The 143,387-nt window shown below is 43.4% G+C and overlaps 9 protein-coding genes and 1 pseudogene across 16 annotated transcripts in view; 5 read left to right on the top strand and 5 right to left on the bottom strand.

Moving 5' to 3' along the window:
- Positions 1 to 962, top strand: part of ccdc77 (coiled-coil domain containing 77) — a 9,614-nt gene extending 8,652 nt beyond the window's left edge. Inside the window, exons 11-12 of the mRNA XM_024376235.2 lie at positions 81 to 233; positions 339 to 962. Coding sequence (XP_024232003.1) covers positions 81 to 233; positions 339 to 485 — 300 coding nt within the window. The 3' untranslated portion in view covers positions 486 to 962. The remainder of the gene's footprint in view (positions 1 to 80; positions 234 to 338) is intronic.
- Positions 963 to 1,175: 213 nt separating this feature from the next.
- On the top strand, positions 1,176 to 6,880 carry hdhd5 (haloacid dehalogenase like hydrolase domain containing 5). Its single transcript, XM_024376365.2, has 8 exons — positions 1,176 to 1,532; positions 2,157 to 2,360; positions 2,799 to 2,911; positions 3,774 to 3,867; positions 4,044 to 4,077; positions 4,158 to 4,332; positions 4,442 to 4,630; positions 4,772 to 6,880. Exons 1-8 carry the CDS (start codon positions 1,419 to 1,421, stop codon positions 5,181 to 5,183), a joined length of 1,335 nt encoding a protein of 444 aa, XP_024232133.1. The 5' UTR covers positions 1,176 to 1,418; the 3' UTR covers positions 5,184 to 6,880.
- Positions 6,881 to 6,933: 53 nt separating this feature from the next.
- LOC112216444 (ras-related protein Rab-19) lies at positions 6,934 to 11,605 on the bottom strand. Of its 6 annotated transcripts, none has more exons than XM_024376586.2 (6): positions 11,492 to 11,598; positions 10,036 to 10,090; positions 9,862 to 9,948; positions 8,996 to 9,166; positions 8,165 to 8,348; positions 6,934 to 7,958 (listed from the first exon to the last, which is right to left on the bottom strand). In XM_024376586.2, the coding sequence occupies exons 3-6, from the start codon at positions 9,862 to 9,864 to the stop codon at positions 7,690 to 7,692; spliced, it is 627 nt and encodes a 208-aa protein (XP_024232354.1). In that variant the 5' UTR covers positions 9,865 to 9,948; positions 10,036 to 10,090; positions 11,492 to 11,598; the 3' UTR covers positions 6,934 to 7,689. The 6 variants fall into 6 exon arrangements, with proteins under 6 accessions (XP_024232354.1, XP_042187006.1, XP_042186906.1 ...); XM_042331072.1 differs by having other exon boundaries at positions 9,854 to 9,948; positions 11,492 to 11,595; XM_042330972.1 differs by lacking the exon at positions 10,036 to 10,090 and having other exon boundaries at positions 11,492 to 11,605.
- Positions 11,606 to 27,715: 16,110 nt separating this feature from the next.
- Positions 27,716 to 58,726, top strand: slc15a5 (solute carrier family 15 member 5). Its single transcript, XM_024376113.2, has 9 exons — positions 27,716 to 28,124; positions 31,691 to 31,913; positions 48,916 to 49,085; positions 51,381 to 51,601; positions 51,813 to 51,999; positions 52,167 to 52,355; positions 54,285 to 54,416; positions 54,567 to 54,675; positions 55,591 to 58,726. The coding sequence occupies exons 1-9, from the start codon at positions 27,716 to 27,718 to the stop codon at positions 55,733 to 55,735; spliced, it is 1,785 nt and encodes a 594-aa protein (XP_024231881.1). The 3' UTR covers positions 55,736 to 58,726.
- LOC112215835 (E3 ubiquitin/ISG15 ligase TRIM25) lies at positions 32,046 to 44,791 on the bottom strand. Of its 2 annotated transcripts, XM_042330744.1 has the most exons (7): positions 44,698 to 44,791; positions 43,940 to 44,461; positions 42,591 to 42,686; positions 42,218 to 42,463; positions 41,971 to 42,124; positions 40,973 to 41,032; positions 32,046 to 32,940 (listed from the first exon to the last, which is right to left on the bottom strand). In XM_042330744.1, exons 1-7 carry the CDS (start codon positions 44,749 to 44,751, stop codon positions 32,408 to 32,410), a joined length of 1,665 nt encoding a protein of 554 aa, XP_042186678.1. In that variant the 5' UTR covers positions 44,752 to 44,791; the 3' UTR covers positions 32,046 to 32,407. The 2 variants fall into 2 exon arrangements, with proteins under 2 accessions (XP_042186678.1, XP_042186643.1); XM_042330709.1 differs by lacking the exon at positions 44,698 to 44,791 and having other exon boundaries at positions 43,940 to 44,587.
- Positions 58,727 to 69,889: 11,163 nt separating the features above from the next.
- Positions 69,890 to 83,526, bottom strand: LOC112216001 (tripartite motif-containing protein 16-like). The gene is made up of 6 exons (XM_042330519.1): positions 81,876 to 83,526; positions 81,351 to 81,446; positions 71,593 to 71,826; positions 71,358 to 71,517; positions 70,818 to 70,877; positions 69,890 to 70,590 (listed from the first exon to the last, which is right to left on the bottom strand). The coding sequence occupies exons 1-6, from the start codon at positions 82,455 to 82,457 to the stop codon at positions 70,067 to 70,069; spliced, it is 1,656 nt and encodes a 551-aa protein (XP_042186453.1). The 5' UTR covers positions 82,458 to 83,526; the 3' UTR covers positions 69,890 to 70,066.
- A 5,647-nt stretch (positions 83,527 to 89,173) lies between these two features.
- LOC112216166 (solute carrier family 15 member 5-like) lies at positions 89,174 to 90,596 on the top strand. Of its 2 annotated transcripts, none has more exons than XM_042330669.1 (3): positions 89,174 to 89,433; positions 89,645 to 89,831; positions 90,092 to 90,596. In XM_042330669.1, exons 1-3 carry the CDS (start codon positions 89,329 to 89,331, stop codon positions 90,196 to 90,198), a joined length of 399 nt encoding a protein of 132 aa, XP_042186603.1. In that variant the 5' UTR covers positions 89,174 to 89,328; the 3' UTR covers positions 90,199 to 90,596. The 2 variants fall into 2 exon arrangements, with proteins under 2 accessions (XP_042186603.1, XP_042186577.1); XM_042330643.1 differs by having other exon boundaries at positions 89,174 to 89,437.
- A 197-nt stretch (positions 90,597 to 90,793) lies between these two features.
- LOC121838648 (tripartite motif-containing protein 16-like) lies at positions 90,794 to 112,180 on the bottom strand. Its single transcript, XM_042330584.1, has 6 exons — positions 111,554 to 112,180; positions 111,031 to 111,126; positions 92,316 to 92,549; positions 91,744 to 91,903; positions 91,549 to 91,608; positions 90,794 to 91,311 (listed from the first exon to the last, which is right to left on the bottom strand). Exons 1-6 carry the CDS (start codon positions 112,127 to 112,129, stop codon positions 90,809 to 90,811), a joined length of 1,629 nt encoding a protein of 542 aa, XP_042186518.1. The 5' UTR covers positions 112,130 to 112,180; the 3' UTR covers positions 90,794 to 90,808.
- A 9,307-nt stretch (positions 112,181 to 121,487) lies between these two features.
- LOC112216108 lies at positions 121,488 to 124,465 on the bottom strand (annotated as a pseudogene).
- Positions 124,466 to 136,331: 11,866 nt separating this feature from the next.
- Positions 136,332 to 142,758, top strand: si:dkey-10o6.2 (uncharacterized protein LOC100124608 homolog). Its single transcript, XM_024375729.2, has 7 exons — positions 136,332 to 137,409; positions 137,521 to 137,645; positions 137,832 to 137,898; positions 138,399 to 138,555; positions 139,241 to 139,386; positions 141,361 to 141,471; positions 141,913 to 142,758. The coding sequence occupies exons 1-7, from the start codon at positions 137,257 to 137,259 to the stop codon at positions 142,090 to 142,092; spliced, it is 939 nt and encodes a 312-aa protein (XP_024231497.1). The 5' UTR covers positions 136,332 to 137,256; the 3' UTR covers positions 142,093 to 142,758.
- The last annotated feature ends 629 nt before the right edge of the window (positions 142,759 to 143,387 follow it).

Below are 143,387 nucleotides of genomic sequence, written 5' to 3'. Positions count from 1 at the left end.
TTTGCAAAATTATTGTTTGTGTTATACATTGTGGCGTGTGTGTGTTTACTCCACTGTGTTTTGCTCACCTTTGTGTGTAGGATCGGTCGGACAAGATGGCGAAGCGTCTTCAGATGACGACCCAGCGGTACGAGGCCCTGGAGAAGAGGAGGGCCATGGAGGTGGAGGGCTTCAAGACCGACATCAAACACCTCCGACAGAAACTCAAAGATGTGGAGAAACAGCTTTTCAAGGTAAGTAGGAGGTGAATGTCGTGTACTGAGGTGTGTTAGAAGCTAAGTAAACATACAACAGCTATGTGCAGGTTCATGTGTGGGTGTGGTACCTGTGTGTTTCAGGTCACCCTGAATGTGGGCCCGAATCAGGACCTGGCCATCCTACACGAAGTGCGTCAGACCAACGCTCGGACCAAGAAGGTCCAAGGGGAGCTGAAGACCCTGAAGGCCAAGATCTACGGCCTGGAGAACGACCTCCGATACAGCTGAGATTTTTTTAAAGCCCACTGGGGACCAGGGTACTGTTCAGTTGCCCACGCAACAGGAAATGTTTTGAAACGGAATAATTTTGCATTGTTGTTGGACAATTTAACTTAGGACTCCCTACTCATCATGATCCTGTATTCCCCCATTGACATGCTAAATTAGATTTTTTTTTGTTTTTTTGACACCTGATGATATGAGATGCAGCACATGTGCCTATCTAAAATGTCTCATGATTTAGAACTTTTTTTGTTTGTTTAGGTTTTAGATGATGTTTTAGGCCAAGGAGACCTGGGTGTGTATGACATTACATTTTCTATTACATTGATACAGTAATTAAATACAAACAGAACAAGATGAACAATGTGCACATAAAAGTTCATTTTAGACAAACTGGTTTTCCACTACTGATTTATCTATTGTGTGTTGTTATGAAAGACCGAGTGGGTGTTTCATTTTGATCAATAAAGATGTATTTTATGATTAATTGTAATAACTAGATTGACAATGCATGTTTACACGTCAAATGCACAAGTAGGAGAACAAGATACATTAAACATGTTTGATGTTTCCTCTGAACAGAAACAGACGGCAATAAAAATCTCTAAATCGAAACTTTATTTGAGGAAAGAAAGTCCATTGGCTCAATTCGATGTAGACAACGTCACTTCCATAAAATTGAGATGTGCGCAAGCGCGGTATGGGTTGACACCGACGGAAAGCAAGCTTGCCAACGCGTGGCCATCTGTTATTCATATGGCAGCATGCTATCAAGTTTAGAGATGGCACACTTTTCACTTTCTATTGTCGTGTGTGATATAGCTAGCTATGTAGTTCCTATAGCTAGTTAGTGCTTGGTAGTGTAACGTTACTGCTGTTGTTTTTTGTCAGTAGTGATTGTTTTAGCTAACTTAAGCTTGTTAGCTAACGTTAGGGGAAATGGCAGAGTTACTGCAAAGATGTAACGTTTTGAAATTTGGTTGGCGACTCCTGAAGTCAAGTCACGCAGGAGCAGGCAAACAACTGTATATCTCATCACAGAGTTCCAGCAATGTAAGTCGAATGTTTCACTGTTGATTCTGGCTCGTTTATAGTTAGCTGGCTAACTAATTACCGTAATCAAACTTTGATTCAAAGTGTGGTCACTTCACATTCCAGATAGCTAGCTACAAATCTCCGTTTCAAACGCACAGTTTTCCAATCTGGTGACTTTGATAGATTAGCTAGACAGTTTCCCCTGTGACACCTTTACATTTAGCTGTAGTTAATTAGCTATAGTCCCTGCCAAGCCTGTGTCCTAAAAATACCCTCCCAACCGGCTGAAACTTGAAGAGCTGGTTGACAGGGACATAAAATAGTTAATGTAAACACACCACTAGGATGCAGTCTTTACCTGTCCTGTCCATAGCTTGGACAACCCTTCTACAGAAGGGGACTAGTTCAGGACATTGCTGTTGAGTTGTTTAACTGTTTGGTTGGTCGCTGTGTCACTGCAGACTAATCCCACTACTAACCCACTTTAAAGGCCTACCATAAAGAAGATGAGGGTGGTGTGGTCCAGCATGTAGGCCTAAGGCCTATACACATACAAGGATGCAAGACCATTACCATAAACCATTGTCTCAAAGTCCACTGAAGAAAGGCTGCACGTCACACACCATTAATCTGTCTCCACAGGGCCACAACTTGTTCGGGCTTCTCTTCGACATCGATGGGGTGCTAGTGCGGGGCCGCACACCCATCCCTGCAGCCAAACAGATCTTTAGGAGCTTGGTGGACAGGAAGGGGAAGTACAAAGTGCCTGTGGTGTTTGTGACAAACGCAGGGAACTCTATGAGGCAGACCAAAGCTGAACAACTGTCGCACCTGCTGGAAGTGGAGGTGAGGGATGCGTCATATAGCACTAAACAATCCTACACTAAAATCTGGGTCATACTGACATGTCTCGCCTTCTGGAGGTCAGCGATGAGTTTTGGTCATATTGTAACGAACAATCCTGGACTAACATCTGGGTTATATTGTCATATTGCACCCAACAATGCTCCACTAACATCTGGATCACGTTGCACCCAGCAATCCCCCACTAACATCTGGGTCATGTTGCACCCAGCAATCCCCCACTAACATCTGGGTCATGTTGCACCCAGCAATCCCCCACTAACATCTGGGTCATGTTGCACCCAGCAATCATCCACTAACATCTGGGTCATGTTGCACCCAGCAATCCTCCACTAACATCTGGGTCATGTTGCACCCAGCAATCCTCCACTGACTGGTTCTGTGCTTTACTGATTGTTTTGCTTGTGTTTTCCCCTGCAGGTGTCTCCAGACCAGGTGATGCTGTCCCACAGTCCTTTGCGTATGTTCAGTCAGTATCACAACATGTGTGTGCTGGTGTCAGGCCAGGGCCCAGTGCTGGAGGTGGCTCACAAGTATCCTTACTAATCTCCAGGCAGAGCAGTGATCATGGGGGTGACTCTTTCCATGACATTTGAAGAGAGGGAGATTACCTATGTAACAGAGCAGCAGTGATAATTGGGATGACGACTTGGGAGATGTCTAGGGATATACACAACATTTCAGTAATATAAAAGGTGCTGAATAGCAGTATGTTTTATATAGATTAAGTGTCTCTTGTCCTCTAAAAGGATATCCTTTCTCAGCCAACTATGTCAAATGTACACTGGGATCAAAACTGAATACATCTATTGAGCAAACTCGGCACACATTTGTTTTCCTCAGCCATTCAGTAACCCAAGAAATATGAGGTCTTTGTATACATTTGGGCTTAAACTGTTTGGTAAACAGTAGGACAGTTTTAAAGGGGAAATCTGCAGTTTAAACAAAGCCCCCCCCCCATTGTTGCAGTAAACAGCTGAGGGATGTTGTTGGAGAATTATAACCACTCTCAAATTCATAGACATAGTTTTTGATGCAAGGACTGACCATGATGATAAATTATAGTTTAAGCCATGTTTTGAGGCTTTAGTGTTTGTTTACAATTGCAAAGTTTACAAACAGTGGAGTAAAACAAGCCTCTATTTTGGGTTCTCATGGAGTAAGACAGTTGAAATAAGCTCATGAGGTATTTATGAGTTATATTCAATAATCAATGGGTATATCATTAATTTAAAAGTTAAATAATTTAAGTATAAAGTGCAGATTTCCCTTAAATGCCAGGAATCCTTTTAAAAGTATAATTGTCGTGCTGCTCTCCCTCTGAATCTGTTGCATTGTCTTGCTCTGTTTAATGTTCTGTTATTTTGAGTTTGACCTTAACCTATCCAACACCAGTCTGGGATTTCAGAATGTTGTGACCATAGACATGCTGAGGGATGCCTATCCGCTTCAGGACATGGTGGATCACAACAGAAGACCCAAAGACATGGTGAGGGTGTAGTTGGAGGAGATAGGGCGTGACTTGGGTTGTGTTCAGCAGGAACAAACTAATAATGGTATGAAAGAGGAGAATGGAGAGCTAAATTGGACATTTATGACCCATCAACTCTTATGCATTTACCATTTGTATCTCCAGCATGTTTACAGTGTTGAATTATCTTACAGGTTCCACCAAGTAAAGATTTACCCCCGATAGAAGGTAATATATACAAATAAAACAAATTTTGAAACTTACAGAAGATTGATTTTTGACTGACTGTCTTTAACGATTTTTTTTAGCCATCATTCTGTTTGGTGAGCCAGTCAGATGGGAGACCAACCTCCAGCTAATAATGGATGTGCTCTTAACCAATGGGAAGCCTGGGAATCCCCTGACAACACTGCAGTACCCCCACATTCCAGTGCTGGCCTGTAACATGGACCTGATGTGGGTGGCTGAGGCCAAGAACCCCAGGTGGGAACACACTCACTTCCACTCAGAGCATAGCATCAAGGCAATTTAGGTCTTGTAGCCAAATTGTTGTAAACAGAACATGTGTGTTGTAAATATCCCTGTTTGCTAGGTTTGGTCACGGTATGTTTCTGGTGTGTCTGGAGAGTCTGTATAAGAAGGTGACTGGCTGTGAGCTGAAGTATGAAGCTCTGATTGGAAAGCCCAGTGTGGTGACTTATAACTATGCTGAGCTGCTCATCAGACAGCAGGCTGAGAGTCTGGGCTGGACTGAACCTGTGGAGAGACTCTACGCCATTGGGTGAGACTGCCTGCCTGGGTTACACACTGTTTACACGATCGGGTGAGACTGCCTGCCCACCCAGCATAGATACTGTTTTAATCTGTGTATTCCATCTTGACCAACTCAAGCCCCCTTAACTCTCTGCCGTCTCTCCCTCAGTGACAACCCCATGGCAGACATCTACGGTGCCAACCTCTACAACCGCTACCTACAGTCCTGCCACCGCACCCGAGCCCTGATGCAGCTCGGGGGGGGGAAGCCTCAGAGCCAACCCCTGGAGGACCCCCACGAAATGACCTGTGCTGAGATGGGAGGAGTTACAGGGGCGTACGGGGGCGAGGAGCCCCTCCCCGTGGGGTGCAGCTCCATCCTGGTGTGTACGGGGGTGTACAGCCGGGACCAGCAGGAACTGCCCCCTGACCCCAGGCATTCTGTTACAGAGCATCGGATCTTCCACGGTCACAGGGACTTCCGCTTTGACCCCAACCTGACCCAGCCATCCTTCATGGTGCAGGATGTGAAGGAGGCTGTGGAGCTGGTGTTCCAGCAGGAGGGATGGCCTCTGGAGTAGGGGCCCGAGTCTCAATACTGCTCTGTCCCCTGGTCACAGCACTGCTCTGTCCCCTGGTCACAGCACTGCTCTGTCCCCTGGTCACAGCACTGCTCTGTCCCCTGGTCACAGCACTGCTCTGTCCCCTGGTCACAGCACTGCTCTGTCCCCTGGTCACAGCACTGCTCTGTCCCCTGGTCACAGCACTGCTCTGTCCCCTGGTCACAGCACTGCTCTGTCCCCTGGTCACAGCACTGCTCTGTCCCCTGGTCACAGCACTGCTCTGTCCCCTGGTCACAGCACTGCTCTGTCCCCTGGTCACAGCACTGCTCTGTCCCCTGGTCACAGCACTGCTCTGTCCCCTGGTCACAGCACTGCTTGCCAAGTCGATTAACAGCAGCTCAATGTCTGGGTCTCTGAGGCTGTGTTTACACAGGCAGCCCAATTCTGATTTATTTTATCTTTTTCAGAGCTGATCCGATTGGTCACAAGACATGAGTGTCAAGAAAATCTAAATTGTGCTGCCTGTGTAAACACAGCCTCTCTTTGGTTAGGACAGGGTCTAATAGTTGACATAGAGGTTTCTTGGTCACAGAGGGGTCTAAACGTCCTCCTCAACCGCCTCACTCGGCCATGCTAGTACAGTCACTCATACAGCGAATTACATCACACGTCTAGAATGTCCGTGCACATTTACCATACTGTACTGCCGTTGAGATTTCCTAACTTTTACATTTCTGTTATGTGTCCTGTTCTACGGAGTGTAGCATGCTGACTAGACCTGCCAAGTTCCGTGCACGAGCATTGCGAAATGAATGTATGCATGTTATTCAATCATTTCATCCAAACTGCACGCGGGTGTCTGCGTAGTCAGGTGCTAAACATAGAACTTTCAACTCGCTGAATGTGATGTTAACTAGGTTTCCGCTTTTGTGTTTTAATTGTCGACTTTTGTATTTCAAATGTGTCAATTCTACAATGATCCACAAAAAAAATACCTTATTTATTTTTGCGTAAACTAACCCAATATTTATTTCCCAGAACAAATTGGCTAGCGAAATGTCTCATGTGTTTCGACCTGTCCCCAAATGAATATAATTGATTTTGGTATTTTAATCTGCGTGTCATGAATGCGTCTGGTGGGGAGAAACAAAATCAACATGTGCACGATGATGTAATGCTGTCTGTTGTGGCTATCATGACTGTTTCTGGCTTGATGAATAATATTCTTAGTGGACTGAATACATAAAATACACTGATAGGCCATTTTACTTTACTGTGATGGGTTAGCTTTTACAATATATTTATCTGTCTGCCATGTCTATCCAGACTTGTTACAGGAACAACTTCATGCAAGTGACCAGTTTAAGTCCAGGAATGTCCTTTGATGGACTTCTTTGATGCAAGGCTAGTTGTTCCATTTACCATGAACTAAACAGGTGCTACATATCTGGCTGTGTTCAAGTAAGGTTTGGAGCGTCTTTCAATAGCCATTATCTTGTGAAGGCAGGCCGTTGTGGGGATGTAAAGCATTTTGTGGTATTTAAAAATATATATTTTTATGTGATTGTTATGGAGTGTTTTATGCAGGGATGTCAACATTTTTAGCTATGTTCAATTGGCCAAAGGTTCTGAGGGAAAGATGTGACTGTGGAATTGTCATAAATGCAACACTGTATTTGACGAATTGAAGGACAATAAAGTGTTCACTGAAACCAGTCTTTCTCCCCCCCCCCCACGTCGAGCAAATTCACTACTGAGAGAGACTTGGTCATTTCTTCAAACAATCATCTTTATTTAATATTAATTATTGCAATAATGAGACTGTTAGGCCAAGAGTCTGAATCATACAGACAATGCAGTTCATATAGCTAATACCCAGAATGCTTGGTTCCACCCCTCCCATATAGATTGGGGGGGGGCACCATGAGCCCATCCTGTCTTTATTTTCTGCTGGCGTTATGTTAACCCCCGACCCTGGCCTAATTTCCCAGGCCAGGATGTTTAAGAACCATTGAGGCCTTTATTCTACTAACAGTTACAACCTCCCCACATCCTGTCCCTGGAAGGCCAGCTGTAGGCTTTATCTCTGGGAAGTTAGAGTGGACACCATAACACTCAGCATTAGCAGGATAAAAATATCTCACTGTTTATGTAAATAATTGTTACATATCCAACATAAGGTGAATACATAATTCCCCCCCATATACAATAAGCCACAGGTGGCAAGGGATACTTAACATTAAGTACTGGTAACAAGTGTTTGACTACTGGCAGCCATGTTTAAACTACTGGAAAACTCAGTGACAGTTGCCATTATCAGTAGAGTACTCATATCACATCCACACAATATAGTACACTCATCCCCTATCCCGAAGCATACTTCTTGACAGCACCTGTAGAAGTAAGCAGTCAAAAATGAGTGGGCTTTGTGGCTTTACATCTGCAAGTGTCAAGGGACTGTAGGTGATGTTGATTCCAAGTTATCAGCACCACAAACCCTCTCCCACGCTTCCTGTCAATTCTCTCAACAACATGACTCCCTGTTTGTAGGATCCGTGCCATGGATTGGATGGGAGTTTGGGAAGAAGTGTGGGGAGGCCTTTGAGTGTTGGTCTGTGAGCGCGAGGCCGTTCCTCACCATCAGCTCCCGGGCCATGAGCATGAAGGCTGCCTCCACATTCTGGGCCTCCTTCGCAGAGGTCTCCAGGGCGGCCAGCGCACCCCGCCCCTCAGCCAGGGTACAGGCATCCTCAAACAGCACCTGTCTCTCCGCCTGCCGGTCTGACTTGTTCCCTAGGAGAGAAGAGAAAAGGAAGTTACAGAAGGAAATTTGTCTTTCTATTTTAGTTTCTGTTGATGAACGTTTGGAAGAAAGTTGGTGTCAGACATTTCTCTCACCCGCCAGAAGATGAGCACCACATCTGTTAAGTCATTACCAACTTAAGTAAGCTTTTTAACAGAGTTTATATAAAACCATGTGTTTCCTGTGTCCCACCCACCAATGAGTATGAGCACAACGCTTGCAGCCCCGTCTTGTTCCACTTCCTGGATCCAGTGTGTCAAAGAGTCAAAGGTTGGCCGGCGTGTGATATCGTAGGCCACTATGGCGCCATGGGCGCTGCGGTAATAACTCTGGGTGATTGAGCGGAAACGTTCCTGTCCAGCTGTGTCCCACACCTGCAGCTGAGGAGACAAGACGACACACACTTCAGCTGGGGCACACACACACTACACTAATTCCTTACACACACACACTCAGCTAAGGAACAAAGTGTCCGTTGAAAAACCACCCCTAGCACCTTCCCCAAGATCGGTGTAAGCATGGAGAGCATTCCCCTAAGCACATTGGAAGGCCAGCTGGAGATGTCACCATATTGCTTACACCTATCCAGTTACTTCGGCAAACACTTAACAGGGAAGGGACTGTGGGTTGTTTATTTACTTCTATACATCACTGTGGAGGAGAAACTGGTACAGGGAGGTTTGTCACTAATTTATGGACAAGATGTTAAGGTCCAAAATCATCTCCCTTCCCTTTTTCAAATACACAGACAAACATGCACCTAGGAAAACACTTACACCGTTCATACACTCAATTGTAGTCGTTTGGCGTACACCCAGAAAATACACAGCGGGCGGTCAAATGTTAGTTAGACCACCCCTGTTCTTTTGACTACGAATACAGCAGAGGCAGAAGGATTTGCACTGTGTAAAGACAGTTGCGCTAGCTAGGCCTGTTGACCAAACTGAAATAATGACACAGCTAAGACATGTCCTGTACTTATTATTGATTATCCTAGAAAAATAGAGAATGTACACATGCACCTTACCTTGACATTCCTGCCATTGATGAACATGGTTCTGACAGTGAAATCCACCCCGATAGTGTTCTGCTGTTTCTCCATGAAGACACCAGACTTAAATCTCTGGACCACACAGGTCTTCCCCACGTCTGAGTCTCCCACCAGGACAATCTTAAAAAGGAAGTCAAAGGAGTCGTCCTGTTCTGGCACAGAGGACTGCATGGTAAGGGATCACCACAGGGCCAGTCAGACACCACTAAACTAGGGCCAGGCTGAGATGCCCTGCAGCAGTGACAGAACTGGTTCTCTACTCTGTATGTTGTTAGATGCATCAATAACAGTTGAAACTGTTGACAGAGATTGGTCACATCCCACTCAGAAACATGGGGAGAACTCTTCCTCAAGAGGAGCTAAAGAAGTACATGAATATTTCATACTTGGAACTGTGCCCTTTTTACTTATTCAGTCTTGGGGAACTGAATAAACAAAACAGAAAATGGTAGTTACACAGAAAATACATTGCTGAAGAAGTATTGAAGATAAGGCTTCAGTAGTCTATATCCTCTACAAGTGTTCTCTACTCGGCACCGCTTCAGGTATTTCCTCAGGTTCAGAGTTCATTACACACTAAATAAAATGTTGACCTCCAACAGATTCCGTCACAGTAGAAACAACATCACATATAACATGTTATTCCTCAATGTGCTGGAACTTTTTTATTTACATTTAGGATAGGTTGTATACATTCAAATCACTCACATTCTTTGTGCTCATTCATCCAACTGCTTCCCTGTGAAGTTAGTATACTTATGCCTCTCCTACCCTATCCCTCTCTCTACTCTGTTGTTCTCCCCACTCTCATTGGTTCACAGACTACTAACGTACCCCCCTACCATTCCTGGCAGGTGCAAATTTCAGTTGCCTGGCCACCTGCACCGCTGCATCTTGGGAATTGTAGTTTTCTAGGCAAGGTCCAGGGTCTGTGAGGACAGGAAGGAGGGATTAGTCAGTGAGAAGTTTCTTGTTTATCAAGAAATCACATCTAAGACTTGTCTCTGGGTGCTTACAAGGCTACTACTGTAGGTACACATCCTTCAACAGAGGGAATCACTATAGCTGCTCCTGGAGAAATGGAAACACAACTCTTTTGTCTCGACAGGTGTCATTTGGATCCCCAGCTGCATATAACACACTGAGAAACACACACAGGAAGACAGAGACACATGGGCTGCCCCTCTATCACTATTTTGCCACCTCCTGACTACCGTCAACTAACACATTCCAGTGCATTCAGAACCACACAACAAAGGCTAAGTCTAGAGCAGGCAAAAACACAAGACAAACACAGGCATTTACCAGTAGATCAGATAGATTGTAACTTCCATCAAAGTAATTGTCTGCATCATTTCCAATACTGCATATATACAAAAATATATATTTCCCTTAGTTATTTTCCCGAAAACCTACCACCCCTCCCCTAATTGGAGTACACTAATGGACAACAACACTTAGGCTTCTACTTCCAGCTTATACATACTATATACATTTTACAGAAACCGTATATTTGACAAAAGTTATATTTTGTTTGTTTTTAATCCCATTCTTTAGCTACCTTCAACCCCTCCCATCTATATCTGACGAGCATCTAGTTTTGATTTCTATTTGCCATATATTTTTAACTGTGTTGTTTCACAAAAGTTCTGAACCCATTAACATTAACGGGCCCAGTATATTTTACATGAGTTATCTTGTTGTTTTTAGAAATCTTGTTAATAATGTATAATGAATCCATTTGACCTCAATCCATACAATGACCTCTCAGGGAGGTGTTAAGAGTCTACTGTTCTGGAAGTCAGAGACCCCCTCTTCTTCCTCTCTCTACCCACACACTGGTTCGTTGACATCTCAGCCCACAGAAGCACATGGCAAAGCTGGACACAGAACAATGCATATGAGTGTGAAAGGCACTGTGCACCACGGCTGGCCACCATTTTGTTCTTCAGTGTGTGTGTCACATGATGGTTCCACATTAAGCACTAAAGCCTGAGAAATGTTTATCTTTCACCATATCTCCTGTTATTGGCTACACACACACACACATCCTACTATTGACTACATGCACACAAACACCCACCCAATGACATCATATCTCCTGTTATTGATTAATATTCTACAGCTCTCTACTGATGTCACCATGTTAGCATTTTTGTTAGCATTTTTTTCCCACTGTATCTGAGAAATACAGTTTGGGGAGAATTCAGACCGGAGTTAAGCGAGCGTAAATGGAACTTCTTTCCCTTTTTAATGAACCTTTTTTTGTAAGGGTATTCTGACCTTGAATTTTATTATGGACAAAGCATGTGCCAGCCGGGTATTCGTTTGGGGTGGAGCTTGCAGAAATTGAGGTGTGTCTACAGATACGCTGTATTCTGACCTTGACTTAATTCCCTCATAATTAGCATTCTCCACAAAGTGTATATGACACAATGACAAACATAAACCAGGTGAAAACCGTTATGTTACCTCGTGGGCAGCCGGGTGCCTTGGGACTGGGTAGACTCTTGTCCTGAGCACAAAGCCATTTCTTAAACTTCCCTTCTGCTCTCTGTCTGCGCTCCCTCTACTGGCTGCCTCCTCCTGTTACAACACAAGCGCTCCAACCTCAGTACCGGAACAGCTCATACTAGTTTCCATGGAAACCAAAGTTATGTTGTCAGAAACATTCAAACCTTAGTTCAAATGAACATTTACAGGATTTGCCTTGCGTTAATTCAGTTCCATAAGTTCATATCAACTTGTATTCAGAGTAACAAACTGCTGTTTGCTTCAATAACATGGTTTAGTTGTGTGTTGTTGCTGATTAGTTAGCATGAGGAGAGAGAAAATGGGAATATTTAGCAAATGGCTAGCATGTCGATATCTTCTAACAACTGCAGGCTAATGTAGAGTGCAAAGCAACAAAACATTTCCAAGATTTTCATTAGTTTTCCTCTTTTTCCATTCTTACAGTTAACTGTTCTGAATAATTATGTGAATAATTCCACAAGGCTCCTGTAAAGGAACCTACATTCTCTCTGTATTTTCTCCAGGTTCTTCCTCTGTCACCACTCTCTGTACTTCTCCTCTGCTTTATTTTCGATCTCCCTCTGCATCTCCTTCAGCTGTTTCTCCTGGAGATGGCAAACAATAACACAAAAATGACTCCCACCTTTAGGTGCCCAGATACTGTACGCATTAGAAAGCACACAAACTGCACGGTTCCTCTCTGGGATTGTGTTAATAACTGGGTGAAGAAGGGGGCTCTTCATCTGCAGCCACTCCTGAATCTCCTCCTTCACCACCTTCTTCAACTACTGCTCCCTCTCCTGTGCCTCATTCCTCTCCTTCAGTAGGCGCTCCATGTGGAGACATTTGCCCTATTTTACAGAACTGAAAATATCAATATTTGTCAACAACTAAATGATCAAATTCTGACTCAAATGCAAACAGGAGTTGCCGAACCGAAGAAGAAACTAAAAAGATATGCCAGTACACCTCCTCTGCATTCTTTTTGCTCCTCTTTGGCTTTGTTGACCAGCCACCTCTCTCATGCAGAGAGAGAGATGCCTCTGGATCCTCTGCCTCAGTTACTGCTGTCCTCTCTGGGGGCTTCTGTGGTGGATCATGTTTCCATGGCAAAAATCAAAACACGAAGCAGACAGACTCTTTGGTCCTGCTTGCTGTATGTAAAATATTGTGTGCTATAGCTTGGAAAATACATACATTTAACTCTGGATGACAACATAATGATGTTTGTTTCCAACATCAGGGTTGTTTTCCTAAAGAAGTTAAATCCGCTTCGTGTTTTGTTTCCTTGCCACGATACTAACGAGTATCGCCATACTGGTGTCGCCCCGGCCCTAATGGATTGCTGTCATACGTTATCCATATACTGCTTACAGAGTAAGGAAACCAATGTCACATTTTGTAATTTGGGTGAACTATCCCCTTACTTGTTGATGAGGGGATCAACCCTAGCTAAACAGCAGGTGGTGCTCATGACAATTTAGCTCATATTCTGCTTAGACAAGTTGGGTAATACTGCTCTTGTACACCAACCATATCTAATGGGTGAGAGGGGTCTGGTGTTTTTACGCTGTGTGGCTGAGGTGTCTATCTGATGGGCGTGGTGAGCTGCAGACAGGTCCTTATCACTCTCATAGCTGTCGTGGTGGTAAATGGGGGAGAGCAGAGGGTAGGTGGCGTCGCGTGTCGAGTCATAGTCCACACTTTTGGATCGGTGCAGTTCCCTGCCACTGTCCTGGTACATCTTCAGAGGAGTTCAGCTTAAACTTTTGGAAGTGGAGGCAGGGAAGCTTGACATCTTCCCCCCTGTTATCATACAAACAAATGACTTGAGCTAAGAAAGAGCACAAGCCATTTTTTATTTTGTGGATGCTCTTGCTGATGTTTAAACAATTTGATAAAATATAGATGTCAGCAACAAAGCAAATCTATGCAAAGGGAATCCTAAAACTGAACAGCAACTCCTATGAACAGCAGTAATTAATGTTAATCTAGTGAGCATCATGTACATGGCCACTTGAATGTTTACAGACCAGACAGCCAAATCAGATCTTCAAAGACGCACCAGCTTGACCAAACATTAGTAAAGTTATCCAAGCTATTTGCAGGGCTGAGCAGCCCTAGCAAGCCTAGCAGACTGTTGTTGAACATGTTTAGGATTAATTACTGTAAAAGGCTCAGACAGCTAATCCTCTGGCACTAGCTTCCCTTGGCTAGTTAGCTATTTAGCCAGTTAGCAAATTAGCTAGTTACTTGGCTAGTTAGCTAGCTATGCGTGCAATTTTCTGCTTTGCTTTGTCTCAGCCTCCAGTATCTATGCTGCAATATTCTATGTACCAGGGGGCTAGGGTCAGTCTGTCCAATCTGGTGAAATTATCCTTGTCCAATCTGGTGTCCTGTGTGAATTTAAGTATACTCCCTCTAATTATCTCAGGACCTGAGCCTAGGACCATGCCTTAAGACCACCTGGCCTGATGATTCCTGGCTATCCCCAGTCATGCTGCTGCTCCAGTTTCAACTGTTCTGCCTGCAGCTATGGAACATTGAACTGTTCACCGAACGTGCTACCTTGTCTGTTGCACCCTCTACAACAACTGTGATTATTATTTGACCCCGCTGGTCATCTGTTACGGATAACAGCCCTAGTCACAGGTGGCAGTCATCAGTCGCCAATCAGTCATCAATCTAAAGACACACCTCCTCCTTTTCCCTTACCCAATCACATTCCCTTTCCCTTGGTTTAAAAACTCTCGCTTTCTCTTTGGATTGAGCTATTATCTCTTTTTGTTTTGGTGCCTACATCTCACTTTGTCTGTTAACTTGTGAGTATGTATGGTTGTGTTGAATGACTGTTTGTTGGTGGGAAAAGGGGATACCAAGACAAGTGGGCATACATTACCTGTAGGAAAACATTGTCTAAGAATCCTAGTTAGAACTGGCTGGACCACCCACTGTATTTTATTGGTTAGTTAGCTAGCGGTTATCGAAGCAAGTAAGACTAGCTTGTTTTTTTTGTTGATATTTATTATTTCTTTCCTTGGGTCCAGCTCAGCCCATTTTTCCCACACCCCATTTACCGTGTGTTTAAAATAAACCTGACGTGTTTGACTGTAATTCAAAAATATTTTTTAGAAATATGTAACTTTCACACATTAACAAGGCCAATACAGCAAATGAAAGAAACTTCTTGTTAATCTACCCATCGTGTCCGATTTCAAAAATGCTTTACAGCGAAAGCACAACATAAGATTATATTAGATCACCGCCAAGTCAAAAAAGCACACCAGCCAAATATAAGTCACAAAAAGCAGAAATATAGATACAGTTAATCACTAACCTTTGATGATCTTCATCAGATGACACTCTGATGAAGGACATCATGTTACACAATACATGTATGTTTTGTTCGATAATGTGCATATTTATATCCAAAAATCTCAGTTTACATTGGCACATTAAGTGCAGTAATGTTTTGATTTCAAAACATCCGGTGATTTTGCAGAAATATTCATAATAAACATTGATAAAAGATACAAGTGTTATTCACAGAATTAAAGAGACTTCTCCTTAATGCAACCGCTGTCAGATTTCAAAAAAACTTTCCAGAAAAAGCATAATCTGAGAACGGCGCTCAGAGCCCAATCCAGCCAGAGAAATATCTGCCATTTTGAAGTCAACAGAAGTTAGAAATAACACTATAAATATTCACTTACCTTTGATGATCTTCATCAGAAGGCACTCCCAGGAATCCCAGTTTGACAATAAATGACTGATTTGTTCCATAAAGTTCCATAAAGTCCATTTCTGTCCAAATAGCGAGTTGTTGTTAGCGTGTTCAGCCCAGTAATCCATCTTCATGAAGCGCCAGCACTTCGTCCAGACAAAAACTTGAAAAGTTCCATTACAGGTCGTAGAAACAAGTCAAACGATGTATGGAATCAATCTTTAGGATGTTTTTAACATGAAACATCCATAATGTTCCAACCGGAGAATTCCTATGTCTGAAGAAAAGCTATGTATCTAAAAATACACTGCTCAAAAAATAAAGGGAACACTAAAATAACACATCCTAGATCTGAATGAATTAAATATTCTTATTAAATACTTTTTTCTTTACATAGTTGAATGTGCTGACAACAAAATCACACAAAAATGATCAATGGATATCAAATGTATCAACCCATGGAGGTCTGGATTTGGAGTCACACTCAAAATTAAAGTGGAAAACCACACTACAGGCTGATCCAACTTTGATGTAATGTCCTTAAAACAAGTCAAAATGAGGCTCAGTAGTGTGTGTGGCCTCCACGTGCCTGTATGACCTCCCTACAACGCCTGGGCATGCTCCTGATGAGGTGGCGGATGGTCTCCTGAGGGATCTCCTCCCAGACCTGGACTAAAGCTAGACATGATGTCCCAGATGTGCTCAATTGGATTCAGGTCTGGGGAACGGGCGGGCCAGTCCATAGCATCAATGCCTTCCTCTTGCAGGAACTGCTGACACACTCCAGCCACATGAGGTCTAGCATTGTCTTGCATTAGGAGAAACCCAGGGCCAACCGCACCAGCATATGGTCTCACAAGGGGTCTGAGGATCTCATCTCGGTACCTAATGGCAGTCAGGCTGCCTCTGGTGAGCACATGGGGGGCTGTGCGACCCCCCCCAAAGAAATGCCAACCCACACCATGACTGACCCACAGCCAAACCGGTCATGCTGGAGGATGTTGCAGGCAGCAGAACGTTCTCCACGGCGTCTCCAGACTCTGTCACGTCTGTCACGTGCTCAGTGTGAACCGGCTTTCATCTGTGAAGAGCACAGGGCACCAGTGGCGAATTTGCCAATCTTGGTGTTCTCTGGCAAATGCCAAACGTCCTGCACGGTGTTGGGCTGTAAGCACAACCCCCACCTGTGGACGTCGGGCCCTCATACCACCCTCATGGAGTCTGTTTCTGACCGTTTGAGCAGACAAATGCACATTTGTGGCCTGCTGCAGGTCATTTTGCAGGGCTCTGGCAGTGCTCCTCCTGCTCCTTCTTGCACAAAGGCGGAGGTAGCGGTCCTGCTGCTGAGTTGTTGCCCTCCTACGGCCTCCTCCACGTTTCCTGATGTACTGGCCTGTCTCCTGGTAGCGCCTCCATGCTCTGGACACTACGCTGACAGACACGGCAAACCTTCTTGCCACAGCTCGCATTGATGTGCCATCCTGGATGAGCTGCACTACCTGAGCCACTTGTGTGGGTTGTAGACTCCATCTCATGCTACCACTAGAGTGAAAGTACCGCCAGCATTCAAAAGTGACCAAAACATCAGCCAGGAAGCATAGGAACTGAGAAGTGGTCTGTGGTCACCACCTGCAGAAACACTCCTTTATTGGGGGTGTCTTGCTAATTGCCTATAATTTCCACCTGTTGTCTATTCCATTTGCACAACAGCATGTGAAATTTATTGTCAATCAGTGTTGCTTCCTAAGTGGACAGTTTGATTTCACAGAAGTGTGATTGACTTGGAGTTACATTGTGTTGTTTAAGTGTTCCCTTTATTTTTTTTGAGCAGTGTATATATATTTCGATGCATACCAGCAAAGTCACTACACACACAACACTAAACAATACATGAATTGCACTATAACGGTGACAAACTGTGCCCACAAACTGTTAGGGCCTACATAAAGCTGTCCCAACACCTTACCACTGCTACACCTGCCTATCAGCGGAGCCTTGTGTGGCAGCGAATCAGTTCATTCAGCCTCATTTACTGCCTTTTAGAAAACATAGCTGATATGGCTGACTTGCTTAAACAAATGTGGTTTCTACTGACAATTGAGATGTACAAACTATGGCATAAGTGGATGACGAGCAGATATGAGGCAATCTGTAATTTCGATTAAGATATTCATAAGCGAGCTAGGACGGACGTAGGCAATATAACTATTTGTTCAGCACTTTTTAAATGTACAGCGACAGAATTCAGAACATGGGCCGTTCTAACAATATTCTCCCTGTACAGAACAATAGGATGAATAAAGGCGGCATATCAGCAGACAATTAAATCTCTTACAATATTCGACGATGACCTTCTTCTAAAACAGGCAATAGTCTACATGTGCACCACCAAGTCAGAACATTAGGCTAAATTATGAGGGGAACATTTACCAAATTATAAGGGTGAGGCACATGGGCTACTAACAGCATACAATTAGTATTACTTTGTTAGCTACAGTAAACATATCTCCCTGGCATACTACATCATTTATGCAGCAGCAAATACATTTTTGGCCATCCTTCGTGGGCAAATTTTGTCATCAAAGTCATTTATTCCCTGGATTTACGGTGCTTTCAAGACAATTTATTTTTGTTCACCTTTATTTAACTAGGCAAGGCAGTTAAGAACAAATATTTTTTTACAATGACTGTAACGGGATTCTTCCTGGGAAGGAGAGGCGGACCAAAATGCAGCGTGGTTGAAGTTCATGTTTTTTAATAAGAAAACTAAACATAATACAAAACAATAAACGTGGAAAACCGAAACAGCCCTATCCGGTGCAACAAAGACAGGAAACAACCACCCACAAAACCCAACACAAAACAGGCTACCTAAATATGGTTCCCAATCAGAGACAATGACTAACACCTGCCTCTGATTGAGAACCATATCAGGCCAAACATAGAAATAGACAAACTAGACACACAACATAGAATGCCCACTCAGATCACACCCTGACCAAACAAAACATAGAAACATACAAAGCAAACTATGGTCAGGGTGTGACAATGACGGCCAAACCCCGACGACGCTGGGTCAGTTGTGTGCCACCCTATGGGACTCTCAATCACAACCAGATGTGATACAGCCTGGATTTGAACTAGGGACTGTAGTGACACCTCTTGCACTGAGATGCAGTCCCTTAGACCGCTGCACCACTCGGGTACCAACAACTGGGAACTTTAAAAAAAAAACAAGGTTGTATCATGACGTAAGTGATCTTCATGTCAGAACTCTAGAAAGAGTTCCGGAACTTGGAATTTGGAGTTGGATGACAGTTCAAAACTTATTTTCCCAGTCAGAGTTCCCAGTTGTCTTGAACACACTGAAGTCTGAGAGATTTCACAGTTCCCAGTTGTCTTGAACACACTGAAGTCTGAGAGATTTCACTGTTCCCAGTTGTCTTGAACACACTGAAGTCTGAGAGATTTCACAGTTCCCAGTTGTCTTGAACACACTGAAGTCTGAGAGATTTCACAGTTCCCAGTTGTCTTGAACACACTGAAGTCTGAGAGATTTCACAGTTCCCAGTTGTCTTGAACACACTGAAGTCTGAGAGATTTCACAGTTCCCAGTTGTCTTGAACACACTGAAGTCTGAGAGATTTCACAGTTCCCAGTTGTCTTGAACACACTGAAGTCTGAGAGATTTCACAGTTCCCAGATGTCTTGAACACACTGAAGTCTGAGAGATTTCACAGTTCCCAGTTGTCTTGAACACACTGAAGTCTGAGAGATTTCACAGTTCCCAGTTGTCTTGAACACACTGAAGTCTGAGAGATTTCACAGTTCCCAGTTGTCTTGAACACACTGAAGTCTGAGAGATTTCACAGTTTCCAGTTGTTTTGAACACACTGAAGTCTGAGAGATTTCACAGTTCCCAGTTGTCTTGAACACACTGAAGTCTGAGAGATTTCACAGTTCCCAGATGTCTTGAACACACTGAAGTCTGAGAGATTTCACAGTTTCCAGTTGTTTTGAACACACTGAAGTCTGAGAGATTTCACAGTTCCCAGTTGTCTTGAACACACTGAAGTCTGAGAGATTTCACAGTTCCCAGTTGTCTTGAACACACTGAAGTCTGAGAGATTTCACAGTTCCCAGTTGTCTTGAACACACTGAAGTCTGAGAGATTTCACAGTTCCCAGTTGTCTTGAACACACTGAAGTCTGAGAGATTTCACAGTTTCCAGTTGTTTTGAACACACTGAAGTCTGAGAGACTTCACAGTTTCCAGTTGTTTTGAACACACTGAAGTCTGAGAGATTTCACAGTTTCCAGTTGTTTTGAACACGGCAGAAATCATGTTGGATCGACAGCATGGCCAATGTTGAATGTTTATCCTTTTAAGCTTGGAAAAGAGACCCTTAAACCCAGATTTCGACCGCACACCCACCCAGTCCACTGAATAGCAGGCTAGTGATTGCTTTGCCTGCAGTTATTATTTAACTAGGCAAGTCAGTTAAGAACAAAGTCTTATTTACAATGAAGGCCTAGGAACAGTGACCCTTTGTTCAGGGACAGAACGACAGATTCTTACCTTGTCAGCTTGGGGATTCGATCTAGCAACCTTTTACTTACTGGCACAACAATCTGCCATCCCGAATCAGTTAGCCACTGATTTCTTCCAAACCACTCACTGTTGAATTTCCAACTTGTTGTGTAATGTTTATGTTCAATGGTCAGTGAGCACTGATATGTTTTACCTATAATTTATCTTTATATGACAAGGATTGAAAAGGATTTGCCAGTAGATTGTCGACTTGATTCATGATGATGACTGCTAGCTTTTGTTAACTAAGATTTTGAAAGTATGATGTTGACATAATGAGTCCAATCAAAGCTACGGTAGATATAGCGTGATTTGACATCATTATATCTGTGGCCAATGACCTTGGGTCTTCTTGGTTGGGCTCTTCTAATGTAACTGTATGGCAGCACCCAATGGGCTTGACTTTTCGATTTGCCTGTGACAGAACACTAAGCCAATCATGGCTGCCCCACCACCACAGAAATCACTGAGCTAGGCTGAAACGCTTGTATTTTGGAGCAGGAAGGTGCCAAGATGGCGGCTTGAACAGACGTTTTTTTACAGAGCTCCGTAACCAAACTTCAGAAAGATTGTGAAAAAAACAAGTTTACAGTCATTACTATTTTTATTTGTTCAAGATATAAGACCTTTCCTGTTACTGGAATAATAATTGGGTAATTTATTTCGGCATGTCCATGCAAAGTGGTGACAAAAAAAGAAAGGAAGAAATTAGCCGTTCTATTGCCCTATGGATAATAGCATGCTTTCGTATGCTGTTGAAGATGACGAATTCCCCTCTTTACCGGTTACTCCGTGCAAACCTCCACCCTCCAAAAAACCCAACATGAACTCTGACATCGTGGCTACCCTCTCCTTACTCATCAACTCCAGGTCTGACGCCATTGAGAAAATGGTTGGAGCGAACACCATGGTTGTCGAAGGCTTGAAAAAGACTGTGAAGTTTGAATGTGGTGAAATCAAGGATGTGAAAATGAGAGTGGCAAAAGTTGAAAAAAGTGTGGAAAAGGTGGAAAAGAATAACAATCTCTACCATAGACGTCTCACTGATCTGGAACAATACACAAGAAGATGGAACCTGAGACTACGGCTTGCCAGAGGTGGAGAATGAAGATGTGCGAGGAGAGGCTATCCGCATCTGCCAAGAAGTTATGCCTGCAGAGAAGAACAGAGTTGGTGATACCATCGACGTTGTGCATCGCCTCGGCAAGAAGCAACAGCAAAACGATTCAAGACCAAGGGGTATCATCATCCTCTTCACTGCCAGATTCTACAGGGATGATGTCTGGAAAGCTGCTAGGAAGAACGCCTTCCTTCAGAGCCATGGTATGCGTTTCGCCGAGCATCTCAGCCCGGAGGACATAGAAAGAAGGAACAAGTTGTGGCCAACGATCAAGATAGCACGAAATGAGGGAAAGGCTGCTTACTTCATCGGAGGATGGGGCTTCATCAACGGTTCAGAAATCCGTATTCCTCCCTAAAATCTCACCAGAAGGAACAGGTTGATGGTTTCAGCCATGGTATTCTCATTTTCGTTATGTTGTTTACCTAACAAGCATCAAGTGACTATTTTTCAGGAATACTCCGGTACTTCAATTTATTAGTTTGTTCTTGTATGACCAGAAGACCTATTTTGTTTACAAACTTACGAAGAAGACTGAAAGTTGTATTTATTTTTTATGTATACAGTAACTAAGATACTGTTTTAAAGGGCACACAGGTCTGCTCTGACTTTACACAGTTATTGCTCTATTTAGTTATTAATACTAATTTCCAAAAAAAGGTCTTAGGAACGTGTATATGTAAAATATTTTTTATTCAATCTTTTTATGATCAGTTTTCATATGCACTTAAAATAGTATGTACCCTTTTATTTAAATTATTAATTTGTATTTTATTTTTCAGAATAGTTCCTGATTACACTAAGGAGGGTTTTTTAGTCTCTCTTACTACAAGAACCTTTGGTTTGTTCTAGAACATAATTTTCAGTTGAGTTGAATTTCAAAGCCGGATAACGTCTAGCTCAAAGGTTATGGAATAAGCTATTTTCACTTTAAATTGACTTAAATGGTGCAGATCTCGGTTCCTTATCGTTTACGTTCACTGTTCCTACGTCTTTGACTCATCCTAGTACAGTTTATACTTTTATATAATCTTTGTTGTTTTGTCTTTGTCTATAGTTTCTCTTAATGCTAGGGGGTTACGAAACAATGTGAATCGCAAGGCCTTATTTCTATTTGCTAAAAAATTTCGAACAGATTTTTGCTTTTTTCAAGAGTCTCACTCAATTTCTGCTGATGCCAACTTCTGGAGGTCACAGTGGGGCAACGATATTTGGCTCTCCCATGGATCTGAACGCTCCGCAGGGTGTCACTACAATGAAAAATACCTTTGGTGGTAATATTCTACACTCGGAATGTGACCCCTTTGGTCACTTTATTTGTCTTGTGATCAGTTACATTGACATTACGCTCATTACTGTAAACTTCTATGGGTACAACACCAAACATGAGAATGATGAGTTGCTTGAATCTATAGAGAAACATATACTTCATTGGTTATCTAAATTTCCCAATTCATTATTATTGATAGGAGGGGACTTTAACATTACTATAGATAATTCAACTGATAGATGGCCCCCAGGTAGGCCAACCAATCAGAATTTGGGTTTAATACTTTTTATGGAAAAGTTTGATCTTACTGATATATGGAGAGAGAGGTTTCCTTTCGACAGATCATTCACTTGGAGTAACAAAACAGGTTCAAGACAATCCAGAATAGATTTTTGGCTTATATCCAAATGTATTGATAGTGAGTGTGTTACTACAAATATTTGTACTACTTTCCTCACAGACCATAGGGCCATTTACATTGATATCAAAATATTTACCCCTGATACTAACCTTGGTAGAGCATCCTACTGGAAGCTAAATAGCTCATTATTAAATAATGATATAGTTCAATTTGAGGTTTAAGATCTGCTCTCACACTTTTGGGAAAGGGCTTGTGAAGAAAAGTCTTATTGCAAGAACTGGGAGCTCTTTAAATATGAGGTGTCCAAATACCTTAGAAAATATGGTAGTAATCTTGCTAAGACCAGAAGAGCTGAGGAGGAAAAGGTGATCATTAAGATAACTTCCCTTTCTCAGAGGTCCCCAGCCGACCTCTCGGGGGAGGAAAAGATGGAACTAATTGAGTGACAAAATAAACTGGATAATATATATAGATTAAAAGCAGAAGGAGCCTTTATTAGATCTAGGAAAAAATGGATTGAGGAGGGAGAACAGAATTTATCCTATTTCTTTAGACTTGAGAAATTTCACTCTAAAAATAACACTATCCATAAGTTAAATATTGATGGTGTTATTACAAAAGTTAATCGCTAAATACTGTAGCAATTTTTACAGAAAATTGTATAGCTCTACGTACTGTCAGGAATCCACAGATATGTTTTTTAACTCACTGTATAATGTTCACTCTATCAGGGATATAGAATCTAAACAGTGTGATGAACCCATCAAAGTTGAAGAGATTATAGTCTATCAAACATCTAAAGAACAATAAATCACCAGGTGTTGATGGAATTACATCAGAATTTTACAAATGATTTTCTGAACAAGTAGCTCCCTTCCTATTTGAAGTCTTTTTTATAGAGTATTAAAAACAATGTTCTCCGTCCTACAATGAGTCAGGGCTTAATAACACTGATACCTAAAGCCTCAAAAAGAAGTGCTGCTCATCGATAACTGGCGTCCAATTTGTCTTCTTAATAATGACTATAAGATATTAGCCTTACTACTTGCAAAAAGAAATAAAGAAGTCCTGGATGCAATCATTGATGAAACACAGTCTGGCTTCATGAGGAACAGACATATTTCTAACAATGTCAGACTAGTATTAGACATACTTGACTACTCAGACCTAATAACTGAGGATAGCTTCGTATTATTTTTAGATTTTTATAAAGCATTTGACACAGTAGAGCATCAGTTTCTCTTCCACTCCCTTGAGAGACTTGGCTTTGGGGATTTTTTCTGTAAGGCTATTAAGACTCTCTATGCAAATGGTAACAGCTCTATGAAATTGAAATATGGCACCTCACCTAGATTTGAGCTAAAGAGAGGAAATAGGCAAGGTTGTCCTATCTCTCCGTACCTGTTTTTATTAATCACCCAACTTCTTTAAATTCTTTAAATAATAGTCCTGTACAAGGTATTTCCATAGCTGGTAAAGAAATGATTATAAGCCAGCTGGCTGATGATACTACACTTTTTCTGGAAGACGATAACCAAATTCCCATATCGATCAATGTGATACAATCCTTTTCCAAAGCGTCTGGTCTATATCTTAACATTAATAAATGTGAGCTCATAGCTGTCAAAGATTGTGTGACACCTTCATATTATGGTATTCATTCCAGTAAAAGAAGAACTTACATATTTAGGCATAACCATTACAAAGGATCAAAAGTCTAGAGGCTTACTAAATTTTAACCCTCTTATTAAAATACCCAGAGAACCTAAATCAATGGCTACAGAGGGACTTATCTTTAAAAGGTAGAGTCCTAATAACCAAGGCTGAAGGTATCTCTAGACTAACATATGGTGCTCTATCTTTATATCTTGACAGTAAAATAAACAAGGAGATAGACCAGATGCTTTTCAACTTTCTTTGGAGAAACCGTACCCATTATATTAGGAAAACTGTTGTAATGAACACTTTTTCTGGACTTTACTAATTTAAGAAATACTTTTAAGATCAATTGGATAAAACAATTCGTAAGAAGATCCACTTCTATCTGGAATTTTATTCTTCATCATGTCTTCTCTACTTTTTGGTGGCCTTAACTTCATGTTGTTTTGCAATTATAATATTGACATAATTCCAGTGAAACATTTCTGCTTTTCATCGGCAGATTTTCTTGTCATGGTTCTTAATTTATAAACACCATTTTTCTCCACACATATTATATATGGAATAATCGGGATATATTGTGTAAAAATACTTCTTTGTTTTTAGAATATTGATTCCGAAATAATATCCTATTGGTGAGCCAACTGGTAAATGCAGAGGGTATTTTACTCAGTTATAAGGAATCCTTATCACTTTACAAGGTCCCTGTAACACCTAAATATTTTGCAATTGTTTTAGATGCCATTCCCTCAGGTGTTGCTCTGTTATTCAGGAACGTGTCAAGACCTGACCCTCAGAGCCTACCTTCTATTGACCCTGTTGAGTCATCAGTAGGAAAGATTTGTTTCTCTTTTGGTCCATTCAACAACAGAGTGATACGAACCTTGTTTCAGCAGGATGTTGTATCTATACCTTATGTCATGCCTTATTGGAATTGATTTATTGATAATATATGTTGGAAAAAAGTTTGGATGTTGCCACACACATACCTACTTGTTAACAAAATTAAGGAAGTTTCCTTTAAAATTATTCATAAATATTATCCTGCCAACCACTATATGAAGAAGTTTAAGGAAAACATCAACTCAAATTGCTCCTTTTGTAATGATCACCCAGAAACAGTGTTGCATCTTTTTTGGCATTGTATTCATGTAAGAAAACTGGGGCAAGACATCAGTAGATTTATAATTGAACACATTTATGAAGATTCTACACTATTGTGGAGAGATGTACTGCTTGGATTCTTTACATATGATAGAAATAAGCTGAAACATTTTTATGTAATTCATTTTATTATTCTTTTGGCCAAATTTCATATACACAAATGTACATTTACAAACAAACAAAAAACAAATTTTCTTACCATACAAAAAGAAATTGAACTCTATTTTAAGACAGTTAAATACTCTACTAACAAAAAAGCTGTTAAAACTGTAAGTGTATATATGTCCTTGTGTAATTGTAATGTGAAATTGTACCCCCTAGCTCGATTTTCCATTGTATATAATCTATATATACTTGTGTTCCCTCATGTACTTTCTGTATTGATTTGTTATTAATAAAAAAATAAAAACACATTTTTAAAAAACTGTATTTTGGAGCTTCCTTACAAGAGACCATTGTTAGCGAAATGATATGAGACATGTCTAAATAACATGCAAAACATGCAATAGGGCTCAAAACAGGTGGGGCTCTCACCTGCACTGAATGACGAGTCGCCTCTGCTTTTATAATCTCCACCAGACATAGCCAGAAGAGGACTGGCCACCCCTCAGTCTATTTCCACTCTAGGTTACCTTTCTAGAAATCCTAGCCACTGTTGTTCCACATCTGCATTGCTTGCTGTTTGGGGTTTTAGGCTGGATTTCTGTAAAAACACTTTGTGACATCTGCTGGTTAAAAAGGGCTTTATAAATACATTTGATTTAATCTGAAATGACATCGAGGACTATCTAAAAAACATTTGGATGTTTCTCTTTCCTTCTGATTACTTGGTTGTGATTACAAACATTTTTCCCCCATGATACGCCACGCAATGTCTAGCCAATCACCAACGCGGAACGCGACACTCCGTGTAGACGCTGTGCGGTAACCACAGCGACAATATGAAGCAAGGGTTGTTACCACAACCACAAAGTTAAAATTGGCTGTAGTAAAAATGTGCTTTTCGATCTTAATTTAAGGTTAGAGCATATAGTTAGCAGTGTGGTTAAATTTAGAGTTAAGGTTAGGTGTCAAATCATATGTTAAGAAGATAAATTGTAGAAATAGGCGGGGTTTAGTCCTAATTCTGACTTTGTGGCTGTGGTAACTAGTGACGACCATTAGAAAATTGATTGACATGGAAATAGACTGTTTTATTTCCTTAAAAAGGGGTAACCTTAAATATTGGAAAATGTACAATGCGGTTATTTTTCTATGGGCCCGGCAAACCATTAGGGAGATCCTATATTAAGTTCTAATGTAATTATATGGGTTTGTCCATGTGGTGTTCCTATGATGATGGTGTCAGCAGGTAGCCTACATGAATACAGCATAATTCCAGGATGACTAGATTATATCAGAGCCAGCCTTGCTTGACAGAGGAGAGATGCAAACAGTTTGGAGACCTACTGACTCTTCAAGGTCTCACACTTCACACAAGCTGTCTAATTGTGGCAGCACCTCTTCAGGGTGAACCTAAATTAACTTTCACTTTGGAAGACTGCTCTAGCAGTTGAGTGTAACATAATTTAGGTGTCTGTAATGGTGTTGGCCTCTATTTCAATTGTCTGTAATTTGATTTGATATAAGCATGTAACATTTTTTTGGGGTAGTCTTTTTGGGTGGAGATGAGGGCACAGCCAGAGAACTCAGTTGTCCAAAGGGTTTGATAACAAAACACAGCACCCATAATTATAGTCTTTGCTATTTTAGAAAATAATTTAGGGCTTTTTAAAAAATCAATATAGAAAAATATGATTCATTAACTATCAATTATTTATAACTCCATTATTTTTTATCAATATACTATAAACATTACAGAAACCATCGAAGCCCATGATCCCTTTATCATTACCTCTGTCTTGTAACAGAGGAGCCCTCAAAACAACAATGTTAGTATACCCTCAGAATACCCTGAAGCTCATTTAGAAAATATGTCAGGGACACTTCCTAAATATCTCCTATCACTCACACCTGCGTATGGGTCACAGGGAACATATGGCACAGCATAATCAGCAGACACATCTGAGCCACAACAGAATCAATTACAGAGCACCCAGTGCGGACACTTTGATCACTGACACCCCCATTCCGGTTCCAGACCCACTCACAGAAAGGTGTATAATTCCAGCCCTGGATTCTACAGTAACTCCTCTTCTGAGAAGGAAGGCGCTCCGTCCCAGTGTTCTCTCTCTGTTGTTATATTCTCTAGACACATTCAGCCAGCCAGGCAGCCAGATAACCAGGCAGGCAGTATGGTGGCAGTGGACCTCCAAGGGCTGCCTGAAGAGGGGCGGAACTACCATCAGTTGCGTCGGCCCTCCATGGAAGGGGGGCACCACCAGCTGTGTCGGCCCTCCATGACCTCGTGCCCGAGCAGGGGGCTGCCCCAGAACCGTCCCCAGCAGACACGCAAAAAGCTCCAAGTCATCATCTTCATCCTGCTGGTGGAACTGTTTGAGAGGTTCACCTTCTTTGGGATTGTGTGTAACATGATCCTGTTCTGTACGGTGAAGCTGGGCTATGATCACTACCAGGCTGCTACCATTAACCTGTGCTTTGTGGGGGCCAGTACACTCACTCCTGTGATGGTGGGATGGTTTGCTGATACCTGCCTTGGGAGAACCAAGGTGCTCTACTTGTGTACTCTGCTCCATCTCTTTGGTAAGGTGCTCCTGTTTGTTTTCAAGGGGAGGGGGATGAGTGGAACATTGATGTTGAACACTCATCCTTGTATATTGGTATAGGGAGTACTTATTGTTCAAACCGATTTAATTCATGGAACATCATTTTTACTGCTTTATTTTCTCAATGCCTAATCCTTATCTATCTCTTAATGCGGAATGATCTCTATGGATTATAGTCTCTTAGAGAAACTACACGGTGGAGGGAGAGAGATTAACGTTCTGAGTTTACATGACATTTGCATTGAAGGAGAGGATGTGTGGACTGCACTGCATTATATTTTACTGCATTGTGACTGGGAGACCCATGAGGCGGTGCACAATTTGTCCGGGTTAGGCTGAGATTTCCTTGTCCCGTTGCACTCTAGTGACTCCTGTCGTGGGCCGGGTGCATGCACGCTGATGCAGCTGGCTTCAGGGTTAAGCGGGCATTGTGTCGAGAAGCAGTGTGGCTTGGCTGGGTCGTGTTTCGACCTTCGCCTCGCCCGACTCCATACGGGAGTTGAAGTGATGGGACAACACTGTAACTACCAATTGGATACCATGAAATTGGGGAGAAAAAAGGGCAAAACATTTTTATTAAGTAAAAAGAACCTCGCCGGCCGGATTGAAGTGCCCGATGGGCCGGTAACGGCCTGCGGGCCGTAATTTCCCCCCCTTTGTCTAGAGACATAGATACATGTACAGTTGATACACTTAGGTTTGAGTCATTAAAACTCGTTTTTCAACCACCCCTCAAATTTCTTGTTAACAAACTATAGTTTAAGTCAGTTAGGACATCTACTTTGTGCATGACACAAGTAATTTTTCCAGCAATTTTTTACAGACAGATTATTTCACTTATAATTCACTGTATCGCAATTCCAGTGGGTGTGAAGTTTACATACACTAAGTTGACTGCGCCTTTAAACAGCTTGGAAAATGCCAGAAAAGGATGTCATGGCTTTAGAAGCTTCTGATAGGCTAATTGACATAATTTCAGTCAATTGGAGGTGTACCTGTGGATGTATTGAAGGCCTACCTTCAAACTCAGTGCCTCTTTGCTTGACATCATGGGAAAATCACAAGAAATTAGCCAAGACCTCAGAAAACAAATTGTGGACCTCCACAAGTCTGGCTCATCATTGGCAGCAATTTCCAAATGCCTGAAGGTACCACGTTCATCTGTACAAACAATAGTACGCAAGTATAAATACCATGGGATCACGTAGCCTTCATACCGCTCAGGAAGGAGACACGTTCTGTCTCCTAGAGATGAATGTACTTTGGTGTGAGAAGTGCAAATCAATATATCCACAGTAAAATGAGTCCTACATCAACGTAACCTGAAAGGCCTTTTAGCAAGGAAGAAGCCACTGCTCCAAAACCGCCATAAAAAGCCCGACTACGGTGTGCAACTGCACATGGGGACAAAGAGCGTACCTTTTGGAGAAATGTCCTCTGGTCTGATGAAACAAAAATAGAACTGTTTGTCCATAATGACCCTCTTTATGTTTCGAGGAAAAAGGGGGAGGCTTGTAAGCCGAAGAACACCATCCCAACCGTGAGGCACTGGGATGGCATCATGAGGTAGGAAATGATGTGGCTGTATTGAAGCAACATCACAAGACATGTCAGAAAGTTAAAGCTTGGTCGAAAATGGGTCTTCCAAATGGACAATGAGCCCAAACATACTTCCAAAGTTGTGGCAAAATGGCTTAAAGACAACAAAGTCAAGGTATTGGAGTGGCATCACAAAGCCCTGACCTCAATCCTATAGAATATTTGTGGGCAGAACTGAAAAAGCGTGTGCGAGCAAGAAGCCCTACAAACCTGACTCAGTTACACCAGCTCTGTCAGGAGGAATGGGCCAAATTTCACCCAACTTTTTGTGGGAGGCTTGTGGAAGGCTACCCAAAACATTTGACCCAAGTTCAACAATTTAAAGGCAATGGTACCAAATACTAATTGAGTGTATGTAAACTTCTGACCCACTGGGAATGTGATGAAAATAATGTAAACTGAAATAAATCATTCTCTCTAGTATTATTCTGACATTTCACATTCTTAAAATAAAGTGGTGATCCTAACTGACCTAAGACAGGGAATTTTTACTAGGATAAAATGTCCAGAATTGTGAAAAACTGAGTTTAAATGTATTTGGCTAAAGTGTATGTGAACTTCTGACTTCAACTGTAGATGTACATGGGTCTGAGTGCTTTGGGTGACAAATGCATCAGAGGATTGCATGTGCTCAATGCTAGCAGTTGGACCCTGGATTTGAGCTCAAACCAACCCCATTACTTATGATGACTCATTATTTGAATGTTCTGTCTCACCTCAGAGTAGCAGCCCGACACACAGTAATATAGTATGGGGCAAAGTAGGGGATCTGAGAAGTAGAGCACTCAGAGGTAATTCAGCCCTAATGTGTCAATTATTTAGAAGGGAAGATCTATCAATCAAATGTATTTCATAAAGCCCTTTTTCCAACAGCAGTTGTCAGAGTTAGACAACTGAAAATTACAAGGTTCTGAGGAAATAAGTTCTGGAATATTAGAGATAGTGGTGTAACTACAGTTGAGCCCCAGTGCAGGCCTATGCCAACTGACCATGGGAGTCCACCCTCTCTAGCTACATCTCTAAGGACCATGCCTGCTTATAAAAAGCACTGTTTATTATACCACAACACCTAATGGGTGATCTCTGTGTCCTGGATGACCCCCACACAGCCTATCTAACTAGCCTCAGTCTACCTGACTAGCATCTCAATAACGTTAGATCCAATGAGACTTAACACATAACATAAGGGAATTATGAATGCCGCCAAGTAGACAAAATCATCTAGCTAGCTATGTATTGAGGTCTAAGTCTTGAAAGCTAATATGCCACTTACAATGGCACATTGATTGCAGTACATGAATTATCAGTACATGTAGTAGCCTTTTGTTTGTCATAGATTTGTGGTTCAGATCAACTAGCCTAGCTCAACTAGCTAGTTAGCAATTATCTACCTTGATTTAGCAAGTTTTGATTTTCCGACAGTTTGAAATTGTAACTAAATTTGTCCAGATGGCAAAGTACATCATCTTCCTGGAATATAACTGATTATGTTATTCTTAAACTGACTGATCTGAGTCTGACGGGTCGTATCGAGATATTTGAAAATCATGGAGCTAGCATCTTAGTACAAAAAACTTGCATCTTAGATGATGCAAAAAAACGTAGACTTCTTTATCTTTTACTCTAAATTGAACTTCCTTCTGTTTCCGTATTTACCAACTCTGTCATGTTATGCAGTACATGGCTGAACTTTCAAATGTGTACCCACTTCTACCACCATTTGTCTTACTCTGTGACAACTTCTGTTGGGAAAAGGGCTTTATAAAATACAATTAATTGATGGATCATCCCTTCTAAATAATTGACTGAATTATAATAGGACTGAATTACCTCTGAGCTCTCTACTTCTCAGATCCCTACTTTGCCCCATACTATTGACATTTTCCCAATCCAAATAAAATCCCTCTAATGAAATTCTGATTCCACTCCCCCGTCCTCCCTCAGGCACAGCCATGCTCCCAGTGGTGGCGTTCCCGTTCGAGGACTTCTACATCGACACGCACAACATGATTCACCAGATGGAGCACCGGGAGCAGCACATCCTGTTCTACACTGGCCTGCTTGCAGCTGCCCTGGGCATCGGGGGCATCCGTGCCATCCTCTGTCCCATGGGGCCATACAAACTACAGGGCTACGACCAGCACCAGCTACTCTCCTTCTTCAACTGGTGGGTTGTTGTATTATAGAGGGGTGTGTATGTGCTCAACAGTGTGGAGGTGATACCTTGAAACAGTAACTAAACGGTACTATACACATTTAACCTGTTGTATTGGACAAAAAAAAGTCATCAAAAACAGAGTCAAGGTCATACCATTCTTACTTTAATTGGATTAATCTGACATTAATCAAAAACACATATGAAGCCATGAGTGCATGCCCATCTACTAATATAGACAAGCTGAAATTGATTGGTCAATATCTGGAATCAAAAATCGAAATAAAAAATACAATTGTATTTGTCACATGCGCCATGAAATGCTTACAAGCCCTTAACCAAAATATTGGCACTCCTTTTTAAACAGTGCAATGCTTTTTACAAAAGGATCTGGCACAGCATATTTAACCAAAATAAAGTGAGTAAAACGCCAGTAGAGCAAGCCTAGGGTTAGTGTACCAGGACCATAACATGTTAGGAGGGGTTTGAGTGTTGTTAGAGCATTGTTATACTGGCAGGTGGCATATCTTTAGAGATGATCCTAAATCAACTCCAAACCCAGGATAGAGGGGCTCAGTGAATATAGTCTGGACTCTGTGGAGGAGGACCATTGTGTTAGAGATGCTGTAGAAGGACAGAGTACCTGCCTTGTGTTCCAGGTACACTCCTACTCTGGAGGCGCGGGGGACAGGAATGTTGGTCTTGTTGTTATTATTGTGCCAGAATGAACAACTGGAGGGAGAGCAGACCAGACTCCAGGACTGATCATTGTGTCCAAAACAACAGTCATTGCCCCAACCCTTCCTGCTGATCCCTCTGTATGAGACTGCCACATCAACGATGCCCCCACTCCACTCTACCTCCCAGTAGCAGGTTTCAGACAGACCCACTTTGCACAGAGCCTGGTGATAGTAAGTAAATCTGTCTAGATGGTCTGAATAGGCCGGGGCCTTGTCACTCCATGCTATCTCCTTGTTTCTGTTCGACAGAGAGAGAGTTGCACATGCGGTGTTGGGATCCACTTCTATGGTACGATAGTCTGCAAAAGAGGTCGTAAAACATACTAGGTCAGTGCTGTGTGTGTGTGTGTGTGTGTGTGCGTGCGTGAGATGGGAGGAGGCAAAGCGAGTGCGAAAGAGAGAGAGAAAGGGGAAGGTTGAGATAGCGAGGCGGTAGTGAAAAAAGATTGGGTGCGTAGCAATATTGTGGGCATCGAGAAACAAGGCGGTGATTGGAGATTAAGAAGAACAGAGGCTACGGAGAGAGAGGTAGAGATGGAGGAAGCAGAAGGGTTTGAAGATGTGTGGACAATAGTGAAGTCAAAGAATGGAACAAAAAGGGGCAAAAATTGATTCTGATGAATCGTTGCTTGTTGGAGTATGTTTTTTGGATAATGATGTTTATTTGGGAAACCCTTTAGAAGTCACAAGGATGGTGAAGAAGGCACAGGGAAAAGTGGATGCTGTCAAAGTAACCAGGAGTGGTATGGTGTAGATATCATGTCTAATCTCTGCCAACTAGGTGAAAAATTCTGATGACGTGCCCTTGAGCAAGACACTTAACCCTAATTGCTCCTGTAAGTCGCTCTGGATGAGAGTGTCTGCTAAATTACGAAAAATGTAAGGGTCAGAGCCTCTTTTTCAATTTTCGCCTAAAATTACATACCCAAATCTAACTGCCTGTAGCTCAGGACCTGAAGCAAGGATATGCATATTCTTGATACCATTTGAAAATAAACACTTTGAAGTTTGTGGAAATGTGAAAGCAATGTAGGTGAATATCACATTAGACCTGGCAAAATATAATACAAAGAAAAAAACATGTATGTTTAAGAGAAAGGCCACAATGTATTATTGCAATCTAGGCACAATTTAGATTTAGGCCACTAGGTGGCAGCAGTGTGTGTGCAAAGCTTTAGACTAATCCAGTGAACCATTGCATTACTGTTCAAAATGTTGTATCAAGTTTGCCCAAATGTGCCTAATTGGTTTGATACATTTTCAATTACATAATTGTGTAACATGTAGCTTCCGGCGCCGACAGAGATGGCCGCCTCGCTTCGCGTTCCTAGGAAACTATGCAGTTTTTTGTTTTTTTACGTGTTATTTCTTACACTAGTACCCCAGGTCATCTTAGGTTTCATTACCTACAGCCGAGAAGAACTACTGAATATAAGATCAGCGTCAACTCACCATCAGTACGACCAAGAATATGTTTTTCGCGATGCGGATCCTGTGTTCTGCCTTACAACCAGTGTAACGGAGTGGATCACATGCAGCGACCAAAAAAAAAAAAAAAAAAAACGACTCAGAAAAAGAGGGAAACGAAGCGGTCTTCTGGTCAGACTCCGGAGACGGGCACATCGTGCACCACTCCCTAGCATTCTTCTTGCCAATGTCCAGTCTCTTGACAACAAGGTTGATGAAATCCGAGCAAGGGTAGCATTCCAGAGGGACATCAGAGACTGTAACGTTCTCTGCTTCACGGAAACATGGCTAACTGGAGAGACGCTATCCGAAGCGGTGCAGCCAGCGGGTTTCTCCACGCATCGCGCCGACAGAAACAAACATCTTTCTGGTAAGAAGACGGGCGGGGGCGTATGCCTTATGGCCAACGTGACATGGTGTGATGAAAGAAACATACAGGAACTCAAATCCTTCTGTTCACCTGATTTAGAATTCCTCACAATCAAATGTAGACCGCATTATCTACCAAGAGAATTCTCTTCGATTATAATCACAGCCGTATATATCCCCCAAGCAGACACATCGATGGCTCTGAACGAACTTTATTTAACTCTCTGCAAACTGGAAACGATTTATCCGGAGGCTGCATTCATTGTAGCTGGGGATTTTAACAAGGCTAATCTGAAAACAAGACTCCCTAAATTTTATCAGCATATCGATTGCGCAACCAGGGGTGGAAAGACCCTGGATCATTGTTACTCTAACTTCCGCGACGCATATAAGGCCCTGCCCCGCCCCCTTTCGGAAAAGCTGACCACGACTCCATTTTGTTGATCCCTGCCTACAGACAGAAACTAAAACAAGAAGCTCCCACGCTGAGGTCTGTCCAACGCTGGTCCGACCAAACTGACTCCACACTCCAAGACTGCTTCCATCACGTGGACTGGGAGATGTTTCGTATTGCGTCAGACAACAACATTGACGAATATGCTGATTCGGTGTGCGAGTTCATTAGAACGTGCGTTGAAGATGTCGTTCCCATAGCAACGATTAAAACATTCCCTAACCAGAAACCGTGGATTGATGGCAGCATTCGTGTGAAACTGAAGGCACGAACCACTGCTTTTAATCAGGGCAAGGTGTCTGGTAACATGACTGAATACAAACAGTGCAGCTATTCCCTCCGCAAGGCTATCAAACAAGCTAAGCGCCAGTACAGAGACAAAGTAGAATCTCAATTCAACAGCTCAGACACAAGAGGCATGTGGCAGGGTCTACAGTCAATCACGGACTACAGGAAGAAACCCAGCCCAGTCACGGACCAGGATGTCTTGCTCCCAGGCAGACTAAATAACTTTTTGCCCGCTTTGAGGACAATACAGTGCCACTGACACGGCCTGCAACGGAAACATGCGGTCTCTCCTTCACTGCAGCCGAAGTGAGTAAGACATTTAAACGTGTTAACCCTCGCAAGGCTGCAGGCCCAGACGGCATCCCCAGCCGCGCCCTCAGAGCATGCGCAGACCAGCTGGCCGGTGTGTTTACGGACATATTCAATCAATCCCTATACCAGTCTGCTGTTCCCACATGCTTCAAGAGGGCCACCATTGTTCCTGTTCCCAAGAAAGCTAAGGTAACTGAGCTAAACGACTACCGCCCGTAGCACTCACATCCGTCATCATGAAGTGCTTTGAGAGACTAGTCAAGGACCATATCACCTCCACCCTACCTGACACCCTTGACCCACTCCAATTTGCTTACCGCCCAAATAGGTCCACAGACGATGCAATCTCAACCACACTGCACACTGCCCTAACCCATCTGGACAAGAGGAATACCTATGTGAGAATGCTGTTCATCGACTACAGCTCGGCATTTAACACCATAGTACCCTCCAAGCTCGTCATCAAGCTCGAGACCCTGGGTCTCGACCCCGCCCTGTGCAACTGGGTACTGGACTTCCTGACGGGCCGCCCCCAGGTGGTGAGGGTAGGCAACAACATCTCCTCCCCGCAGATCCTCAACACTGGGGCCCCACCAGGGTGCGTTCTGAGCCCTCTCCTGTACTCCCTGTTCACCCACGACTGCGTGGCCATGCACGCCTCCAACTCAATCATCAAGTTTGCGGACGACACAACAGTGGTAGGCTTGATTACCAACAACGACGAGACGGCCTATAGGGAGGAGGTGAGGGCCCTCGGAGTGTGGTGTCAGGAAAATAACCTCACACTCAACGTCAACAAAACTAAGGAGATGATTGTGGACTTCAGGAAACAGCAGAGGGAACACCCCCATCCACATCGATGGAACAGTAGTGGAGAGGGTAGCAAGTTTTAAGTTCCTCGGCATACACATCACAGACAAACTGAATTGGTCCACTCACACAGACAGCATCGTGAGGAAGGCGCAGCAGCGCCTCTTCAACCTCAGGAGGCTGAAGAAATTCGGCTTGTCACCAAAAGCACTCACAAACTTCTACAGATGCACAATCGAGAGCATCCTGGCGGGCTGTATCACCGCCTGGTATGGCAACTGCACCGCCCTCAACCGTAAGGCTCTCCAGAGGGTAGTGAGGTCTGCACAACGCATCACCGGGGGCAAACTACCTGCCCTCCAGGACACCTACACCACCCGATGCTACAGGAAGGCCATAAAGATCATCAAGGACATCAACCACCCGAGCCACTGCCTGTTCACCCCGCTGTCATCCAGAAGGCGAGGTCAGTACAGGTGCATCAAAGCTGGGACCGAAAGACTGAAAAACAGCTTCTATCTCAAGGCCATCAGACTGTTGAACAGCCACCACTAACATTGAGTGGCTACTGCCAACACACTGTCAATGACACTGACTCTACTCCAGCCACTTTAATCATGGGAATTGATGGGAAATGATGTAAATATATCACTAGCCACTTTAAACAATGCTACCTTATATAATGTTACTTACCCTACATTGTTCATCTCATATGCATACGTTGATACTGTACTCTATATCATCGACTGCATCCTTATGTAATACATGTATCACTAGCCACTTTAACTATGCCACTTGGTTTACATACTTATCTCATATGTATATACTGTACTCAATATCATCTACTGTATCTTGCCTATGCTGCTCTGTACCATCACTCATTCATATATCCTTATGTACATATTCTTTATCCCCTTACACTGTGTATAAGACAGTAGTTTTTTTGGAATTGTTAGTTAGATTACTTGCTCGTTATTACTGCATTGTCGGAACTAGAAGCACAAGCATTTCGCTACACTCGCATTAACATCTGCTAACCATGTGTATGTGACAAATAACATTTGATTTGATTTGATTTGATTTGATAACACTCCTCAAACAATAGTATGGTATTATTTCACTGTAATAGCTACTGTAAATTGGACAGTGCAGTTAGATTAACAAGAATGTACGTTTTCTGACCATATAAGACATTTCTATGTCCTGGGAAATGTTCTTGTTAATTACAATGTCATGCTAGTCACATTAGCGCACATTAGCTCAACCACGTTAGCGACAACACCAATCCCATAGAGGTTCAAAAGAGGCCACAGTGCTGAACCAGTTGCAAATGTTATATGTCAATCAAGTGATCTTGATACACTTATTGGATTTTGTAGCATTTATAGCCACAGTTATTAATTATACTGCATAAGTGTCCAAGAAGCTGGACATCATTGTATCTGCAGCCGAGAAGTTTTTTGGGGCCTCCAAGACTTCATGGCAGAAGCACTGCAAGGAGTACTGTCGCCAGGAAATGTCCTTCTGAGCCTGTGTAGGGACCTGATTAGAATGTTGTTAGAAAAGCATGCTGATTTAGTGTAATTGCATTTTAGTTATTGATAGTTTGAATATATATTAAGTACCATATTCCAACCAGTCAGATGCGTCATGAAAGTCAGAAATAGCGATAAAATACATCACTTACCTTTGAAGATCTTCATCTTTTTGCAATCCAAAGGGTCCCAGTTACACAATGAATGGTCTTTTTGTTCGATAAAGTCCTTCTTTATATCCCAAAAATGTCTGTTTATTTGGTGCGTTTGATTCAGAAATCCATCTGTTCCAACTCGCCCAACATGCCTTCAAAGGAATCTAAAACGTCACCTGTAAACTTCGTCTTAACAATTCAAACAACGTTTCTAATCCAACCTCAGGTACCCTAATATGTAAATAATCAATCAAATTTAAGACGGAATAAACTGTGTTCAATTCCGGAGAAAAAGTACGAGAGGCGCGCACTCATTCACACGCACCAAAAGATTAGAGTCCTTCTGACTGACACTTCGAAAGAATACGACTACTTCTTAATTTTTAAAAAACAAGCATGAAACAATTTCTAAATACTGTTGACATCTAGTGGAAGCCACAGGAACTGCATATTGGGTCCTAATTATTAGACTTTCCCATAGAGAAGCATTGAAAAGTCCAATGACCTCACAAAAAAAAAATCCTGGATGTATTGTCCTCTAGGTTTCGCCTGCCAAATCAGTTCTGTTATACCCACAGACAATTCTTTAACAGTTGTAGAAACTTCAGCGTCTTGTCTATCCAATGCTACCAATTATATGCATATCCTAGCTTCTGGACCTGAGTAACAGGCAGTTTACTTTGGCACGTTTGCACGTTTGCACGTTTGCACGTTTGCACAGTATTTTGAAGTTTGTCATCCAAATTTCAAAATACTGCCCCCTAGCCCAAAGAAGTTAAATAGCCCTTACACAGCCTGGAGGTGTGCTGGGTCATTGTCCTTTTGAAGACAAATTATAGTCCCACTAAGCGCAAACCAGATGGGATGGCGTATCGCTGCAGAATGCTGTGGTAGCCATGCTGGTCAAGTATGCCTTGAATTCGAAATAAATCACTGACAGCAAAGCACCAGCAAAGCACCATCACACCTCCTCCTCCATCCTTCACTGTGGGAACCACACATGTAGAGATCATCCGTTCACCTACTCTGTGTCTCACAGACATGGCGGTTGGAACCAAATATCTCACATTTTGACTTTTTACATTTTATTTCACCTTTTATTTAACCAGGTAGGCTAGTTGAGAACAAGTTCTCATTTACAACTGCGACCTGGCCAAGATAAAGCAAAGCAGTGTGACACAGACAACAACACAGAGTTACACATGGAATAAACAATAAACAAGCCAATAACACAATAAACAAGTCAATGACACAGTAGGAAAAAAAGAAAGTCTATATACAGTGTGTGCAAAAGGCATGAGGAGTTAGGCAAAAAATAGCCCATAGGAGCGAATAATTACAATTTAGCAGATTAACACTGGAGTGATAAATGAGCAGATGATGATGTGCAAGTAGAGATACTGGTGTGCAAAAGAGCAGAAAAGTAAATAAAAACAGTATGGGGATGAGGTAGGTAGATTGGGTGGGCTATTTACAGATGGACTATGTAGAGCTGCAGTGATCGGTTAGCTGCTCAGATAGCTGATGTTTAAAGTTGGTGAGGGAAATAAAAGTCTTCAACTTCAGCGATTTTTGCAATTCGTTCCAGTCACTGGCAGCAGAGAACTGGAAGGAAAGGCGGCCAAATGAGGTGTCGGCTTTGGGGATGATCAGTGAGATATACCTGCTGGAACGCGTGCTACGGGTGGGTGTTGTTATCGTGACCAGTGAACTGAGATAAGGCGGAGCTTTGCCTAGCATAGACTTATAGATGACCTGGAGCCAGTGCGTCTGGCGACGAATATGTAGCGAGAGCCAGCCGACTAGAGCATACAGGTCGCAGTGGTGGGTGGTATAAGGTGATTTGGGAACAAAACGGATGGCACTGTGATATACTGCAACCAGTTTGCCTAGTAGAGTATTGGAAGCTATTTTGTAGATGACATCACCGAAGTCGAGGATCGGTAGGATAGTCAGTTTTACTAGGGTAAGTTTGGCGGCGTGAATGAAGGAGGCTTTGTTGAGAAATAGAAAGCCGATTCTAGATTTGATTTTGGATTGGAAATGTTTAATATGAGTCTGGAAGGAGTGTTTACAGTCTAACCAGACACCTAGGTATTTATAGTTGTCCACATATTCTAGGTCGGAACCGACTCATCAGACCAAAGAACAGATTTCCACCGGTCTAATGTCCATTGCTCGTGTTTCTTGGCCCAAGCAAGTCTCTTCTTCTTATTGGTGTCCTTTAGTTGTGGTTTCTTTGCTGCAATGAACTGCACTGAGATCTTGTAGAGAGGACTGTAATCAGCCTAACAAACCCCTTTTGATTCCGACCATGAAGGCCTGCTTCACGCAGTCTCCCCTGAACAGTTGATGTTGAGATGTGTCTGTTACTTGAACTCTGTGAAGCACTCTAATGAACTTATCCTCTGCACCAGAGGTAGCTCTGGGTCTTCCTTTCCTATGGCGGTCCTCACGAGAGCCAGTTTCATCATAGCGTTTGTTATTTTGTTGACTGCACTTGATTGACTGACCTTCATGCCTTAAGGTAATGATGGACTGTCGTTTTTTTGCTTATTTGAGCTGTTCTTGCCATAATATGCACTTGGTCTTTTGTCAAATAGGGCTATCTTCTGTATACCACCCCTACATTGTCACAACACAACTGATTGGCTCAAATGCATTAATACATTCCACAAATGAACATTTAACAAGACACATGTTTTAAATGAAATGCATAGCAGGTGACTACCTCATGAAGCTGGTTGAGAGAATGAAAAGAGTGTGCAAGAAAATTGTAAAATTAAAGAAAAACCCTTGAATGAGTCCCTCAATATTTCATTTTTGGGAGGTTTATTATCCATCCGCACAGTAGGTGGTGGAATGCACATGTAATTGTTGTGGAACACCATTATACCAAAGAAGAAGAAGAGCGCCAGAGGCAAAAATAATTATTACTCACCTTTCAGAAATCCACTTCTCGTACTGTACTCTTGCACAGGTGATGAAGATGGTTTTGTCACTGTGAAGACAGGTAGAGTTAGAGTCATTCACAAAACTTTTCCCTGAGAATTACAAAACTCTTATTACTTTAACCAGAAACGTACCAAGAGAAGGTTCAACCATTATGTATTACTTCTCACTGCAATTCAACCACCTTAATAATGATTTTATGATTTTTCACTTGACATGCTATATGTATAAATTATACTGAACCAAAATATAAATACATTGAAATACATTCATTAGGCCCTATTCTATGTATTTCACATGACTTGGAATTACAGATATATTGCATATGTTGTTCACAGACATGGTATTTCTGTGCATTCAAATTGCCATTGATAAAATGCAATTGTGTTCATTGTCCGTAGTTTATGCCTGCCCATACCATAACACCACCGCCACCATGGGGCACTCTGTTCACAACGTTGACATCAGAAAACCGCCTGGCCACACAATGCCATACATGTGGTCTGAGGTTGTGGGGCTGGTTGGATGTACTGCCAAATTCTCTAAAACGCTGTTGGAGGTAGCTTATGGTTGAGAAATGAACATTCAATTCTCTGGCAACAGTTCTGGTGGACATTCCTGTAGTCAGTATGCCAATTACACACTCCCTCCAAACTTGAGACATCTGTGGCATTGTGTTGTGACAAAACTGCACATTTTAGAGTGGCCTTTTATTGTCCCCAGCACAAGGTGCACCTGTATAATGATCATGCTGTTTAATCAGCTTCTTGATATGCCACACCTGTCAGTTGGATGGATTATCTTGGAAAATGAGAAATGCTCACTAACAGGGATGTAAACAAAGTTTTGCACAACATTTGAGATAAATACTCTATTTTTGAATATGGAATGTTTCTGGGATCTTATATTTTAGCTCGTGAAACATGGGATCAACACATGTTGCGTTTATATTTTGGTTCAGTGTAGATAAGATTCTATTAGCCATACACATATTTTTTTCGAGACAATTCAACATCTTGTCGGTTTCCTCCTTGCATGTATTTTCCATTCTCTCTTTCTGTTCAGAGACAAATTTCTTCACTGCTTCCAAACTGCTAGGAAATGCCTTTGGTCCAGGAGGGTCACAGAGAGAATCGATACTCTGAAAATAAATTCAGAATGAATTGAGTCAAAGACTTCTGGAGCTCAAACACAATTCACTGACAACATTGTCTAAGACAGAGAGTAAGGTCACCTGGAGGAAATGGATGTGATCCTCTGTGTGTGAGAGCTGCTCCAGCTCAGAATCTCTCCTCTTGAAACCAGCAACCTCCTGCTCCAGTTGCTCCAGGAGTCCTTCAGCCTGACTCACTCCAGCCTTCTCCTGGGCTCTGATCTGCTCCTTCACCTCAGAACGCCTTCTCTCAATGGAGCGGATATATGAAAGGATGTGCATGGTACACATTCTCTCAAAGTCATCCACGGCTACCCATGAAGACTCCTGTTAGGACCGAAAAACAGCTCTCACAAGGACTGTCAACCCTCTGTTCCTCTTGGCTCCCCAAACCCAGAGCCCCAGCCCCAGCACCATTGACACCCACATCATTTGAACCTTGATTTAAACTCACCTTAATGGCATCTACAGCCTGTCTCAGCTCCTGCACCTCCTTCTCTCTCCTCTGGGCTCCCTGCTTCCCTTCCTTCTGTGTTTCTCCCAACTGTTGCTGCTCAAAAACACATCACATTACATACTTTACTAGTAGAAACTCTGCCATACCAAAAGGAAATCTCTTTGAGAGTTCAGCATACTTATCTAAGTTGCCTACATGTTGGGGTGGTTTCCCAGACACAGATCAAGCCTAATCCCGGACTGAACAGCATGTTGGGGTGGTTGCCCAGACACGGATCAAGCCTCAACCTGGACAGCATTTTAAATTGAGATTCTCTATTAAAGTTGCACTGTGGAGAAATCGCTCAGCCTTTTCCTGGTTGCTAAAACTCTAAAAGTTTGCCTAATTTCAGTTTATGTGACAGAGTGTAGAGAGTGTAGTAGAGTGTAGAGTGTAAGTAGAGTGTAGAGTCATTGTACCATCTAAACCACTGGAAATATATTTTCCATAACCAAAAATATTGTTGTTTCAGCTGTTTGAAGCTGGTGTACAAAAACGAAAGTAAAATAATTTAAGAACGGGAAGCATAGAAATAGCGCATATAGAACATATATACGGCTTCTTGGACTTGCTTTCAAGTAGAATGACAGATCTATAACTCGCATTTCTATGTTAATTTGGTCAGGTTGCGCAAAAAGTTACATATTGCCACTTAATGCTTGTTTTTAGTCCAGGACTAGGTTTAATTGGTGTCTGGGAAACCCACCCTTTATGTTTTAGTGAGAGATGAACCTGCCTGGGTTATGTTGCACTTGCTACTCTATAATGGTGGATATTACATTGAAGACATGCTAATAGATTCTAGTTTTTGGCCTGGGTTATGTTGCACTTGCTACTCTATAATGGTGGATATTACATTGAAGGCATGCTAATAGATTCTAGTTTTTGGCCTGGGTAATGTTGCACTTGCTACTCTATAATGGTGGATATTACATTGAAGGCATGTTAATAGATTCTAGTTTTTGGCCTGGGTAATGTTGCACTTGCTACTCTATAATGGTGGATATTACATTGAAGGCATGCTAATAGATTCTAGTTTTTGGCCTGGGTTATGTTGCACTTGCTACTCTATAATGGTGGATATTACATTGAAGGCATGCTAATAGATTCTAGTTTTTGGCCTGGGTAATGTTGCACTTGCTACTCTATAATGGTGGATATTACATTGAAGGCATGCTAATAGATTACATTTTTTGTTGGATCGGTTGACATTAATGTCATGTGGTTTGATCCGTCCAATAATGATGCAATTCTTTATGTAAACAAATATAGTGCATATAATGGGAGAGTAATATTCAGCATTGTACCTGTTTCTCAGTCCTCTCTGCTGCAGCTGACACTGTATCATGGCCTTTATGTTCATCCATCACACACAGCAAACAGATACACTGCTGATCGGTACGACAGTAAACCTCCAGCAGTTTGTCATGGTTTGGGCAAATCTTCTCCTGTAGATCTGTCACTGCATTGACAAGCTTATGCTTCTTTAGTGGGGACACATAGTAGTGAGGCTGGAGATGAGTCTCACAGTAAGAGGCCAGACACACCAGACAGGACTTGACAGCTTTGAGTTTTTTCCTAGTGCAGACATCACACTCCACATCTTCAGGTTCAGCATAACAGTGTGCAGGAGTGGTACCTTGGAAATCTGCCATTTTCAAATTCTCCAACACTTCAGCCAGCACAGTGTTTCTCTTCAGAGTAGGCCTTGGAGTGAAGGTCTGTCTGCACTGCGGACATCTGTAGACACCTTTCAGATCATCCTGATCCCAGCTTTCTTTAATACAGCCCATACAGTAACTGTGTCCACAGGCAGTAGTCACCGGATCCTTCAGTAGATCCAGACAGACGGAGCAACAGAACAGTTCCTGATTGTCAGCCATTTTAGTGCTTTCACCCGAAAGATGAGCAGCAGCTTGTCAAAGATTATTTTCTGTTTCATTGAGGGAGTGGCTTCCTACTGGGCTGTGAAACTCTGTGTCTACAGGGATGTGGTTTGGATGGAAGTCAAACTAAGAAGATGACGTTGCATACAGCTGTGTCTGAAGGGAAAAGTAACTGGATCCTTCAGTAGATCCAGACAGATGGAGCAACAGAACAGTTCCTGATTCTCTGCCATTTTGGTGCTCTCTCTCGTAGGTTAAGCAATGGCAGTGTCATAGATGACTTTCTGTTTCATGGAACTCTACACCAGAGGAGAGGGAGTAGCTTCCTACTTGACTGTGTACTCTGTATCTACAGGGGTTGTGGTTTCTTTGATAAGGAAATGTAACAGTGTTGGGTAATAGGCAGATATTTATGCCAGTGTTTATGTTACACATTTGAAATACGTTTTTTAATTACTTAGGTCATTTGAATTATGCTGGGCTGAACTACACTACTGTAATTTGTATTTTCAAAATTCAAAATACTTTTCTATAAAATACTCTTCTATTATCATGGTTCACATCTTGTGAACCCATTCACCCTGCAATGGTATCAGAAGTCTGGTAGAACTATGGTGTGATAAGAGTGTCTGCTAAATTAACTAAATGTAAATGTATATGTCATTTTTTTATAAATATACTTGATACAATTGTGATATGTTGCTGTCTCACGTGGCTATCTTAAGGTGATATACTAATGCACCAATTGAAAGTCGCTCTGGCTTTGCCAAGTCGATTTTGCTGCACATGCAGGGTGACTAGAATATTCGGTTTGTTCCCCTGTGCCCAGATAATGACAGTGCTTGTTTCCACCTGATTTTCTAAAACCCATTTCAGGGAAAGCCAGCCCCTGCAATGGTTTCTTATCATGGAATGAATTGCTGTACCGGCTTGAAAATACACAAAAAATGTTTTAAAAAATCCTGAGTTGGTGTTTCAGCCCAATGGAAACCTTTCTTATCACAGACTGAATTGCTTGGTCCAGTATAACACTGAGGACTGGGTCTGGGGAAATGTAACTGCTCTCAAATTCACACATGGAATACAAAGACGTCTCTATAATATTGCACGAGTAATTCAACCCTGCTAAGAGTCTCAGTAGAGAAATGAATGAAAATATGAAAACATAAGGTCAATTAGTTACAAATATACAGTATTACCTAATGCACCCTAGAGCCATTCAACAATTTAGCTATTCAATAATCAAACACAGAAGCCCGAGCACACTTGATGGATTTGACTGGTGAGGACGTAGGTGTGTTAGCAGTCATGGTGGTCACAAACACACAAACAAACAAACAAACACACACACACACACACAAACAAACACACACATCACATAACACACACACCACAGACACACATCACACACACACCACAGACACACATCACACCCACCACACACACCACAGACAGACAGACACACACACACACACACACACACACACACACACACACACACACACACACACACACACACACACACACACACACACACACACACACAGTATTTCTGTTACATGTATTTGAAATATGTATATTGTAATTTTAATAACACTGAACTACACTCCAATGTAATTTGTATTTTCAAGCTCGAAAATTTAAGCCCTTCGGGTGCTGCCATAGAGTTACATTAGAAGTGCCCATCCAAGAAGGCTCAAAATCTTAGCTAGCAGGCTATCAGTCATCATCATGAATCAAGTCGACAAACTACTGGCAAATCCTTTTTAATCTTTGTCATATGAAGAGAAATAATGTAGAGAAAAACGTATCTGTGCTCACCGACCATTGGACATAAACATTACACAACAAGATGGAAATCGCAAATTCAACAGTGAGTGGTTTGGAAGGAGTCAGTGGCTAACTGCAAGCATTGCAAAGCAATCACTAGCCTGTTATTCAGTGGAGTGGGTGTGTGGTCCAAATCTTGGTTTAAGGGTCTCTTTTCCAAGCTTAAATGGATAAACATTCAATATCGGCCATGGTATCAATCCAGCATGACTTCTGCAGCACTCAAAACAACCTGAATCTCAGAACTGAGAAATCTGACTTCAGTAAGTTCAAGACAACTGGTAACTCTGAAAAAAAAACGATCTCCGTCTGGGCAAATAGGTTTTTGAACAGTCATCCAACTCGGAATTGCAAGTCGGAAACTTGGGCCTCTTTCTAGAGCGCCGACATGAAGATCACTGACGTCATCATGATTCAAACTTGTTTTTTTTTCAGAGTTCCCAGTTGTCTTGAAAGCACCATAAATCCAGAAAATGCTGGACTTTGATGACAAAGTTTGATGACAAAATTTGCCCACAAAGGACCACAGCGCTACCTTCCTGTTCAAGTGAGCACAGCACAATAAGGTGAGTCCAAAAATGTATTGTATGCTGCTGCATAAATGATGTAATATGCCAGGGAGATATGTATACTGTAGATAAGAAAGCAATACTAATTGTATGTTGTGTAGTAAGCTGTTAGTAGCCCATGTGCCTCACCCTAATAATTTGGTCCCGTTTGCCCTCTTAATTTTGCCTACTGTTCTGACTTGGTGGTGCACATGTAGCCTATAACATGTTTTAGAGAAATGTAACATTAATCATTGAATATCGTAAGAGCTTTTATTGTCTGCTTATATGCCCCCTTTATCTATCCTACGGTTCTCACTTGGTGTACAAGGAGAATACTATAAGAATGACCAATGTTCTGAATTCTGTCGCAGTACATTTCAAAAGTGCTGAACAAATAGTTATAATGACTACCTAGCTCGCTCATTAATGTCTTTATCTAAATTATCTAAATTGTCAGTTAAAACCACATTTGTTTAAGCAAGTCAGTCATACCAGCTATGGTTTTTAAAAGGAATGAACTGGTTCGCTGCTAGACAAGGCTCCGCTGATAGCCAGGTGTAGCAGTGGTAAGGTGTAGGGACTGCTGTTGGGACAGCTTTAATTGTGTGGGCACTGTTGGTCCCCGTTATAGTGCAATTAATGTATTGTTTAGTGTTGTGTTGTGTGTTTGCTGGCATGCATCAAAACATTTTGGGGGAGATTGTTTGCCCCACCAAGATTTACATGCTAAAATTGCTACTGGATAGGGGTATGGTTTTAAGTTTGTTGGTGGCTGACTCTCCCAAGATATCAGTGCAGATATTAATCAGCAGGGAGTATGAGATCTTCTCTGCTGGTGTGGGCTTTTTTGCCGCAAGGTATGATGCGCAATGTGCCTTTCTTGTACTGTGTGTGTTGAGAAATCTGTAATTTCTTTGCATCAGTGTGTGTGTGTGTGTGTGTGTGTGTGTGTGGGGGGGGCGAGAACGTTATTGTATTGTTCTGTGAGTGTGTGCAGCGCGAAAACCCTCAAGAGGCCGAACGTAGCTAGCCATTTCACCACTGCTGGACACGCTGCATGTGTAAAGTCAGCAACAATAAGCCGTGCACCGTTTGCCTTTCAACAAAATGTTTTATTTTAAAAACATGTGTATATATATATATATATATATATATATATATATATATATTCCTGTGCAAGTCCCGTGTCCCCGTTTGAGTATCACAAAAAATGTCAAAGTAAAAAAGAACAGTTGAAAAGCATGCTGGGTATTAAAATAATGACCTCCGCACCCATAAGAAGGCCAATAATAATACCCAGTGTGCTTTGTGATTGATAATTTTTTAAATTTAAATGTTAATGTTTGTCGTTTAGCAGACACTCATAACCAGAGCAACTTACAAGGCATTCAACTAAGTTACAGTAGATGAACAACCACATATTACAGTCAAAGCAAGTAAAACAACTAAATGTTAACATTACTGAGAATGTTGTAGTGAAGGTGTCTACTTGCAAATGTATTTACCTGTATGTATTTGTTTAACTACAACTACCAAAGTATTTTGTATTTTATTTTGATACATTGTTCTTTAGAGTATATTGTATTTGTAACAAGATCAATTTTGATATATCTTTTGCCAGTCTCTGTGATGATATATAGTCTCTCAGTGACTAGCTGATTTGGTTAAGGGTACCAAGATTAATGTGGAGATCACAGGGCCTGCATTTCATTCCAAAACGTTTCCCCTCAAGCCTGGTTGTAAATGTTGTCCTAATATATACTGCTACACAAACAAGCTACATATGCATGCTTCTTAGGGTTGGTTCCTGCAGCTGACTGGCTGTTATCACACAATGCCTCCTATCTTAACTTCCAGAACATAACCTGGGCGTTCGGCCAATTGGTCTGAGGAGGAGGTCCCAGTCATCTGCACAGACCAAGATAGAGTGAGAGAAGATGTAGTTCAAGGATGTCTCTTCAGGACACAACATCTTCCCTCACACCCTCAACCCTTGTTGTTATGTTGTCCTCTCAGGTTCTACTGGCTGGTGAACCTGAACTCGACGATAGTGTTTTTGGGTATCGCCTACATCCAGCAGTCAGTGGCCAACAACCTGGGCTTCCTCATCCCCTTCATGTCTGTGCTGCTGATGCTCATCGCCATACACATGGTCCGCAACAACCTTATCTTCAGGCCCAAGAAAGGTAACACAACCTTAACCTCACCTTCAGGCCCAAGAAAGGTTAACACAACCTCAGACAGTCTCACCTTTGTGTTACAGTGTATGTATGTACCTATGTTTATGTGATCTATTCTAGTATTGATGTGGTTGTTGTGGTCTATTCTAGTTTTGATGTGGTCTATTGTAGTATTGATGTGGTTGTTGTGGTCTATTCTAGTTTTGATGTGGTCTATTCTAGTATTGATGTGGTTGTTGTGGTCTATTCTAGTATTGATGTGGTTGTTGTGGTCTATTCTAGTATTGATGTGGTTGTTGTGGTCTATTCTAGTTTTGATGTGGTCTATTCTAGTATTGATGTGGTTGTTGTGGTCTATTCTAGTATTGATGTGGTTGTTGTGGTCTATTCTAGTATTGATGTGGTTGTTGTGGTCTATTCTAGTTTTGATGTGGTTGTTGTGGTCTATTCTAGTATTGATGTGGTCTATTCTAGTATTGATGTGGTTGTTGTGGTCTATTCTAGTATTGATGTGGTTGTTGTGGTCTAGTCTAGTATTGATGTGGTTGTTGTGGTCTATTCTAGTATTGATGTGGTTGTTGTGGTCTATTATACAATGGGGGGGGGGTCTTATCCTGAATGCTGATTGGTTAAAACCGCTTTCCAGCCGGTGTCTATTCCACAAGTTACCACTGGCTAAATCTATTATGTTAAAATGCCTATTTACTGTGTTCCATCTGACTGCGCAATCCACTTTCTCATCAGCCCAGCCAGGCAATTTATAAACTTGATCTCCACTATTAAATGCATCTAGACATTATCTCCCATTTATTTTAGACTAACATTTAGTTTTCAACAACGGGGATTTGTATAAACCTTGCTGTCTGCCTCTGCGACATTTGCAACTTTGTTTCAATATTCAAATTCAATCTCCAGCTGTCCCATAGTAATGAACATGTCGGGAGTCGGAACAAGACAGACAGACAGGCGGAGTTTCTCAGCCAGTCGAAATCATGAATCAGCTAGCAAAATTTTGATGTATACACAGAATACAAAGAAATGTCATTTGAAAAAAGGTCAAACGAAACAAAGTGCAGCTGGGTTAAAGTCTTTACAGCTTCAGTTTGAAGTGATTGTGCTAGCTGTGTTGTTGGCTAGCTCATCTGAACAACATTGTCCTGACGAGAGAGCACATTCTCTATATCAGGTGAAAAAAGTGCCTCACTAGCTCATTGTTATTGCTATGGATATCCAACTAAATGTCACTAGAATACAGCTTGAACAAATGCAAATGCAGCTTCTTTGTTGTTATTCTGGCAGCACTGTTTGACGTGACTGTTAGTTAGCATTAGTTGGCTAGCTAGCAAGCAAGGGAAAAGAACGTTGCTAGCCAGTATGGCAATGGAACATTTAGAAGGAACGACTGGGTTGCGTCCATAGATACAGAACAAAAAGACTGAACAACTGGGTCGTATCCAATCTTAAGTGACCGCACCATATAGATTCCTCCTACACATAACCATTAATTTCTGGTGTAGCAAGTATTTCAAATTACAACCCAACGACTGAAACCAGACATGATTGCCGTCACTGATAAGGGTGGAGAGCTGTGGATTAATAGGGCCCCAGGTCAGGTCACAATAAGGGAGAAGGAACAGTTTATTACCCACATCACTTAACTTCCTGCCTAAAGTATATATACTTTTATTTTTTTTTAATTTGACCCCTTTTTCTCCCCAATTTCATGGTATCCAATTGTTAGTAACTACTATCTTGTCTCATCACTACAACTCCTGTACGGGCTCAGGAGAGACGAAGGTTGAAAGTCATGCGTCCTCCGATACACAACCCAACCAAGCCGCACTGCTTCTTAACACAGCGCGCATCCAACCCGGAAGCCAGCCGCACCAATGTGGCGGAGGAAACACCGTGCACCTGGCAACCTTGGTTAGCGTGCACTGCGCCCGCCCGCCACAGGAGTCGCTGGTGCGCGATGAGACAAGGATATCCCTACCGGCCAAACCCTCCCTAACCCGGACAATGCTAGGCCAATTGTGCGTCGCCCCACGGACCTCCCGGTCGCGACAGAGCCTGGGCGCGAACCCAGAGTCTCTGGTGGCACAGCTGGCGCTGCAGTACAGCACCCTTAACCACTGCGCTACCCGGGAAGCCCGACTATATATACTTGTGCTGGTGGGAACATGTTTTTGTCTGTTCAGCTGTCGGACCCATTGGGTGAAAAAACTTGGTTTGAGCTTTCCCTAGTTGTCAGTTAGTTTTAACTCTGTTTATTTAGAACCTTACATTTTGGTTGTTGTGCAGGCAGTTCCCTGCTGACCACTCTGGGGGTGTTCCTGAACTCTCTGAAGATGTGCTGCCTGCACTACCGCCACCTGAGTGGAGACGTAGCCAGCTGGCTGGACCGCGCCAAGGAGAACAACGGGGGGTGCTACAGTGAGACACACGTGGAGAACGTCAAGGTCCTGGCAAGGCTCTTCCCCCTGTATGGCTTGCAGATACTGTACCGCGCCTGCATCACTCAGGCAGGTCAATGTAATGGAGAACATCAGGCCTCTTCACTGACATGCTTCACAGGAGATTTTTACAACATTTTCAGGTCCTTGTTTAATTTCAGTGGAAAGTGCAAATACATAATTTTTCAGATATTCGGGGTAAAAAAGGCAAATCTATAATGCTAATTTATGATCAAAAAAGATGCCATAGAATCTGTTATTAGCCTGACCTCTTCCACAGATTCCATCAGGTTACTACATTCAGACCATGAACTCTAACCTGCACCTGAATGGCTTCCTCCTGCCCATCGGTGCCATGAACCTCATCAGCATCCTACCTCTGCTGCTGCTAGCCCCTCTCATGGAGTGTGTCACTTCCTGCTACCTGTCCATGGAGAAAACACCCTTCTCCCCCTCCAGAGTCATCAGTAGGCATGCACACATGGCGTACACACACGGCACACACACAGATACACAAGCATGCACACACATGCACAAATACCACCCTCATCAGTGACTCAGTCAATGTTAATGTCTCTCTCTCCATATCTCTCTCTGTTTCTCTCCCTCTCCCCTACCTCCTCTCCTCTCTCAGCACTGGGTCATGCCTGTGCAGCTCTGTCTGTCCTGGTAGCTGGCCTGTTTGAGGTCCACAGGAAGGGCTATCCTCTGACGGAGCAGGCCCTGTCAGGGAAGGTGCTGCAGGTGTCCTCCATGGCCTGCATCCAGCTGGCTCCCCAGTACATCCTATTGGGTCTGGCTGAGGCCCTTGTCACCCCCTCCTGTGAGTGACGGAGAGCCAGCATGTATTTCTGACACACCTATTGCTGCTACACTGTTCGTACACAGAGACAAACTGGGTGTAACATTTAGAATGTCAATGGACAGCATACAGTTGAAGTCGGATGTTTACATACACCTTAGCCAAATACATTTAAACTCAGTTTTTCTCAATTCCTGACTTTAAATCCAAGTAAAAATTCCCTGTCTTAGGTCAGTTAGGATCACCACTTTATTTTAAGAATGTGAAATGTCGGAAATAATAGTAGAGGGAATGATTTATTTCAGCTTTTATTTCTTTCATCACATTCCCAGTGGGTCAGAAGTTTACATACACTCAATTAGTATTTGATACCATTGCCTTTAAATTGTTGAACTTGGGTTAAATGTTTCGGGTAGCCTTCCACAAGCTTCCCACAATAAGTTGGGTGAATTTTGGCCCATTCCTCCTGACAGAGCAGGTGTAACTAAGTCGGGTTTGTAGGCCTCCTTGCTCGCACACGCTTTTTCAGTTCTGCCCACACATTTTCTATAGGACTGAGGTCAGGGCTTTGTGATGGCCACTCCAATACCTTGACTTTGTTGTCCTTAAGCCATTTTGCCACAACTTTGGAAGTATGCTTGGCATCGTCTATTTGGAAGACCCATTTGCAACCAAGCTTTAACTTCCTGAATGATGTCTTGAGATGTTGCTTCAATATATCCACGTAATTTCCCTCCCTCATGATGCCATCTATTTTGTGAAGTGCACCAGTCCCTCCTGCAGCAAAGCACCCCCACAACATGATACTGCCACCACCGTGCTTCACGGTTGGGATGGTGTTCTTCAGCTTGCAAGCTTCCCCCTTTTTCCTCCAAACATAATGATGGTCATTATGGCCAAACAGTTCTATTTCTGTTTCATCAGACCAGAGGGCATTTCTCCAAAAAGTACGATCTTTGTCCCCATGTGCAGTTACAAACCGTAGTCTGGCTTTTTTATGTCGGTTTTGGAGCAGTGGCTTCTTCCTTGCTGAGCGGCCTTTCAGGTTATGTCGATAGAGGACTCGTTTTCCTGTGGATATAGATACTTTTGTACCAGGCTCCTCCAACATCTTCACAAGGTCCTTTGCTGTTGTTCTGGGATTGATTTGCACTTCTCCCACCAAAGTACGTTCATCTCTAGGAGACAAAACGCATTGACTTCCTGTGTAGTATGACGGCTGTGTTGTCCCATGGTGTTTATACTTGCGTACTATTGTTTGTACAGAGATGAACGTGGTACCTTCAGGCATTTGGAAATTGCTCCCAATGATGAACCAGACTTGTGGAGGTCTACAATTTTTTCCTGAGGTCTTGACTGATTTCTTTTGATTTTCCCATGATGTCAAGCAAAGAGGCACTGAGTTTGAAGGTATGCCTTGAAATACATCCTCAGGTACACCTCCAATTGATTAAAATGATGTCAATTAGCCTATCAGAAGCTTCTGAAGCCATGACATAATTTTCTGGAATTTTCCAAGCGGTTTTAATGCACAGTCAACTTAGTGTATATGTAAACTTCTGACCCACTGGAATTGTGATACAGTGAATTATAAGTGAAATAATCTGTCTGTAAACAATTGTTGGAAAAATTACTTGTGTCATGCACAAAGTAGATGTCCTAACCGATTTGCCAAAACTATGGTTTGTTAACAAGAAATTTGTTGAGTGGTTGAAAAATGAGTTTTAATGACTCCAACCTAAATGTATGTAATATTTTGACTTCAACTGTATGTCATTGGGATGAAGTCTGGAGAGTCAGGAACCAACTGCCAACATGGAGGATAGTATTGTGAACTCTGGAAGCTAGGGTTAGGATGACCCCTACTGGTGTATTACAGACCGACAAGGGACGTTTGAACCGAATGAAGGCATATTCCTCTTCCCAGCCTTCTTCTCTTCTCTGTTCCAGGCTCTGTGATCTCCTTCCACCTGACACCCAGTCATATCAGAGGCATCTCCCTGCACTTCCTCACCCTGTCCTACGGAGGGGGCTGTTTCCTGGGAGCCCTCATCATCCAGCTGGTCTACCTACTCTCTGGAGGTAAAGGCTTCACTAACAGATGCATTATCATAACCATAGAAACTGAAGAGGAACATACATTCATGTTGGAATGGTTGATGGGGGTCTGTCTGCATTATGGTGATTCAGTGCTATGGCCACTGATAGTACTGTTCTCCTGTCCCACTACAGGTAACTGGTACCCAAACACCCTGCATGAAGGTAATCTGGAGCATTTTTTCTTCTTCTTAGCCATGTTGATGACCATAAACACTCTGGTGTTCTGGTGGATATCTTACAGGTGCAGTATGAGATTCTCTCATCTATAAATATAAATATAGTCATTGCAGATGAGTCAAAGGAGATGAGGAAGCCATTTTAGTTCTTTAAATATTGTGTTCAAGATTTTCAGTGATACAAATTTGAGAATTTCCTTGACACCTTGAGGTGACCTGAGCAAAGTATCAATATAGTCTGTGCAGATGAGACAGGTGACAGTATTGAGACAGGTGAGAGTGTAGAGGCAGGTGACACTATTTAGAAATGACAGTATTGAGACAGGTGACAGTGTTGAGAAAGATGACAGTATTAAGACAGGTGACAGTATTGAGACAGGTGACCGTAATTGAGACAGGTGACAATATTGAGACAGGTGACAATATTGAGACATGACAGTATTTAGACAGGTGTCAGTATTGAGACATGACAGTATTGAGACATGACAGTATTGAGACAGGTGACAGTATTGAGAAAGGTGACAGTATTGAGACAGGTGACAGTATTGAGACAGGTGACAGTATTGAGACAGGTGACAGTATTGAGACAGGTGACCGTATTGAGACAGGTGACCGTATTGAGACAGGTGACAATATTGAGACAGGTGACAATATTGAGACAGGTGACAGTATTGAGACAGGTGACAGTATTGAGACAGGTGTCAGTATTTAGACAGGTGACAGAATTGTAACAGGTGACAGTATTGAGACACGACAGTATTTAGACAGGTGTCAGTATTGAGACATGACAGTATTGAGACACGACAGTATTTAGACAGGTGTCAGTATTGTGACAGTATTAAGAGTATTGATACAGGTGACAGTATTAAGAGTATTGAGACAGGTGACAGTATTAAGAGTATTGAGACAGGTGACAGTATTGAGAGATGACAGTATTGAGACAGATCCACCCTAGCAGTCTTTCCTTCCCTGTGTCCCAGGTACTTAGACCTGAGTGTGATGCAGAGTAGAGGAGTAGGAAGCAGCCTCCTGGCAGAGAAGCTACTGCAGTACAAGACCTGCCTGCGATTCTACGACACCATGGAACGCCCCTCCACAACAGCCTCCATAGAAACAGTGTTGTGACCTCTACACTACCTTCATCCCCTGTAGAGCTGGAGTTCCACTTGGTTTATTTATGTATACTACATGACCAAAAGTATGTGGACCCCTGCTTGTCAAACATCTCCCAACATAATGGGCATTAATATGGAGTTGGACCCCCCTTTGCTGCTATAACAGGCTCCACTCTTCTGGGAAGGCTTTCCACTAGATGTTGGAACATTGCTGCGGGGACTTGCTTCCATTCAGCCACAAGAGCATTTGTGAGGTCCGGCACTGATGTTTGGCAATTAGGCCTTCCCCAAAAAGCACAGAATCGTCTAGAATGTCATTGTATGCTGTAGCATTAAGATGTCCCTTTACTGGAACTAAGAGGTCTAGCCCTAACAGTGAAAAACAGCCCCAGACCATTATTCCTCCTCCTCCACCAAGCTTTATACTTGGCACTATACGTTGGGGCAGGTAACGTTTTCCTGGCATCTGCTAAACCCAGATTCGTCCGTTGGACTACCAAATGGTGAAGCTTGATTCATCATTCCAGAGAAGGCATATCCACTGCTCCAGAGACCAATGGTGGCAAGTTTTACACTACTCCAGCCGACGCTTGGCATTGCACACGTGATCTTAGTCTTGTGTGTGGCTACTAGGCCATGGAAACCCATTTCATGAAGCTCCTGAAGAACAGTTATTGTGCTGACGTTGCTTCTAGAGGCAGTTTGGAACTCGATACTGAATGTTGCAACCGAGGACAGACGATTTCTACGTGTTACGTGCTTCAGGACTTGGCAGTCCCGTTCTGTGAGCTTGTGTGGCCTACTACTTCGAGGCTGGCCCGTGTTTGTCCTAGACGTTTCCACAATAACAGCACTTACAGTTGACCAAGGCAGCTCTAGCAGGGCAGAAATTTGAAATGACTTGTTGGAAAGGTGGCATCCTATAACGGGCCATGTTGAAACTCAATGAGCTATTCAGTAAGGTCATTCTTCTGCCAATGTTTATCTATGGAGATTGCATGGCTGTGTGCTCAATGTTATACACCTGTCAGCAACGGGTGTGGCTGAAGTAGCAAAATCCAATAATTTGAAGTGGTGTCCACATACTTTTATATATATATTGTATGCACAGTACTGTGTATTCATTTCATTGACAGTCAGTTTAGATCAGTGGTATTCAACAGTTAGTTTTAGACAGTCACTTTAGATCAGTGGTATTCAACAGTCAGTTTTAGACAGTCACTTTAGATCAGTGGTATTCAACAGTCAGTTTAATACCCTCAGTTTAGATTTGTGGTATTCAACAGTCAGTTTTAGACAGTCAGTTTAGATTTGTGGTATTCAACAGTCAGTTTTAGACAGTCAGTTTAGATCAGGGGTATTCAACAGTCAGTTTAAGCCAGTCAGTTTAGATCAGGGGTATCCAACAGTCAGTTTAAGCCAGTCAGTTTAGATCAGTGGTATTCAACAGTTAGTTTTAGACAGTCAGTTTAGATCAGTAGTTTTCAACAGTCAGTTTAGATCAGTGGTATTCAACAGTCAGTTTTAGACAGTCAGTTTAGATCAGTAGTTTTCAATAGTCCGTTTTAGACAGTCAGTTTAGATCAGTGGTATTCAACAGTCAGTTTAGATCAGTGGTATTCAACAGTCAGTTTAGATCAGTAGTATTCAACAGTCAGTTTTAGACAGTCAGTTTAGATCAGTGGAACCCAGCATCTCTCCTCCGGACCATACCCCTCCCAGTCCACGAGGTACTGAAGGCCCCTTGCCCGACGTCTCGAATCCAGGATGGAACGAAAGGAGTACGGCGGGGCCCCCTCGATGTCCGGAGGAACCTCGTGGAGCGGGCCAGCCACCACCGGCCTGAGGAGAGACCCATGTAATGAGGGGTTAATTCGGTAATCGGGGTGAAGCTGTAACCTATAACATACCACTAACCTAATCGTTCACTCTCCTCAGGACTTTAAATGGCCCCACAAACCGCGGACCCAGCTTCCGGCAGGGCAGGCAGAGGGGCAGGTTTCGGATCCGGGGTCTCACTGCGGTGACGGTCTGCGCCCACTTTCTGGCGCAGAAGGGCACACTGAAGGTGGACATGGGCGGCGTCTCATGTTTCCTCCGCGCGCCGGAACCAGTCAACCACCGCAGGAGCCTCGGTCTGACTCTGATGCCAAGGAGCCGGCTGATACCCCAATACACACTGGAAGAGAGTGAGGTTAGTGGAGGAGTAGCGGAGCGGGTTCTGGGCCATCTCTGCCCAGGGCACAAAGGCTGCACACTCCCCTGGCCGGTCCTGGAAATAGGACCTCAGAAACCTACCCACATCCTGGTTTACTCTCTCCACCTGCCCGTTACTCTCGGGTGAAAACCTTAGGTAAGGCTGACGAGACCCCCAGACGTTCCATGAACATCTTCCAGACTCTTGAAGTGAACTGGGGACCCCGATCAGACACTATATCCTCAGGCACCCCATAGTGCTGGAAGACGCGCGTAAACAAGGCCTCCGCAGTCTGTAGGGCCGTAGGGAGTCCGAGCAGAGGGAGGAGACGGCAGGACTTAGAGAAACGATCCACAACGACAAGGATTGTTTCCCTGTGATGGGGAAGATCGGTCAGGAAATCGATCGACAGGTGTGACCATGGCCGCTGTGGAACAGGAAAGGGGTGTAACTTACCTCTGGGTAGGTGTCTAGGAGCATTACACTGGGCACACACCGAGCAGGAGGAAACATAAACCCTCAGCTCCCACACTACCAGCGCCACCAGGCAGGAGGCCGGGAGTATGGGACTGGGATCCATGGGCCGCTCCTCTGTGTCATACAGCCGGGACAGTGCGTCTGTCACAGGAGCGTAGCTTTGGTGGTGTACCCGAGCGCGGAGAGAGCACAGCACCTATCCCGCTCCTATCCCAGCCTCGGACGTGTCCAACTCCACTATGAACGCCAAAGAGGGATCCGGATCAGCCAGCACGGGAGCCGAGGTAAACAGAGCCCTCAGGCGACTAAAAGCCCTGTCCGCCTCAGCTGTCCACTGCAAGCGCACCAGGCCCCCCTTCAGCAGATAAACCTCCGGTAGTAGTTGGCAAACCCTATGAACCGCTGCACCTCCTTTACCGTGGTGGGAGTCGGCCAATTACGCATGGCTGCAATGCGGTCACTCTCCATCTCCACCCCTGAGGTGGAAATGCGATACCGTAGGAAGGAGGACTGTTTAAAGAACAGGCGTACAGGTCATGCTCAGCCTTGGCGTACAGGTCATGCTCCAACAGTCGACCAAGCACCTTGCGCACCAGGGACACATGCTCGGCGAGTGTAGCGGAGTATATCAGAATGTCATCAATATTCACCACTACACCCTGCCCGTGCAGATCCCTGAAAATCTCATCTACAAATGATTGGAAGACTGATGGAGCATTCATCAACACGTACGGCATGACAAGGTACTCATAATGACCAGAGGTGGTACTGAAAACCTGTTAGGAATTTTATGAATAAAAGACTAAACAATATCCGCATTATAAATAGAACTGTAACTAAGTAACCTTATACTCTGTTTTATTGTATCTTATTAACAATATGAATTCATAAGTGAGGGAGCCTGAAACAGGGGGTAATTAAATAAAATAAATACCATTCCAGCCAGAAGATTGGAAGTGTTTTTTTTTTAAGTAAGCAGAAAGGGTAGTTAACCTATGGTTGAACCGACACAATTTAGCTCATGCTTCAAGAGGGCCACCTTTGTCCCTGTTCCCAAGAAAGTTAAGGTAACTGAGCAAAACGACTACCGCCCCGTAGCACTCACTTCCGTCATCATGAAGTGCTTTGAGAAACTAGTCAAGGACCATATCACCTCCACCCTACCTGACACCCTAGACCCACTCCAATTTGCTTACTGCCCAAATAGGTCCACAGACGATGCAATCTCAACTACACTGCACACTACCCTAACCCATCTGGACAAGAGGAATACCTATGTGAGAATGCTGTTCATCGACTACAGCTCAGCATTTAACACCATAGTACCCTCCAAACTCGTCATCAAGCTCGAGACCCTGGGTCTCGACCCCGCCCTGTGCAACTGGGTACTGGACTTCCTGACGGGCCGCCCCCAGGTGGTGAGGGTAGGTAACAACATCTCCACCCCGCTGATCCTCAACACTGGGGCCCAACAAGGGTGCGTTCTGAGCCCTCTCCTGTACTCCCTGTTCACCCACGACTGCGTGGCCATGCACGCCTCCAACTCAATCATCAAGTTTGCGGACTACACTACAGTGGTAGGCTTGATTACCAACAACGACGAGACGGCCTACAGGGAGGAGGTGAGGGCCCTCGGAGTGTGGTGTCAGGAAAATAACCTCACACTCAACGTCAACAAAACTAAGGAGATGATTGTGGACTTCAGGAAACAGCAGAGGAAGCACTCCCCTATCCACATCGATGGGACAGTAGTGGAGAGGGTAGTAAGTTTTAAGTTCCTCGGCGTACACATCACGGACAAACTAAATTGGTCCACCCACACAGACAGCGTTGTGAAGAAGGCGCAGCAGCGCCTCTTCAACCTCAGGAGGGTGAAGAAATTCGGCTTGTCACCAAAAGCACTCACAAACTTCTACAGATGCACAATCGAGAGCATCCTGTCGGGCTGTATCACCGCGTTCCAATGGGTTTCTTCAGACAATGAAATTCTCTGGTTGGAACCTTATTGCTGATTAATGTTTAAAACATCCTAAATATGGATTGCATACATCATTTGACTTGTTTCTACGACCTGTAACGGAACTTTTAGAGTTTTTGTTTGGAGGAATTGCTCGTGCTTTTTGTAGTGTTTTTTTGTAGCTTCTGTTGACACCAAAATGGCGGCTATTTCTTTGGGTTCTGAGCGCCTTTCTCAGATTATTCTTTTTCCGTAAAGTTTAAAAAAAAATCTGACACAGCGGTTGCATAGAGGATACGTTTATCTTTAATTCTGTGAAAAACACATCTTTTAACAATGTTTATTGTGAGTATTTCTGCAAAATCACCGGATGTTTTGGAATCTTTACTGCACGTAAAGCGCCAATGTAAACTGAGATTTTTTATATATATATATATATATGCACATTATCGAACAAAACACACAATACATGTATAACATGATGTCCTATGAGTGTCATCTGATGGGGATAATCAAAGGTTAGTGATTCATTTTATCTATATTTATGCTTTTGTGACTGTGAAAAATGGCTGTGTGTGTCTTTGAATTTGGTGGTCATCTAAAATAAATATATGTTGTGTTTTCGCTGTAAAACATTTTAAAAATCGGACACAGATGTTTCTTTCATTTGCTGTGTTGGATTTCTAAAGAATATTTTTTTCAGCTGAATGGGAGGGGGTGTTCCCTTTAGGGAACTCCTTGTGCCCCCCTAGCCCCAGCAGGTTTTTAACATCTGCTAACCATGTGTATGTGACAAATACATTTGATTTGATTTGGATGTTTAGATAAGGCAGTGAATGCTTTCCCAGGTTTTCCGTTAACTGGAACTGTCAGCTAAGTGGTGATGGATAATGGTGAGGGGTCAAGAGTTATTTCAGTTATATTGTGTGTCATGTGTGTGTGCTAGTAGGTCGGAAATAACTTTTAAACCTGCTTTGTCTTGGTAGAGAGGAGGAGATTCATTCTACAACCAATGACGTCATGCACTGCTCAAAAAAATAAAGGGAACACTAAAATAACACATCCTAGATCTGAATGAATGAAATATTCTTATTAAATACTTTTTTCTTTACATAGTTGAATGTGCTGACAGCAAAACCACACAAAAATGATCAATGGAAATCAAATTTATCAACCCATGGAGGTCTGGATTTGGAGTCACACTCAAAATTAAAGTGGAAAACCACACTACAGGCTGATCAAACTTTGATGTAATGTCCTTAAAACAAGTCAAAATGAGGCTCAGTAGTGTGTGTGGCCTCCACGTGCCTGTATGACCTCCCTACAACGCCGGGGCATGCTCCTGATGAGGTGGCGGATGGTCTCCTGAGGGATCTCCTCCCAGACCTGGACTAAAGCATCCGCCAACTCCTGGACAGGCTGTGGTGCAACGTGGCGTTGGTGGATGGAGCGAGACATGATGTCCCAGATGTGCTCAATTGGATACAGGTCTGGGGAATGGGCGGGCCAGTCCATAGCATCAATGTCTTCCTCTTGCAGGAACTGCTGACACACTCCAGCCACATGAGGTCTAGCATTGTCTTGCATTAGGAGGAACCCAGGGCCAACCGCACCAGCATATGGTCTCACAAGGGGTCTGAGGATCTCATCTCGGTACCTAATGGCAGTCAGGCTGCCTCTGGCGAGCAAACCGGTCATGCTGGAGGATGTTGCAGGCAGCAGAACGTTCTCCACGGCGTCTCCAGACTCTGTCACGTGCTCAGTGTGAACCTGCTTTCATCTTCACCAGTTTTGATAGCCTTTAGCCGCACCCTCATACTACTCCTTCTCTGTTCCGCGGGTGATGTGGAGGTAAACCCAGGCCCTGCATGTCCCCAGGCTCCCTCATTTGCTGACTTCTGTGATCGTAAAAGCCTTGGTTTCATGCATGTCAACATCAGAAGCCTCCTCCCTAAGTTTGTTTTACTCACTGCTCTAGCACACTCTGCTAACCCTGATGTCCTTGCTGTGTCTGAATCCTGGCTCAGGAAGGCCACCAAAAATTCAGAGATTTCCATACCCAACTATAACATCTTCCGTCAAGATAGATCTGTTAGATCTGTTCTGTTAGGTGACCTAAACTGGGATATGCTTAACACCCCGCCAGTCCTACAATCTAAGCTAGATGCCCTCAATCTCACACAAATCATCAAGGAAGCCACCAGGTACAACCCTAACTCTGTAAACAAGGGCACCCTCATAGACGTCATCCTGACCAACTGGCCCTCCAAATACACCTCTGCTGTCTTCAACCAGGATCTCAGCGATCACTGCCTCATTGCCTGTATCCGCTACGGAGCCGCAGTCAAACGACCACCCCTCATCACGGTCAAACGCTCCCTAAAACACTTCTGTGAGCAGGCCTTTCTAATCGACCTGGCCCGTGTATCCTGGAAGGACATCAACCTCATCCCGTCAGTTGAGGATGCCTGGTCATTCTTTAAAAGTAACTTCCTCACCATTTTAGATAAGCATGCTCCGTTCAAAAAATGCAGAACTAAGAACAGATACAGTCCTTGGTTCACCCCAGACCTGACTGCCCTCGACCAGCACAAAAACATCCTGTGGCGGACTGCAATAGCATCGAATAGTCCCAGTGATATGCAACTGTTCAGGGAAGTCCGGAACCAATACACGCAGTCAGTCAGGAAAGCTAAGGCCAGCTTCTTCAGGCAGAAGTTTGCATCCTGTAGCTCCAACTCCAAAAAGTTCTGGGACACTGTGAAGTCCATGGAGAACAAGAGCACCTCCTCCCAGCTGCCCACTGCACTGAGGCTAGGTAACACGGTCACCACCGATAAATCCATGATTATCGAAAACTTCAATAAGCATTTCTCAACGGCTGGCCATGCCTTCCGCCTGGCTACTCCAACCTCGGCCAACAGCTCCTCCCCCGGCAGCTCCTCGCCCAAGCCTCTCCAAGTTCTCCTTTACCCAAATCCAGATAGCAGATGTTCTGAAAGAGCTGCAAAACCTGGACCCGTACAAATCAGCTGGGCTTGACAATCTGGACCCCCTATTTCTGAAACTATCCGCCGCCATTGTCGCAACCCCTATTACCAGCCTGTTCAACCTCTCTTTCATATCGTCTGAGATCCCCAAGGATTGAAAGCTGCCGCAGTCATCCCCCTCTTCAAATGGGGAGACACCCTGGACCCAAACTGTTACAGACCTATATCCATCCTGCCCTGCCTATCTAAGGTCTTCGAAAGCCAAGTCAACAAACAGGTCACTGACCATCTCGAATCCCACCGTACCTTCTCCGCTGTGCAATCTGGCTTCCGAGCCGGTCACGGGTGCACCTCAGCCACACTCAAGGTACTAAACGATATCATAACCGCCATCGATAAAAGACAGTACTGTGCAGCCGTCTTCATCGACCTTGCCAAGGCTTTCGACTCGGTCAATCACCATATTCTCATCGGCAGACTCAGTAGCCTCGGTTTTTCGGATGACTGCCTTGCCTGGTTCACCAATTACTTTGCAGACAGAGTTCAGTGTGTCAAATCGGAGGGCATGCTGTCCGGTCCTCTGGCAGTCTCTATGGGGGTACCACAGGGTTCAATTCTCGGGCCGACTCTTTTCTCTGTGTATATCAATGATGTTGCTCTTGCTGCGGGCGATTCCCTGATCCACCTCTACGCAGACGACACCATTCTATATACTTTCGGCCCGTCATTGGACACTGTGCTATCTAACCTCCAAACAAGCTTCAATGCCATACAACACTCCTTCCGTGGCCTCCAACTCCTCTTAAACGCTAGTAAAACCAAATGCATGCTTTTCAACCGATCGCTGCCTGCACCCGCATGCCCGACTAGCATCACCACCCTGGATGGTTCCGACCTTGAATATGTGGACATCTATAAGTACCTAGGTGTCTGGCTAGACTGCAAACTCTCCTTCCAGACTCATATCAAACACCTCCAATCAAAAATCAAATCAAGAGTCGGCTTTCTATTCCGCAACAAAGCCTCCTTCACTCACGCCGCCAAGCTTACCCTAGTAAAACTGACTATCCTACCAATCCTCGACTTCGGCGATGTCATCTACAAAATGGCTTCCAACACTCTACTCAGCAAACTGGATGCAGTATATCACAGTGCCATCCGTTTTGTCACTAAAGCACCTTATACCACCCACCACTGCGACTTGTATGCTCTAGTCGGCTGGCCCTCGCTACATATTCGTCGCCAGACCCACTGGCTCCAGGTCATCTACAAGTCCATGCTAGGTAAAGCTCCGCCTTATCTCAGTTCACTGGTCACGATGGCAACACCCATCCGTAGCACGCGCTCCAGCAGGTGTATCTCACTGATCATCCCTAAAGCCAACACCTCATTTGGCCGCCTTTCGTTCCAGTACTCTGCTGCCTGTGACTGGAACGAATTGCAAAAATCGCTGAAGTTGGAGACTTTTATCACCCTCACCAACTTCAAACATCAGCTATCTGAGCAGCTAACCGATCGCTGCAGCTGTACATAGTCTATTGGTAAATAGCCCACCCATTTTCACCTACCTCATCCCCATACTGTTTTTATTTATATACTTTTCTGCTCTTTTGCACACCAATATCTCTACCTGTACATGACCATCTGATCATATATCACTCCAGTGTTAATCTGCAAAATTGTAACTATTCGTCTACCTCCTCATGCCTTTTGCACACATTGTACATTGTATATAGACTCCCCCTTTGTTTTCTACTGTGTTATTGACTTGTTAATTTGTTTATTCCATGTGTAACTCTGTGTTGTCTGCTCACACTGCTATGCTTTATCTTGGCCAGGTCGCAGTTGTAAATGAGAACTTGTTCTCAACTAGCCTACCTGGTTAAATAAAGGTGAAATAAAAAAAAAAAAATACAAATCTGTGAAGAGCACAGGGCGCCAGTGGTGAATTTGCCAATCTTGGTGTTCTCTGGCAAATGCCAAACATCCTGCACGGTGTTGGGCTGTAAGCACAACCCCCATCTGTGGATGTTGGGCCCTCATACCACCCTCATGGAGTCTGTTTCTGACCGTTTGAGCAGACACATGCACATTTGTGGCCTGCTGGAGGTAATTTTGCAGGGCTCTGGCAGTGCTCCTCCTGCTCCTCCTTGCACAAAGGCGGAGGTAGCGGTCCTGCTGCTGAGTTGTTGCCCTCCTACGGCCTCCTCCACATCTCCTGATGTACTGGCCTGTCTCCTGGTAGCGCCTCCATGCTCTGGACACTACGCTGACAGACACAGCAAACCTTCTTGCCACAGCTCGCATTGATGTTCCATCCTGGATGAGCTGCACTACCTGAGCCACTTGTGTGGGTTGTAGACTCCGTCTCATGCTACCACTAGAGTGAAAGCACCGCCAGCATTCAAAAGTGACCAAAACATCAGCCAGGAAGCATAGGAACTAAGAAGTGGTCTGTGGTCCCCACCTGCAGAACCACTCCTTTATTGAGGGTGTCTTGCTAATTGCCTATAATTTCCACCTGTTGTCTATTCCATTTGCACAACAGCATGTGAAATTTATTGTCAATCAGTGTTGCTTCCTAAGTGGACAGTTTGATTTCACAGAAGTGTGATTGACTTGGAGTTACATTGTGTTGTTTAAGTGTTCCCTTTATTTTTTTGAGCAGTGTATTTTGTATATAAACTGTTGTTCGTGGTTACATGGCAGCGCGCTCCGAGAATAAATACTACTATCTAATTTTGATAAGACTGGTCTCTGTCTATTTTATGCAAATAGGAATCTTACAAATTCTTATAAAATAGACTGAGTGATTTAATTAATGTATAATTAATAGTAATTATGAAATTCCAGTGACAAAACCGTCTTCCACTCATCTCCCTCCCGGATACGCACCAGGTTATAAGCGCTCCTGAGATCTAGTTTGGTGAAGAAGCGCGCCCCGTGCATTGACTCTGTCGCAGAGGCTATGAGTGGTAGCGGGTAACTATACCTCACCGTGATCTGATTCAGACCACGATAGTCAATACACGGGCGCAGACCTCCCTCCTTCTTCACAAAAAATCAACTCGAGAAGGCGGGTGAAGTGGAGGACCGAATGTATCCCTGATGCAGGGATTCATATGTTTCCATAGCCTACGTCTCCGCCTGTGAGAGGGGATACATGTGACTCCTGGGAAGTGCAGCGTCTACCAAGAGATCGATCGCACAATCGCCCCGCCGATGAGGTGGTAATTTAGTCGCCTTCTTTTTGGAGAAGGTGAGAGCCAAATCGGCATATTCAGGGGGAATGCGCACGGTGGAGACCTGTTCTGGACTCTCCACCGTAGTAGCACCAACGGAAACTCCTAAACACCTAAGCACTCCCGCGACCACCCCGTGAGAGCCCTCTGTGGCCAAGAAACAGTGGGGTTATGACAAGCTATCCAGGGTAGGCCCAGCACCACGGGAAATGCAGGAGAGTCAATAAGGAAGAGGCTAATTCTCTCCGTATAACCCCCTGCATCACCATGCCCAAAGGAACTGTGACCTCCCTAATCAACCCTGACCCTAATGGTCGACTATCTAAGGCGTGAACGGGGAAGGGCACATCCACGGGAACGATGGGGATCCCTAGACTATGGGCAAATGATCTGTCAATAAATTCACAGCCGCGCCTGAATCGACGAGTGCCTTATGCTTGGAATGCGGGGAAAACTCAGGAAAAGTGACAAACAAAACCACATGTGTAAAAGAGGGCTCTGGGTGAGAATGGTGCCTTCTCACCTGGGGTGACGCCAGAGTGCCCTGCCTGCTGCCTCGAACCCTAGAGGAACCAACACGGCACCGACCAGCAGTGTGACCTCTGCGGCCACAGATGGTACACTTGAAAGCCTCTCTTCCGGTCTCCCTGTGCCCAGCACCTCCCAGCTCCATAGGCACCGGAGCGGTGGTGTTGGGAACGGGAATCAACAGAGTCCTCTCTGGACGTCTGCGGGTGACCAGCAGGGCATCCAACCGAATGGACATGTCCACCAGCTGGTCGAAGGTAAGAGTGGTATCCCTGCAGGCCAACTCCCGACGGACATCCTCGCGTAGGCTGCGACGGTAGTGGTCGATGAGGGCCCTGTCGCTCCATCCCGCTCTGGCGGCCAAGGTCTGAAATTCCAGTGAGAACTCCTGGGCGCTCCTCGTTCCCTGCCTCGGGTGGAACAGACTTTCACCCGCCGTGAACGCAGTGTGCTCATGGACGCGCTCCTCGACTCCGCTACCATAGGTACCTGCTCCTGCTGACTCCGTAGGTGGTGTGGTATTCTGTCAAGGTATGCATTAAGGACTGTAGGAAAGTCAGGCGCAGGAGAGCAGATAGTTGGTAGCAACAAGGAGCCTTTTATTTTGGCGAACCAAAAGCACATGGCACAAACAATCATGAAATACAAAATACGGGTTGAACATAAACCAGCCTAACGTGCGCATACATGAACACAGAATAAACAATACCACACAAAGACATGGGGGGGAAAACAGAGGGTTAAATACACAACACATAATGAGGGAAATGAGAACCAGGTGTGTGAAAACGAGACAAAACAAATGAAAAATGGATCGGCGATGGCTAGAAGACCGGCGACGTCGCCTGCCGAACACCGCCCGAACAAGGAGAGGCATCGACTTTGGATGAAGTCGTGACAAATTTAAACAAATGTATTAAAAAAATCCCAGATTTAGTCATTTTAAATATGACTATTTTATACATACAAATTATACCCATCCACAAAAAATATATATTTTATGGCGGAGGAAACATCATATACCTGGTGACCGTGTCAGAGTGCATGTGCATAGCCCGCCACAGGAGTTGCTACAGAGCGATGGGACAAGGATATCCCGGCCGGCCAAACCCTCCCCTAACTCTAACTCTTGATGTGTCCAGCCTGTCTACAGAAATAGGCAACATTTGAATACGTACAGCATCTGCTGTTTTTGTTGTTTTGTCAAGAGCACCACCTTCTGGACAGTTTTAACACTGCTTGACTGAGCAGTATGGGAGCATAAAATATGCCAAATTTAGGGCCTGTTTACTGGACATCTATATTGAACATTCTTTTTAGGATTAATCTGTGTCTGGAAAACCAGGCAATATAGTTGAGTTACTATCTGTTCCAAGCCACAGAGGAAAACTACATAGAGATTGCCTACCGAGTGGCGCAGCGGTCAAAGGTGTCACTACAGACCCAGGTTCGATCCCGAGATGTATCACAGCCGGCCGTGATCGGGAGTCCCATAGGGCTGTGCACAATTGGCCCAGCGTCGTCCGAGTTAGGGGAGGGGTTGGTAGGGGAGGGTTTGGCTGGGGTAGGGGAGGGTTTGGCTGGGGTAGGGGAGGGTTTGGCCGGGGTAGGCCGTCGTTGTAAGCAAGAATTTATTCTTATTAACTGACTTAGTTAATAAGAACAAATTATTTTAAAAAATACAATAAAATGCAAGATTTAAACATTGTATTTTAATGCATGAAATCTCTGAAGATCAAATCAGTCAAAAATGTATATGTTGTAAAGAAAAACAGAGCAGAATGGATCATCACATCTGGGGACCATCACCACCAGCATGACTAGTACCTATGTGGACCCTACTACAGTTTAACCAGCTCAGCTATAGACTACACCAGCATGACTAGTATCTATGTGGACCCTACTACAGTTTAACCAGCTCAGCTATAGACTACACCAGCATGACTAGTATATATGTGGACCCTACTACAGTTTAACCAGCTCAGCTATAGACTACACCAGCATGACTAGTACCTATGTGGACCCTACTACAGTTTAACCAGCTCAGCTATAGACTACACCAGCATGACTAGTATCTATGTGGACCCTACTACAGTTTAACCAGCTCAGCTACAGACTACACCAGCATGACTAGTATCTATGTGGACCCTACTACAGTTTAACCAGCTCAGCTATAGACTACACCAGCATGACTAGTATCTATGTGGACCCTACTACAGTTTAACCAGCTCAGCTATAGACTACACCAGCATGACTAGTATCTATGTGGACCCTACAACAGTTTAACCAGCTCAGCTATAGACTACACCAGTATGACTAGTATCTATGTGGACCCTACTACAGTTTAACCAGCTCAGCTATAGACTACACCAGCATGACTAGTATCTATGTGGACCCTACTACAGTTTAACCAGCTCAGCTATAGACTACACCAGCATGACTAGTATCTATGTGGACCCTACAACAGTTTAACCAGCTCAGCTACAGACTACACCAGCATGACTAGTATCTATGTGGACCCTACTACAGTTTAACCAGCTCAGCTATAGACTACACCAGCATGACTAGTATCTATGTGGACCCTACTACAGTTTAACCAGCTCAGCTATAGAAAACACCAGCATGACTAGTATCTATGTGGACCCTACTACAGTTTAACCAGCTCAGCTATAGACTACACCAGCATGACTAGTATCTATGTGGACCCTACTACAGTTTAACCAGCTCAGCTATAGACTACACCAGCATGACTAGTATCTATGTGGACCCTACTACAGTTTAACCAGCTCAGCTATAGACTACACCAGCATGACTAGTATCTATGTGGACCCTACTACAGTTTAACCAGCTCAGCAGTACCATAGAGACAAAACACAGGATAGAATTTTGATGTACAAGATGAAAACTTTGCATTTGAATAATTTTAATTAATTTAGTAAATGGGCCCTTACTACAGTTTAACCAGCTCAGCAGTACCAGAGAAAATACAATTGATAGAAAACCCAGGATAGAGGAGCTGAGTGAATGTGGTCTGGACTCTGTGGATGAGGGTCATTGTGTCAGAGACACTGTAGAAGGACAGAGTACCTGCCTTGTGATCCAGGTACACTCCTACTCTGGAGGACTGAACGCCTGGTACTTTCATCCTAACACTATTGTGTCTGAACCAATAACCATCACTATAGTAGTGTAAACTCCAGGACTTGTCATTGAGTCCAAATGTATTACTTCTCCTTGTTCTGCTGATGTCTTTATATGAGACTGCTGTAATAACACACAGCCCACTCCACTCCACCTCCCAGTAACAGCGTCCAGACAGACCCTCTCTACACAGCACCATCAAGTCATTTGTGAATCTGTCTGGATGATCAGGATATGGTTGGACTTGGCCTGTATAGGTCACCTTTCTGTTCCCTTTAGACAGAGAGAGGCGTGTGTGTGCTGTGTTTGGGTCCAGTGTGAGCTGACAGGAATCTGGGAGAAGAGAAGAGCAGAGACCAATGAGGGGAGTTAGAACAATAAGTTATGTCAGATACAGTATCTACCCTGTCTTTGACTAGAGCAGAGCAGAGATCAAATCAGAGAAGTCAGATAGATACCCAGTCTTTGATTAGATCTACTATTGCTATACATTTCCACAGGGATTGTTAGGAGTGTCAGTAAAAAGAAACGGTTAGATACTTCAGAATAAAAAAACTCACATTGTAAGAACTGTTCCCTGGTCTTGGGCTCTGGAGGCAGTACAACATCCACTATATTCACTACAGACACACAAACACATTGACAGAAAGAAGGAATGTTATCATCATACCATATTCAAGGCTCCTTAACAGCTTCTACCCCCAAGCCATAAGACTGCTGACCAATTAACCAAACAGCCACCCGGCCATTGTATAAATTATCTTGATTAACCTGACCCCCGCACATCGACTCGGTCCCGGTACCCCCTGTATATAGCCTCGGTATTGTTATTTTATTGTGTTACTTTTTATTTTATTTTAGTTATTTATTTATTTAATTTAGTAAATGTTTTCTTAACCACATATTTCTTCAACTGCGTTGTTGGTTAAGGGTTGTAAGTAAGCATTTCACACTAAGGTCTACACCTGTTGTATTCATCGCATGTGAGAAATACAATTTGATTTGATATTCCACATGTCTAAGGTGATGGCTGTAGGACCTTTTATTGCACTACCGTTTGGATTTACAGGACTTAGTATTGTAGTAGAATTTCAACACACCTGTAGTGGAGATCTTGGTCCATTCTCCTTTAAGGAAGTCTTCTACTTTCTCTCTCAGTTCAGACACAGTCTTACTCACATCTCTAAAGTACTGATGAGGACAGACAACGATGCTGGGTAAGTCTGAAGATACACTGATACTGGCGAGAGACTGATAACTCTGGAGAGAGGGACAGAGATATATATATGACAAAAAAATAATGATGTATCACATGTATCAAGGCAGTTTAGTTACCTGGAGGAAATGGATGTGATCCTCTGTGTGTGAGAGCTGCTCCAGCTCAGTGCTTCTCTTCCTCAGCTCAGCTATCTCCTGCTTCAGTTGCTCCAGGAGTCCTTCAGCTTGACTCACCTGAGCCTTCTCTTGGGCTCTGATCAGCTTCTTCACCTCAGAGCGCCTTCTCTCAATGGAGCGGATCAGCTCAGTGAAGATCTGATCATTGTCCTCCACTGCTGCCTGTGCAGAGCACTGTTGAGAGGTTGAGAGGGAGAGAGAGAGAGACAGAACTGACTTGTCTTACTTTAATGAGCCATCCTCATTACAAAAACCCCTCCTAAAAGCACATTTTGTGCCACCACAACCTCCACACAATCACATTATACAGTACCCAATGTCACAGTACAATACACCATCCAGCACCACGTTCCAACCGTACATCCAACCCCTCCTCTCCAGCCATACAGACAGCCCCCCTGAGCCCCCATACCTCCTGAAACATCTCCACACTCTTGATCATTTTGTAAAACTCAATCTCAACACTAAGGCATCAACAGTAATGGCATTACCCTGGCAACACAAAAAAAAGATAAACAGTCTGCCATTGCAGAAAACAGACACCCCTCCCCAACACCCAAGTCAATCCAAGCCAACCAGCTATTGGTGTCCAGGGCTCCATGTAATAGCCCCCACTGGAGGACCCCCAACCGTTCCAGCACTGGAACCTTACAGACCTTCCACCTATACCCTGCCATGCACTCATCCCCCACAATCCCCTGCCACTGATGCCCCTTCACTCCTGCTAGGCTCCTGATGTGTCTAACCTTGACACTGAGGGTGTACAGCACCTTACCCAGCGCCTCCTCAAACTCCCCCAGGCTCTACTGTCACTTGCAGTTGTGAATATGTTTGTGGCCCTTCCTCAGGCTGCTCCAGACCCCTCCTCACTGTTTCCCGCCTGATGTACAAACCTGTTCCCATTAACCTCACTAGAGTAGGGGGCACTATTTTCACCTCCAGATGAAAAAGCGTGCCCAAGGTAAACTGCCTGCTACTCAGGCCCAGAGGATATGCATTTACTTGGTAGATTTGGATAGAAAACACTTTAAACTTTCCAGAACTGTTAAAATAATGTCTGTGAGTATAACATAACTGATATGGCAGGCAAAAAACCCATTCAGGAAGTATTGAATGCCATTACAGTATCCATTGACATAGGACTCAAATTGCACTTCCTATTGCTTCCACTAGATGTCAACAGTCTTTAGAAATTGTTTCAGGCTTGTATTCTGAAAAATGAGGGAGTAAGACCACTTTAAATGAGTGGAGCATTCAGTGTCCCAGAGGTTTTTCATGCGCACGACCGAGAGCATGCCTTTCTTGTTTTCCTTTTATATTGACAAAGCTATTGTCCTGTTGAAATATTATTGATTATTATGACTAAAAACAACCTGAGGATTGATTATAAACATCGTTTGACATGTTTCTACGAACTTTACTGATACTTTTCAGATTTTTCATCTGTCTGTTGTGACTGCCTCTGAGCCTGTGGGATTACTGAACAAAACGAGCGAACAAAATGAGGTTTTTGGATATAGACAGGGACTTTATCGAACAAAACAAACATTTATTGAGTAAATGGGAGTCTTGTGAGTGCAACCATAGGAAGATCATCAAAGGTGAGTGATACATTTTATCACTATTTCTGACTTGTGTAACTCCTCTACTTGGGTGGTGGTAACTGTTTGTAATGATTTGTCTGCTGGGCGCTGTTCTCAGATAATCGCATGGTATGCTTTTGCCGTGAAGCCCTTTTGAAATCTGACACCTCGGTTGGATTAACAAGAAGTTAATATTTAAGCCAATGTATAACACTTGTATTTTTAAATAATTTTTATAATGACTATTTCTGTTTTTGAATTTGGCGCTCTGCAATTTCACTGGATGTTGGCCAGGTGGGACGGTGGCATCCCACACCCCCTAGAGAGATTAAAGGTCCCTGCAGGGTGGCTAAATGAGCAGACCTCAACGGGATCAGTGGGTTGTGGAAGATGTGCTCCTCCTATACCCACGGTCCAGGCGCCACACCTCCCTCTCGTGTGGGCCTCAGCATCTTCCAGGCCCTCAGTACTGCAGCATAGAAATGAGACCCCTGCTGTATTGAGTCTCTTTGGCCTCATGATGAACAGCTGCTGATCCAGCACCAAACCACAAGCCCTCCTCGACAGAGCACATGTTGGTACCATCTAACCCACCTCCGTACGGTACAGTAGCACCTGCGCTCTCCAGGTCCACCAGGCCTTGTCCACCCTCCTGAACAGGCAGGTACAGCACCGCCTCCCTCAGCCAGTGATGCCCCGACCTGAAAAAATTCACTAACTTGCGCCAGGGGGTTGAGAATGGCCAATTTATGCCATAGGATGATGCCATGTTGTTGATGATCAGCACCCTCCCTATGTATGACACTTTGGAGAGGAGCCACCTCCACTTCGTCAGCCTCAACACCACCGCTTGTGACACTCCTTCCCAGTTCTTCCTAACCCACCCCTCTGAGCCCAGTTACATCCCAAGCATCTTGAGTCACTCACAGCCCCACTGCCACCCCCCTGGAAGCTGCGGAGGTGCCCTGTCCCTCCATGCCCCACATAACAGAGTCTCATTCTTGCCCCAGTTTACCTAAGCAGAAGACGCCCCCTCGTACACCCTTAAAACCAGTTATGCATTAGGGGGGCACTATTAAAAAGTTTGGATGAAAAACGTTCCCGTTTTAAACACAATATTTTGTCACGAAAAGATGCTCGACTATGCATATAATTGACAGCTTTGGAAAGACGTTTCCAAAACTGCAAAGATATTGTCTGTGAGTGCCACAGAACTGATGTTACAGGCAAAACCCAGATAAAAATCCAACCAGGAAGTGCCGCATTTTTTAAAACCGCCTCATGCCAATGACTCCTTATATGGCTGTGAATGAGCTACGAATGAGCTTACGTTTTCCATGTGTTCCCCAAGGTGTCTACAGCATTGTGACGTCTTTTTACGCATTTTCATTGAAGAATAGCCGTAAGGGACCATATATAGCAAGTGGTCACATGGTGTCTCCCGCAGAAAATCTTGCGTAAAATACTGAGGTAGCCATTTTTCCAATCGCTTCTTATGAGAAACCAATTGCCTCGACGGATATATTATCGAATATATATGTTAAAAACACCTTGAGGATGGATCCTAAAGAACGTTAGCCGTCTTTCTGTCGATATTATTAGGAGTTCATTTTGAATGTTGCCTGCTGCCAGCAGAGCCTAGCATAGCATTATGCCATGATAAACTTACACAAATGCTTGTCTAGCGTTGGCTGTAACGCATATTTTGAAAATCTGAGATGACAGTGTTGTTAACAAAAGGCTAAGCTTGTGTTTGAATATATTTATTTCATTTCATTTGCGATTTTCATGAATAGGAAAAGTTTCTAGGGGTATTTATGTCCGCTGCATTATGCTAATTCGTTTGAGGCTATGATTACGATCCCGGATCCAGGATTGCTCGTCGCAAGAGGTTTTAAACTATTCTCCAGGGTCGTAGGTCCTGCTCATCCCTAACCAACACAGACGTCATCAACGTATGCTGACACTGCCATGACTGTCCCCAAACCTATGCCTGGCTCCCACACTCCCTGTAGCCTCCAGCTTAGCAGGTCCATAAAGGCCACAAAATTAAAAACAGGCCACAAAATTCTCCCCACAACCAAAAACAGCACAGTGAACAGATATTCATGGTCCACCCTATCAAAGGCTTTCTCCTGATTATGAACAGATTGCCTGTTATTGAGTGTCCTGGTACATGGTACGTTTGGTCCTTGTGTACAATAGTCCAGGTGGGACTTGAGTCTGTGTGATGGACATTTGAATGTTTGTGCTCTTATAACACATTTCTGTGTTCTATTCATGTGCTGTTCTAAAAACCAATTTCTGTGTTCATGCAAGTGGCTGAGTGAACAAATCCTTACTATCAGGAACTGCAATTTGGCAGTACGCCCAGACCTTGTTTTGAGAACGAAAGGTATCTCAGTTTCAAGGTCTCAGCTTAGAGAGAAGAAGTCTTGTGAGGTATTGGTCTTTCACATGTTATGAACCAGTGTTGGTCGTTCACATGAATGAAACAAAACGGTAATGATTCATTAATTATGCTAAATCATGCAAATATAACTTGTCTGTGGTGCATTGAGTTGGTTGGAACCTCTCCAGGGTGCTGAAAAATAAAGGATGTTTATTTAAGATTGACTTTGAGTGTCCCTGTGTAAGAATTTCCACAACATCTGTTAGCGAGGATCTTGGCAAAGACCTTATAGTCCACACATAGCAATGCCACAGGCCTCCAGTTCTTTAAGTCGCTCAAATCCCCTTTTTTGGGCAGGAGAGTCAAAGCCGCCTGTTTACAGCTTAGCAGCAGTTCACCCACCCCAACGAACTCACGCAACATGGGGTGGTCTCGGGCTTGTCTGTGAAAGGCCAGGGAAATGTCAATTTGATTTTTCTGCGACAGGCTCCCTCATCTCCCCCACAACAGAAGTTGCATGCCCATCAGATAAATGTAAACAATGGATTTGTTTTAGTTTCGTCACTGTCTTCCAACCCAAAATAGCTGAGAGCGTCCATCTCTCTCAACATAGAAAATCTAGCTCCTACAAGTACTCCTTTTGCTTTCATCTGAAAATAAATCCCTTAGGTCCCTACGTAGTTCAGATAGATAATTTTCCTGCCCCAGCCTACCCTGCCCCACCAGCTCAGCCTCCACCTCACTTATGAACCGCTCAAGCTCCCCCAGTACTCTCCTGGCTTCTGAAGAGGAAAAATCTGTATACTGCTGATAGAAAACCAGAATCTGGGATTTCCCTACGTCCTACAACTGACCAAGAGACTCAAACGCCCCCTTCTGCTGTCCCCACCTATCGCAAAAGCCTTGGAATCTTGAGAAAAAGTGGTATCTTGTCAGAGCATTACATGCAATTTCCGATAGGACACCTGCCTGGGCCCTGGTGAAACAGAGAACTGAGCCCTGTACTAGGTACATACACATTTATGAAAGCAAAGACAAGTTAATTGATTTTGGCTCTAACCACTAACAACCTACCCTTACACACCTATTTTGCTACACTTGCACTAAGATTTGTGCCATGGCTCAGAACCTTTTTTTAAAACTAGGCAAGTCAATAGGCAATAAGAACTAATTCTTATTTTCAAGGACAGCCTAGGAACAGTGGGTTAACTGCCTTGTTCAGGGGCAGAATGACAGACTTTTACCTTATCATCTCAGTGATTTGATCTTGCAACCTTTCAGTTACTAGTCCAACGCTCTAACTACTAGGCTACCTGCCACTCCAGAACCTGTGCCCCTTCCACCAGACACCCCAATACACTTCATTAATCACATCACTGTGTCTTTTGCAAAAAAAAATCACATTTACATTCCCGCAGGCTCTGCCATTGTTCATGTTAAGGAAGTCTAACCTTGAAATCTCCATGAGAGGTGGGAGGGAAAACACCACAATCAGAAACCAGTAGAGAAGCCCATAATCCACCATGCCAGAAAAATATATATACATTTAAGCTGATTCTTAACTTGTTATGGCTGGGGGCAGTATTGAGTAGCTTGGATGAATAAGGTGCCCAGAGTAAACTAATATATGCATATTATTAGTAGATTTGGATAGAAAACACTCTGAAGTTTCTAAAACTGTTTGAATGATGTCTGTGAGTATAACAGAATTCATATGGCAGACAAAAACCTGAGAAAGAATCCAACCAGGAAGTGGGAAATCTGAGGTTTGTAGTTTTTCAACTCATTCCCTATCGAATGCACAGTGTCTATGGGGTCAAATTGCACTTCCTAAGGCTTCCACTAGATGTCAACAGTCTTTAGAACCTTGTTTGATGCTTCTACTGTGAAGTGGGGGCGAAAGAGAGGGTAATGAGTCAGAGGTCTGCCAGAGAGCCACGAGCTGGCCACGCGCGTGAGAGTTAGCTTGAGTTCCATTGCATTTCTGAAGACATAGGAATTCTCCGGTTGGAACATTATTGACGATTTATGTTAAAAACATCCTAAAGATTGATTCTATACATCGTTTGACATGTTTCTACGGACTGTAACGGAGATTTTTGACTTTTCTCTGCACCTAGTGATCGCGCATCATGAATTTGGATTACTGGGCTAAACGCGCGGGAAAAAAGGAGGTATTTGGACATAAATGCTGGACATTATCGAACAAAACAAACATTTATTGTGGAACTGGGATTCCTGGGAGTGCATTCTGATGAAGATCATCAAAGGTAAGTGAATATTTATAATGCTATTTCTGACTTCTGTTGACAACACAACATGGCGGATATCTGTTTGGGTTGTTTTGGTCTCTGAGCGCTGTACTCACATTATTGCATGGTGTGCTTTTTCGGTAAAGCTTTTTTGAAATCTGACAAAGCGGTTGCATTAAGGAGAAGTGTATCCATAATTCCGTGCATAATAGTTGTATCTTCCATCAATGTTCATGATAAGTATTTCTATAAATTGATGTGGCTCTCTGCAAAATCACCGGATGTTTTGGAACTGCTGAACGTAATAATGAGATTTTGTTTATATAAATATGAACTTTATCGAACAAAACATACATGTATTGTGTAACATGAAGTCCTATGAGTGTCATCTGATGAAGATCATCAAAGGTTAATGATTCATTTATCTCTATTTCTGCTTTTTGTGACTCCTCTCTTTGGCTGGAAAAATGGCTGTGCTTTTCTGTGACTTGGCTCTGACCTAACATAATCGTTTGGTTTGCTTTCGTCGTAAAGCTTTTTTGACATCGGACACTGTGGTGGGATTAACAAGAAGTGTATATTTAAAATGGTGTAAAATACTTGTATGTTTGAGGAATTTTAATTATGGGATTTCTGTTGTTTTCAATTTGGCACCCTGCACTTTCACTGGCTGTTGTCATATCGATCCCGTTAGCGGGATCTCAGCCCAAAGAGGTTTTAAGCACCCATGACCCATTGTCTTAGCCTATACAACATCCTGAGTGAGAGGACACTAAACCCCACATCCTTCATCGCGAGTTGTACTGACCTTAAAAACCTTCCAGGATCAATAAAATAAGACTTTAGTCTCCATCAGGAACCTTTTAAGTTCTCTCACCATATATACTGGGCCCTCCTCCTGACTGGCTGTCAGCTCTGGATCCAATGAGCCACCTGAAAACGAGGCCTCCTCCTCCTCCACTCCCGCCTACTCACCCCACCTCTTCCTCCTCCTCCATTGGCACAAAACCTTCCTCCTCCTCCTCCCCTGTCTGCCTCCCTGATTAGTGCCTCCTCCCCAATGGCAGGCAATAAATATTTCCTGGGATGAGCCCACCGGAGTCTCCATTACTACAGCAACCTGCCTCTGCCCATGTTGCCCAGCTGCAACCCGCCTCACCTCCACCATCCCACTAGCTCCCGCCCCACTGTTTCTCTCCGCTGCCTGCGCACCACCACTTGGCCCTGCTCTACTCTCTTCCCCCTGGTACTTCCTCCAGTAGACTGTCCCATAGCAAAGCTAGACCAAGCCTTCGCCCCCTGAGTCCTAGCTCCCGCTGCCGGGTGGTCGGGCTTGTCTGCGGTAGCGTTATACCCTAAGTCCACACACTCAAAACACTGAAAAATATGTGCTATCAAACCCTGCGTACCACCCATCCCCCTGCTTAACCTTGAAGTGGACATTTACCTGCTGTTCTGCATTGTTAAGAAACCAAAACTTGCTTACGAAAGGAGACAACATGTTTAAGGAATTATGCTTGGCACCCAGCCGAGAGCACACGAAAACCACTCTCAAATTTACCAAATCTAAGCAACTCCTTAAGGATCTGTTTGTCCATAATAAACACTATTCTCCTGAACGCACCTGAAGCCACTACGAACGACAGCGTTTTTCCCCCACTCGGCTGACGACATCGCGGCCATCACGCTGCCCAACCTCAAACAAACTACCCCTACTCCCCCCTCAACTCAAAATGATAAACAGTGGAAACCAATAAACAAACGCTCCACCAACAAAGCAATTGTTGAAAAAAATCAAAGAAAGAACACAACAACCAAAAGAAAAAAGAATAGCAGCCCTCCTCATGACCCTCACACAACCAACTGCCATGAGAGGGATAGAATGAGAGAGAGAGACATGCACCATGTCAACACCCTGGGAGGACGGGAAACCACCACTCAACACAGCCTGTAACTCAGGGTCGTATGCCCAAATACTTCTCTGCAGCTGCCACCACAACATATATTTTCTGTGATTTACATTCCATTTCTGCGGTACAGTTGATAACCATTGCTATGAACGCTAAGAAGCCAACCTTACTGAAGCATATATCACTCGTTGTCCTATCCCTCTGTGCTGCACAGATCTACTACTCACAGGGATCCTCTCAGGATCCCTCACCCTTGACCCATCCTCCTCTACTTTCTTCACTGCCTCAGCATACGACACCTTCTGCACTACTCTGACTCTAGCCACCTAAACCTGCCTCTCTCTCACTGGACACTTCCGACCCCCAACAACAGGGCACCCCTACACACAACTTTTTCCACCAAAACTACACAATCCTCTATTCCATGACCTCCTGCACACTTCCCACATCTTGGAATCTCCTTCCTACAAACTGCTGCAACATGACGATCAACATTGCACCTGAAAAAGGGCAGCGGATTTGGCACAAAACCTATAACAGGATAACTGATGTATCCTGACATGACTTTGTTGGGTAAACACTCAAAAGGACTGACAGTGACTCCTCTGTTGCACCACGTCGCACCAAACGGCGGGCATCACAAACACCAGGAATCCTCAACTTCAATTGCTCCACACTTAACACTACCCTAGAAATCACTCCTTTCAATGGTGCCCTGTTCCTAAGAGCAAAGGAAGAAACAGATCTTGACCCAAGTTGCATGACACAGAACACCCACTCCCTCTAGTCAGAAGAAACTCAAACAAATATCACAATTTCACTACAGGTTACCTTCACTGATTCAACTGCACCCAACTCCTTTAACACCCACCCTGAAACCACACAAGGATCTGCCAAAAGGTATGGATCCACTTTCTCCAACAATGTAACTCCTACTGCACCAGATTCTTCTTTATCATGTCCATTGGCTCTGGTTCTGAGGTCTTCACCACACCTTCTACCTCACTTAACTCTCCCTCATTCATTTCCATTTCACCTCCAGAACTCAGTCTGGCGCACGGCTCACTCTGTTTGCACTTGAATTATAACTTTTGAAATGTCTCTATACCATTGAAACTTTTGTGAGTGTAATGTTTACTGTTAATTTCTGATTTCACTTTTGTTGATTATCTATTTCACTTGATTTGGCAATGTAAACATATGTTTCCCATGCCAATAAAGCCCTTTGAATTAAGAAAAATTGCGAGAGAGGGCTCCATGTTCATATATAGGGGACATGAGTCGGTCATGGTTACATGATGAGAGAGCCCCGCCTGCGACTTCAAATTCGGTGTTGGCCCACAGCCCAATGGGGAATGTCCTCTTGGTGTAATGTTCAAGATATTGCATTCTCCTGCAGTAGACCCGGGTTCATAAGCAGTCTATTCTCTGAAAGGGGTCAAGACATCCTGTTCCCAACAGTGGGGTAAGTGGGATTGGAGATGGGCCCGTCTCTCTCCCTCTCTCTTTGACTGGAGGAGAGAAGTGAAATGGTGTGTCTCCTCTTGTCAACAACACTCACCTTGAGAGACTCCACAGCCTGTTGGAGCTCCTTCAGCTCCTTCTCTCTCTCCTGGAATCTCTGCTGGACCTTCTGCTGACTCATCCCCAGCTGCCTCTGTGGAGAATCACTCTTCAATGAGCTATCAAACTTTATTAGTCCAGTAGATCAATAGTATAGTGATGTGACATAGGGCCCATAGAGAGGAAGGTCGAAAATATTGATGGTCCCTTTGCAGTGTGATTTTATTATGTTTCTATGTGAATGATCATAGTTTTACTGTATACCTACATGTATGAAGGAGGTTAGACTGAAGTTTGGACTGAAAAAAGGGCATTTAGAATGATAAGTGTTTGACTTTAGAAAATGGTGATACATTTGGAGAATCTGGGTTAACGTATATATATATTCAAGGTTTGTGTTCATATTTGTTCTGCTGAGGATCAATTTAATTGGAATGATCTCATATTCAAACATCCTTAGTTCCTACTGTATCTTTAATTCTTTGTTTGTCAGACAGTCACCAACAAGTTGTTCTGGTCTTACCTGTTTCTCAGTCCTCTCTGCTGAAGCTGACACTGTATCATGGCCTTTATGTTCATCCATCACACACTGATAACAGATACACTGCTGATCGGTACGACAGAAAACCTCCAGCAGTTTGTCATGATGAGAGCAGATCTTCTCCTGTAGTTGTGCGGTGGCTTTGACCAGCTTGTGCTTCTTCAAAGCAAGAGATTCATAGTGAAGTTGGAGGTGAGTCTCACAGTAAGAGGCCAGACACGCCAGACAGGACATGAGGGCTTTCTGTTTTCTGGACCCAGTGCAGAAATCACACGCCACATCTCCAGGTTCAGCATAGCACAGAGCAGGAGGGGGAGCAGCCTGGAGTCCTGTCTTCTTCAGATTCTCCACCACTTCAGCCAGCACAATGTTTCTCTTCAGAACAGGTCTTGGGGTAGAGGTCTGTCTGCACTGGGGACATCTGTAGACACCTTTCAGATCATCCTGATCCCAGCTTTCTTTAATACAGCCCATACAGTAACTGTGTCCACAGGCAGTAGTCACCGGATCCTTCAGTAGATCCAGACAGATGGAGCAACAGAACAGTTCCTGATTCTCTGCCATTTTGGTGCTCTCTCTCGTAGGTTAAACAATGGCAGTGTCAAATATATTACTTTCTGTTTCATTGAGCTCTACACCAGAGGAGAGGGAGTGGCTTCCTACTTGACTGTGTACTCTGTATCTACAGGGGTTGTGGTTTCTTTGATAAGGAAGTGTAATAGAGTATTGGGTAGTAGGCAGAGATGATTTGTATTTATGTATTTGAAATATGTATTTGAATTACTTTTGAGGATTTGGTCAGTTGAATTACACTGGGATCCAACGCATTTTGTATTTTCAAAATACTAAATACTTTACCATGTTTTTTAACGGTTCACCTCTTCTGAACCGTTAAATCCCTTTCTCCCTGCAATGTTATCAGAAGTGTGATAGCACTATGGTGTGATAAGAGTGTTTGTTAAATGAAATAAATATAAAAAATATTGATAAATACTTTGTTGAGGGAAAATGTACTTGATACGATTGTGATATGTTGTCTCACCTAACTGTCTTAAGATCAATGATCTAAGTCTCTTTGGATAAGAGCGTCTGCTAAATGACTAAAACATAAATGTAAAAATTAACAATTGCAAAGCACTGCTGAGTATTATTCTAATGAGCTCTGCCCCGAAACAAGGCCAATAATAATACCCAGTGTGCTTTGCAGTTAATTTTGAATGTTACTTTTCACATTTCCATTTCCATTTTAGTCATTTAGCTTATCCAGAGTGACTTGCTCAACTAAGGTAGATAACAACATACAGTAGCACTGTCAACAAGCAAGAACAATAGTTTTGCAACAGTTACTAAGAATGTTGTTGCTGTTCGGGCCGGCTACTTGCAAAAGCATTTTGTAATATGTGACAAAATCCAAGTATTTTTCTAGTTTTTTGATAAATTCAATTGAAATTTTCATGGTATTTTGTACGTGTATTTTGTAATTGTGGTGGTAGAATACTCTGTCTGCAGGGTGTTTTCAGAGCATCACCAGGACATTGGAGGCAAAGGACCATTTTTAACAGTAAATGTCCTGGAGTTTTATTAAAAATAAATGTTTAACAAATCACTTTCAAAATAAAAATAAATAAATACCTCTCTCTCCTCAGAGCATAATCACTGGGCAATCACTTAAAAACTGCACACAGAGACATAAAAATGTTATCCACGAGTTCATCTGACTGGGGAAGTAAATTAAAGGCTTCATTGCCAAAATCCTGAAGTATCCGTTTAAGTCAAAACTATAAATTAAATGTCTTTGGCCACCATACCAATCAAAACTACATCAAAAGAATTCCTCAAGAGGTCCGTAGTCTTTGAGATAGTGGCTGGGTTGGAGACCCACCAGCTGCATGGTGGCTCACCAAACAGGCATAGAGAGCTGACTGCAGCAAGGTGTACTGCTTAACTAGGATGTGTCCCTAATTGGAGTGGCTTTAGGGTGGAGTAGTGTTCCAACAGCAGGCATTCCCTTCAACATGTTACAGAAGATAATGTGGAGACACAGATGGACAGTATTTCTGTTATGTCTTTGAAATACAAATTTCAATGACTTTTGAGTATTTTGTCATTTGTAGTTTACTGGCCTAAACTGCAATCCTATGGATTTTTTAACCAGATACTTTAAAGACCTGTAATTTGTAAAAATGTTGTTGTAAAATACAAATATGTTTCTATACAATTCTATATATGGGTTTGTAATTTTGGGGCCCCCTGCATTGGCATCAGAAGTTTGAAGGCACTATGGTTTGATAAGAGTGTCTGCTAAATTATAAAAATGTGAAAAAAGGAACACTTGAAAAGCATGCTGGGTATTATAATAATGAGCTCCTCACCCACAAGAAGGACAATAATATTACCCATCGTGGTTTGCAACTGTTCATTTTTACATTGATATAATAGTTATTTAGCAGAGACTTACTGTAATACCAGTGTCTTACCATCAGTGCATTCAACTAAGGTAGATAAACAACCAAATATCACAGTCATAGAAAGTAAAACGTGTTTTTCTTACGTTACTGAGAATGTTGTTGAAGTGAAGGTGTGTACTAGCGAATGTATTGACCTGTATGTATTTGTATTTTATCTACATAAATCTCCACAAAAGTATTTTCTATTTTAGTTTGATACATTGGTCTGTTGAGTATCTTGTATTTGCAAAAATATACATTTTTGTGAATCTTTTGGCCATCTCTGTGTTGATATATACTTAGTGTACAAAACATAAAGAACATGACATAGACTGACCAGGTGAATACTATGATCCCTTATTGATGTCACTTGTTAATTCCACTTCAATCAGTGTAGATGAAGGGGAGGAGACAGGTTAACGAATGATTTTTAAGCCTTGAGACAATTGAGACATGGATTGTGTATGTGTACCATTCAGGGGGTGAATGGGTTAGACAAAATATTTAAGTGCCTTTGAACGGGGTATGGTAGTAGGTGCCAGGCAGGTGCACCGGTTTGTGTCAAGAACTGCAATGCTGCTGGGTCTTTCATGTTCAACAGTTTCCTGTGTATATCAGGAATGTTCCACCACCCAAATTACAACTGTGGGAAGCATTGGAGTCAACATGGGCCAGCATCCCTGTGGAACATTTCTACACCTTGTAGAGTCCATGCCCTGACAAATTGAGGCTGTTCTGAGAGCAAAATGGGGGAGTGCATCTCAATATTAGTGAGGTGTTCCTAATGTTTAGTATACTCAATGACTAGCCAATTTGGTAATTGGTGCCAAGATTCATGTGGAGATCACAGGGCCTGCATTTCATTCCAGAAAGTTTCCCCTTGTAAAGGAAACTACCATCAAGGACTCATCAAGTCAATTAGTAAATGAACTTAAGATTCGGCCAGCGGAGAGGTTACAACAAACTCTGCACACTCACTGCAGGTTGGTCAGAAGCTCTACCAGGTTGGTCAGAAGCTCTACCAGGTTGGTCCCTTCAGTCCTAATATATACTGCTACACAAACAAGCTACATATGCATGCTTCTTAGCTTGTTCACGCTACCACGTTCCCCTAGGGCACCCCCCCCCCACGCTCAACTCAAAAGTGGCGCACAGAATGCAAAAATATTCTTAGAAATACTTAACCTCCACACATTAACAAGTCCAATAGCTCAAATGAAAGATAAACACCTTGTTCATCTACCCAGCGAGTCAGATTTCCAAAATGTTTTACGGCGAAAATTTATGTCAAACCACCACCAAAGACACAGCCAATATATAGCCATTTTGTCGAACAAAAGATGCAATCACAAACGCAGGATTAAAAGAAAAATAATTCACTAACCTTTTGAAAATCTTCATCAGATGACAGTAATAGGACATGTTACACAGTACATATGTTTTTTTCAATAATATGCAATTTATATCCATAAATCTCTGTTTACATTGACGCCATGTTCAAAAAATGCTACAAAAATGTCCGGAGAAATTATGATAACTCCACCAGATAACGCCAGATAACAGCAATACACATCATAAACTTTGACTAAATATACACGTTCTACATATAGTTAGAAAGATACACTGCTTCTTAATGCAATCGCTTTGTCATATTTCTTTTTAACGTTACAGAAATCGTTCATTTTTCAATAATCGGAGACGGCGCTCAGACATAAGCAATATTTCTCCGCTATGTTGGAGTCAACAGAAACACAAAATTACAACATAAATATTCCCTTACCTTTGATGGTCTTCGATCAGAAGTAGTGGAAGGAGTCATACTTACCAAAAACAGCGTTTGGTTTCAAGTCGTGTGTCTTTGTGTTATCAAACTCGACAAATTCCGGCTGAAATGCAGCCAAAATTCGAGGGTTGCGCATCAAAACTTCAAAATGACATATTATATGTCGACTAAACTGGTCAAACTAAGTGCAGAATCGAGCTTTAGGATGTTCTAAACGTGCAAAACAATTCTCAACTCGAACAGACAAACTGACATCGTGTCCTGATTCATGGAACAAAGGGCAGTCCGAGCGCAACGCGCGCAGGAGATTGCATGTATTTTCTCGCGACACCAAGGTTTTTGCCTGCCAAAGGGTGAAAGACCGCGGGATTTTCACAATGAAACGCCCTATTGAAAGAAGACATCTCGCCGAAGACATAGAAACTGATCCCAGATCCATAGCTGGTTGGGGAGGGTGGGGGCGATGACGTCAAAGTTGGCCCAACTTTCCTGATGAGAGAAATCGTTTGGGAGAATGGCTGCCCTGTGAGTTCTGCTATACTTACAGACATATTTCAAACGGTTTTAGAAGCTTTAGAGTGTTTTCTATCCAATAATAATTATTATATGCATATATTAGCAATTTTGGACAGATTTTTTTTCAGTTTACTATGGGCACGCACTTCCTCCAAAGGGGGCAGTATTCTTCCCTATCCCTTACAGGTTTTAAGGTTGGTTCCTGCAGCTGACTGGCTGTTATCACACAATGCCTCCTATCTTAACTTCCAGAACATAACCTTGGCGTTCGGCCAATTGGTCTGAGAAGGAGGTCACAGTCATCTGCACGGACCAAGATAGAGTGAGAGAAGATGTAGTTCAAGGATCTCTCTTCAGAACACAACATCTTCCATCACACCCTCAACCCTTGTTGTTATGTTGTCCTCTCAGGTTCTTCTGGCTGGTGAACCTGAAGTCGACGGTAGTGTTTCTGGGTATCACCTACATCCAGCAGTCAGTGGCCAACAACCTGGGCTTCCTCATCCCCTTCATGTCTGTGCTGCTGAGGCTCATCGCCATACACATGGTCTACAACAACCTCATCGTCAGGTCCAAGAAAGGTAACACAACCTCAACCTCACCTTCTGGTCCAAGAAAGGTAACACAACCTCAACCTCACCATCAGGTCCAAGAAAGGTAACACAACCTCAACCTCACACACAAACTGTCTCACATTTGGTTACAGTGTATGTATGTACCTATGTTTATGTGGTCTATTCTAGTATTGATGTGGTTGTTGTGGTCTATTCTGGTTTTGATGTGGTCGATTCTGGTATTGATGTGGTCTATTCTAGTATTGATGTGGTTGTACTGGTCTAGTCTAGTATTGTTGTGGTCTATTCTAGTATTCATGTGGTTGTTGTGGTCTAGTCTAGTATGGATGTGGTCTATTCTAGTATTGATATAGTTGTTGTGGTCTATTCTAGTATTGATGTTGTTGTTGTGGTCTATTTTAGTATTGATGTGGTTGTTGTGGTCTATTCTAGTATTGATGTGGTTGTTGTGGTCTATTCTAGTATTGATGTGGTTGTTGTGATCTATTTTAGTATTGATGTGGTTGTTGTGGTCTATTGTATTATTGATGTGGTTGTTGTTCAGGCAGTTCCCTGCTGACCACTGTCATGACGTTGGTCTGGGGGTAGGTTTATGACAGTCATAAATACCTCTCCCCCCTTTTCCTCTCTCTACCCTACTGATGTTACATTTGCAAACCCCTTGGTTAACAGAGATTCTGGGAACATCAGAAGGTGGGGGGAAATGAACTATATTCTGGTAATCCGACCAATTGAACATATGCAGTGGTACTTAATAAATATGATGTCAGTTCGGTTGTCATCTGATACATTCTCATCAATAATAAGATGACATAAACTCCGCAGTGGAAAGTCTACACATCAGAGTTATCAGATTCACATGGAATTGTTGTTCAATTTAAATATGAAATTATTTGTGATGGGATGAAATGTGATTTTACCTTCTAAAAATGTGAGAATTGGGTTTTCATGGGTGAATTAGGCCCGAATTAGGCCCGACTCAGTGGCCCGCCTACGTGGCCCGCCTACGTGAAGAGACTATGAAACACACCCCTTTTCTCCCTCCACTATATAAGCCCTTGACGAAAATATAACCTCCTGTTCCAAGGATGTGAGGACGACGGTCCGATGTCAGAATGGTTCAGATAATAACTACAGAACGAAGCCAATATCAGCATGAGCTTTGGTTGCGAATGGTATGAATTTTGAACTCTTATTCACTACAGAAGTGATACCTCCTAGCCGTTGAGTTAGCAACAGCAGCTGCAAACAGCAGCTGCAAACTTAGGAAGGATCAGACAGAGTATCCCGTCTATCACACAACGACGTTACTACAACGTATCCAATTGACCACCAGAGACATTCTTCAAAGGACTCGGTTTGGCAACACGGCCTTCCATCTACCACCAACCTACCGAAGCGCAGCTCAGAGTAAATATTTATTGCATTTTCCTTTTCCAAATGGGCGGTAATTTAGAATGCAAAAAATACTGTATTTACGATAGCACAGCTTCTTCCTTTGGTCCTCAGTCTTCCCGCTCTTTCACTCAAACCCAGCCCTTCTTTTGTGTAACCAGCTGTCAAATCTCTTCCGTCCGCTAGGGACGTTTTCCTTTATGACGTAATTTGTAATCAAGGTATGATTAATTCTGTGTATATGTAATTCTGTGTGATTAGTTAGGTATTTAGTGAATAAATTATGAAACCCAATTTTGTATTTGTGATTCAACTTGTTAGCCAGGGTTCGTGAAGATAACCAAGAATTTACATCTTTCAGATGAGACTGAATTTAAGGTGACGATTAAATATTGACTGCTATTGATATAAAATATTACTAGGTCTTTAAGAGTTTATTCGGAAGATAAAAGCTCTATAAATATTATTTTGTGGTGCCCCGACTCTCTAGTTAATTACATTTACATGATTGATTGATATATAAATACATCAATCAACATTAATATATATAATATATTAATTATTTTATAGAATAGCATGTCATATCACTTAATCCGGCATAGCCAAAGACACGACACCACTCTGGGGGTGTTCCTGAACTCTCTGAAGATGTGCTGCCTGCACTACCGCCTCCCTGAGTGGAGACGTAGCCAGCTGGCTGGACCGCGCCAAGGAGAACAATGGGGGGGTGCTACAGTGAGACACACGTGGAGAACGTCAAGGTCCTGGCAAGGCTCTTCCCCCTGTACGGCTTGCAGATACTGTACCGCGCCTGCATCACTCAGGCAGGTCAATGTAATGGAGAACATCAGGCCTGTTCACTGACATGCTTCACAGGAGATTTTTACAACATTTTCAGGTCCTTGTTTAATTTCAGTGGAAAGTGCAAATACATAATTTTTCAGATATTCGGGGTAAAAAAGGCAAATCTATAATGCTTATTTATGATCCAAAAGGTTGCCATAGAATCTGTTATTAGCCTGACCTCTTCCACAGATTCCATCAGGTTACTACATTCAGACCATGAACTCTAACCTGCACCTGAATGGCTTCCTCCTGCCCATCGGTGCCATGAACCTCATCAGCATCCTACCTCTGCTGCTGCTAGTCCCTCTCATGGAGTGTGTCACCTCCTGCTACCTGTCCATGGAGAAAACACCCTTCTCCCCCGCCAGAGTTATCAGTAGGCATGCACACACGGCACACACACAGATACACACACACAGCACACAGATACACACAGCACACACGCAAGCATGCACACACTAATACCATCCTCTTCAGTGACTCAGTCAATGTTAATGTCTCTCTCCTCTCCTCTCCTCTCCTCTCCTCTCCTCTCCTCTCCTCTCCTCTCCTCTCCCTCTCCTCTCCTCTCCTCTCCTCTCCTCTCCTCTCCCTCTCCTCTCCTCTCCTCTCCTCTCCTCTCCTCTCCTCTCTCAGCGATGGGTCATGCCTGTGCGTCCCTGTCTGTCCTGGTGGCGGGCCTGTTTGAGGTCCACAGGAATACAGTATCCTCTGACGGATACTACCTGTTCCATATAGTTTAGTTAGTTAGTTGGTGATACTACCTGTTCAATGCCACTGAGGAGAATTACATAGAGACAGAGAACCAATTGAGAAAACATATCAATGGTTCTAAATGACAACCATATACATCAACACCATACATCATGATTCATGGAAATGTACAGGATTAAAACATTAATATAAAGCATTTTAATAAATGAAGTTTCTGAATGTCAAATTATATCAAAAATATCAAAGAAATTAAATAAAAACAGAGCAGAATGAATCGTCACATCTGGGGACCATCACCACAAGCATGACTAGTATCTATGTGGACCCTACTACAGTTTAACCAGCTCAGCTATAGACTACAACAGCATGACTAGTATCTATGTGGACCCTACTACAGTTTAACCAGCTCAGCAATAGACTACACCAGCATGACTAGTATCTATGTCGACCCTACTACAGTTTAACCAGCTCAGCAATAGACTACACCAGCATGACTAGTATCTATGTGGACCCTACTACAGTTTAACCAGCTCAGCTATAGACTACACCAGCATGACTAGTATCTATGTGGACCCTACTACAGTTTAACCAGCTCAGCAATAGACTACACCAGCATGACTAGTATCTATGTGGACCCTACTACAGTTTAACCAGCTTAGCAGTACTATACCAGAGCCAAAACCCAGGATAGAGGGGCTGAGTGAAAGTTGTCTGGACTCTGTGGAGGAGGGTCATTGTGTCAGAGACACTGTAGAAGGACAGAGTACCTGCCTTGTGATCCAGGTACACTCCTACTCTGGAGGACTGAGGGCCTGATACTTTAGTCACAACATTATTGTGTCTGAAACAATAACCACCTTTAAAGCACTTTAAACTCCAGGACTTGTGATTGTGTCCATATGTCTCTGTTCTGCTGATGTCTTTATAGGAGACTCCTGTAATAACATCACCACTCCACTCCACCTCCCAGTAACAGCGTCCAGACAGACCCTCTCTACACAGAACCTGGTAGTAGATGGTGAATCTGTCTGGATGGTCAGGATATGGTTGGACTTTGCCTGTACAGGTCACCTTTCTGTTCCCTTCAGACAGAGAGAGTTGTGTGCCTGCTGTGTTTGGGTCCAGAGTGAGCTGACAGGAATCTGGGAGAAGAGCAGAGCAGAGACCAATGAGGAGAGTTAGAACAATAAGTTAAGTCAGATACTGTCCCTACCCTGTCTTTGATTAGAGCACAGCAGAAATCAAATCAGAGAAATATGAGGAGTCAGATAGATACCCAGTCTTTGATTAGATCTACTATTGCTATATATTTCTAGAGGGATTGTTAGGAGTATCAGTAAAAAAGAGACTGTTAGTTACTTCAGAATAAAAATACTCACATTGTAACAACTGTTCTCTGGTCTTGGGCTCTAGAGGCAGTACAACATCCACTATATTCACTACAGACACACAAACACATTGACAGAGAGAGGGAATTTTATCATCATACCATATTCCACATGTATACACATGTATATGACTAGTAGGGAACTTTCAATGGTCTCTAGTTGATGTTCTTATTATTTTCAACACACCTGTAGTGGAGATCTTGGTCCATTCTCCTTTAAGGAAGTCTTCTAGTTTCTCTCTCAGTTCAGACACAGTCTTACTCACATCTCTAAAGTACTGAAGAGGACGGACAACAATGCTGGGTAAGTCTGAAGATAGACTGATACTGGAGAGAGACTGAAAACTCTGGAGAGAGAGAGAGACAGAGACAGGGGGACAGAGACAGAGGGACACAGAGAGAGCGAGAGAGGGACAGAGAGAGACAGGGGGACAGAGGGACAGAGAGAGAGAGGGACAGAGAGAGAGAGAGAGACAGAGAGACAGAGAGAGACAGAGACACAGACAAAGAGGGATGGGGGACAAAGGGGGACAGAGAGAGAAAGGGACAGAGACAAAGAGGGGCGGGGGACAGAGACAAAGAGGGACGGGGGACAGAGGGGGACAGAGAGCGAGAGGGTGACAGAGAGCGAGGGACAGAGAGAGGGACGGAGAGAGAGACAGAGAGTAGGAGAGAGGGACAGGACAACATAATGATTGAGATGAATATTTTCACATTAAGTTAATTTCATATCACATGTAAACAAGGCAGTTTAGTTACCTGGAGGAAATGGATGTGATCCTCTGTGTGTGAGAGCTGCTCCAGCTCAGTGTTTCTCTTCCTCAGCTCTGCTATCTCCTGCTTCAGTTGCTCCAGGAGTCCTTCAGCTTGACTCACATGAACCTTCTCTTGGGCTCTGATCAGCTTCTTCACCTCAGAGCGCCTTCTCTCAATGAAGCGGATCAGCTCAGTGAAGATCTTCTCACTGTCCTCCACTGCTGACTGTGCAGAGTGCTGTTAAGAGAGAGCAGATGAGCTCCTGCATTTTTCAGCATTTTCTTTAAAAAATATAGATTTAGAGTTAGATAAACTTGGATTTTTTTTGTCAGGAACATATACAGGATGCTACCCTCTACAACATAACCTTAACTTCAAATCAAAACTCAAAAGCTATAACCTGATTTTGGACGGAATTACGGAATCACCTGGAAGATTTACAACTACCAAGGATTATTATTCTACACAGCAAACTCTCTGGAAAACAACAGAAACCTGAAAACACCACCCAACCTGGAACTGAGTGAGTAATGTTTAGTCTGAAACTCTATTTTATTTCCAAAAGCCAAGAAGAAAAATATACTACATTACTTTATAAGGACTGAATGCTAAGTTAAGACCACCAAACTTGATACAACTTCAACTAGCACTGACGTGCCAAGTGAGAGGTGTCGAAGCCCATTAGCTCAACAATGGCAGGAGAGTCAAACAGTCTACTCCAACCAAATGGAGAGGCCTTAGAAGCTGCCTCCTGCAGAGGTAATTAAAGGGGTAATTAAAATACAGTACCCTGTGTATGTAAAGAATGATAAGGCAAGAAAAGATTACAAAATTAAGCTCCTTATGGAAAATCAAGAGACACATTTAGCTGACTATTACAAAAATGGGAACATCAGCAACCTTATCTTCCACATAAACCATCCCCTGGCATGGCACAGTGCTATATTAGCACACTACCCCTTTGTTAAGAGAGGGGGTGTTAACGAGGGGTGGAAACTCAGGATACTTGACAATGAGTACTCTGAGTCAGCTAATATACAGTGGGGCAAAAAAGTATTTAGTCAGCCACCAATTGTGCAAGTTCTCCCACTTAAAAATATGAGAGAGGCCTGTAATTTTCACCATAGGTACACTTCAACTATGACAGACAAAATGAGAAAAAAAAATCCAGAAAATCACATTGTAGGATTTTTAATACATTTATTTGAAATTTATGGTAGTCCCACACCCTCAGCACACAGGGGGACAAACACCTGCCTGCAGGTGACAGCATTCCCTCCCACATATGCCCTCCTAGGCACAACTATGACAACATAATCAACAAAAACGGGTCACAACTCTTGCAGCTCTGTTGAACGCTGGGTATGTACATAGTCAATGGTAGGCTTCGAGGGGATTCCTATAGTAGGTACACCTATAGCTCATCTCTTGGCAGTAGTACTGTAGACTACTTTATCACTGACCTCAACCCAGTCTCTCAGAACGTTCACAGTCAGCCCAGTGGAAAGTGGAGACAAATTTGACCCCAATAACTACCATGGGATATGCGTCAACAGTAACCTTGGGAAAATCCTCTGCATTATCATTAACAGCAGACTCGTACATTTCCTCAATGAAAACAATGTACTGAGCAAATGTCAAATGGGCTTTTTACCAAATTACCGTACAACAGACCACGTATTCACCCTGCACACCCTAATTTACAACCAAACAAACCAAAACAAAGGCAAAGTCCTCTCACGCTTTGTTGATTTAAAAAAAGCCTTCGACTCAATTTGGCATGAGGGTCTGCTATACAAATTGATGGAAAGTGGTGTATATGTCTTTAACACATATATCAACTGAATGGCGCGGGCACTAGAAAAGTCTGCAGCACCCGGCCTCACCCTACTAGAATCTGAAGTCAAATGTCTACTGTTTGCTGATGATCTGGTGCTTCTGTCACCAACCAAGGAGGGCCTACAGCAGCACCTAGATATTCTGCACAGATTCTGCCAGACCTGGGCCCTGACAGTAAATATCAGTAAGACCAAAATAATGGTGTTCCAAAAAAGGTCCAGTTGCCAGGACCACAAATACAAATTCCATCTAGACACAATTGCCCTAGAGCACACAAAAAACGATACATACCTTGGCCTAAACATCAGCGCCACAGGTAACTTCCACAAAGCTGTGAACGATCTGAGAGAAGGCAAGGGCATTCTATGCCATCAAAAGGAACATAAAATTCAACATACCAATTAGGATCTGGCTAAAAATACTTGAATCAGTCATAGAGCCCATTGCCCTTTATGGTTGTGAGGTCTGGGGTCTACTGTCGTGGAAGATTCAGAATTTGTTGGTAACATATGTAAGATGTTTTATATTCATCTAATGTGTGTAAGTTACTTCTCATCAGAATGGTATTTTTGTATAATACTGTGGCGAGGTTGCAGTTATCTGTTCTATGTCAAGACTAAGTTGCATGGGCCGCTGAGAGGGGAGAGGTCAAAGTGTCATCATGTAAACATGTAAACATATCTTTTACTCCCTACCTTTTTCTTGTGGGGAAAGGAGGGTGGCAGTGTCTGGAATCATTCTCATGCTCCCTTTTATCTTAACCTATAGCCTCACTCTCCTCTCCGTGAGCTTGTCCAGGTTTGGTTGTATTTAGAGTTGGTTGTATCTAAATGACAATTTGATATATGCCTGTTGATATGGAGGATTGGTTTATGGTTCTGGGGTTTGGGAAAGGAGACTAAGCTGAACGATGAATTATGTCTATGCTGTCTGACTATGTGTGATCTTTGCTATAAAGGATCCCATTTTGCCATTGTGTGGGGACTCTCAACTTTTCATTAGAGATACTGAACTGTTGAAAGTCAAAATGCTATAGAGCTTATATAATTAAAAATGGACGTTGATAACTAACTCTGACTTGTGTGTGTGGTTTGCTCCCATGATTTGGTAAATAGAGGAAATTTCCACGACACTACTCACCAACCAAGACTTCACAAAATGGGCCAAACACCAAATTGAGACTCTGCATGCAGAATTCTGCAAAAATATCCTCCATGTACAACGTAGAATATCAAATAATGCATGCAGAGCAGAATTAGGCTGATACCCACTAATTATCAAAATCCAGAAAAGAGCCATTAAATTCTACAACCACCTAAAAGGAAGCGATTCCCAAACCTTCCATAACAACGCCATCACCTACAGAGAGATTAACCTGGAGAAGAGTCCCCTAAGCAAGCTGGTCCTGGGGCTCTGTTCACAAACACAAACACACCCCACAGAGCCCCAGGACAGCAACACAATTAGACCCAATCAAATCATGAGAAAACAAAAAGATAATTACTTGACACATTGGAAAGAATTAACAAAAAAACAGAGCAAACTAGAATTCTATTTGGCCCTAAACAGAGAGTACACAGTGGCAGAATACCTGACCACTGTGACTGACCCAAACTTAAGGGAAGCTTTGACTATGTACAGACTCAGTGAGCATAGCCTTGCTATTGAAAAAGGCCGCCGTAGGCAGACATGGCTCTCAAGAGAAGACAGGCTATGTGCACACTGCCCACAAAATGAGGTGGAAACTGAGATGCACTTCCTAACCTCTTGTCCAATGTATGACCATATTAGAGACACATTTCCCTCAGATTACACAGATCCACAAAGAATTTGAAAACAAACCCAATTTTGATAAACTCCCATATCTACTGGGTGAAATTCCACAGTGTGCCATCACAGCAGCAAGATTTGTGACCTATTGCCACAAGAAAAGGGCAACCAGTGAAGAACAAACACCATTGTAAATACAACCCATATTTATGCTTTTTATTTTCCCTTGTGTACTTTAACCATTTGTACATCATTGCAACACTGTATATATACGTAGTATGACATTTGTAATGTCTTTATTGTTTTGAAACTTCTGTATGTGTAAGGTTTACTGGTAATTTTTATTGTTTATTTCACTTTTGTATATTATCTACCTCACTTGCTTTGGCAATGTTAATGTTTCCCATGCCAATAAAGCCCCTTGAATTGAATTGAGAGAGATAAAGAGAGAGTGAGAGAATGACTTGCCAACCTCATTACACTAACCCCTCCTAAAAACACATTGTGTGCCACCACAACCTCCACACAATCACATTATACAGTACCCAATGCCACAGTACATCATCCAGCACCACATTACAACCGTACATCCAACCCCTCCTCTCCAGCCGTATAGACAGCCCCCCTGAGCCCCCATACCTCCTGAAACATCTCCACATTGTTGATAATTTTGTAAAACTCTCCGAGCCTCCGGTGTCAACAGTAATGGCATTACCCTGGCAACACACAAAAAAAAGATAAACAGTCTGTCATTGCAGAAGACACCCCTCCACAACTCCCATGTCAACCCGAGCCAACCAGCTATTGGTGTCCAGGGCTCCATGTAATACCCTCCACTGGATGACCCCTGACCTTTCCAGCACTGGGAGCTGATAGACCACCCTCCACCTATACTCTGCCATGCTCTCAGCCCCACAATCCCCTACCACTGATGCCCCTTCACCCCCTCTAAGCCCACTTCCGTACGGTACAGTAGCCTCTGTGCTGCTGAGTCAGAACGCTGCCACCCTGCTCTCCAGGTCCACCAAACCCAGTGATCAGTGGGTTGTGGAAGATGGTCTCCTCCCATACCCACGGCCCAGGCACCACACCCCCGTCTCGTGTGGGTCTCAGCAGCTGCCAGGCCCTCAGTACTGCAGCATAGAAATCAGAGACCCCTGTTGTATTGAGTCTCTCTGGCCACATGATGAAGAGCTGCTGATCCAGCCACAAACCCAATTCCATTTTCCCTAAATGGCACCAAAAAAATGTCTTCCTTTTTATTTTACCACTAAAATCTGTTTTAGGACAAAACTGGAAAAAATATATTATAATAACAACTGGTGTAGAAAGTAACCATCCGCACCTCAATGGTACCAAGTGTGTTTGTCTGCATTACCAGGAAAAGAACGGGCAACTTCCGGCTATTTCTGGTCTAGCGATCAATGACAGCAGAGTACGCTGCCCAAACTTATGTCATTAGAAAGAGGAGATTATCCTGATTAAATGGTGTCCGACATGAATACATCTAAATATACTCATTGTGAGATATTTAGTGAAATAAACAGACATACCTGTATTTCCCCTTTAGGACACAGTGGGACAACCTCAGAGTTTCAGGAGTAAAGGTTTTTTATTGAAGTTTACCAGCAATTGGTAACAGCATTGTACGCTACCCAAACCTACATCATTAGAAATAATAGGTTATCCTGATTAAAATGGTGTACAACTTCAAACCATTAAATTAAATACATCTATTAGAGATGTCCTTATTTCCCCTAAACAATGGCAGTCTGGAAGTTATAACAACAGTCTTTTATTTAACCAGCTACCATTTATCTACTACCATTTACCTTTTGGGTTTAACACTTAGTGGTTTGTAATCTCGCTGTTAAGAGCGTTGAGCAGTAACTGAAAGGTGGCTGGTTCGAATCCCTGAGCAGAACAGGTGAAGAATCTGTCAATCGCCTTTTTTAGGCAGATTTAGGCACTTAACGCTTAACGTGGCTCTGGAAAAGAGCGTCTGTGTCGGTAATGGTACCTGTTAGGGATTGAGGGGCTTTCTGGGATGTGCTTTGGTATATGATTGCTGTATATGACTGTGTTAGCTAGCATGCACCGGTGTGGTGGTCACATAAGCACACTGCTAACAAAGTTGTTTTCATGCTACAGATTTTTACCATCGACAACCATCAATATCATTAAGCCCTGCACAACTAACGAGCTGTTTCCTATTGAACAACAGATAATAAATTATGCTCAACTGGGACCACTGGCTGGGGTGATTTATTTGGACAAAACACAACACAAGGAGAGTAAAATTAACATTGGTTACATAGGGATTTACTGAAAAACAAATACACATTCTCCAAGAAACTGAAAAACTCAGCAGCCTCTGGAATAGCCCTGTAAGTATGACACAACACCAAATTAAGCTCATGAGCAAAGCAATGTACATTAATTGTCTCCGGATGCAGCACTCTGAAATGTGCTTGCACACCTCCTTTGGACCCACTCATGACAGCTGCACCATCATATGTCTGTTCAACACACTTTAGGCCTGCTACCCCCATCATAGGTCAACGCACTTTAGGCCTGCTACCTCTCTCATCTGGAGCTGCTGTTGCAACTCATTTGCTATCGATTGGGCATCAAATGACTTGATTTCTGCTAGTGCTAGTAAATGCTCCTTAACTGTCCCCTCTGTCACATACACACAGAGCCAACAGTTCAGACTGGGCATCTCTGGCCTCATCCGCCATAATGGTATACATTCCAGACGTTGACATCTCAGAGACCATGGTGTCCGTAATCTCTTGAGCACAGCATTCGATCATGTCATTCTGAGATTCTGGAGAGAGAGACGTCCCATTTGATGGAGTATTGTACCTTTGCAGGAAAGGGTCAAACTCCTTCAAAAGCTCCATACTTTCAAAAAAGTTCCCTCTATTTGTGCTTTCACTAGATGTATCATTGGCACGGAAAGAGAGTCCCTGTCTTCCTAACATTGATGTGACCACAACAATTCTCCTCAGATACTCCCTTCTCTCTGCAATATCACAAGCATGGTCAGATGTTAAAATCTGAGCAATGTTCCCATGAGTGCTAGTTGCCTGGTAGCTTTGCCATGCCACAACACTGTCTCTGTGTGTTTGTGCCATCTCATGTTTGCCAAAGATAAACAAAGCTTTTTTCCAATTTTTGCAGCCATTACTGTCAAAATAATCAAATTTTATGTTTTTGCCGTAAAATTCTACATGGAAAGCAGAAAGCTGTGATTAACACTATTTCCCCTTTTCTACACATGACCTACTGATAATTGTTTTGCTATGGCCTACTGAATGAAAGCAATGGAGTACGAAAAGATATGTACATGATGTTATATCATCTGTCTCATTTATAGCCGGGCACAGAGAGCAAAACTACATTAAATACAACGTTAACTAAATATCATCACCACATAACTTATGTTGAATTTAAAAGATACCGTTAACGTTACCGTTAGCTAGCTCGCAACGTCTGTTACATTGTAACTTACAGGCAGCCTCACATAAAACGTTTTGGTTAACAAAGCTTTGATTATGACCAAAGTCTATAGTAGTGAATACTCTCTCTCTATTCTAACTTACCAGAAATTCACATCATAGCCTATCTGCATGAAACTGTGCTGTCAGAGCCGTTTACTGTTAGCTAGCAGTCTCAAGCCACAGCTAACGTTAACCAAAATGTGAGCGACAAGTAGACCTAACAGTCACTAGTGTGTGCAGTAGCCTCTGCAGCAGCAGCCTCCCCCAGGTCCTAGTGCCAGCCCGGAAAGAATTTTAAAAAGCGATGGAACGGTTGACAGAAAAAAAAAATCACAGATCAAATATATTTACTGATATATTGAATTATTTAGAGGGGGCTAATTAATATTTTAGGGGGGCTAATGGTCTAATTGATAACAATAGTGAAGCTGACATTGTGACGCAGATCAATGGACTGGGAATAGAACTTTCAGAAGGTGAGTTGGTGCCACAGTGTTCAATACAACTAATAGGAGCTGGCAGGGTGAAATGTCCTAAAATAAGGCCTCTTATTAGTGATTACATAATTAAGTATTTATGAAAGTTGACAATCGTAATATAAAGTCAAGAGAAGAAAAAGCCTGGAAGGAGGAAAGATGACTAGAAACAATTCGGTTGACTGTTTTATGTGTGGATTAATTGGCGGAGTAGTGGCACTTGTGCATTTCAAGTAAAATAACAACTCAATGTTTATATCCCAGGACAAATTAGCTAGCAAGTGCAAACTAGCTAAGCTAAATTGCCATACATGTGTAATGTTTTTCGACCTGTCCCCAAATTAATATAATTGGTTCTGTTTGTTTTGATATTTTAACCTGCGTGTCGTGATCGCGTTTGGTGTGTGAGGACAAAATACATTTACAGTGGGGCAAAAAGGTATTTAGTCAGCCACCAATTGTGCAAGTTCTCCCACTTAAAAAGACGAGAGAGGCCTGTAATTTTCATCATAGGTACACTTCAACTATGACAGACAAAATGAGAAAAAAAAATCCAGAAAATCACAATGTAGGATTTTTAATGAATTTATTTGCAAATTATGGTGGAAAATAAGTATTTGGTCACCTACAAACAAGCAAGATTTCTGGCTCTCACAGACCTATAACTTCTTCTTTAAGAGGCTCCTCTGCCCTCCACTCGTTACCTGTATTAATGGCACCTGTTTGAACTTCTTATCAGTATAAAAGACACCTGTCCACAACCTCAAACAGTCACACTCCAAACTCCACTATGGCCAAGACCAAAGAGCTGTCAAAGAACACCAGAAACAAAATTGTAGACCTGCACCAGGCTGGGAAGACAGAATCTGCAATAGGTAAGCAGCTTGGTTTGAAGAAATCAACTGTGGGAGCAATTATTAGGAAATGGAAGACGTACAAGACCACTGATAATCTCCCTCGATCTGGGGCTCCACGCAAGATCTCACCCTGTGGGGTCAAAATGATCACAAGAACGGTGAGCAAAAATCCCAAAACCACACGGGGGGACCTAGTGAATGACCTGCAGAGAGCTGGGACTAAAGTAACAAAGCCTACCATCAGTAACACACTACGCCGCCAGGGACTCAAATCCTGCAGTGCTGAAGTTTGCTAGAAAGCATTTGGATGATCCAGAAGAAGATTGGGAGAATGTCATATGGTCAGATGAAACCAAAATAAAGCTTTTTGGTAAAAACTCAACTTGTCGTGTTTGGAGGACAAAGAATGCTGAGTTGCATCCAAAGAACACCATACTTACTGTGAAGCATGGGGGTGGAAACATCATGCTTTGGGGCTGTTTTTCTGCAAAGGGACCAGGACGACTGATCCATGTAAAGGAAAGAATGAACGGGGCCATGTATCTTGAGATTTTGAGTGAAAACCTCCTTTCATAAGCAAGGGCATTGAAGATGAACCGTGGCTGGGTCTTTCAGCATGACAATGATCCCAAACACACCGCCCGGGCAACGAAGGAGTGGCTTCGTAAGAAGCATTTCAAGGTCCTGGAGTGGCCTAGCCAGTCTCCAGATCTCAACCCCATAGAAAATCTTTGGAGGGAGTTGAAAGTCCATGTTTCCCAGCAACAGCCCCAAAACATCACTGCTCTAGAGGAGATCTGCATGGAGGAATGGGCCAAAATACCAGCAACAGTGTGTGAAAACCTTGTGAAGACTTACAGAAAACGTTTGACCTCTGTCATTGCCAACAAAGGGTATATAACAAAGTATTGATATAAACTTTTGTTATTGTCATGTCGGGGCGGCAGGGTAGCCTAGTGGTTAGAGCGTTGGACTAATAACCGGAAGGTTGCAAGTTCAAACCCCTGAGCTGACAAGGTACAAATCTGTCGTTCTGCCCCTGAACAGGCAGTTAACCCACTGTTCCTAGGCCGTCATTGAAAATAAGAATTTGTTCTTAACTGACTTGCCTGGTTAAATGAAGGTAAAATAAAAAAATAAATAAAAAAATTGACCAAATACTTATTTTCCACCATAATTTGCAAATAAATTCATTAAAAATCCTACAATGTGATTTTCTGGATTTTTCCCCCTCATTTTATCTGTCATAGTTGAAGTCTACCTATGATGAAAATTACAGGCCTCTCTCATCTTTTAAGTGGGAGAACTTGCACAATTGGTGGCTGACTAAATACTTTTTTGCCCCACTGTATGCACGATGACGCACGTGCGCAGCCAGTTTGGGTTCCGTGTAACCCTCCTCACGAACCACAAAAGCCTCAAAGACCAACATCTTCTTCTATGATATAAAGGCGGTCCGCAAACCAACGTTAAAGGTGCATGGCGTCACCTACTATGCTGGAGTGTGTTCAATCACAGTTTACAACATTTCTAAATCCTCCTACCAAACTCAGTACTTCTGAGAGAATAAAAAGAGCCCAAGTAACTTCTAATAGACCCTCCCCATCCCCAAAATTCCTTCCAAACCCCCCCAACCTCAATTACCCTACACTTCAATCTTTGCCTCTCTTCAACATCCTTACAACAATATAACAACACAAGCTCCACCGTTTCATTGACAATACCCTCCAGACACAAACCATTCACATGCAGCCAACCAGATGTAAGGACCAGTTCAATGTACAACGTCCTAAACACAATCAAGTAAACACCACCTCTTCCTTCATAATCTGACCTTTGAATCTTGGTCCACCAAACTTTCTTTGGAGGGCATATAAATGCCGGTCCTTGTGCTCAGTCCCATCTCTTCTACCATCTATCAAAATGGCTCTGATCTTACATTTGGCCTCACCTCTACCCAGTGGAACATTAAAACTTGTTAGGGAGGATGTTCCTGTGGCGGGATCAAATCAGCGGATATTTTAGAGCGCCACCGAAAGTTTTCGATAAAACTCAAACTTTCATAAAAACACACATACAAGGTACTGAATTAAAGCTACACTCGTTGTGAATCTAGCCACCAAGTCAGATTTGTAAAATGCTTTTCGGCGAAAGCATGAGAAGCTAATATCTGATAGCATACACCCCCCAGAATACCAGACCGTCAACAAAACAACAGATTTTGCGGTAGCCGGCGCTACCCAAAACGCAGAAATAAAATATAAAACATTCATTACCTTTGACGAGCTTCTTTCTTGGCACTCCTATATGTCACATAAACATCACAATTGGGTCTTTTTCCCGATTAAATCCGTCATTGTATACCCAAAATGTGATTTGCTGAAGACCGGTCTGATCCAGAAAAATGCCCCTTTACAAGACGCAACGTCACTTTTTAAAATTACAAAAGTTGCCTATATACTTTTACAAATCACTTCAAATTACTTTTCTAAACCAACTTTAGGTATTAATAAACGTTAATAATCTATTAAATTGATCACGGGCGATCTGTATTCGATAGCAGCAAGTCTTGAAATCATCGTCCATGTTTTCACATTCAAAACATCCTGTGGTGAGCCCAAAGAAAGGAAAAGCGTCACGTTGCCAAACCAAGGATAAAGCCGCCCCTAAATGACAGCATTGGCGACATCGTGTGGAAGCTGTAGGCGTTTACAGGGGATTGCCATGTATTTTCTTCAGCCTTAGACAATACATTGACTGGCGGATGGATATTATTTTTGTGTTTTTGGTGACAAGTTTTTCGAAGGATTTTGACTCCTAAACACGTTCTGTTATAGCCACAGACACGATTTAACCAGTTTTAGAGACTTCAGAGTGTTTTCTATACACACACACTTATCATATGCATATACTATATTCCTGGCATGAGTAGCAGGACGCTGAAATGTTGCGCGATTTTTAACAAAAAGCTGCGAAAATTCGCAGCCTCCTTATTAATATCAAGTATATCTCGTTTCAAAGCTCTTTTAGTTAACTGGTCAAATTTCATTCCCTTCCACAACTGAATGTGCTGGGACACTGCAGAATCTCACTACTACACCCATTCTCTCAATTCTACATAATAACATTGCTACCTCCAATAGTAGGTCACTCCGATTAGATTTACCAGATGATAAACTATTCAATACAGACAGAGAATCTGAGCATACTATAATTCAAACATGGTGTACGTCCTCCACCCACTGGAGGGCAACTATTATCACCAACAGTTCAACTGAGTATACTGACAGTTCATCTGTTAGTTTTCTACATACAGTTGAAGTCGGAGGTTTACATAGACCTTAGCCAAATACACTTAAACTCAGTATTTCACAATTCCTGATTTTTAATCCTAGTAAATATTCCCTGTCTTAGGTCAGTTAGGATGACCACTTTATTTTAAGAATGTGAAATGTCAGAATATTAGGGAGAATTATTTATTTCAGCTTTTATTTCTTTCATCACATTCCCAGTGGGTCAGAAGTTTACATACACTTAATTAGTATTTGGTAGCATTGACTTTAAATTGTTTAACGTGGGTCAAACGATTTGGGTAGCCTTCCACAAGCTTCCCAGAATAAGTTGGGTGAATTTTGGCCCATTGCTCCTGACAGAGCTGGTGTAACTGAGTCAGGTTTGTAGGCCTCCTTGCTCGCACACGCTTTTTCAGTTCTGCCCACACATTTTCTATAGGATTGAGGTCGGGGCTTTGTGATGGCCACTCCAATACCTTGACTATGTTGTCCTTAAGCCATTTTGCCACAACTTTGGAACTATGCTTGGGGTCATTGTCCATTTAGAAGAACTATTTGCGACCAAGCTTTAAATTCATAACATGTCTTGAGATGTTGCTTCAATATATCCACATAATTTTTCTCCCTCGTGATGCCATCTATTTTGTGAAGTGCACCAGTCCCTCCTGCAGCAAAGCACCCCCACAACATGATGCTGCCACCCCTGTGCTTCATGGTTGGGGTGGGGTTCTTCGGCTTGCAAGCCTCCCCCTTTTTTCTCCAAACATATTGATGGTCATTATGGCCAAACAGTTCAATTTTTGTTTCATCAGACCAGAGGACATTTCTCCAAAAAGTACAATCTTTTTCCCCATGTGCAGTTGCAAACCGTAGTCTGGCTTTTTTATGGCGGTTTTGGAGCAGTGGCTTCTTCCTTGCTAAGCGGCCTTTGAGGTTATGACGATATAGAACTTGTTTCACTGTGGATATAGATACTTTTGCACCTGTTGCCTCCAGCATCTTCACAAGTTAATCTGCTATTTTTCTGGGATTGATTTGCACTTTTCGCACCAAAGTCCGTTCATCTCTAGGAGACAGAACACGTCTCCTTCTGAGTGGTATGACGGCTGCGTGGTCCCATGGTGTTTATACTTGCGTACTATTGTTGTTACAGATGAACGTGGTACTTTCAGGCATTTGGAAATTGCTCCCAAGGATGAACCAGACTTGTGAATGTCTACAAAAAATTTTCTGAGGTCTTGGCTGATTTCTTTTGATTTCCCCATGATGTCAAGCAAAGAGGCACTGAGTTTGAAGGTAGGCCTTGAAATACATCCTCAGGTAAACCTCCGATTGACTCAATGTCACGTTCTGACCATAGTTCTTTTGTGTTATCCTTGTTTTAGTGTTGGTCAGGATGTGAGCTGGGTCGGCATTCTACGTTGTGTGTCTAGTTTGTCCGTTTCTATGTGTGGCCTGATATGGTTCTCAATCAGAGGCAGGTGTTAGTAATTGTCTCTGATTGGTGTTGGGGTGTGTGGGTGGTTGTTTCCTGTCTTTGTGTTCTCTGCACCAGATAGGACTGTTTTGGGTTTTACCACCTTTGTTGTGCGTCTCCTTGGGCCGGCATACATGGTACCTGCCTTATGCATGGTGTCCCTGGTTCGCCAGCACAGCCCAGCGCGGGCTATTCCACATCGCCGCACTGGCAGGGCGACCGGGAGCATTCAAACAGGTAAGGTTGGGCAGGCTCGGTGCTCAAGAGCTCCAGTGCGCCTGCACGGTCCGGTCTATCCAGTACCACCTCCACGCACCAGCCCTCCGGTGGCAGCCCCCCGCACCAGGCTGTCTCTCCGTTTCAGCCCTACAGGTGCTCCCGCCTGTCCAGCACTGCCACAGTCTCCCGTCTGTCCAGAGCTGCTAGAGTCTCCCGTCTGTCCAGAGCTGCTAGAGTCTCCCGTCTGTCCAGAGCTGCTAGAGTCTCCCGTCTGTCCAGAGCTGCTAGAGTCTCTCTGCTTGTCCAGAGCTGCTAGAGTCTCCCGCCTGTCCAGAGCTGCTAGAGTCTCCCGCCTGTCCAGATCTGCTAGAGTCTCCCGCCTGTCCAGATCTGCTAGAGTCTCCCGCCTGTCCAGATCTGCTAGAGTCTCCCGCCTGTCCAGATCTGCTAGAGTCTCCCGCCTGTCCAGAGCTGCTAGAGTCTCTCGCCTGTCCAGAGCTGTCTGCAATCTGCAAGGAGTCTGCAAGGAGCCGCCAGAGCCGCCAGTCTGTAAGGAGCCGCCAGAGCCGCCAGTCTGCAAGGAGCCGCCAGAGCCACCAGTCTGCCAGGAGCCGCCAGAGCCGCCAGTCAGTCAGGAGCCGCCAGAGCCGCCAGTCAGCCAGGAGCCGCCAGTCAGCCAGGAGCCGCCAGATCCGCCAGTTAGCCAGGAGCCGCCAGAACCGCCAGTCAGCCAGGAGCCACCAGAGCCGCCAGTCAGCCAGGAGCCGCCAGAGCCGCCAGTCAGCCAGGAGCCGCCAGAGCCGCCAGTCAGCCAGGAGCCGCCAGAGCCGCCAGTCAGCCAGGAGCCGCCAGAGCCGTCAACCAGCCTGAGCTATCTCTCAGTCCTGAGCTACCCCTCAGTCCTGAGCTACCCCTCAGTCCCGAGCTGCCCCTCAGTCCGGAGCTGCCCCTCAGTCCGGAGCTGCCCCTCAGTCCGGAGCTGCCCCTCAGTCCAGTGGGGCCCTTTGTTAGGGTTCCTAGGACAAGGTCGGTGGCGAGGGTCGCCACTCAAAGGATGCTAAGGAGGTGGACAAAGGCAATGATGGAGTGGGGTCCACGTCCAGTGCCAGAGCCGCCACCGCGGACAGATGTCCACCCAGACTCTCCCCTATAGGTTTAGGTTGTGCGGTCGGAGTCCGCACCTTGAGGGGGTGGGGGTACTGTCACGTTCTGACCATAGTTCTTTTGTGTTTTCCTTGTTTTAGTGTTGGTCAGGACGTGAGCTGGGTGGGCATTCTATGTTGTGTGTCTAGTTTGTCCGTTTCTATGTATGGCCTGATATGGTTCTCAATCAGAGGCAGGTGTTAGTCATTGTCTCTGATTGGGGACCATATTTAGGTAGCTTGTTTTGTGTTGGGATTTGTGGGTGGTTGTTTCCTGTCTTTGTGTTCTCTGCACCAGATAGGACTGTTTCGGGTTTTGCCACATTTGTTGTTTTTGCAATTGTGTTCATGTTTAGTTTCTCTTACTAAAATACCATGAACTCTAACCACGCTGCATTTTGGTCCTCTCCTTCGACAGAAGAAAGCCGTTATGCGCAAATAATGTCAATTAGTCTATCAGAAACTTCTAAAGCCATGACATCATTTTCTGGCATTTTCCAATCTGTTTAAAGGCACAGTCAACTTAGTGTATGTAAACCTCTGACCCACTGGAATTGCAATACAGTGAATTATAAGTTAAATGTCCATATAGGACTTGTTTTACTGTGGATATAGATACTTTTGTACCTGTTTCCTCCAGCATCTTCACAAGGTCCTTTGCTGTTGTTCTAGGTTTGGTTTGCACTTTTCGCACCAACGTTCATCTCTAGGAGACAGAACGCGTCTCTTTCCTGAGCGGTATGACGGCTGCGTGGTCCCATGGTGGTTATACTTGCATACTATTGTTTGTACAGATGAACATGGTACCTTGAGGCATTTGGAAATTGCTCCCAAGGATGAACCAGACTTGTGGAGTTCTTGGTTGACATCTTTTGATCTTCCCATGATGTCAAGCAAAGAGGCACTGAGTTTGAAGGTAGGGCTTGAAATACATCCACAGGTACACCTCTTCTGGAATTTTGTTTGTAAATTTCTGACCCACTGGAATTGTGATACAGTGAATTATAAGTGAAATAATCTGTCTGTAAACAATTGTTGGAAAAATTACTTGTGTCATGCACAAAGTAGATGTCCTAACCGACTTTCCAAAACTATAGTTTGTTAACAAGAAATTTGTGGAGTGGTTGAAAAACGAGTTTTAATGACTCCAACCTAAGTGTATGTAAACTTCCGACTTCAACTGTATCTGCACTTCAAATTCAGGAATGTAAGCTCCTGCTCCTGTGCTCCACTATCTGGGTCCTTGGATCCATCTGTGAAAAGTGGTAAAAAAGCATAACTTCTACCAATGTAGTTGTCAACCAGTTTCCCTTTATCACTGACTTCTGACCAATCTGTCCTTTTCTCTACCAAGGTTAGATCAGCAACAGGATCTGGGAGTAACCATGGAGGAACATCCCCTATCACCACAGAAGGGCCAACCTCCAACTCCCTCAAACCACTCTCATCAGCAAGCGTTCCAACTGTCCAACCAAAACCACTGCCTTGTCTACTAGTATATTCCCAACAGTCATCTAGAACAGTAGCAGTGGGATGCTCAACCTCACAGCCTTTCAACCCAATAAGCTAATGACAATTTATTACGTCGTATATCCAAAGGCATCTCACCTGCCTCCACTAGTCAGACACATACAGATGTTGATTTAAATGCACCAATACTTATCCTTAAAGATATATACTGGATTCTGTCCAGCTTCTGAAGACAAGTCTTTGACGCTGTTTCATAAACTATACACCTGTAATCAACTGTTGTCCTGATCAGAGCTCTATAAATATCAATCAACGATTGTCTGTCAGCACCCCATTCATAACCAGAGAACCACACAACCAACTACCGCAAAAGTGATGGAATGAGACAGAGAGAGAGACATCATTACAACACTGTACATAGACATAATATAACATTTCTTCTTCTTTGGAGTTTAACAGTGGTTGGCATCCAATATGTTGCATTACTGCCCCCAACTGGACAGTAATATAAATCTATTTTACTTTGTGATACAAAAAATAAAACCCTTCCAACTAACCCTACACTCATTAAAAAACCCACTACCCCATTCAACTACTTTGACCCAATCTGCTCCTGCACCATGCCAATGACCTGGGAGGACGGGACACCACCACTCAACACACCCTGTAACTCTTCTGAAATCAAATCTAGTATGACCAAATACTTCTCTGCAGCTGCCACCACAACATCTATTTTCTGTGATGTACGTTCCATTTCTGTGGTACAGTTGATAACCATTGCTATGAACTCTAAGAAGCCAACCTTACTGAAGCATATATCACTCGTTGGCCTATCCCTCTGTGCTGCACAGATCTACTACTCACAGGGATCCTCTCAGGATCCCTCACCCTTGACCCATCCTCCTCTACTTTCTTCACTGCCTCAGCATACGACACCTTCTGCACAACTCTGACTCTATCCACCTTTCTTTTTTTTTAAATTATTTCTTTTTTTTTTTAACCTTTATTTAACCAGGCAAGTCAGTTAAGAACACATTCTTATTTTCAATGACGGCCTGGGAACAGTGGGTTAACTGCCTGTTCAGGGGCAGAACGACAGATTTGTACCTTGTCAGCTCAGGGGTTTGAACTCACAACCTTCCGGTTACTAGTCCAACGCTCTAACCACTAGGCTGTGTTTCAACCTGCCTCTCTCTCACCGGACACTTCTGATCCCCAGCAACACCCCTACAGTTGAAACACAACTTTATCCACCAAACTACACAATCCTCTTTCCCATGACCTCCTGAACACTTCCCACATCTTGGAATCTCCTTCCTACAAACTGCTGCAACATGACCATAAACGCTGCACCTGAAACAGCTCAGTGGATTCAACACAAAGACTCTAACAGGATAACTGATATACCCTAACATGACTTTGTCGGGTAAAGACTCAAAACTCAAAATGACTGACAGTGACTCCTCTGTTTCACCACGCTCACCACCGGGTCTGCATCGCACCAAAAGGCAGGCAACGCAAACACCAGGAATCAAACACCAGCTTCAATTGCTCCACCTCCACACTTAACGCTATCCCACAAATCAATCCATTCAATGGTGCCCTGTTCCCAAGAACAAAGCAAGAAACAGATCTTGACCCAAGTTGTGTGACACGGAGCGCCCACTCCCTCTGGCCAGAAGAAACACAAACAAATATGACAAGTCCACTACAGGTCTCCAACAATGTAACTCTTACTGCATCAGATTCTTCTTTATCATGTCCGTTGATGCCAGACTCTGGTTCTGAGCTCTTCACCAGACCTTCCAACACACTTAACTCTCCCTCATTCACATCCATTTCACCGGCGCACGGCTCACTCTGTTTGCACTAGAAAATCTAAAATGTGAAAGTATCTATTCCTTTGAAACTTTTGTGAGTGTAACTTTTACAGTTAATTTCTGATTGTTTCTTCCACTTTTGTTTATTATCTATTTCACTTCCTTTGTCAATGTAAACATATGTTTCCCATACACATAAAGTCCTTTGAATTGATTTGAATTGAGAGAGAGAGAGAGAGAGAGAGAGAGAGTGTGAGAGAGAGAGAGAGAGAGAGAGACAGAGAGAGAGAGTGAGAGAGAGAGAGTGAGAGAGACAGAGAGACAGAGAGAGAGAGAGACAGAGACAGAGAGAGACAGAGAGAGAGAGAGAGAGAGAGAGAGAGAGAGAGAGAGAGAGAGAGAGAGAGTGAGAGAGAGAGAGTGAGAGAGACAGAGAGACAGAGAGAGAGAGAGACAGAGACAGAGAGAGACAGAGAGAGAGAGAGAGACAGAGAGAGAGAGAGAGAGAGCTCCATGTTAATGTATTGAGAACATGAGTTACACAAGGCTATGTGATGAGATAACCCCATACGTGACTTCAAAATCAGTGTCACCCCACGGCCCAACGGGGAATGTCCTCTTGGTGTAATGGTCAAGATGTTGATTTCTCCCCATGTAGACCTGGGTTCATATCCCAGGTTCATATCCCGGGTTCATATACATTGGGTTCATATACATTAAGCAGTCTATTCTCTGAAAGGGGTCCAGACATAGTGGGGTCAGTGGGATTGAAGAGGGGCCCCTCTCCTCTCTCTCTCTGACTGGAGTAGAAAGTGAAATGGTGTCTCCCCTCTGGTCAACAATACTCACCTTGAGAGACTTCACAGCCTGTTGGAGCTCCTTCAGCTCCTTCTCTCTCTCCTGGAATCTCTGCTGGACCTTCTGCTGACTCATCACCAGCTGCCTCTGTCGAGAATCACTCTTCAATGAGACATCAAGCATGATTTGTCCAGTAGATCAATAGTATCGTAATGTGACATAGGGCCCATAGAAGATAGGGAATAAAATGTTGACGAAGTCCCTTTCCAATATTATATTTTCTATGTTGCTATGTGAATGATTCTAGTTTTTATGGTAGATGTACATGTATCAAGGAGTTGAGACTGAACTTTGGACTCATTAAAGGGCATGAGTCCAAAGTTCAGAATGATAGTGTTTGACTTTAGAAAATGGTGATACATTTGGAGAATCTTGGTTAACATATTGTATTCATATTTGTTCTGCCCTGGATCGATTTCATTTGAATTATCTTATATTCAAACAACCTTAGTTCCTACTGTATCTTAAATTCTTTGTTTATCAGACAGTCACCAACAAGTTGTTCTGGTCTTACCTGTTTCTCAGTCCTCTCTGCTGCAGCTGACACTGTATCATGGCCTTTATGTTCATCCATCAAACACTGATAACAGATACACTGCTGATCGGTACGACAGAAAACCTCCAGCAGTTTGTCATGATGAGAGCAGATCTTCTCCTGTAGTTGTGCGGTGGCTTTGACCAGCTTGTGCTTCTTCAAAGCAGGAGATTCATAGTGAGGTTGGAGGTGAGTCTCACAGTAAGAGGCCAGACACACCAGACAGGACATGAGGGCTTTCTGCTTTCTGGTCCCAGTGCAGAAATCACACACCACATCTCCAGGTCCAGCATAGCACAGAGGGGGAGCAGCCTGGAATCCTGTCTTCTTCAGACTCTCCACCACTTCAGCCAGCACAATGTTTCTCTTCAGAACAGGCCTTGGGGTAAAGGTCTGTCTGCACTGTGGACAGCTGTAGAAACCTTTCAGATCATCCTGATCCCAGCTTTCTTTAATACAGCCCATACAGTAACTGTGTCCACAGGCAGTAGTCACCGGATCCTTCAGTAGATCCAGACAGATGGAGCAACAGAACAGTTCCTGATTCTCTGCCATTTTGGTGCTCTCTCCCGTAGGTTAAGCAATGCCAGTGTCAAAGATTACTTTCATTTCAGTGTCAAAGATGACTTTCTTTCATGGAACTCTACACCAGAGGACAGGGAGTGGCTTCCTACTGGACTGAGTTCTCTGTATCTACAGGGAGTGGCTTCCTACTGGACTGAGTTCTCTGTATCTACAGGGAGTCTATTCCATTTGCACAACAGCATGTGAAATTTATTGTCAATCAGTGTTGCTTCCTAAGTGGACAGTTTGATTTCACAGAAGTGTGATTGACTTGGAGTCACATTGTGTTGTTTAAGTGTTCCCTTTTTGAGCAGTGTACTTAGTGTACAAAACATAAAGAACATGACATAGACTGACCAGGTGAATCCAGGTGAAAACTATGATTCCTTATTGATGTCACTTGTTAAATCCACTTCAATCAGTGTAGATGAAGGGGAGGAGACAGGTTAAATAAGGATTTTGAAGCTTTGAGACAATTGAGACATGGATTGTGTATGTGTGCCATTCAGAGGGTGAATGGGTTAAACAACATTTTGAAGTACTTTTTGAACTAGGCATGGTAGTAAGTGCCAGGTAGGAGCACTGGTTTGTGTCAAGAACTGCAATGCTGCTGGGTTTTTCATTCTCAACAGTTTCCTGTGTGTATCAAGAATGGACCATCACCCAAAGGACGTCCAGCCACTTTGACACAACTGTGGGAAGCATTGGGGTCAGCATGGACCAGCATCCCTGTGGAACATTTCTACACCTTGTAGATTCCATGCTCCGACAAATGGAGGCTGTTCTGCATTTCAGGGCCTGCGTTTCATTCCACATAGTTTCCCCTTGTATTGGACATTACCATCAAGGACTCATCAAGTGGCAATTAGTAAATTAACTTAACTAATTAACTAATGCCTCCTATCTTAACTTCCAGAACATATCCTAGGCGTTCGGACAATTAGTCTGAGGAGGTCACAGTCATCTGCACGGACCAAGATAGAGTGAGAGAAGATGTAGGTCAAGGCTCTCTCTTCAGAACACAACTTCTTCCCTCACACCCTCAACCCTTGTTGTTATGTTGTCCTCTCAGGTTCTACTGGCTGGTGAACCTGAACTCGACAGTAGTGTTTCTGGGTATCACCTACATCCAGCAGTCAGTGGCCAACAACCTGGGCTTCCTCATCCCCTTCATGTCTGTGCTGCTGATGCTCATCGCCATACACATGGTCTACAACAACCTCATTAGAGGTCCCAGAAAGGTAACACAACCTCAACCTCACCTTCAGGCCCATGAAAGGTAACACAACCTCAACCTCATCTTCAGGCCCAAGAAAGGTAATACAACCTCAACCTCACCTTCAGGCCCAAGAAAGGTAACACAACCTCAACTTCAGGCCCAAAAAAGGTAACACAACCTCAACTTCACACAGACTATGTTTCACCTTTGTTACAGTGTATGTATATACCTAGATTTAAGTGGTCTATTCTAGTGTTGATGTGGTTGTTGTGGTCTATTCTAGTATTGATGTGGTTGTTGTGGTCTATTCTAGTATTGACGTGGTTGTTGTGGTCTATTCTAGTATTGACGTGGTTGTTGTGGTCTATTCTAGTATTGACGTGGTTGTTGTGGTCTAGTCTAGTATTGACGTGGTTGTTGTGGTCTAGTCTAGTATTGACGTGGTTGTTGTGGTCTAGTATTGACGTGGTTGTTGTGGTCTAGTCTAGTATTGACGTGGTTGTTGTGGTCTATTATACACCAGGTGAGTATAATCCTGAATGCTGATTGGTTAAAACTGCATTCCAATCGGTTTCTATTCCACAAGTTACCACTGGCTAAATCTATCGAGTTAAAAAGCCTAATTACTCTGTTCCATCTGACTGCGCAATCTACTTTCTCATCAGCCCAGCCAGGCAATTTATAAACTTGATCTCCACTATATAAATATATCTGGACATTATCTCACATTTATTTTAGAATAACATTTCGTTTTCAACAACGGAGATTTGTATAAACCTTGCTCTCTGTCTGCCTCTCTGACATTTGCAACTTTGTTTCAATATTCAAATTCAATCTCCGGCTGTCCCATATTAATGAACATGTCGGGAGTTGGAACGAGACAGACAGGCAGGCAGAGCCTCTCAGCCAGTCGAAATCATGAATCAGCTGGCATAAGTTTTATGGATATACAATATACAAAAAAATGTCCATTTCTTTGCAGTGCAGTTAGTTTGCAGTCTTTCCAGCTTCAGTTTGAAGTGATTGTGTTAGCTGTGTTGTTGGCTAGCTCCTCTGAACAACAGTGTCCTGACGAGAGAGCACCTTTTCTATGCCAGGGGAAATCATGCATCACTAGCTCATTAATATGGATCTATCTAAATAAACGTCACTATAAAACAGCTTAAACAAATACAAATGCAGCTACTTTGTTATTCTGGCTGCACTATTTGACGTGACTGTTAGTTAGCCGTAATTGACTAGCTAGCAAGCAAGGGATAAGAATGTTGCCAGCCAGTACACCAATGGAACGTTCAGAACGATCGGTCACGTCCATAGATTCAGAACAAAAAGACTGAACGACTGGCAACCGAACCAATAGAATGAACGACCAGTTTGGGTAGCAACTCTAGATTTGTGTCCGGACTACATCTTGTGGAAGGACGAAAGAGTATGAATAAATTCATTAAAATAAAGTTTTTGGTGAAAATATATCAACCATTTTTTGAACATGTTGGTAACCCATTGCAAAAAAGTGATAATGCCCTGGAAGCCGGTGTTTGGAGGATATATCAACTTTGTCTCAGGCCTAACAGCCATTTATCCTCCAAACACTGGCTTCTCGGGCATGATCACTTAATTCTAGATTTGATGTGGTTGTTGTGGTCTATTCTAGTATTGCTGTGGTTGTTGTGGTCTATTCTAGTATTGCTGTGGTTGTTGTGGTCTATTCTAGTATTGATGTGGTTGTTGTGGTCTATTCTAGTATTGATGTGGTTGTTGTGGTCTATTCTAGTATTGCTGTGGTTGTTGTGGTCTATTCTAGTATTGCTGTGGTTGTTGTGGTCTATTCTAGTATTGATGTGGTTGTTGTGGTCTATTCTAGTATTGCTGTGGTTGTTGTGGTCTATTCTAGTATTGATGTGGTTGTTGTGGTCTATTCTAGTATTGATGTGGTTGTTGTGGTCTATTCTAGTATTGATGTGGTTGTTGTGGTCTATTTCAGTATTGATGTGGTTGTTGTGGTCTATTTCAGTATTGATGTGGTTGTTGTGGTCTATTTCAGTATTGATGTGGTTGTTGTGGTCTATTTCAGTATTGATGTGGTTGTTGTGGTCTATTTTAGTATTGATGTGTGTCACGTAGAGTAGGCCAGATGGCTAAACTGGATAACCTAACCTCTATAAAAATAAAAAGATGGCGGAACCGCAAAAGTTCTTCTGTGCAAAGGTGTTTATTTACAAGTGATTCTGGAACAGAAAATAACAGTACTGCCATCAACGTCTACCTTATGGGACAGCTTAACAACAATGCTGCCCCATCCACAGCTCAATCCAAAAAATCCTCCCTAGAGACTGGAGAGAGGCTCCTTTTGTAGGGCTAGCCCCTCCCCTCAGAACAATTAACCCTAATTAATTAATCAATTAACAATACAAACCTACATTTTCCATGAACTAAACATACTAAAGGATATACATTGCAACACGGTTTTAAACAATATCACAACATAACATTTACAACATTACATCATTACTGACAATATCTTTCAATATGCCCATATGCATTAATGAGCCATTTGGGACAGGCACTATAAAGCCAACCCAATTCCCTTAGCTCGGGTCCTTTTCCAGCATACCCAGAAGCTACAGAGATGGAGAGAGAGGAACAGAACAAACAAACAATGCGCTCATCCACAACATTGATAAGTATAATAATTATTGTATCTCTCAAATATGAACATTGACAAGTGTGAAATGCATGCACCAAGACAGAAGTTAAATTGTGTGTCGACCCACATTGTTAACTTATGGTATAATGGCGCAGGGAGGAGTGATGAATATGTGTGTGCGTTAAAGAACCAAATGCTGCCCGCGGCCAGTGACGGACTTCTACGTCACATTACCTTCCTCCTCTCCTGAAGCGACCATGTTCGGGAGCCTTGATAGGTAGTCCGCAGTAACGTTCTCTTTTCCTGCCTTGTGACGGACACAGAACCTGAAGGGCTGGAGCTCCAGATACCACCTGGTCACACGAGAATTCCGGTCCTTCATGGTCTGGATCCAGGTCAGTGCTCTGTGGTCCGTGTGCAGGTCAAATTCCCTCCCAAGAAGGTAGTAACGGAGGCTATCCATGGCCCACTTTATAGCCAGGCACTCCTTTTCGATTGTAGAATACCTGGTTTCCCTGGGCAACAGCTTCCGACTCAGGTACAGCACAGGAAGCTCTTCTCTTGGCTCCCCTTGGGCCAGTACAGCTCCAATTCCTACAGCCGAAGCGTCCACCTGCACGAGAAATCTCTTCTTAAAATCAGGGGTCTGGAGAACAGGGAATGAGCACAGTCGTTTTTTCAGTGTCATGAAGGCTTCCTCACACTCCTCAGTCCACTTCACAGGGTTGCTGGCCCCCTTCGAAGTGAGGTTGGTCAGAGGGACAGCGATGGTCGAAAACTGTGGAATGAATCTCCGGTACCACCCTGCCAGACCTAGGAAGGACTTCACCTGTGTCTTGGTTCTGGGTTGAGGGCTATTCCTGATGGACTCCACTTTCTCCACCTGAGGCCGAACTTCACCCATACCCAGCTGGTAACCCAGGTACTTTGTCTCCTGTTTCGCCCACTCACACTTCAGGAGGTTAAGCGTGAGGCCTGCTTCATGGATCTTCCCCAGGACGCTGCTAAGATGCTGTATGTGCTCCTCCCAGGAGTGGCTGTAGATCACCACGTCGTCCAAGTAAGCCGCACAGTAATCGTCACAGTCCTGGAGGACCTTGTCCATCAGCCTCTGGAAAGTCGCAGGGGCCCCATGAAGGCCAAACGGCATGACCTTGAACTGGAACAGGCCCATTGGCGTCCGGAATGCAGTGTAGGCCTTGGATTGTTCATCCAGGGGCACCTGCCAGTACCCTTTGCAGAGATCCAATGTGGTGATGTAATGAGCTCTACCTATTCTCTCCAGTAAGTCGTCAATGCGGGGCATGGGATAGGCATCAAACTGGGAGATGGCATTCACCTTACGGAAGTCCATGCAGACGCGCAAAGAGCCATCCTTCTTTGGGACAATGACAATAGGGCTGCTCCATTCACTTGAAGATGGCTCGACAACATCCATCTCTATCATGGTGTGGACCTCTTCCTTGAGGGCTACCACCAGCCTCTCAGGCACACGGTAAGGATGCTGGCGGACAGGGTTCTGGCCAGGTTTCAAACGAATGACGTGTTCCAGGACTTTGGTTCTTCCTGGTCTCTGACTGAAGAGGGCCGGATACTTGCCAAACAGCTGCTTCAGCTCATCTTGCTTGTCTTCTTCCAGGTGAGCCAGTATGACTTCTGCTCGTTCTTTCCATGCCTCTGTGACCCCATCCGACTCATCCTCTTCTACTCTGCGGACCAGAAAGGACTTTCCTTTGGAGAGTTCCTCTTCCTCCTCCCAGGCCTTGAGAAGGTTCACATGGTAGGTTTGCTTCTTCTTACCCTTGTCCGGGTGCAGCACCTCGTAGGTCACTGGACCCATCTTCCTCCCGATTAGGTACGGTCCTTGCCATTGCGCAAGTAGCTTGCTGGTAGACGAGGGAAGGAGGAGCAGGACTTTCTGTCCTGGCTCAAACTCTCTGTGGCGAGCGTGCTGGTCATAGCCTCTCTTCTGGGCCTTCTGGGCTTGCTGAAGGTTTGCTCTAGCTTCCTCTCGGTACCGTTCCAACCTGTCTCGCATCTGGAGGACATACTGGACAATCCCCTGTCCTGAGGTAGCTACTGGGGAACCTTCCCAGCACTTCTTCAGCAGGTCCAGTGGTCCTTGCACTGGCCATCCATAGAGGAGTTCGAATGGCGAGAAACCTGTCGATGCCTGAGGCACCTCCCTGTAAGCAAAAAGCAGAAAGGGTAACCACTTATCCCAGTCTTTACCAGTGTCAGCCACAAACTTCCTCAGCATGTTCTTGAGCGTTTGATTGAATCTCTCTACGAGCCCATCCGTTTGGGGATGGTAGGGAGTAGTCCTCAAGCCTTTAATGCCCAGCTGTCGGTGGAGTTGAACCATCAGTCGCGAGGTGAAGTTTGTCCCTTGGTCCGTCAGGATTTCATCTGGGATTCCTACACGAGAGAAGAGCTGAACAAGAGCACTGATTATCTTTGGAGTGGTTATGGAACGGAGTGGGAAGGCTTCTGGGAACCGGGTGGCATAGTCACAGATCACCAATATATACTTGTAACCTGCACTACTCTTCTCCAAGGGTCCAACAATGTCCATTGCAATTCTCTTGAATGGGGTAGAGATAACTGGCAGTGAACATAGAGGAGCCCGTTCAGACCTACGGACAGCACTGGTTTTCTGGCACGTGGGGCATGATTTGCAGTATTTTTGTACATCAGTATACATGGAGGGCCAAAAGAAACGGGAGCCTAGCCTAAGATAGGTCTTATGTTGCCCTAGATGGCCTGCCCATGGAACTGTATGTGCAAGGTTGAGAACAAGTGGTCTACAGGTAGATGGCACCACCAACTTCCTGCTATCTGCCTCTGACCCAAGGTAGAGTATGTGGTTGTCTACTGTGTAAATCCCCCACATGAAGATTGACTGTCCCCAGCTAAGGCCTTGTCAAACAAACATTTCAAGGTTGCGTCAGACTTCTGCAGTGTAGCAAAATTTTGTGGAACATCCCATTGCACCTCTAACCCAGACACATCAGCAACAGGTACAGGGGTTCCCACATACTTCTCAAGACGCCGCTGGCGGCATGACTTTCTGGGCCCTTTGGTTCCCCCTCACACAGACTATCACACAAGTCAGGCAGAGGTTGTAAACCAGCTTTGGCCTGGGCACGAGTGACAACTGAACATGCCATCTGAACATCAGACTGGCAAACTGACTGCTCATATAGCTGACCCCCACACTTCCCAACAGATCAGAGAGTACAGGCACATCCCTCCCCAAAATCATCTCAAAAGGTAGCTTCTCCATTACCCCAACTTTGAGGAGGTATTTCTGACCCTGAATCTCAACTGTGAGCTCAGCTGTGGGCTGCTGTGACTGGTCACCATGGACACATTGGATCAGTGTCTGATGACCATAATCAATGTCATTAACAGGTACATTACCTTTTCTGATCAATGACAGGGAACTGCCGGTGTCAATCATTGCAGTAAGACTTTTACCATTCACTTTTACAGGTACCAAGCATGACCCTTCCCGAGTCTGTCTATTCTGAACACCATCCCCCTCTCTGGGTACATAACAGTAACCTGAGAGCTTGGATTTACGTAGGGGACACATTGAAGCTTTGTGCCCCTGCTGCCGGCAGTAAAAACAGGTCAGACCCCTCCCATCAGAGCGAACTGCATGATCCCTTACCTCCCAGACACATAACCCCCAGAGTTACCTCCACCATCTCTGGCGTTTCTGATGTCCCTTGTGTCTCTGAGACTCCTTGGAGCGGGTGCTGCAGGTTGTGGTGGGCCCCCTTTACGTGCATTAAGATACTGCAGTGCAAGCTTGGCCGCCATAAGCCCGTCCTTGGGCTCGTGCTCTCGGACCCAGGTTCGAATGTCGTGTGGTAGAACTTGTAGAAGTTGCTCGAGGATGATGACCTCCCGATTTCGTCCTGTGTCTTCTCCCCGGTCGAACCCATCGTCGGTAGAGACCCTTGAGGCGGTGGTACGTCTCTGTCGGCGACTCACCCGATGGCGTTGATGCAGCTCTGAAGCGTTGACGGTAGGTTTCCAGTGAGATGTCAAACTTCACCAGCAGCGCTTCCTTCAAGCCCTTGTAGACATTGGCCAGCCCCTCATCCATTGCTGTGTAAGCCTCTAAGGCCTTGCCCGTGAGCAATGGGACAAGCCTGCAGGCCCACTCTACCTCAGGCCACTGCCACGTCTTAGCCATGCGCTCAAACCTCAGCAGGTAGTTTTCAATGTCCTCCCCTGCTGTTATGAGGGCATCTTTGGCTCCTTCCTCAGGAATGCTGGAAGATGGACGTTAACACTGCTGGACTGGTCTCCTGGTGCTGGCCTCATTACTGCTTGGGGTGCCTGCTGTGGAGTTGAAGTCCCTGCTGCATCGAGCCTTTGTCGTCCTGGTGTTGGAAGACCCAATCTTGGGCTCTCACTGACGAGTTCCGCCTGGTGGGGAGCTGTGAGGATAGATTGGCGTAGGCCACGTAACTCCTGCTTGAGGTCTTCGTCCCTCCTCTCAAGGCAGGTGAAAAGTTGCTGAAAAAGGGTTACCATGGTTGGGTGTGGTTCTGGTCCCCCAACTGCTCCTTCAGTCAGCAGCTCACCCAGTTCTGGTTGTCTTTGGCCCCGCGGTCGGGCTCCTAGTTTCTCATACTTGACCTCTTCTTCACCAGACGATTCCATGGTATTCCACCCCGGTTCAACTTCAGGTACCTTTTCTGACAGTTGATGCTGTTGCTGAGAATGCAACCCTGTACGCATTCCTTTACCTCTCTTGTTGGAATTCACTGATTTGCGGTACGCCATCCCACCACTGCCACCATATGTCACGTAGAGTAGGCCAGATGGCTAAACTGGATAACCTAACCTCTATAAAAATAAAAAGATGGCGGAACCGCAAAAGTTCTTCTGTGCAAAGGTGTTTATTTACAAGTGATTCCGGAACAGAAAATAACAGTACTGCCATCAACGTCTACCTTATGGGACAGCTTAACAACAATGCTGCCCCATCCACAGCTCAATCCAAAAAATCCTCCCTAGAGACTGGAGAGAGGCTCCTTTTGTAGGGCTAGCCCCTCCCCTCAGAACAATTAACCCTAATTAATTAATCAATTAACAATACAAACCTACATTTTCCATGAACTAAACATACTAAAGGATATACATTGCAACACGGTTTTAAACAATATCACAACATAACATTTACAACATTACATCATTACTGACAATATCTTTCAATATGCCCATATGCATTAATGAGCCATTTGGGACAGGCACTATAAAGCCAACCCAATTCCCTTAGCTTGGGTCCTTTTCTAGCATACCCAGAAGCTACAGAGATGGAGAGAGAGGAACAGAACAAACAAACAATGCGCTCATCCACAACATTGATAAGTATAATAATTATTGTATCTCTCAAATATGAACATTGACAAGTGTGAAATGCATGCACCAAGACAGAAGTTAAATTGTGTGTCGACCCACATTGTTAACTTATGGTATAATGGCGCAGGGAGGAGTGATGAATATGTGTGTGCGTTAAAGAACCAAATGCTGCCCGCGGCCAGTGACGGACTTCTACGTCACAATGTGGTTGTTGTGGTCTATTCTAGTATTGATGTGGTTGTGGTCTATTCTAGTATTGATGTGGTCTATTCTAGTATTGATGTGGTCTATTCTAGTGTTGTTGTGGTCTATTCTAGTATTGATGTGGTTGTTGTGGTCTATTCTAGTATTGATGTGGTTGTTGTGGTCTATTCTAGTATTGATGTGTTTGTTGTGCAGGCAGTTCCCTGTTGACCACTTTGGGGTGTTCCTGAACTCTCTGAAGAGACACACGTGGAGAACGTCAAGGTCCTGGCAAGGCTCCTCCCCCCTGTACGGCTTGCAGATACTGTACCGCGCCTGCATCACTCAGGCAGGTCAATGTAATGGAGAACATCAGGCCTCTTCACTGACATGCTTCACATGAGATTTTTACATGGTTAATTTCAGTGGAAAGTACAAGTACCACATTTTTAAGATGTTGGGAGTAAAAAAAAGGCAAATCTAATGTTCATTTCTGCTCCATAAAGTAGAGTATGTCACCTCCTGCTACCTGTCCACAGAGAACACCCTTCTCCCCCACCAGAGTCATCAGTAAGCACGCGCACACAGGCACGCACACACATGAACAACAAATGTCATCCTCATCCTCTTTCTCTTTCTCTCTCTTTCTCTCTCTCTTCCTCTCCTCTCCCAGCACTGGGTCATGAGTGCGTCCTGGTATTGTCCCTGTCTGTCCTGGTAGAGGGCCTGTCTGAGGTCCATAGGAAGGGCTATCCTCTGACGGAGCAGGGCCTGTCAGGGAAGGTGCTCCAGGTGTCCTCCATGGCCTGCATCCAGCTGGCTCCCCAGTACATCCTACTGGGTCTGGCTGAGGCCCTCGTCACCCCCTCCTGTGAGTGACAGAGAGCCAGCATGTATTTCTGACACACCTATTACTGTTGGTACACAGTCTCTATTCCTTTCAAACTTTTGTGAGTTTATTGTTTACTATTCATGTCTGATTGTTTATTTCACTTTAGTTTATTATCTATTTCAATTGCTTTGGCAATGTAAACATATGTTTCCCATGCCAATAAATACCTTTGAATTAAATGTAATTTAATTGAGAGAAAGTGACAGGAATGTATAGAGGACATGGGTCAGCCGTGGTTACTCAAGGTTATGTGATGAGGTAGTCCGCCTGAGACGTCAAAATCAGTGTCGGCCCTCGGTCCAATAAGGAATGTCCTCTTGGTGTAATGGTCAAGATGTTGGTTTCTCCCTCGGTAGAACTGGGTTCATATTCTGTTGGTTCTCTGAAAGGGGTCCAGACAGCCTGTTCCCAACAGTGGGGTCAGTGGGATTGGATAAGGGCCCCTCTCTCTATCTCTGCCTGGAGGAGAGAAGTGAAATGGTGTCTCCTCTGGTCAACAATACTCACCTTGAGAGACTTCACAACCTGTTGGAGCTCCTTCAGCTCCTTCTCTCTCTCTTGGAATCTCTGCTGGACCTTCTGCTGACTCATCCCCAGCTGCCTCTGTGGAGAATCACTCTTCAATGAGCTATCAAGCTTTATTTGTCCAGTAGATCAATAGTATAGTGATGTGACATGGCCCATAGAGAGGAAGGTCTAAAATATTGATGGTCCCTTTACAATATTATATATTATGTTAATAATAATATGTGATATTATGTTGCTCTGTGAATTATTATAGTTTTTATGGTAGGCATACATGTATCAATGGGTTGAGACTGAACTTTGGACTCATTAAAGGGCATTCAGAATGATAATAGTGTTTGATTTTAGAAAATGGTGATACATTTGGAGAGTCTGGGTTAACATATATATATAATCAAGGTTTGTGTTCATATTTGTTCTGCCGAGGATCAATTTAATTTGAACGATCTCATATTCAAACAGCCTTAGTTCCTACTGTATCTTTAATTATTTGTTTATCAGACAGTCACCAACAAGTTGATCTGGTCTTACCGGTTTCTCAGTCCTCTCTGCTCTAGCTGACACTGTATCATGGCCTGATCGGTACGACAGTAAACCTCCAGCAGTTTGTCATGATGAGAGCAGATATTCTCCTGTAGTTGTGCGGTGGCTTTGACCAGCTTGTGCTTCTTGAAAGCAGGGGATTCATAGTTAGTTTGGAGGTGAGTCTCACAGTAAGAGGCCTGACACACCAGACATGACATGAGGGCTTTCTGCTTTCTGGTCCCAGTGCAGATGTCACATGCCACATCTCCAGGTCCAGCATAGCACAGGGCAGGAGGGGGAGCAGCCTGGAGTCCTGTCTTCCTCAGTTTCTCCACAACCTCAGCCAACATGTTATTTTTCCTCAGAGTGGGCCTTGGAGTGAAGGTCTGTCTGCACTGAGGACAGCTATAGCCTTTCAGAACATCCTGATCCCAGCAGCCCTCAATACAGATTCTACAGTAACTGTGTCCACAGGGGATGGTAACTGGTTCCTTCAGTAGATCCAGACAGAACTGGTCCGGGTCCAGCTGAATTCCCTGCTGAGCCATTTGGACGGTTGTTCGCTCTCACACAGACAGTTGACAACGAGACTCAGATCAGTTTTGTTTCATCAGAAGAGTTTGTGGGAGGAGGATGGACTTCCTGGTTCTGCCAGATGGGTGTGGTTAGAAGGAGAGAGGGAGGGATTAGAGGGAGAGAGAATTGCATGCAACTTCAAGAGAGACAAATAGTTTTGTTCCAGGTGATGGCCTCAAGTTGAATATGGAATAAATCAAAAAAATGAACTTTCTCAAATATGAGTTGTTAGAATAAATGAAGTACAGTACCTTTAGAAAGTATTGACAAAATGTGATTCAAATGGGACTAATTGTCATTGTTTGTCAATGATCTACACAAGATATTCTGTAATGTCAAAGTGGAAGAAAAATTCTAGAGTTTGTAAAAAATAAAAATACATGAAAAATAAAAAATGTAATATATCTTAATTAGATAAGTATTAAACCCCCTGAGTCTATACATGTTAGAATCACCTTTGGCAGTGATTACAGCTGTGAGTCTGTCTGGCTAAGTGTCTAAGAGCTTTCCTGGATTGGGCAAAATTTGCCCATTATTCTTTTCAGAATTCAAGTTCTGTCCATATGGTTGTTGATCATTGCTAGACAACCATTTTTCAGATCATATATTTTCAAGCACATTTAAGTCAAAACTGTAACTCGGCCAACTCAGGAACATTCACTGCCTTCTTGGTAAACAACTTCAGTGTAGATTTGGCCTTGTGTTAAGGGTTATTGGCTTGCTTAAAGGTAAATTAATCTCCCAGTGTCTGGTAGAAAGCAGATTGAATCAGGTTTTCCTCTAGGATTTTGCCTGTGCTTAGCTCCATTTCATTAGTTTTTATCCTGAAAAGCTCCCCAGTCCTTAACGATTACAATCATACCCATAACATGATGCAGCCACCACCTTGCTTGAAAATATGGAGAATGGTACTCAGTAATGTGTTGTATTGGATTTGCACCAAACATAACACTTTGTATTCAGGACATAAAAATAATTGCTTACACACATTTTCTGCAGTATTACTTTAGTGGAAGAGAAAGGGGGATACCTAGTTAGTTGTCCAACTGGATGTATTCAACTCTGTTGTTACAAACAGGATGCATATTTTGTAATATTTGTATTCTGTACAGGCTTCCTTCTTTTCACTCTGTCAATTCGATTAGTATTGTAGAGTAACTACAATGTTGTTGATCTGTCGTTAAACTGTTTTTAAAAATTCTAGAGTTGATATCCGCTCCCCCGCAGAAATCAAATTAGCATAATAAAAACATCCCCATTAGATCCACCGTATCCGCTGATGTCACCCTTCCTCGTCTGCAGTGAAAGGTGCAGAGCTACAGCTGTGTTTGTCAGACCATGCTACATCCCGAAAATTGGTCTTCTCACAAAAACGTATGCAGCGTCCGAATGATGTGGCCTTCAAAACCTCCTTGGAAACATGAGACTCTCACAAACACAACAGGGTTCTACGTTTTGCTCTACGACCCCCACAAGCTTCACAGGACTCGTCTGAAGTCATAACCGCCAATCTGTCAAATTCTGTCTTCAGTGTCATAACAGTTTAGGCTATACATTAATATAGCCTTCTAGGGGAAGGTGAGACCACAGATAGAACAATGAGACAGATATATCACCAGATGTATAAATGTGAAGCATCCAGTTGGCCTGATTTTGAACCCAGTCAGTTATATTGGTGCTGCGATCTCTAAGTATGAGGACAAAGGGGGCTGAAGTCTAGCCGAGGTGGTGAACCAAACTCTTTCTATGATTATCGTTTTCTATTTGTATTTTTAAACAAATTTAAACAAAGCTGGCTACATTTAAATCGGATTCATCCTACGGGTCGTATTTTGCCCGCCCCTGATCAAGACCATGCTAAATTAGAAATGGTGGTTTGGTACCTGACTCTAAGATAAGACACTGCTGTGCTCCACAACTAAGGCTGCCTAACCAGCGTAACAGATACATCTCTTTGTATGGCTCTGGGACACATCTACAGTGCATTCAGAAAGTATTCAGACCCCTTGACTTTTTCCACATTTTGTTACGTTAGAGCTTTATTCTAAAATATCACTAGCCACTTTAAACAATGCTACCTAATATAATGTTTACATACCCTACATTATTCATCTCATATGTATACACGTATATACTGTACTCTATATCATCTACTGCATCTTTATGTAATACATGTATCACTAGCCACTTTAACTATGCCACTTTATTTACATACTCATCTCATATGTATATACTGTACTCGATACCATCTACTGTATCTTGCCTATGCCGCTCTGTACCATCACTCATTCATATATCTTTATGTACATATTCTTTATCCCCTTACACTGTGTATAAGACAGTTTTTTTGGAATTGTTAGGTTAGATTACTTGTTGGTTATTACTGTATTGTCGGAACTAGAAGCACAAGCATTTCGCTACACTCGCATTAACATCTGCTAACCATGTGTATGTGACAAATAAAATTTGATTTGATTTAAAATGGATTAAATAGTGTGTTCCCTTCATCAATCTACACACAATACCCCATAATAAGAAAGCAATAACAGGTTTTTAGAAATGTTTGGTAAATTATTTATTTTTTAAATAGAAATGTCATAAGTATTCCGACCCATTGCTCAGTACTTTGTTGAAACACCTTGAGCAGCGATTACAGCCTCGAGTATTCTTGTGTATGACACTACAAGCTTGGCACACCTGTATTTGTGGAGTTTATTTTCTGCAGGTTCATTCAGATGACCATCCTACCCATGCTAGATTACGGGGGGAAAATGTATAGAGAGGCAGGTAAGGGTTGTCGTGTCTTTGGCTATGCCGGATTAAGTGATATGACATGCTATTCTATAAAATAATTTCTCTGTAATTAATATTAGCTGATTAAGCTAATCAGGTAAATAATTAACTAGAAAGTCGGGGCACCACAAAATAATGTTTATAGAGCTGTTATCTTGCGAATAAACTCTTAAAGACCTTGTTTTCTTTAACCTCAATGGCAGTCAATATTTAATCGTCACCTTGTTTAGTCTCATCTGAAAGATGTAAATTCTTGGTTGTCTTCACGAACCCTGGCTAACAAGTTGAATCAGCAATACAAAATTTGGTTTAATTATTTATTTACTAAATACCTAAATAATCACACAGAATTACATATACACAGAATGTTTAATGGCTGTGGTTTAAAACCGGCCTTTTATTGATGAGACTGAGTTAAGATTAACCCAGGTTATTGTTAGATAAAATATAGTGGACTCCCGAAAGAGAGATTTTATTAGTACAGAAAACATATGCTATGTTTAGCAGTGTTTTGGCCTTATCTAATAATTTGAAGGTAGTAGAAAGATGACAAGAATATATGGCATCTGTTGTGACCCAGGGTCATTGAGAGAATCGGGTTAATTAAGTTGAACTATATAATTATTTGGAAAGCTTAAAACAACATTGGGGTTGTGGAAAGCAGGTAGGGACTGGGGACCCAAGTTGACACAGGCCTGTGTGGAGTTAAATCATACTCCCACAGATACAGGACCCAGCCCCAGAGAGTGTATGGGTTTGCCCGGGATCAGCACAGTGGTGGAGATAGCTAACACCCAGTCTCCCCCTCTACCTTGTGTGTTAAAAGTGGGAGACTGGATTAGGATCAAGAAACCACCAGGAGCTGATACAGGGAACAGAGTATTTCCCAAAAAATACAGAAAGAGACAGCAAATAACTGAGGTTGTCAGTGCTAACACAGTTAAAGTAGACAGTAATATAACAGTAGATATCTCCCAGCTTAAGAAAGTGTGTCCGCCCCAGAGGTAGTGCCAGAATGGTTGCATCTGCTTAACTGCAGGTCAGGGCTGCAAGTGCGCCGTTCTGGAGATACTATTTGGGTTGCCTCACACACCTGGCATGAGGATTTAGTCAAGGTTGGGGTGGTGGTGGCCGCGAACACAAAGGTGTTATGGCAAGAACGTAAGTGTATGGATGTTACAGGGTCAGGACATATGAGCACTGTACCATGTGACAACTGTGGAGAACCAACTGCCGAGGTCCAATACCAAGGACCGGCTAATCTTAGCCTTAGGCAATCGGCCACAGGAAGTGATAGCGGAGAGAAAGGCGAGAGACAAAGAGTAGGCCGCATACTCATGTGTAGAGCGTGGATGTGGATTACATGTATTCACTAATTGTGTACGGGGAGTACAAGTAGTATCGGGAACCTGGGACCCTAAAAGATGCTTATGCATGTGGAACCACAGGGGAATCATACAACCTAGAGGCTGTATGGAGTGTAGAAATCAGCAAGTTAAGGGAAATACGGTCTTACTAAGAGGGAGCTTGCTTACGCCAGTAAGGCTAGAAGACCCTCTCTGGCCGGTGGAACAAGGACCTTTCCAGTTGGCAAAAGGGTCTAGTACCTATAGGAATAGTGAAGAGTGGCTAAAAGCCAGGGAAAGAGACCCAGTACCCCTTACAGGATATGGGACCAGTAAAGGAGAACCAGAATGTTGGATGATGGTAGATGGGAAATTTTCCCTATGGAACCCTAGGACTTACCTAAGTCAGATGCTGATAAACAGAAGTGACTGGGAACAAGATGATGAATATGAATTAGACAATAACTATGAGAGAAACGGCCACCATGGGGTAATGAGAAGATGCTGGTGGGAAGGAACATGTAAGCCAGTGAGAGAACATCACTGGGGCAGGTTAATGAGGAAAGAGAGGACAATGTGCTGTGTCTCTAAGCTTATGGCTATAGAGGATACAGAACCCGTCAAAAGGTGACAAAAGAGAAAGGCATATGGTGAAATTGGACTGGCAAATATACATTGCATAGGACCCTAAGACCAAATTGGACTGTGTATACTCGTGCCACATGTTGGTGGACAGGAAAGCAGCTCCTAAAGAGGGAAGGGGTAGAAATGAAGCTGCTCCACCTGATCCACAAGGAAAAATGAGAAGGTTTATTAACCTAATAAAAAGGAAACCAACTCCAGACACACAAGACCCTGGAGCGGGCACATCTAGACAAAGGGATAGAGGGCATACTAGGTCCCCCATTTGTAAAAAAATTAATAAAAATTTAAAACTAATTAGAACCCCCTCTGTCTCCACAGGGAGGCATGAGACTGGGGGAATATAGAACCAGGCATAGGGAGTGTTAGACAGGATGGGGTTGGTGGGTAAGTATCCTTTCCACCATAATATTAGTACCCACCGCCATAATAATAGGATTAAACCTAGGGATAGTGTATGAAAAACAAGAGAGAATTAGTACAGGGACTAGAGATACTACAAGAAAAATGTGCCAACTCTATACCACGGGCACACCCGTACAATGCACTATAACAAATTACTCACTGTGTCCAGGACACCCTTCAGTCAAGCTAAAATAGAGATATAATATTACGAACTGGAATCTGACCTGGGATCATAATAATACCATAGTGGTGTTGTGGAAATCAGTTACCAGTAACACACTCCAAGGGTATATAATAAATATAACCAAAGGACCAGTACTAGTTAATCAGACATGTGAGAATGGACAATATATGAATTCATATAAAGGCGGCCAATGGAGGGGACAGCTGGGTGATGCAGAGAATATAACGGAGATCAAATGTATCTATGATCAAAGTACGGCCAGTTCACCTTGGGAGAGTGTTGAGTGCCACAGTTTAACGACTGCTTTGAACACCCCGGCCTGGCCTCGGAGAAGAGCAAATAGAATAACAACACGTTGGCCTCGGATAAGCGAAAATAGCATGACCACAAGTCACGCATCTGCAAGTGCAGCAATAACAACACCCCATGAACCAGGCGGAAATAATACTAGCACAACAGTTAGCTGCACCCTATAGCGAGCTAAAAGGGAAGTGGCCTCCCTGACCACACTGGCGCGCGACAAAACAGAAACTAACCTAACACAGACAGAAGGCCTAAAACGGAGTATGGATCAAGAAGGCCTAGACATACTATGCCTGAAAGGGAATAGCTCCACGTACCAAGTAAGGCGCAGCACGCAGAAGCGAATTACAGGACCAGGCCCTGAAGCTAAATGGTTGAATGATATAGTGTTATACCTACACACTGGTAATTCCTCCTCATGGGATAATAGAATACTGGGAGGAAACAAGGGTATTATTTTACCATATGCAAAACATAGGACCTATAGATATCCAGGATTTACTAGTGGTCCATTAGATAGATTCCACCGGATGGAATATGGAGTAAGGGGACATGACATTCCCCACTCCGCCAGGCCAGGAGAAAAACCAATAAAGTATTCCACCTCAGGATGGGTATGCCTTACGACAGAATAATACAAACCCCGGGTTGGCCTGTCCCAGGCCATGGACAACACTAGACCTTAGGAGTTTGAAAGAAAATGATCAACAGAGCCTTGAGATGGCCCAAAGAATGTGTGCTAAAGCCCCATTATGGAACTGGGGACAAGAACCAAATAACCCGTTCTATAGGAAAAGAGGGAGGACCGCCCAACAGTATTATGACCAATGGGTTAGACCCCCCCCAACAGTATTATGACCAATGGGTTAGACCCCCCCCCGCGAATAAAACTGAGGCCAAGGCCTGGGCACGATACCATTGCATCTCATTATGAATCCCCCACCAAAGATGGTCAGGGGACATTATCCTTCATGGGGGTCTCAGGCAGGAATGAGGAAGCAAACCAAAAGTTACTGATGGGCCACTCCAGAGTATTGGCTGGAGGAGGTATTATAAAGCATATAAGAGCACAGGACAGGATGGAACATGTGCATCAATTTGGATATAGTTTCCCCCCAATAGGAAGATTGAATACTGATACCCTTATATGGATGCAGGGATTAATGCTACAAAAATGGAATACAACCATGGATAAAATGATTAGGAAGGCATTAATAATGAACTAAACGGTCATTAGAAACTTTGAAGCCAGCACTAGTATGAAGAGTACCACAGTGTCCAAAACATTTGACCCATTAGCAATGGGATGGGATAAGCGCCCGTTAGATTCCACTCTGTTAACCGGAGGATAGGTACAATTAGCATGCTATGGAGGCATTACATTCCATGTAAACCAAGGGGATATAGCTGGCACTAGGGATCAGACCCTTAGAACAGATTCCTCTCTAGCGGATTGGGCTAGATATACCCTTGAACCCATGACCGCCCGGTGGCTGATGGGAGGGTATAAGGAATGGGCCATAAAACTAACGTGGCCACAACAGGACAAACCATGGGGAGACCTATGGGGAAATAAGGTCAGACTGGGATAAGAATATGACCCTGACTTGGAATATGTCCACGTGTAAACAGTTATTTTACAATGGTACGGTATCAGGCGGGTGCAGTATAATTAAACGAAACTTTGAACTGTTAAAAACTATGGGGAAGGAAAACTACTGTAACATATTGAAGAGAAGGTTCTGGGACGAGTGTAGAGTGGTGACAGCCATAAATGACAAATGATATAATAGTGGAACCAGTAAATAAGGTGGTCACAGCCATAAATGACAAATGATATAATAGTGGAACCAGTAAATAAGGTGGTCACAGCCATAAATGACAAATGGGAGGAAGTCACTTCATGGTGGCAAGAAATAAAATAAATATTCTGTCTCGGAATAAGTATCACAGTAGAGATCTTGATATTCATAGCGTTCATGATTACCCTATTACCCTAAAAAGAATGGGACTCCCAGTAGATGCAGTACTGAGGAAAGTGTGGCTATTCCTGTTTAAAATAATAAAAATGAGTCTTAGACTACTGAGAGAGTTATTAAAGTTAATGCTAAAACTCTTGTGGAAGATATGCAAAGGATTAATAATATGGACTATGGTATACGAGAGAGTACGTCTGAAGTCTCCTGGCCGACTAGAGCAACGGGAAACAGATAGAACACGGATAGACCTGGAAACAAAGATCCTAGGAGGATGGTGTATGGCTAGGATGGAGACATTCATTGAACATTGGCAAATAATGGATAGGCCTGACCTACATGACTGTTGCGAGGGGCATATGTTGTGTTGGGAAGATACCAGGGAACTAGACTTATGTGGAGGGTGTGCATTTAGTGTGAAGGGGACTCTACATGGAAGGCTAAATTGGCGAGGGAAAGATTTGGAGAGTGTATGTTTAGGTTGCTTAGAGGAAGCCAGAGATTGGCCAAAAATTAGGGTAATGGTAAAAAGAGGGATGGCTTGGGAAATGACCCAAGACAGAGAAGAGGTAAAGTTGAGGGTTGTGTATAATGGTAAAGAAATAGAATGGGACAGGCAAACGGGGAAGATAGAGTTATCAGGGCTAAACAATGAAATATATTACACAGGATGGAGCCAGGACCAGGGGAGGATGGAATCATCGGTGCGAGCGTTGTTTTAGCATAACCAAAGGAAAAATAATTAGAGATACAAGATCTGGGAATAGCCTTATTACATATTTTTGTAAAGCTTGCTTTTGTGGTGCAACATGTGATAAGTTAGGGTACTGTAAATATACGGAAGATGACACAGAGGACTGGCCCAAAGATGGGTCATATGCAAACATTGTGTTGAACAGCAGATTAGCAGTTAAGTCAGTAATGAGTGATGGTCAGTACCTCAAGAGTAGGTATTGGTTGAAGATGGAAAATGGGCAGGAGGTTAGCTATGGCATGGTACAGAGGATAGATAGGCTAATGTTAGGGGTACACTATAATGGGGAGATAATGAGGCGAGGAACTAAGAGAAAGGAGTGTTCAGATACTGGAGAGGGTGTGACAAGAGATTAAAAGAATCTGCCCACTCCATCAAGCAATGGGGACAACAACACAGGGCATCCATGGGACCTCCTGGAACCACGGACCACACCTGCAGAAACTGGACAGCAGGGGGAAGCAGAGGAGATACCCAGCATAGACTTCTCCCAGCTGACGCTTGACATACCACCTACGTCACCTCCAGTGGTAGAAACAACCAGCTGGTATCATTGAGTAGAATCAGCCAACAGTAACATGGAAGCAAGCAATGTGGGAGTCAGTAGTGCATGACCTTGAATGGTAATAATAGGAAGCTTCCTTTTTACACACAGGTCTAAGGTTACGTAGGTCTACAGCACCAGTGGGAACTTCCCATGTAAAAAGGTATATAAAGAGAACAGAGATCATAAGACAGTATGATCCTCACTAACATATGAGACAGACTTCATATGGAGAATCATCATAGGTAAATTTACTATTGCACTATACGCTTTTTGATAGACTAGAACAATATTTTGAGAACTGGATAATTTTGCTTAAGTACTTATTGGGTCACTATCTGAAGAAACTGGTTGAATTTTGTGAACCCGACTGGGTCTCCGAAAAACAGGGGTCTAACCACCTCTTGATCACACAGACAAAGCGGGCGTTCGCATTTTAGACACCAGGAACCAGAGGTGATTAAAAATTCAAGGAAAAACAGCCAAGTACCAGTTACAATATATTGAGTCCATACACAGAGTTGGAAGTGTATAAAGATATTGGAATTCGGAATCTAGCGTCATTGCTGTGAGAATACCAATTACAGGAAAGTGACCAAGGGGCTGAGCATTTCAAATCAAAATCAAATCAAATTTATTTATATAGCCCTTCGTACATCAGCTGATATCTCAAAGTGCTGTACAGAAACCCAGCCTAAAACCCCAAACAGCAAGCAATGCAGGTGTAGAAGCACGGTGGCTAGGAAAAACTCCCTAGAAAGGCCAAAACCTAGGAAGAAACCTAGAGAGGAACCAGGCTATGTGGGGTGGCCAGTCCTCTTCTGGCTGTGCCGGGTGGACATTATAACAGAACATGGCCAAGATGTTCAAATGTTCATAAATGACCAGCATGGTTGTATAATAATAAGGCAGAACAGTTGAAACTGGAGTAGCAGCACGGTCAGGTGGACTGGGGACAGCAAGGAGTCATCATGTCAGGTAGTCCTGGGGCATGGTCCTAGGGCTCAGGTCCCCCGAGAGAGAGAAAGAAAGAGAGAATTAGAGAGAGCATATGTGGGGTGGCCAGTCCTCTTCTGGCTGTGCTGGGTGGAGATTATAACAGAACATGGCCAAGATGTTCAAATGTTCATAAATGACCAGCATGGTCGAATAATAATAAGGCAGAACAGTTGAAACTGGAGCAGCAGCACGGCCAGGTGGACTGGGGACAGCAAGGAGTCATCATGTCAGGTAGTCCTGGGGCATGGTCCTGGGGCTCATGTCCTCCGAGAGAGAGAGAGAGAAAGAGAGAATTAGAGAATGCACACTTAAATTCACACAGGACACCGAATAGGACAGGAGAGGTACTCCAGATATAACAAACTGACCCTAGCCCCCCGACACATTAACTACTGCAGCATAAATACTGGAGGCTGAGACAGGAGGGGTCAGGAGACACTGTGGCCCCATCCGAGGACACCCCCAGACAGGGCCAAACAGGAAGGATATAACCCCACCCACTTTGCCAAAGCACAGCCCCCACACCACTAGAGGATATCTTCAACCACCAACTTACCATCCTGAGACAAGGCTGAGTATAGCCCACAAAGATCTCCGCCATGGCACAACCCAAGGGGGGGGCGCCAACCCAGACAGGATGACCACATCAGTGAATCAACCCACTCAGGTGACGCACCCCTTCCAGGGACGGCATGAGAGAGCCCCAGTAAGCCAGTGACTCAGCTCCTGTAATAGGGTTAGAGGCAGAGAATCCCAGTGGGAAGAGGGGAACCGGCCAGGCAGAGACAGCAAGGGCGTTGCTCCAGAGCCTTTCCGTTCACCTTCCCACTCCTGGGCCAGACTACACTCAATCATATGACCCACTGAAGAGATAAGTCTTCAGTAAGGACTTACCCATGTCAGAGACCGAGTTTGCGTCTCTGACATGGGTAGGCAGACCGTTCCATAAAAATGGAGCTCTATAGGAGAAAGCCCTGCCTCCAGCTGTTTGCTTAGAAATTCTAGGGACCTTGTCTCAGGATGGTAAGTTGGTGGTTGAAGATATCCCTCTAGTGGTGTGGGGACTGTGCTTTGGCAAAGTGGGTGGGGTTATATCCTACCTGTTTGGCCCTGTCTGGGGGTATTATCAGATGGGGCCACAGTGTCTCCTGACCCCTCCTGTCTCAGCCTCCAGTATTTATGCTGCAGTAGTTTATGTGTCGAGGGGCTAGGGTCAGTCTGTTATATCTGGAGTATTTCTCCTGTCTTATCCGGTGTCCTGTGTGAATTTAAGTATGCTCTCTCTAATTCTCTCTTTCGGGGGACCTGAGCCCTAGGACCATGCCTCAGGACTACCTGGCATGATAACTCCTTGTTGTCCCCAGTCCACCTGGCCGTGCTGCTGCTCCAGTTTCAACTGTTCTGCTTGCGGCTATGGAACCCTGACCTGTTCACCGTGATTACTATTATTTGACCATGCTGGTCATTTATGAACATTTGAACATCTTGGCCATGTTCTGTTATAATCTCCACCCGGCACAGCCAGAAGAGGACTGGCCACCCCTCATAGCCTGGTTCCTCTCTAGGTTTCTCCCTAGGTTTTGGCCTTTCCAGGGAGTTTTTCCTAGTCACCATGCTTCTACACCTGCATTGCTTGCTGTTTGGGGTTTTAGTCTGGGTTTCTGTACAGCACTTTGATATATCAGCTGATGTAAGAAGGGCTATATAAATACATTTGATTTGATTGACATCATTTGAGTCAATTGGAGGTGTACCTGTGGATGTATTTCATGGCATACCTTCAAACTCAGTGCCTCTTTGCTTGACATCATGGGAAAATCAAAAGAAATCAGCCAAGACCTCAGGAAAAAATTGTAATACCTGAAATGCCACAAATTCAACCTTCTTAACCTTTAAAACGTCAGGATCCTTCAGGTGAAAGGCAACCCCTGTATGCTGCAGTGTAGGCCTATCCACTGCCATGGACTCTTCTGTAACTGACAGTTAGACTTAGAGGTTATGTTGTGGTCTTTTGTTTGAATTGTTTACGTGTCTGCTGTGCAGGGGAAATAATAAGACAAGCGGAACTACGTAGGTAATACTGTTGTAACGGGGATCCTTATTGTAGCAACACACTTTTGGAGGGAAGGCAATCCTGCGCTGTGTTAGCTAAGTTTTCATGTCATCGGGTGTAGTTCATAAAGGTTGAAGAGTGTATGTTAGGATGAAGTGTGAATTCATGCCAGGAATAATAAGTGTAAAGTTTGATTTCCTCCCTTCTGTAATAAGCAGCCAATGAAGTATTTTTCCTTTATTCATGTGTTTAATATGATACTGTTATAGCGCAGGTTAAACTGTCATGTATGTAAGCACTTCCGAGTTATACCAAGCTAATAAGTCACTCGTAAGATAAGGAGGTTGTAAGAGTGTGCTTAACTGTATTTTTCATTTACTTTATAGTTCTCACGGAAGGTGATAATTCTGACTAAAACTACAGAATAAAGCCGCCAGTTAAAATCAAGGAACGGTTGGGCTCGTGGTTACTGAAGGGAGCTACATCTTCTGGTGCGCCATTCAACCCCTCAACCCTTTTCACAGCTGCTGCATATGAAATGCTCTGTACAGCCCTGACTTTGGCCACCTCCTTCTCTTCGACCCTTGTGGGGCATTCGGGAAAGAGGTTGCTTCGTGGTTCCCACCTCAATTGCAACATTTCACATATTCATCACTTTTATAATACATAATATGATATTTTCCAAAACTTGGACATCTCGGCTTCTCCCTTCTGCAACCACTTGATACCTGACCAAAAAGCTTTACAGTGATCACACTACATTGGCCTTGGGATAAATGTTCTGACTCATATCAGACAATTAACAACATCCAAAGATGAAATAACAGGATTGCACAACCTGCGATAATTAAGGGTCACATTACTATTGGCTCACAGTTGTCACATGGTTCCCGCACACTGAGAAAAAGGAATTATGTAAACATTCGCTCACTCAACTGGGTTGTAAAATCATAAGGCCAAACAGTTGCAAAACGTTTGCAAATAAAACGACAAAATCATGTAGGTCCCGCCCCACTCCACTTCCATTTGTTTCCGTTTTGCAACAGATTCTTCATAACACCCCCAGCGACACACGGTCAGGGTGCAATCTAGTATGCATAATTCCAAACCTCGGGACATATTCAACTCACTGTTTCATTGTTTAGCCAGATCAGTGTTCCAACTCTCAACATGAAGATACCAGTTGTTGATTTTGGAGCATACAAGTTAGGGGAAAACGAGGTTTCAGGCGAGCAGTTAGAGATCCTGAGCAGGCAGTTGAAAACGGCCTTTACCGAAGTGGGATTTGTTTATCTGAAGAATACTGGGATAGTACAACAAGACGTGAGTAACAGCATTGCTCAGAGATCTATTTTTTAAAGCTGTTGGAAATATTTGGCATGTCAGTACGAGTGGATTTTGTGCTTTGGGTGATCAACATGCTATTCTTCATAGGTGGATGAGGTTATGAACATATCCAAGAAATTCTTTCTGCAACCAGACGAAATGAAACTGCCTTTCAGCAGGAAAAGCTTCTCTAATAATCCTAACCATGGCTGGGTGTCTTTGGAGACAGAGAGGTATAGAGAAACACTGTCAAGTCAAAACATCTGCCTGTGCTTTCATGTCCAAACAGTCTAGTCATTATGTTATATTCTATGATAATATATTATATCCATAGTCTCCACTCAGTATAGTGTTGTGTACATTGACTGTTTGTTGTGTACATTGATTGAATGGTTAGGACAATCTCTCTGTATTCACAGTTTAAATCCCAAGAGACCAGGAGACCTAAAGGAAGCCTTCAACACTGCATCCCTTCATCCAGACATAGTAAACAACCTGTCTGTCTGTTTAGTTAGTTAGTTAGTTAGTTAGTTAGTTGTTTAAATCCCTAGAGACCAGGAGACCTAAAGGAAGCCTTCAACACAGGCATCCCTTCATCCAGACATTTGTCTTTGTCTTTGTTTGTTTTGTTTTGTTTGTTTGTTAAAATCCCTAGAGACCAGGAGACCTAAAGGAAGCCTTCAACACAGGCATCCCTTCATCCAGACATAGTAAACAACCTGTCTCTCTGTTTGTTGCGACAGCTGTAGACACATCCAACTTCTCTGCTGTGGTTGTTGTTGCTATCAGTGTTAAGGTCAAGGTACAAAGGGATTGACTTCACTCTGAGCCATATACAGAGTTCAACCACTCTGATAGAACTTCATCTAGGAACAGAACTCACCAGGCTACACAAAGGAATACATTGAAAGTTGTCAACCTGTCATCTTTTATATCCTATGTAGCTCTGATTTCACAGTTCTTACACAACTCTTCCTGGTCTGTAGAAATGGCCATCGTGGGAAGGAGGGAATGGATTCTTTGAGGTCCAGTCGTCGTTCTTCCTGCGCTGTAAGGACCTGTGTCTCCGGGTGCTTCGTGTGATGGCCTACAGTCTGGGCCTGGAGGCTGAGGTCTTCCTAAGTGCACACAGACACATAGGGAGTGAGTACAGCTCTCTCCCTCTCTCTCAGGGGGTTATCTATGTACACTCTATCTATGTACAATCACACCTGGGTGAAGGGGTGCTCAGTCCTAAGAATGTAAAACTGAAGTTGGGAAATTCCATGGTAAGAGTGACACTGAGAATCAGATTTTTCACTTTAAAATGTATGTCAAACAAAAAAACAATGCTTGCAAAGTTAAACAAACTTGCAACTAGGAACAAGGACTACTTTAACAATGTACTATTTTTTTTTTTTTACAAAAACACATTTACTTGAAGAACAGTGCAGATGCAAAGTTTGGTAACAGAATGACGGCACAAACAGCACAAACCCTCATTCTGTTTGACATTTTAAAGTGTAAATCTGAGTCTGTGTCAGTCTGTTACTGTGGAATTGCCCCGTTGTAAAATAAAGATCAGGATAACAGCTTATTCCCTTCAACGATATGAATTGCTGAAGCGTTTTGGATCAAGCTTCTTCATTAAAGCACTATTGCAACACAGTGTCAGAATTCTACAAATACACATTAATCATGGTTTCCTTTCAATGTCAATGTGTATCTGTGACATTCTGACACTGTGTTGCAATAGTTCTGGAACCATCTTTGAAAGGACATTGTGAAAGGGAAATACATTTGGGGCCCTATTGTGTGAATCAGGCTTGATTGTTGTTGTCCCCTGCAGCTGATAAGAACAGCAGTACCCTGAGGTCTCTGTATTACCCCTCGGTGAGGAGTGACAGGGTGAAGGAGGGCCAGCTGCGCTGTGGAGAACACTCGGACTATGGCAGCATCACCCTGGTCTTCCAGAGTCAAGAGGGTGGCCTGCAGGTAAACAAGATAACTGAATCTTCTGCAGCTTTTACTAGGGGCAGTGTTTCTGGCTACGTCACCTGGCATTAAAAACTTTGGCTCTAGTTATATTCTTGCACACAGTCCATGCAACTTATTAAGCCAAATTTTAATGGACTACAGTGAATTCGGTAAGTATTCAGACCCCATGACTTTTTTCCAAATTTTGTTACATTACAGCCTTATTCTAAAATTGATTCAATTGTTTTCCCCCCCTTCATCAATCTACACACAATACCCCATAATGACAAAGCAAAAACAGGTTTTTAGAAACGTTTGCAAAAAACTGAAATATTACATTTACATTAGTATTCAGATCCTTTACTCAGTACTTTGTTGAAGCACCTTTGGTAGTGTTTACAGACACAAGTCTTCTTGGGTATGACACTACAAGCTTGGCACACCTGTATTTGGGGAGTTTCTCCCATTCTTCTCTGCCAATCCTCTCAAGCTCTGTCAGGTTGGATGGGGAGCATTTTCAGGTCTCTCCAGAGATCTTCGGTCGGGTTCAAGTCCGGGCCTCTTAAGGACATTCAGAGACTTGTACCAAAGCCACTCCTGTGTTGTCTTGGCTGTGTGCTTAGGGTGGTTGTCCTGTCGGAAGGTGAACCTTCGCCCCAGTCTGATGTCCTGAGCGCTCTGGAGCAGGTTTTCATCAAGGATATCGCTGTACTTTGCTCTGTTCATCTTTCCCTCGGCCCTGACTAGTCTCCCAGTCCCTGCCGCTGAAAAACATCCCCACAGCATGATGCTGCCGCCACCATGCTTCACCGTAGGGATGGTGCCAGGTTTCCTTCAGAAGTGAGGATTGGCATTCAGGCCAAAGAGTTCAATCTTTATTTAATCAGACCAGAGAATCTTGTTTCTCATGGTCTGAGAGTCCTTTAGGTGCCTTTTGGCAAACTCCAACTATGCCTTTTACTGAGGAGTGGTTTCCGTCTTGCCACTCTACCATAAACACCTGATTGGTGGAGTGCTGCATAGATGGTTGTCCTTCTGGAAGGTTCTCCCACCTTTACAGAGGAACTCTGGAGCTCTGTCAGAGTGACCATTGGGTTCTTGGTCACCTCTCTGACCAAGTCCCTTCTCCATCAATTGTTAAGTTTGGCTGGGCGGTGATCTCTAGGAAGAGTCTTGGTGGTTCCAAACTTCTTCCAATTTAAGAATGGAGGAGGCCACTTGGGGACCTTAAATGTTGCTGAAATGTTTTGGTACCCTTCCCCAGATCTGTGCCTCGATTCAATCCTGTCTCGTACCTCAGTTTGGTTTTTGCTCTGACATGCACTGTCAACTGTGGGACCTTATATAGACAGGTGTGTGCCTTTCCAAATCATGTCCAATCAATTGAATTTACCACAGGTGGACTCCAATAGTTGTAGTTGTAGAAACATCTCAAGGATGATCAATGGAAACAGGATGCACCTGAGCTCAATTTCGAGTCTCCTAGCAAAGGGTTTGAAAATAAGGCATTTCTGTTTTTTTTATTTCTAATACATTTGCAAAAATGTATAACCTGTTTTTGCATTGCCATTATGTGGTATTGTGTGTAGATTGATGAGGGAAATGTTTTATTCAATCAATTTTAGAATAAGGCTGTAACATAACAAAATATGTAAAAAGGGAAGGGGTCTGAATACTTTCCGAATACACTGTATGTAAGTTAATGATATTTGTTCACCCCAATAGCAAAGTTTGACAAAACAATGTTTTATCCATACCTCTAAATGCCATCTTATTAGATGTTGCCATTTCCCCCCATTAGTTTGGAATTGAGACCTGCAGTCATCTCAATATCAGACCACTTTGGAGATATTAACAAATTTACCAAGTGACCTGGGGTGAAATCTATTGTAGAATAAATTGAACATTGATCAATTTAATTTGAATTAACATGGCTTATGTGTGTTCTATCAGTAATGTGGTAAACTGGATATTAAAATGACAACTCCATAGGTGCGTACCAGGTCAGGGGAGTTCATCTCCGCTCCCAGCATCCCTGGGACAGTACTGATCAACATAGCTGACCTGATGCAGAGGTGGACCAGTGATGTTTTCCTCTCAGCGGTGAGACTTGCCCTTCCATTTTACACACCGTTACTTGATAAGATCATACAAGACGTTTCAGGCTCATTGCTTGTGGAAACAGACCTGCGTTCAAATACTATTTAAAATGATTTAGAATAAGCAGGGCTTGATTGAGTTTGTTGTAATGGAACCAATAGAAAAGTCCTAAAAGTACAAAGAAACCCTGCCACCTGGAAGACTAAAGGAAATGCTAAAAGCATTTGTAAGATTTCAAATAGTATTTGAATCCAGGGTCGTATTCATTAGGGCACACTTTAGCAAAACATTTTGCAACAAACAAACTTATTTTCTTAAGTTCAGTTAGTCCCTGCCAGTTTCATTTCATTTTCTTATGTTTGTTGCCTAGTAAATATGATTTGGGTCTCTGTGGAAGCAAAGTTAAATTTGCCTTTGAATTTTGCATCTCACTTTCCCTGTCAGGTCCATAGGGTTTTGCTGCCCCCCGCTGGAGACTTGAGCACACGGCAGTCCCTGGCTTTCTTTGTGCAGCCAGACGATGAAGCCCTCATCACCTGTTTTGATGGGTCCGACAAATATCCCCCTGTGAAGTCAGGGGCCTATCTCATGGAACGCTTCAATGACACTTATGGGAGGAAGTGACCTTTATCTATCCAGCATTAATTATTTTGTGTTATGCAATTATGTCAGTGAAACAGTGTCAGTAAAAAGAGAATTTCCTTTTAAATCCATGAAGTGAAGTGGGAGAGAGAGAATCAGATAAAATTGTGGAGATAAAGGAATATGTGAGCAAAAACCCTCCAAGTACAGATACTGTATGTAGAACCATAGTAAAGCCCAGCATGGACTATCAATACAGGTACTGTATGTAGAACCATAGTAAAGACCAGTATGGACTATCAATACATATACTGTATGTAGAACCATAGTAAAGACCAGTATGGACTATCAATACAGGTACTGTATGTAGAACCATAGTAAAGCCCAGTATGGACTATCAACACAAAGTGACCATTTAGAATGGGGCCGAGTTCATTGAGAGGATGTCTTAACACAACTGGGGGATGACAGACATGAAGTGGGTGAGTGGAGATAATATTATTTTTATAATGATGAATTGTTGATATTGATGAGGCAACCATTAACATTACAGTGTGATATTCTAATTAGGTAACTACTAACATTTAGGGGCTCCCGGGTGGCGCAGCGGTCTCAGGCACTGCATCTCAGTGCTAGAGGTATCACTGTTGACACTATTGTTCGATTCCAGGCTGTATCACAACCGGCCGTGATTGGGAGTCTCATAGGACCACAATTGGCCAAGCATCATGGTTTGGCCGGGGTAGGCCGTCATTGTAAATAAGAATTTGTTCTTAACTGACTTGCCTAGTTAAATAAAGTTAACACTTTTTTTACTATTTTATATGACTAGTATCTATGTGGACTCTACTACAGTTTAACCAGCTCAGCTATAAACTACACCAGCATGACTAGTATCTATGTGAACCCTACTACAGTTTAACCAGCTCAGCAGTCCAGAGAAATAAAACCCAGGATAGAGGGGCTGAGTGAATGTGGTCTGGACTCTGTGGAGGAAGGTCATTGTGTCAGAGACACTGTAGAATCCCGTCTCTCACAGTTGAAGTGTACCTGATGATAAAAATTACAGACCTCTACATGCTTTGTAAGTAGGAAACACTGCCGATTTTGCAGGTTATCAAATACTTGTTCTCCCCACTGTAAATATGAACTTTATCGAACAAAACATACATGTATTGTGTAACATGAAGTCCTATGAGTGCCATCTGATGAAGATCATCAAATGTTAGTGATTCATTTTCTCTATTTCTGCTTTTTGTGACTCCTCTCTTTGGCTGGAAAATGGCTGTGTTTTTCTGTGACTAGGCGCTGACCTAACAATCTTATGGTATGCTTTC

The sequence above is a fragment of the Oncorhynchus tshawytscha genome, linkage group LG01 (assembly GCF_018296145.1).
Source record: "Oncorhynchus tshawytscha isolate Ot180627B linkage group LG01, Otsh_v2.0, whole genome shotgun sequence".
In the NCBI taxonomy this organism is placed as follows: domain Eukaryota; kingdom Metazoa; phylum Chordata; class Actinopteri; order Salmoniformes; family Salmonidae; genus Oncorhynchus; species Oncorhynchus tshawytscha.
The sequence above is the reverse complement of the archived record's forward strand: the minus strand, read 5'-3'. Positions and strand labels throughout refer to the sequence as shown.

Bases quoted from the DNA above. Each gene is read 5' to 3' on its own strand.
- LOC112216001 (XM_042330519.1), bottom strand. From the start codon at position 82,457: ATGGCAGAGAATCAGGAACTGTTCTGTTGCTCCATCTGTCTGGATCTA. The intron at 71,827-81,350 runs GTGAGTGTTGTT...ACCTCTCAACAG, and splicing joins AGGCTGTGGAGTCTCTCAAG to TGCTCTGCACAGGCAGCAGT. The intron at 70,591-70,817 runs GTGAGTTTTTTT...CTCTTCTCCCAG, and splicing joins CAGGGAACAGTTCTTACAAT to ATTCCTGTCAGCTCACACTG.
- si:dkey-10o6.2 (XM_024375729.2), top strand. From the start codon at position 137,257: ATGAAGATACCAGTTGTTGATTTTGGAGCATACAAGTTAGGGGAAAAC. The intron at 137,899-138,398 runs GTAAACAACCTG...CCTGGTCTGTAG, and splicing joins CATCCCTTCATCCAGACATA to AAATGGCCATCGTGGGAAGG. The intron at 138,556-139,240 runs GTGAGTACAGCT...TGTCCCCTGCAG, and splicing joins TGCACACAGACACATAGGGA to CTGATAAGAACAGCAGTACC.
- hdhd5 (XM_024376365.2), top strand. From the start codon at position 1,419: ATGGCAGAGTTACTGCAAAGATGTAACGTTTTGAAATTTGGTTGGCGA. The intron at 2,361-2,798 runs GTGAGGGATGCG...TTTCCCCTGCAG, and splicing joins CGCACCTGCTGGAAGTGGAG to GTGTCTCCAGACCAGGTGAT. The intron at 4,078-4,157 runs GTAATATATACA...GATTTTTTTTAG, and splicing joins AGATTTACCCCCGATAGAAG to CCATCATTCTGTTTGGTGAG.
- LOC112215835 (XM_042330744.1), bottom strand. From the start codon at position 44,751: ATGGCAGAGAATCAGGAACTGTTCTGTTGCTCCATCTGTCTGGATCTA. The intron at 44,462-44,697 runs GATCCAGTTACT...GATCTACTGAAG, and splicing joins TCTGTCTGGATCTACTGAAG to GATCCGGTGACTACTGCCTG. The intron at 42,125-42,217 runs GTGACCTTACTC...ATTTATTTTCAG, and splicing joins ATCACATCCATTTCCTCCAG to AGTATCGATTCTCTCTGTGA.
- LOC112216444 (XM_024376467.2), bottom strand. From the start codon at position 9,190: ATGCAGTCCTCTGTGCCAGAACAGGACGACTCCTTTGACTTCCTTTTT. The intron at 8,349-8,995 runs GTAAGGTGCATG...TTGTCTCCTCAG, and splicing joins TCAATGGCAGGAATGTCAAG to CTGCAGGTGTGGGACACAGC. The intron at 7,959-8,164 runs GTGGGTGGGACA...CTTCTCTCCTAG, and splicing joins CGTTGTGCTCATACTCATTG to GGAACAAGTCAGACCGGCAG.
- LOC121838648 (XM_042330584.1), bottom strand. From the start codon at position 112,129: ATGGCAGAGAATCAGGAACTGTTCTGTTGCTCCATCTGTCTGGATCTA. The intron at 91,904-92,315 runs GTAACTAAACTG...CTCTCTCTCCAG, and splicing joins ATCACATCCATTTCCTCCAG to AGTTTTCAGTCTCTCTCCAG. The intron at 91,609-91,743 runs GTGTGTTGAAAA...GTGTGTCTGTAG, and splicing joins GACCAAGATCTCCACTACAG to TGAATATAGTGGATGTTGTA.
- LOC112216166 (XM_042330643.1), top strand. From the start codon at position 89,186: ATGTCATATCACTTAATCCGGCATAGCCAAAGACACGACACCACTCTG. The intron at 89,438-89,644 runs GTCAATGTAATG...CCTCTTCCACAG, and splicing joins CGCCTGCATCACTCAGGCAG to ATTCCATCAGGTTACTACAT. The intron at 89,832-90,091 runs GTAGGCATGCAC...CTCCTCTCTCAG, and splicing joins CTCCCCCGCCAGAGTTATCA to CGATGGGTCATGCCTGTGCG.
- slc15a5 (XM_024376113.2), top strand. From the start codon at position 27,716: ATGGTGGCAGTGGACCTCCAAGGGCTGCCTGAAGAGGGGCGGAACTAC. The intron at 49,086-51,380 runs GTAACACAACCT...GTTGTTGTGCAG, and splicing joins TATCTTCAGGCCCAAGAAAG to GCAGTTCCCTGCTGACCACT. The intron at 52,000-52,166 runs GTAGGCATGCAC...CTCCTCTCTCAG, and splicing joins CTCCCCCTCCAGAGTCATCA to CACTGGGTCATGCCTGTGCA.